The sequence below is a fragment of the Mirounga angustirostris genome, unplaced genomic scaffold (genome assembly GCF_029215605.1).
Source record: "Mirounga angustirostris isolate CCGP_5_RB_7025 unplaced genomic scaffold, mMirAng1.0.hap1 SCAF_6, whole genome shotgun sequence".
Classification (NCBI taxonomy): Eukaryota; Metazoa; Chordata; class Mammalia; order Carnivora; family Phocidae; genus Mirounga; species Mirounga angustirostris.
The window spans coordinates 68,477,034-68,613,965 of NW_026991714.1; the positions used below are offsets into that span (position 1 = coordinate 68,477,034).

General features: G+C 55.1%; 2 protein-coding genes across 2 annotated transcripts; one reads left to right on the forward strand and one right to left on the reverse strand.

Moving 5' to 3' along the window:
• Positions 1-20,302: 20,302 nt before the first annotated feature.
• On the reverse strand, positions 20,303-22,114 carry CCDC185 (coiled-coil domain containing 185). The gene has a single exon (XM_045879165.1). It carries the CDS (start codon positions 22,112-22,114, stop codon positions 20,303-20,305), a length of 1,812 nt encoding a protein of 603 aa, XP_045735121.1.
• A 14,362-nt stretch (positions 22,115-36,476) lies between these two features.
• Positions 36,477-119,317, forward strand: SUSD4 (sushi domain containing 4). Its single transcript, XM_064593531.1, has 7 exons — positions 36,477-36,660; positions 85,996-86,169; positions 89,018-89,206; positions 113,622-113,813; positions 114,918-115,062; positions 117,361-117,737; positions 118,479-119,317. The coding sequence occupies exons 1-7, from the start codon at positions 36,510-36,512 to the stop codon at positions 118,505-118,507; spliced, it is 1,257 nt and encodes a 418-aa protein (XP_064449601.1). The 5' UTR covers positions 36,477-36,509; the 3' UTR covers positions 118,508-119,317.
• The last annotated feature ends 17,615 nt before the right edge of the window (positions 119,318-136,932 follow it).

A 136,932-nucleotide genomic window follows, 5' to 3' on the forward strand; every position in this document is an offset into this window, starting at 1 on the left:
GTGCCCCAGGGTCTCCATGGGGGAGCTTCTGCATAGCTGGAATTATTTTTAATTCCGTGAGACACCAGCTCCTGGCCTGAGTCACTGAGCAGGATCCCACGGGCACACGGGACCGCGTTCTCGTGGACCTGCGCCACTCCAGTCCTCCCCGCCCACCATGTTTCCTAAGCTATTTCCACAAAAAAAGCCATGGAAAGGTTTGGAACTGGTTGCAGTGAAGAGTCTTTGCTCACAGAGGTCTCACCTCCCCCAGGAGAGGACGGGACTGAGCCACCACTGTCCCCACGAACATGTCTTCACACACCTCAGAGGACGGCTCAGGGTTTTTTCAAATTTAATTTTGACATTGTTTCCCACTTACAGGGAAGTTATAAGATCAGGAATTCCACTCAAATTCAAGTAAACGAGGGCATCTGGGTGGCTCGGTGGGTTGAGCGTCCGACTCTCGGTTTCGGCTCAGGTCATGATCTCTGGGTCGTGGGATTGAGCCCTGCATTGGGCTCCATGCTCAGCGGGGCGTCTGCTGGAGATCCTCTCTCTCCCTCTGCCCCAACCCCCTAAAATAAATAAATAGATCTTTAAAAATTTTTCAAATAAATGTTGGCCTTTTGCCATGTTTGCCCTCCTCTGTCTGCTCAGGCGCCCAGAACGGTAGGACTGACGCAGTGTTCCTGCTCATCCACACACCGTCTCCTGAGAACATACTCTGCAGCAGAGGAAACCCGACTCTGGACCCCGTTGTCTCTTTCGCCTCCTGTCATGTCAGGTACTGAGCGTCTCTCTGTGCTCACAGTCTGGACGTCTCTGACTCTGGGGCGCGCCCCTGACGCAGGTCCTGCGCTTCCCTGGCTTCCCCATGTGTAGCGGGGCCAGGCTCTCTGTCCGCGCACCTGTCGGGAGACCCGCTGTCTCTGGGCTAGAGGGGCAGCTTTGGTCGTTTGGTTTAGGTGGTGTGGCCCGGACGTCTCCTTTTCCCCCTTCTGTAAAGTTACTTTGTAATTAGTAAGTATCTTGTGCAGCGATGCTCTGAGATTATCAGTAAATCCCAAACTTCAGGACGGCTGCCGAGTGCTGGCGCTCTCAATCTGTTGTTCCCTTTACATTTATGTATTGGCTTTCTCCCGAGAGGAAGAACTTTCTAGCCTGTCTGTGTTCGTGTATATTCTCTGAACTGTCAGCATCAAGTTAGTCCTGCTAACTGCAAACCCCGAGGGGCTCCTGTGGGCGGGCGTCCGTCCTCGGGCCTGGCTGACAGCAAGCCTGTCCGTCTGCAGGAGCTGAACTGCACGAGGACTGTGAGTGCTGGGGTTTGTGCTGCTCCTGGGCAGGTCAGGGCAGCAGACAAGGCTGAAGGGACGGTCTCCTACGAAAGCTACGGGTCTGAGAAGACCAGCAGCCGGCGTGTGTCCCGTGATGAGGCAGGACTCACCCTCCACACGCACCCCGAGCCATGGCGCCGCAGGGCCCATGATGGTGCAGGGAGGCCGGGACGCTGGGGTCCCCCTCCCTCAGGCAGTGCCAGCCGTGCCTGTGCAGCCTTCGGGAGGACGGGAGCAGGACGGAGGTAGAGTGTGGCCACAGGCGCTGGGGGCGGGGGTTCCCGTACGTCTGGGGGCCACCGTGCAGGCATCTAAGATCTTACGTGAGGAGGTGTAGACGAAAGCCATTGAAGCGGAGGGCACCTCGTGCTAGAGCTAGGGGCGCTGCAGGACAGGCGTTCCAGTCCACACGGTGGCCCCTGGAAGATCCCGCTAGCCGGGGCCTGCTTGGGCAGCGACAGGTGCCCCGCGGGGAGCTGTCTGTCCGCTCCCCCCCACCCCGCGCTGTCAGCCCCAGCTGGGGGCCTCCTCGTGCCGATCAGCAGAGTGACCCAGGAAGGAAGACCAGGACGCCGTCATCTCAGGAAAGCTGGGGATGGTATCAATTTATCACTGACTCAAAGACAATGCGAGCTCCCAAAATGGCACTCAGTGTGTTTGGGCTGTCCCATCACATGGAAGCCTACACGTTCATCCGTGGAAGGACGCAGCAGTCAGGAGGCCTTGCTCTGAAACCCTGGGGGCAATTCCCACAGTGTGTGCTTCAGTTTTCATGGTACAGTGTTTTCTCCAAGACAGGGCACGTCAGGCTTCCGAAAACATGCCGAGACTTATAAGCAGGGCGGCCACACTCTCTCAAACATTACTTCTCAAGTGATTTTCTGGAAGCTATGAGACAAGCCAAACCACACTCCCGCTGGATGATGCCCCCAGGGCCTCAGACAGCTGTCAGGCCACCTGGAGGGAGCCTGACCTGAGCCCCTCTCCACAGTCGGACAGACGCAGTGGGCTGGTGTGCCATCCCAGGAGCCTGTGTGCACGACGGCCCCGAGCCCCCCTGCACCCCGGCCCCCCACCGTGCAGAGGTCGCCCGCCTGGGTCAGGGCCTCACGTGCTGCTCACCCAACAGCTGTCGGAGCCTTGACCTGGCCAGCAGGGTCTTCCCGCAGAGCTGTTACAATTCAATTTCAGTAAATATTTATTGGCAGTCAACACTAGAGCAGATGCTCTGGGAGGAGAGCTCAGGAAATGCAGGCAGTCCTGCCTTCAAAACACAGATGACTTAGTTGGAATCCAATCAGTGTCGACCAGTGTCGACTGAGGAGAAAGGAGAGTGTGAACAGAGCCTGGGGCTGCAATCACCAGGATTGCCTTTGGCCCCCAATCCTGTTGCCTGTGGATTCCGGGGCCAGGGGCATGCTGCTTGATGGCTCAGAGCCTTCCAGCAGCTTCCGTGTCTTCATTGCAAATGGAGAGTAGCAGCCCCCTGTGTGGATTTCCTGTGACGATGAGTGGGGGACCGGACACGGAGCACCCAGCATGCCTCTGCCCCTAACCAGCACCTCACGAACAGCGGCTATGTCTGGGGCTGCGGACACACTGGGCGCTCTCACCAGCCCAGTCCGCTCATGCTGCAAGCCACGAACCAGGGGAGTGGGTCCTGCTTTCATCACTCCTTTAAAAGCCCCAGACCCATCTTGGGGTGCAGCAGAAGGCCCACAGGTAGGATGCTTGGGCCGGCCGCTGGTTCTCGTGTCCTCACATCCTCCTGCTGGGTCCCCAGGTGCCCCGTCTAGTGCAGGAGCCTCGGGGATACTCATCGGGAAAGCTTGTGGAGGTCTACCAGCTCTGCTCATGGCTCCCTCCCGGAGCCCTGGGTCGGCCATCCACATGGCCCTGTCCATCTCCTTCAGTGTGGCTTGGGGGCTCCCACTAATATAGCTTCTATTAAACAGACACATTATATTCCTTCTCTTTGACCAAGGTTATTTTTCAAATGCTAAGCGCAAATAACTATCCAAGAAACACTTTGCAGAAACGGCATTGTTTGAAGACTGTACGAACCAAATCTATTAGAGAAGCTTCTACAAAGAGCAGGAAATGCGGGGATGGGGGAAGCGGGGGCTGTGTTCTCTCCTACAGCAAGGCCCGTGCACCGTGGGGTGGGTGCGGGTGGCTGCTGCTGGGCCCACCCTGCCAGAGCGCTGGGACAGGCTTTCCAGACACGGTCCTTCGGCTCCAAACCGTCACGCCCTTGGATGGAGGGGCTCTGACCCCAGAGGTAAGAAGGAGGAAGTGTTTTCCTGGTTCTGAGACCCAGCTGGAGTCAGGGGTGGACTCTGGCTCAGGGCCTCCCCTCAGGGAACCTGGCGTCTGACCTAGCGTCTGACGATGGTGCCCGCACAGGCCATTCAATGTCTCGAAACCTACAGCCTCTGCTGAGCGAAAGCTCTGTTTCTGGAGTTTTGCCCCAGGACTCATGAGGCTCCTGGCAGCACAGGCCACGAAGCCCTATGACCACCAAGCCACCTCTCGCAGGACCTTCTGAGCCACAGGCTTTGCACCCCTTGTCCCGTTCGCCTCACAGCCACCTGGCGAGGCGAGCACCCTCACGATGCCCATTTTCCAGGGGAGAAAACTGAGCTCACAGCTGCCACTCCCGGACCGTCAGTGAGCAGGGTATGTGTGTGTGTGTGTGCGCGCACGCAAAGCCTGAGCTTACACCCAGCATGGGAGACTCTGCCCCCGCGCTTCACCCCGTGGCTGCACCCTGCACCCCAGCCCCCACCCAGGGAGGGAGTCAGGGTCTTGTGTATGTATGCGTCCTTGACATAAACGGGATGATGCTGCGTGTGCGCTTTGGCATCTGGCTTCTTCCACCCACCGTTAAGTTTGAGAGATTCACTGCGATGCTGAGGACGGTTGTGACCGTTTGCCCATCGTGTGATTGTGCTGCTGATAGACGCTCAATTGTTTCCAGTTCTTGGCTATTACCAACAGCGTTAGTAGGAGTACTTAAACTTTGGGGCGCCTGGGTGGCTCAGTCCTTAAGCGTCTGCCTTCGGCTCAGGTCATGATCTCAGGGTCCTGGGATCGAGCCCTGCATTGGGCTCCCTGCTTGGTGGGAAGCCTGCTTCTCCCTCTCCCACTCCCTCTGCTTGTTTTCCTGCTCTCACTGTGTCTCTCTCTGTCAAATAAATAAATAAATCTTTAAAAAAAAAAAGAATACTTAAACTTTCAAGGCTGTAGATAAAATGGTCGATGTGCACAATCACATCCTCTGTGAAAAACCCTTTCCAAACCTTCTACTTTTTATTTCTTCTCTTTCCCCCCCTAATTTTAAAAGCCTTCAGCATTAAAAATAATGTTTTCTGTAGGTTTTTGGTACACACTCCCCTTATCAGATTAAGGAAATCCCTTTCTATTCTGACCTAGTTAAATTTTTTACAAAATCATAAATAGGTATTTTGAATTTCATCAAATGTGTTTTCTCTGTCTATTGAAATAACCATATTGTTCTGTTCTTTAATATGCTAATGTAGTGAATGATAATTACAGATTTTCTGAAGTTAAGCCTTATATTCCTGGAATAAACCCAGATTAGTCATGGTGTGCTATCTTTTTTCACAAAGCACAGAATTCATTTTGCTATTTATGAAGGATTATTGCCTTTATGTTCATGAATGAGGCTATGATTGTTCTTCACTGTATTCTTCGAATTTTAGTATTAAAGGCATAGTGGACTCAGAATAAATTGGTAGAGTGTTATTTTTCTTTTTTTCCCAAAAGATTTCATAAGATTAGACCGACATGTTCCATGAACGTTTGGTAGAACTTACCTAAAATCGTCTGTGCCTGGTGATTCTTTGTAGGCAAATCAAGCAATTGATTCACACATTTTAAGGATTTTGAGCTATTTGGACTTTCTATTTCTTCTCCAGTTGGTTATTTTATGTTTTATTTTTATTTTTTAAAAAGATTTTATTTATTTGTTAGAGAAAGAGAAAGCACAAGCAGGGGGAGCAGCAGAGGCAGAGGGAGAAGCAGATTCCCCACTGAGCAGGGAGCCTTACTGGGGACTCCATCCCAGGACCCCGGGATCATGACCTGAGCCAAAGGCAGACGCCTAACCGACTGAGCCACCCAGGCGTCCCTCAAGTTGGTGATTTTAAAAGAATGTGTTCATTTCTTCTAAGTTCGTGCATCTTTCTGTGTTCTTGGGCATACAGTTTCTCCACAGTACACTTTTGTCTTTTTCATCTCTGCTAGAGCCTCATTATACCCTCCTTTTTATTTTTAGCATTATTTGTGCATCTCTTTCTTTCTTGGACAATTTTGCTAGGAGCTTGCGTAGTTTCACGTTTTCCAAGACCTCATTTAGAACTGTTTGGGGAGGCAGCAGGCACTCCCTGTGAATCGCAGACCCAACCCTAGGAGACCCACCTCACAGGTGATCTGGGTTTACTACCCAACCGCAGGAAGGAAGGTTTCCTCCTGCCCCAGCGACAGCCCAGCCAATGAGAGACAGTCACATCCCAGCCAATGAGAAGCCACTACACTTCCAGCTCCCAGTTTCCTCCAGTGGACTTTCAGTTTACAACAGCCCCTTCTTTCCTCTATGCAAGAGCCTCTTCTGATTTGTTCTGCTGTCTTGCCTATGGTTTTGCATTGCTTGATTGTTGGGGTTTGCAATTCTCTGCTATTTCTGAATAAATCCATTTTTTTTGCTGGTAAAATAACTGGCAGTTTTTATTTTTAAAGTTAATGATGCCATAAGCCTTGGAATATGGTATTTTCATGATTGTCTAGTTCTAACATTTAAAAATTTCTGAGGGTGGGGGCTGCTGGGTGGCTCAGCCGGTTAAGCGTCTGGCTCTTGGTTTTGGATCAGGTCATGAGCTGCTGGTTGTGAGATCGAGTCCCCTTGTCCTCCCTGCCCCCCTTGTTGGGCTTGGTGCTCAACAGGGAGTCTGCTTCTCCTCTCCCTCTGCTCCTCCCCTTGCTTGAGCACTCTCTTAAGTAAATACATCTTAAAAATGTGTTTTTCTCTTTTTTTATCTACAAAGTTTTTAAAAGTGGGTTTAAAAATTCTAAGAATATAGTTTTGAGTTCTAATTTAATTGCACTGTCGTTAGAGAGCTTAGTCTGTATGATGATGGACTCTTTATTTGGTATTCCATGGTCGACTTTTGTAAATATCCTTTTGTTATATCGAATCTACATATTTCCAATAAACCGAACTTGCTGATCCTATTTTTAAAACTCTACTAGTTTTTTGTCCCATCGAATGAAAGAGGTACCTTGAACATCTTCTGCTCTGATGAGTTTAATTTCCCTATGTGTTCTATCAGTTTTGCTTTACAGACATATGTAAGTTCTTATATTTGTTCTATCTTCCAGATGAACTGAACACTTTGTTATATAGAGACTCTCTCTGTCTATATGATGCTTTTGTCTGCTAAGATCTCCTTTTCCAACAGCAGAAAGCTTTCTTCTGGTCAATATTTTCTTCACATATCTTTTGCTTCCAACATTTCCTGTCCTTATGTTTGAACGTGTCTCTTGTGAGTAGCGCACAGCTGAACTTTTAAAACATCTACTGTGACAATGTTGGTCAGTATGTGGTAGTTTAGTCCTTTTTCACGCATCATGATGACTGATGTGTCCTCCTACTGTCTTCCTACTGTGTTGTAGCTTTTTGCTTTCTACTTATACCATTTTTCCTCTGCTTCTGGACTACTAAAACTTCACATTTTTATTTGTGTTCTTATTCCATTTTTTCCCTCCTAATTGCTTAACAATTATGCTGTATTCTATTTCTATTCTTTCTTGGGGAAGCTTGAAATTTTGTCCTGCAAACTGCTGAACTCTATCATTAGTGCCTCAACCTTCCCACAAACCACACAACCACTTATTCCCTCAGCCTTTGAACAGTTGGCCGGCAGTATTTTAATTCTTTCCTTTTAAGCATTTTTATTTCCATAAGTTAGTCATGGGAATTAGATGTTAGTATTATTTGTCACACACAATGTTAATGTTTGCCCACTTTTACTTTTTTGCATCTCAGACCTTTCTTCCAGGATCATTTTTCTTCTTCCTGGAGTGCATCTTTTAAAAGCTCTGTTGGCTTAGGTCTGTCGGTAGTAAACTCTGTTTCTGTTTCTCTGAAAATATCTTATCTCATTTTTGCTGGGTGAACAATTCTAGGGTGACTGTGATTTTTCTCTTGGCATTCAGGAGATATTATTCCACTGTCTCAACTTGCTGTTGAGAAAATTGCATAAGTCTGTTATTCCTTTGAAGGTGATGTATTATTTTTTAACACTTTTAAAATCTATGGCTTGTCTTTGGTGTTTGGCATGTTATTTTCAATGTGTTGAGGTTTGGATTTACTTTTTCTTCATCTTTTTGGTAACTGTCGTCCTTCCTATGTCCTTGCACTCATGTCCTTCATGAGTTCTAGAAAAGTACCTTTAAATCTGGCCACTCCCCCATTGTCTCTCTCCTCTTTGGACTGTGATTTGATATTGGAACTTCTCACTCTATCCTCCTTGTCTTTTAACCTCTCTTTTGCACTTTACATCTTTTTCTTGGTGCTGCTTTCTGGGAAATTGCTACAGATCTATCTTCAATTTCACTGATCCTCTTTTCATTTGTGTCTAATATGCTACTTATCTCACCCTCCGAGTTATTTTTTTAATAGCAAAAACTATATTTTTCATTTCTAAAACTTCTATGTCTTTTTCAAATCTTCCTAGTCATATTTGCTCTTCCTTTCTGCTTGCTTATTTCAGGATTCCATTGCTTTCTTTTAAAAATTTCGTATGTGGCTATTCTCTATTCTGGCTTTGAGAATTCCAGTATTTCACATCTGTACGGGGACTAATCTGTCTTACTCCTGCTGATTATCACTCACTAGGATTTGTATCCATGAGTGATGGTCTTTGTGAGCTCGTGCTGGGCTGGTCTTGATCTGTGGAAACCTCGGGAGTTTGAAGTGAGCACACTCCAGCGTGGGTTGCGTTTGCTTCTGCCAGGAGCTGCGCACACTGCTGAGATGGACCAAGGTCGTTGCCTTCCAGTTCCTGGTCTAAACTGGGAATCTCAGAGTTGGCTTCTCTTTTTGACATGCTGTTATTTGGAATGTTTTCAGAGCCACTCTGCTCAGGTCTCTGTGTATGTGCGTTTGAGTGTGTCTGGGTCTCCGTGAGGGTTTCCCTTACTTCTGTAACCCCAGCAATGCAAAGACATTGTCTTTTATGAAGCATATAGCTGTTCTGAAGCTGTGGGAAGTAGAAGTGGGAGCCTGCTTTTGCATTAATAGAGGGGGAGGGGGCACGGGAATTCAGGGAAAGGTGGGAATATTTCATTGCCATTAAAGTGAGCCTAACTCTGGGCACCTGGGTGGCTCAGTTGGTTAAGCAACTGCCCTCAGCTCAGGTCATGATCCTGGAGTCCTGGGATCAAGTCCCGCATTGGGCTCCCTGCTCAGCAGGGAGTCTGCTTCTCCCTCTGACCCTCCCCCCTCTCATGCTCTCTCTATCTCATTCTCTCTCTCAAATAAATAAATAAAATCTTTATATATAAATAAATAAATAAAATCTTTATATATAAATAAATAAATAGATAAATAAATAAATAATAAATAAAATAAAGTGAGCCTAACTAAATGCTGGTTATTGCACACAGCGTGTACTTTCCCAAATCTCATCTTGTCGTTGTTCTCTAGCTACCTCATGTGTTGAAGCTTATTTCCTGAGTGCCAAGAGCTCAGCATCCTTTCTTCTATTGAGCAGCTCAAGAACAGGCTTGCCCTCTCCGGTAACCCCCATCCCATAACCGCCCCGAGAGGCCCAATGCGCAGGCTGGACCAAGTATGATGCTTCGTGCTACAGTGCTGGCGTGGACACAGAGATGGGTCCATGGGGAGGACTTAGGACCTACCTGATCCAGTCCAAGTCTTCCCTGGCGCTTCCCATATTGGAGGCAGAGAGGTCTCTCCTCTTGGATTGCAGATAGGAAACACATAAGCCTGAGGCTGTAGATGGCCATCTCCCATGGCATGTGGAGAGAGCGATCGGTAGTCTTGGCCAACATATGGTTCTTAGCTGAGCCTAAGGAAGATATTTACAAAGATTATAAAGCAGTGGGTAGCTCCTGCCAGTGCAGATTCAGCCCGCTGCAGGACTCCCCGGCTGTGCCATGACTGCGACCTTGACCTTCTGTCCCTTGTCATCTTGAAGGCCGTGAAAGGGTCATGGCTTGGAGCCATCACCATGGTCCACCAGCACAAGTGATAACTAGGCTAATGGAGAAAGTAAGATTCAGGACCTTCTGGAGGAGTCCCTCCTCCCTTTTCAAGAATTAGCTCACCTCTGCTTAACCTCAAAAATGTAGGCTTGCCAGTAAATCTGACCACCTAGTTCCTTTGAGTTAAAATATCTGCAACATCAAAGTGAAACAATGGCCCCCTTTGAAGCACAGAAAACTCGACTGGAAATAGAACTATTCTGGTTTCAAGTGCTGTGAGAAAGGGAACTGGGTCTCCCTGTAACTAGACATGGAACTGGAAAACACCCAGAGCTTTCTGGGTTTTAAAGAAGGCAAAATCAACTGGCAAATGTTTGGTGTCTCAAAAAATAATTTTTACAAAGCCCATCATTGACTCTTGAGTATCCGGGACATACAGAAAGGAGAAGAATACAGTTCCAGATCATCTCGGTGACCTTCTGAGCACAGGAGGGGTTAATGCTGGGAACACTCACCTGAGTCAGCATTTCCCGCCCCTCCCCCCATGCACAATCGCTATAGGATCAGGATGGAGGGAGAGCATTAATGAAAGCTGGTCCAGTGTGGTATTAATTCAATTACACAGCCAGTGGAGAAACACTTAGATCCCCTAGAGCCAAAGGAAATTTCTTCAAAACGCCTGATGTTTTTCAGTTCAAATGCGACTAATATCATTGTCAGTCTTTAAATTCTGCAGTAAAAGACACAGGTGTGCTATGATTTGACAGGAGTTAGATTACTTTGCCATTCATTCCTCCAAAATTCTGAGCATACTTGCAAATCAGATTTTTTATTTTATTTTATTATGTTATGTTAGTCACCATACCGTACATCATTAGTTTTTGATGTGGTGTTCCATGATTCATTGCTTGCATGTAACACCCAGTGCTCCATGCAGTACGTGCCCTCCTTAATACCCATCACTGGGCTAACCAATCACCCCTCCCCCTCCCCTCTAGAACCCTCAGTTTGTTTCTCGGAGTCCATAGTCTCTCATGGTTTGTCTCCCCCTCTGATTTCCCCCCCTTCATTTTTCCCTTCCTTCTCCTAATGTCCTCCATGCTATTCCTTATGTTCCACAAATAAGTGAAACCATATGCAAGTCAGATTTTTTTAAATGAAAATTTGGGTCCAGCATGAGACTCAAGAAAATATTACATAATAAAGGTGAACACGGCATTCATATTGTATGTTAGCCACTCTTTTGCATTCCTTACACGTGTTAAACCGTTTAATTGTCACACCCTATGGATTATATACTCTACTTCCTTTATACAGATAAAGACACTGATGCATGGATGGGTGATGACCTTGTCCAAGGTCACACATCAGTGAAGTGACGCAGCGTGGGTTTGCACATGGGCAGTCTGGTTTCAGAGCCTGTGTCCTCCCCCCTATCACTGAGAGGCCATGTGATGCTTGCAAACAGCAGGTGAGCCACAAAGAACTGGGTGCAGATTCAGCACTGCCACCCACAGCAGGAGCCACTCAGAGATCCTGCTCATCCTCACTACGCCTCAGGTCCTCATCTGTGAAATACTGTAGGACTTATGCCACAGAGGTTATAAAATTAAAGAAGATAATTGAATTTAAAAGTCTAATGTGCATCTGGTGCCTGGCTCAAAGTAAGCATTCGATAAGATTTGGCTACTAGAGGGGCGCCTGGGTGGCTCAGTCGTTAAGCGTCTGCCTTCGGCTCAGGTCATGATTCCAGGTCCTGGGATCGAGCCCCGTGTCGGGCTCCCTGCTCCGCGGGAAGCCTGCTTCTCCCTCTCCACTCCCCCTGCTTGTGTTTCCTCTCTCGCTGTGTCTCTACCTCTCTCTGTCAAATAAATAAATAAAATCTTTAAAAAAAAAAGATTTGGCTACTAGAAGATAGGATGTTTTGATCCCACAGTTTTGATCAGATAGGCACAGATCTTCCTTGACTTACAATAAGATTACGTCCCGACAAACCATCACCAGCTGAAAATACTGTAAGTCGAAGATGCGTGTAACACGCCTAACCTACCGAACGTCCTAGGTTCGCCTCACCTACCTTAAACGTGCTCGGAACACTTAGGTTGGCCTACCGTTGGGCAAAATCATCTAATACAAAGCCTATTGGATAATAAATGTTGAATTTAATGTTCAAATATGTTGTGGAATTCATTGAATATAGCGTACTGGGGTGAAGACAGAATGGTCATCGGTGAATCGGTTGCTGAGCCTCGTGATCGTGTGATTCATGTTTGCTGTGCAGCATCTTGGGGGGATCGTACTGCCCACCGCTAACCCAGGCAAAGATCAAAATTCAAGATTCGAAGTATGGTTTCTACTGAATGCGTTTCGCTTTCTCACCATCGTAGATCGGAAAACTCCTTTCGAACCATAGTAAGCCGAGAGCCACCGTTCGTAGACACCGTGGAAGTCAGAATACCAGCTAGTACACTTTCACTGAGAGAACTTTCCAACCCAAACTCCTTTAAGCCAATTCAATTCTGTGGCCAGTTTTCTAAATGGTACAGTCATTACTTCCACATTTTTGTATTTTGTTTTCAGTTTTAAGACATTCTTTGCATTGAGATTAATTGCATTTATTTTTCGGTGTGTTTTTGATGATACCAAGTGTGACCAATGAGAGCCTCTGCTATGTGAGCTTTCTCTTGTGGGAATTATTTCTGCCAGGTTCCATCTCTGCAAATTCTACAGATCTAAGCATCCTAAAGAAAATCTGGTTCTATGATTTAATTTTAGTCGATAACAACTGTTTCTATTTGCAGTGTGAGCCACTGTTGAGTTTACCTTGTGTTAAAATTTTCTACCAAATCTTGTTATCTTGGGGTCAATTTTTGAAGTTCTCATTGTCACCAACGAAAATGCTATTTTTTCCAGCAATAAACAATGTGAGTTTTATTTTTGCTTTGAAGAACCTTTTGAGATCATTGTAGTTTCATGTTCAGTTTTAAGAATGCATACAGAGAGATCCTGGGTCCCTTTACCCAGGGTTTCCTGATGATGACGTCTTGTAAACTATGGTATAATGTTCCCTCTCACCCCCGCCCCCCAAGTCACTGACACCGAGCAGGTGCAGATGCAGCACATTTTCATCACAGAAGAGCCCCTCCGGCTGCCTTCGGGGACGCACGCACTGTGCTCCGTCTGGACCCTGACAGCTCTATTCTGCCCTCCCCGTCTGCAGTCCTGTCCTTTCCATCACGTTCTAGAAGGGCAGTCACACACTTCCTATGTAACCTTCCCTCAGCGCAATTCTCTGGAGATTCATCCGAGTTGTTGTGTGTGTCCATAGTCAGTTCCTTTCCACTGCTGAGTGGTGTCTGTGGTGGGTAAGTTTGTTTACACTCTGAGACATCAAAGGACATCTGGGTTAACCCAGTTTGGAGCCAGTGTGAACAAAGCTGTGAGGAACATCCAAGAATAGGTCCCCGTATGAACGTAAGTCTTCATTTCTTCAGGATAGATGCCAGGAGCGCCATCACCGAGTCATGTAGTAGTTACATCTCTAGTGTTGAAGAAACTGCCAAACTGGTTTCCAGAGAGGACGGTCCACTGCAATCCCGCACAGCCTCTGAGGATCTGGTTTCTCTGCATTTCGTGGGGTCCCTGTCTCTTACATTAAACCCCTCTGATAGGTGAACAGTGATATCCCGTTGTGGTTTCAGTTTGCATTTTTTCATTCTGTAACTCGTCATTTCATTCTTAACAGACCCTTTCTCACGACAAAGTTTTCAATTTTGATGAGGCCCAAGTTATGTTTTTCTTTTATGGATGGTGTTTTTGGTGTCAAGGCTAGTAACTCTGCTTAACCTTAGATCCTGGAGATTTTCTCCTATGTTTCTCCCTAAAACATTTTACAGTATTACAATTTACATTTAAGTCTATGATCCATTCTGAGGTAATTTTTTTTTAAAGATTTTATTTATTTATTTGAGAGAGAGACAATGAGAGACAGAGAGCGTGAGAGGGAAGAGGGTCAGAGGGAGAAGCAGACTCCCTGCCGAGCAGGGAGCCTGATGCGGGACTCGATCCTGGGACTCCAGGATTACGACCTGAGCCGAAGGCAGTCGCTTAACCAACTGAGCCACCCAGGCGCCCCTGAGGTAATTTTTGTATAAGATGTGACCCTTGGGCTGCAGGTCTTCTCTGTCCTCTCTGTCTCTGTCTCTGTCTGTCTCTCCCTCTCTGTCTCTCTGACTGTGGATACCCACTTGTTCCAGAAACGTTATGTTGAATTGGCTGTCTTCCTCCACTGAATCACTTTTGCACCTGTGTCAAAAATCATAATTAGATGTATTTGTGTGGAGCTGTTTCTGGTGTCCCTACTCTGTTCTACCGCGGTATGCATCTATCCCTTCATCTGTATCACGCGGTCCTGATCTGGCAGCTACGTCCCAAGCCCTGAAGTTGGGTAGACCGATTCCTCTCACGGCATTTCCCTGTTTTGAAATTGTTTTAGCTCTTATGTGCACATTTGAGACTAGCCTTGTCCATATCTACAAACAAGCCTACCTGGATTTTGGAGGGAACAGCAATACAACTGTCCGTGAGCTTGGGGAGAATTGACATCTTTATTCCGCTGAGTCTTCTGGTCCATGGACAGTATGGCCCCCTGTTTATGGCCGTCTTCTTTGATGTCTTTCATCCACATTTTGTGGTTTTCAGCAGACAAGTCTTACACATGTCTTGTTAGATTTACATCTAAGTACTTTTTTAGGCAACTGTGAATGGTATCGTTTTTTTTTTTTTATTTCAGTGACCATGTGTTCACTGATAGTATATAGAAAGACATTGATTTTTCTATGTTGATCTTCTATTCTGTGACCTTGTTGAACCCAATTATGAGAAGATTTGTGCCCATTCCTCAGGGTTTTCACACAGATCCCATGTCATCTGCAGACAGGGGTAGCGTTATCTCTTCTGTTCTAATCTTACCTCTGATTTCCTCCCCCCACCCCCAGCCGAAGGTCAAGAGCCGTGAGAATAGACATCCTTCCTTACTCCTGATCCTGGGACACAGCATTCTTCTCTCACTATTGGGTGTAACGCTTGCTGTATATTTTTTGTAGATGCTCTTTACTGAGTGGAGGAGGTTTCTTTTATTTTTCTGAAAGAATTACTCGTGAATGGGTGTTGAATTTTGTCAAGTGCTTTTTCCGTATCTGTTGATATGTTCTTGTGATTTCCTTCTTCAGCCTGTTAATATGTGAGTTATTGGTATGGTGACTGATTTTTAAAGAATGAATCAGCCTTGAATTCTTGGAATAAATCCCATGTTGTTGTGGTGTATGATTCTTTTTATATATTGTCGAATGTGATTTGCTAATGTTTTGTTAGGGACTTTTATGTCTACATTCATAAGGGACATCAGTGTGTGGTCTTTGGTTTGCTTCGTTCTGTTCTTGTCTGGTTGGGTATCATGGTACCACTAGCTTCTGGACACAAACTGGGAAGGGGTCCTTCCTCTTTTATTGTCTGGATGAGGCTGTACAGAATTGGTGTCAGTTCTCTAAGTATTTGTGAAATTCTTTTGTTTTTTTTTAAAGATTTTATTTAATTAATTAATTTCAGAAAGACAGAGAGTGGGGTGGGGATAGGGCATAAGGAGAGGGGCAAGCAGACTCTGCGCTGAGCACAGAGCTTGTCCGGGCTCGACCCCACGACCCCGAGACCATGACCTAAGCCAAAACCAAGAGTCAGATGCTCACCTCACTGAGCCACTTGGGGGTCCCAAGTATTGGTGAAATTCTTGAGTGAAATCATCTGGGCCTGGAAATTTGGGGGGAGGGTTTTTAAATTATGAATTTAATTTCATTTGCAGTATGGACTGTTTAAGTGATCTATTTTGTATTGGGTGAGTTGTGGTAGTTTGTGTTTGTGGAGGACTTGGTCCATTTGTCTAAGTTCTCAAATTTACGTGTGTGCAGTTGTCCCCTGTTATTACCGTTCCAACGTATTTAGGGTCCATAGAGATATTGAGGTTTCATTTATGATGTTGGAGTCTGTGTCTTCTCGCTTTTCTTTTTTGTTTGTCCATTTCATCCAACTTTTCAAAGAACTCAGTCTTTGTTTTTGTTTTTAGTTTAATTGATTTCTGCTCTTTTGTTATTTTATTCTTGCTTTGGGTGTACTTTGCTTTTTTCTAAGTTCTTGAGGTGGGAGCTTAGATGACTAATTTGAGATTTTCTCTTATATTAAAATATAGCCACTATTTTGGAAATACTTTCTTCTAGTCTGGGGCTTGTTTTCTCATTCTTTTGATCAATATTTTTTTCTTTTTGGGGCACCTGGGTGGCTCAGTGGGTTAAGCGTCTGCCTTCGCCTCAGGTCATGATCCCAGGGTCCTGGGATAGAGCCTTGAATGAGGTTCCCTGCTCAGTGGGGAGTCTTCTTCTCCCTCTGCCTCTGCCCCTCCCCCTGCTCTTGCTCTCTCTCTCTCAAATAAATAAATTAAATCTTTAAAAAAAAGAATTTTTTTCTTTTCTTCAGTTTTACAAATTTGACTATGATGTGTCTTTATGCATTTCTAGGGGTTTGCCCTTTTCTTGGGGTTCATGCAATGTCTGGAATATGTAAGGTTAGTTCGTTTACCAAGTTTGTCAATTTTTCTGCCGTTATTTCCTCAAGTACCTCTTCAGCCCTGCCGGCTTTCTCCTCCCTTCCCACTCTGAACGCTAGATCTTTTGTTATAGGCCCACAGGTCCACAAGGCTTTTTTTTTTTCCCCTTCAGCAAATTTTCTGTTTCTCAGATTGGGTGATTTTTGTTGTTCCTTTCTGCTGTGGAGCCCATCCACTGGGCTTTTTATTTTTGTTATTGTGTTTTCCAGTTGTAAACTTCCCATTTGGTGATTTTACTTTTTATTTCTTTGCTGAGACTTTCTATTTGCCAAGACTTAGGTGTTGTTTTTTGTTTGTTTGTTTCATTTGTTTCAAGTGTGTTCATAATTGCTTATGGAAGCATTTTTATTGTGTCTGCTGTAGAATCTTTAGTATTTCTCCCACTTGTCATCCTCATATTGTCTTTTTCATTCAATTTGAGATATTCTTGGTTCTTGGTATGACGAGTGATTTTCAACTGAAACCTGGTCATTTTGAGTTTCCTAAGACTAGACCTTATTTAAACCTTCTGTTTTATCTGGTTTCCTCTCTCACTGTTCCAGAAGGAGTGAGGTTGAGGCCTCGTTACTGCCTGGTGGAGGGAGAAGTCCAGTTTCCCACCCAGGCTTCATTGTCACCTGCAGTGTATGTGGGGTTCCTCATCACTGCTGAGTGGAGGTGGGAGTACTCACTCCCCTTGGGCCTCATGGATACTCCCTGGCTGCTGGATGGTGATGAAACTTCTCACTGTCCACTAGCCTTTTTTGACACCACCTGGCAGGAAGAGGGGCACCCTGTTACTGCATGGTGGTGGTGATGGTTGTGGTCGTGGGTGTTCATGGTGATTGGGGGTGGGGGTGGTAGTGGGTGGAGTTGGTGATGGGTAGGGGTGGTGACTGCGGTGTTAGGGGAGTGGGATGTTATGGTGGTAGGTGGTCATGGTGGTGGTAGTGGTGGTCGTGGTGGTGGGTGGTCATGGTGATCGTCAGCATGGTGATGGGTGGGGGTGGTGATTGTGGTGGTGGGGGAGTCGGGGGTGGTCATGGTGGGGGTGGATGGTGATGATTGTGGTGGGTGGTCATGGTGGTAGTGGGTGGAGTTGGTGGTGGTTGTGATGGGTGGTGGTGGTTCTTGGTGGTGGGTGGTCATGGTGGTGGGGGGCATGGGGATGGGTGGTGGTAGTGGGTGGAGTTGGTGGTGGGTGTTCATGGTGGTGGTGGGCATGGGGGTGGGTGGCGATGGTTGTGCAGGGTGGTGGTTGTGGTGGTGGGTGGTCATGATGGTGGTGGGCATGGGGATGGGTAGTGGTAGTGGATGGAGTTGGTGGTGGGTGGTCATGGTGGTGGTGGGCATGGGGTTGGGTGGTGGTGGTGGGTGGTCATGGTAGTGGTGGGCATGGTGGTGAGTGGTCATAGAGGTCATGGGCATGGGGGTGGGTGGTCGTGGTGATTGTGGTGGAGGTGGTGGTGAGTGGGGTGGGGGTTGGAAGTCTCAGCTCCCTATTTGGTCTCCACTGACACTGGGGAGCTCCGTATTTCAACCTGATGATGGCAGAGGTCTTTGTTGGCATGGGTAGGGTGGGGGTCATGGGGTTTCTGTGGTGTTTAGCTGGAGTGGAGTTACTGTCTGAAAGTTTTCTGTCTTGTTAGGCTGCCCTTTTCCTTATTTGGCTAGAGACAGCAGACTTGTTGATGTTTCTGGGTCACCTGCTTCTTCTGCTTCAGGTCTGGGATGCGTGTGGTAGAAGGGAAACCCAGAGCATTTGCTCTATATGGTTCCTCAGGTCCTGAGTCTGTGGTCCATTGGCCTTCTCTCCATGTTCAGAGTCTTCTCGTGTTTGTTTCACAGATGATTTTCAAGGTATATGTGTATCTGGGAAAATACATTTATTTATTCTGAGGTAGAAATAGGGGAAAGTATATTCCATCCAAAGTTTTATTTTCTATTGATTATTGCTTCCAGTCACATTCGCAGACAACTGGATAAAAGAATGACAGTATGCATTTCTTTCTTGGAGGAGAGAGCAAAGAATATTAGTGGGGGTAAAGTCATAGGATATGGATGTGGGGTCAAAACATCCTGCTTGACGACTGTTTTCCTGACTGTATATTGACCAGCATGGGTATGAAATCTTGAACAGTGACTCCGGATCACAAAATGGATGTGCCCCACCAGCACAACGGTTGAGTGCCCCATGCAGGCAGTCTGTCCAGGAAGGGTGACATCAGGGTGGGCAGCCAGGGTGCCCCACATTTCACAGAGGAAGCAGAATGGGAACAAGGCTTAAGGACACTAATCGGGGTCTGACGAAAGGGGGTCGAGACAGGGGGAAAGGAACTCACAAATATCATCGAGAATAAAACGCAACATTTAAGGACAGGGTCTGCATAGGCTCTGGGCACTGCGCCGAGCGGCTTATGCTGATTATTTACTCACATCCCTCCCAAGTACAAATTTTAAGTCTGCTTTACAGATGAGCAAGCTGAGGCTCAGGAAGGTAACTTCCCCATAGATCAGCTGCATCAAGAGGAGGAGTTAGATTCTTGGGAGGTCTGAAACATCACGCACTCTCCCACAAGGCCAGGAATGCACCTGGCATGTGGCCAAAACAGCGGATTAACTCAGGGGAACAGGAGAGAGTAGATTGGAAATTGAGGCAAGATGTAGGAGCATTTTTTGAGCAAAGGAGTGAGGGCCCGAGGAGGCCTCGTTGGGGGCTCCCAGATCAGGGGAGGGACACGAAAGAGGGAGGAAGTTCTGGTCCCCACTACATGAGAATATGGGCGCCTGGGGGGCTCAGTCCGTTGAGGGACTGACTCTTGATTTTGGCTCAGGTCATGATCTCGAGGCTGTGGGTCTGAACCCCGCCTTGTGCTCCGTGCTCAGCGAGGGTCTGCTTGTCCCTCCCCCACTCCCACGCTCTCTCTCTCAAATAAATAAATAATAAAATAAAAAGAAAAGGTGAGACTAGGACTCACTCTCATGCTGACCTCTGAACAAAATCCCTGGCCAGGTTGCTTTTCATGTCATTTCAAAAAATCCTAGTAAGACAATCGGGCTCATTCTTTCCCTCTTTTCTAAAGACAAATGTAACATTAGCGGCTTTGAAGAAAACCTGTATGATTTTTTGATAGAAGCTTTGAGATGTGATGGGTTAAATCCTACTCAGCTTGTAGCTCCTTAATGTGAAAATGTCATGTTCCTGAGTCATGCTGAGTCATTCATTCAGGGCTGGTGAGGTCAATTAGACACCATGTGGGTAGACAGATGACATCCCCCACCTCCTTCAGGAGGGACAGAGGAGAAATAGATTCCAATTGAATTTTGTTCCAAAAGACTGGACAGGACTGGCCAAAGAGGGGGAGTGTGCGAAGAATCAAAGCAGAAGATTCCAGTGAGCTCTTGGATAGCGGGGCTGTGGCCAAGCAATGAAGCACCAAAAACACCTTCCAGAACACCGATTCCATGGAGTGATCTGAGGAAAGAGGGGTGCCACAGTTTGTGAGAAACTCTAGGTTGAACAGTTGAATTTCTTTACTGCAGGCCTTTTCAGAGCCTTTAAAACTTTCAGGTGCATTATGAACATCCAAGAGGGGATGTAGTATGCAGGGTTCCCAAATCCACTTGTTTACAGAAATCCCCCCCACTCACCCAGTCACACAATCTCTTTTCTTTCTTGGAGATTCCTTATGACCAGTACTTCACACCTCACCTTACATTGATTATTTTATTTATCATCCCTCAAAACATCCCTTTGAAGTACCAGTTATAATTTGTAGGTTCTGGGACAGGAAAAAAACTGAATCCCGTCCTGCAGATTTTTCTCTAGTTCCTACACAATGGGCCTGATGTGTGCTTCCAAGATTACTGAAGAGCTCATCTTTTCTATTTAAATGGAAACTACAGATTACCATTTTCTTAAACGCTCCCACTCTCTCAGCTCCCCGCATGAATCAATCAATGAACCAGTTCATGAGAGGAAAGTGCAGCTATTTTATATACTTTTTCAAACCAGTGCTCAGTTATAATCAGATTAGAGAGTGCATCGGTCGCCCGCCTCTCCTCGCCCCTGCGCAGGCCCTGGGCATCTGCCCGGCTCTCAGCAGCCCTGCGGCCCCGGCCCGCCCGGAGCCTCGCGCACCCTCCAGTCCAGGAAGCTGTCGGCCAGCGCGCGGGCGTGCTCTTTCCTGGACGCCCTGGAGATCTTCTGGAACTCCTCGAATGTGGCGTCTTTCTCCCGGGAGATCTGCTCCATCCTCTGCTCCTTCTTCCTGATTGCCTCCTTGATGCCCTCGATGTGGCACTTCTCCTCCTTCTCGGCTTTCAGCTTCAGGATGTGATGGTTTTGCTCCCGCAGGACGCTGAGCTCGTGGATGTGCGGCACCTTGTCCCTGACGTTCCTCTGGACGCTGCTCCGGGCCTGCTGCCCCCTCGGCTCCGCCAGCTGGGCCAGCAGCCGCCTGTGCGCGCGTGCCTGCTCCTCGGCGGCCTCCGCGCGCCGCCGCACGTGCGGCCCCTGCTCCCCCTGCTTCTGCGCCCTGTCCCTCAGCTCTCGCGGGCGCTCCTTCATCAGGCCCCGCGCGGCCTCGTGGGGCCGCTGGGAGCTCTGCTCCAGGGACAGCTTCCTCAGGAGCTCCTCAGCCTTGGCCTGGCAGTCCAGCAGGACCTTCCGGGCCTGGTAGTTGACGAGGGAGCTGAGGTTGGCCTCCTGGGCCTTTTCCTGGGGCTCCATGGCGTTTAGGCTCTTCCGCTGAGAGGCCTCCGGCAGCTGCAGGCCGTCCTGCCCCCGCAGGCCCTGCACCATCCTCTCGGGCTCCTGCAGGAGCAGCTCGCGGCTCTGCCTCCGGGGCGCGGGCGCCGGCTCCGCCACGGCCCGTGCTCCCTCCGAGTTCTCCAGCAGCGCCCTGCGCGCGCGCTCCGACCGGGGAGCGCTCCTGGCTAGGCCGTCCCGCCGCCGCACGCGCTGTTCCTTCTGCCGCCACTGTTCCTGGCTCTCCTGCAGAAGCAGCTTGCGCTCCCTCTCCAGGGTCATCTGCACCTTCTGGTCCGAGCGCTTCAGCTCCTCCCAGGCCACGGCCGCCTGCTGCTGGAGCTCCCGCATCCTCTGGGCCTTCTTGAGCCGGGTCAGCACTAGGGCCACGATCTTCTGGTCCCTGGAGGACATGACCGCCTCCTCCAGCTTGCATTTGAGGATCTGGGTGTGCGGGCTCTGAATCTCTCTGCTGGAGACTGAGGGCTGGGAGAGCGGGCTGGCTAACGACTCCAGCAGATCACTGCCGTCCCTCTTGTGGGCGCACACGCACGCTGACTGCGCCCTGAACTCTTGAGACCGCACGGAAGACTTCTCCGAGACAGCGGAGGACTGGGACCAGTGACCTGGACCCCTGCACAGCGGCACCGCCCACTGGTCTCCGCTCTGCGCCCTCTCCACCCCGAAGGTCCCGCTCAGGGGGGTGTACGCTCCCTCGGGGTAAAGCGGGGGCGTGTCTCCCTGGGCCGGAGGGCAGGGCTGAGGCTCTTGGGGGTGTAGGTGGGGCTGCCGCCGCCAGGCGGGGCTGTGCGCGCCGCTTCCGGGCTGAGGCTTGCGCCCGGGCTCGCCCCAGGCGTCCTCCAGGTGCCGGCCGTGGGGCCGCGGCCTCCTGGCGTCGTCGGCGGGCCTCGCGGCCAAGTCGGTCAGGCTTCGGCTTTCCCTTGGCGAGTCGGAACACCTGCGCCGGCCAGGCCGCACGGTGGGCGCGCGGCGCGGGTAGGGCCAGGGCGCCACGGTCTCGTTCCCCTCGCCTGGGGTCGCGGCCCCCGAGCCCAGGCACGGCTCCGTCCTGGCCCCGGGACCACGCAGCCGCGCCGCCGACGCACGCTTCCCGCCCGGGTCCAGCACCGAGCGCGGGGAGAAGCGGCCCAAGCCCTCCATGCTCGCTCCTGGCGTGTGAGCGAGGGTCCCGGCTCCGCGATGCTGCGGCCCTCCGACCCCCGACCCCCAACCCCAGGGTCCGTGCCTGTGACGTTCTGGCCACGTCACAATGCGCCTTGGCCACTGGCCTTCGGGCAGCTGCGCGGCCAGGGGGAGGGGACTGCAGGAATCAGGGGGCCCCAAAGCCGAGGGTGCATTAGGAGCCCCCAGTATTTCAGGCAGGGACTGAACTCGCATTTGTACACCTTCAAGTAGCAGGATTTTTAAAAGAACTCGCGTGAAGGCGTCACTCCAGAATCGAACGCGGGGGATGGTCGAGGTGCCCCCAGGGAGGAAGGTGATGCCTGCGTGCGCCTCCACAGTGTAAGCAAAGTGAGCGGCTGCGGAAGCACATTCGTGGGCTTCCCCACCCTTCTGCGGGTTAAGTTAGCAAACCCGATAATGTTTTGTTTACTTTTTTTTTTTTTAAACTTTAGAACAGGAAAAAGACTGGTCTATTTTTTCTCTAGTGTAGCAATTACTGCTTTTGTCAAAATATGAATGTTGTGTGCACACTTCTGAAATAGCATCAGCGAATTACCGCGCTGAACCCAGATCCATTGCTTTTAGTCCTTTTTCTTCAGTTTTGGGAGATTATATTTCCTTGTTGAGGCTCCTGGAAAGGTGAGTCTGAGTGTCCTCCGCCACTCTCCACCTGTGTGGTCTAGGACGTTCTGGAAAAGGGGAATGGAGGAGGGGAGCTGTCCTGAGGGTCAGATAAAGTTAGCCCCAAGGGTTTAGCACTTCAGTGCATTAGTAAATGTTACACGTTGATGTCCTGCTAGGCCTCAGTTAAGAATTTTAAGATTTAAATGAATATATGGGTTTACAGAAGTTTCTGCAGATTTCCCAGCTTAAGAAAAGAAAGGAATTAGGGTAATTCTGAAGCAGGCTCTGTCTTGTTCATCCTGTGCTGTGCGTCTTGGCTATGTCCCTTTGTCTGGGGTACGACGATGGGGAAGCAGTTCTGGGCAATATTCTCCAAATATGGTCACTCCTGAAAGGGGAAGACGGAGCAGGACCCACCCTGTGAGACACCGGCATCTCGTCCGAGCTTCGCACCAATGCGGCCAGGCAGGCCGGGTAGGAACGGATAACATGTCCTTTTTTTTTTAAGATTTTATTTATTTATTTATTTTGAGAGAGAGCATGAGAGGGAGGAGGGTCAGAGGGAGAAGCAGACTCCCTGCCGAGCAGGGAGCCCGATGCGGGACTTGATCCCGGGACTCCAGGAGCATGACCTGAGCCGAAGGCACTCGCCTAACCAACTGAGCCACCCAGGCGCCCATGATAACATGTCCTTAAGAAAAATCTCAGACCTAGCCGGGTTCATGGAGGTCCCCAAACTTCACTTGGTCCCTGGGAGAGGTTTTCCACGATGCCATGCTGCCTCTCAGGGCACGAGCTTGAGGTTGGGGCATGTGATGTGCCCACCCCCCACCCACCCTCATAGATGGAGGCCCTAACACCCCGTGTGTTGGTACTTGGGGGTGAGCCTTTGTGAGGTAATGGGTCAGAGGTGGAGGGTGGGGCCCCACGATGGCATCGGTGTCCGCACAGGAAGAGGAGTATGTGGGGCCATGGCGGCCGGGAGGCAGGTGTCTCAGGCCCTCCCGGGAACGGGATGGACTGGCACTTTGATGTTGGCCTTCCAGGCCTCCAGAACTGGGACAAGCAATGGCTGTTTAAGCCCCAGCCTGTGGTGTTTCGGTGTAGGAACCCGGTATCGCAGCATGAGCTGCGTGAGATGGAGTGCTTTTAGGGACGTGATGACTGAGTGCCTGAGGGCTATGGTAGCTGTGCCCTTGTGTCCACGTGGCCGAGCCCTGTCCGGGAGCCCGTCCTGCCTGGGTGGGGCCGTCAGCACATCCCAAGTGGAGAAGCAGCTGCTCTACCCGAGATTTCTATTGGTGCTACTCACATCATCGTCAGAAAAATGATTTTGTGATGGCAATTTTTACCAAGAGGTGACTTTAAAGAAAAATCAAATTCAATTTGAAACGGAATAATTTAAGTGAGGATCTATTTGGGCATGAACTGAGTCATGCTGATACCCGAGTGTCCTATCTCTCTGTTAAAGCTTTGGAAAGCACCTTGGAAATTTCCCTGCCTGGAAATCTGGCTGTGGCCAGTACCAGCCGCTTCCTGTCACCGCAAAGCAGTGTTGTGGGGGGGCACAACACAGGTATCCAAGAGCCAGGAGCCCTGCCCTAGCCTGCGCTGCGACCCACAGAGTCCCCCCGACTGAACGCTTCACCCCTGACTTCTGGCTGCTTCATGCCTGCAGGAGATCATCCGTGGGTTTCTTTCAGCTCCAAATGTCACTGGAAAACGGGAGTTCCATCCGGTAAACACTATGCTTCTTTCTGTAAAGCAAAAATGTGTTAATCCATTAGAAATGCTTACCGCAGTGCCTGGAGTGTGCTTGCTGCCTTATAAATATTAGCCACTCACTAGAATTATCGTTATCATCATGCCAAGAGCAGTAAGACTGTAGCAGCGTAGGGCTGAATGGGGAGACCCAAGTTTGGAGCAAAGCCAGGCCAAGAACCAAGGACTCAAATTCCCAGCTGAGGGCTGTTGGCCTCTTGCTTCCCCTTGGGTGTTCTCAGACTTCCTGGTGGAGCCGAGGATGACTCGCTCACCTGTTGCTGGTTGAATAAAGGGCACAGTCTTAACTTCATCGTGGCACAGGGTTAGAAGATCATCTGGGGCCCTTGCGCACCATGTTGCCTGAAGAAACACATCCAGGGCACAGATGTGACAAGTGGTTAAGTAGTGATCTTAACGGGATCCCTAAAGGAGGGAGGCCCAGTTCAGAAGGCGAGTTCATCTGGGTTGTTGGTCGGGAGGCACGAAAGCTGGGGGCAGCTGGGATCCCACCGGACGGGGACGGACAGGAGTTCCCAGCAGGCCGAAGCCGCAGGAACACCCGGCTCATCGGGGTCATGTGTGTTCTGTTCCGGGGGGAGAGGGGGCCACGTGCAGGCGATGACACCAGGAGTGTGGCTGTACCCGGCTTCCAAGGGGACCTTCCATGCTTCCCACCCCGCTCTAGGATCGTGGCAGCGGCCGTGGGCCCCAGGCCCGGTGGGCGGCTTTGGCAGCCCGGAGGCGTCTGTCCCTGCCCTTCTGCCCCCAGAGCAGCTCATGCGTTACCTGTTTTATATCCTGGGGCTCTCAGTAACACCTCATTGAGGAGAATTGGGGTTCTGCTTATAGAAAGGGCTGGAAATCCACTGTGTAGACAACAGGGAGGCGTCCATAAGCGTCTTGAACCCGAAAGAAGTGATCTGAGTGGGCCTATATTTTACAACTCACCCTGGCAGCAGTGCGGAAGGCAAACTGGGGAGAAGGGGGGGATTGGAGAGGGGCCAGCGAGGAGGTTGGTTCAGTAATCCAGGTGAGCAAGGAGGAAGGTGAACCTGGCCCCGGGCCAGGGGCCGGGAGGGGCCGGGTCAGAGGTCGAGAGACCAGGACGGAGGGTGGATTCCTCCCAGAGAAGCCTGGGCAGGGGTGAGTGGCAGTGGCCAGCTCCGTGGAGGTGACCTTGGGAGCAGCAGTCTTGGGGATGAGGTGCAGGTGAGCCCCCAACATGAGCTTGGAGCACAGCATGGGGTGGGGGCAGGCATCGGATGAAGCCCTGGGGAGACGATGGGCTCCTCCCCAGGCTGATGAAAGAGATGTTTTGCGAATGCTAAGCTGCCAAGCATTCCCTTGATACTGCAAACAGTCAACCTTGTCTTTATTTGGCAGAAAAATCCTCAAAGCGTTTCACTGGCGGCCCCAGAATTTGGGCCTCCTACCAAATAAAGATCTGGGCCTCTTTTTTTCATTTGTCGGAGTTTTGGAAAATATGGCAAACGTGCTCAGATGGCACGATTCAGATTAATCTCTGAAATGGGAGTGTGCTCTCCGCTCTTCCTGGGAAGCTGGCTCTGGCCCCTTCAAGTTCCGTCTCAGCAAAGCTCCTGGTTCTCAGAGCTAGTTTGTGGGTGGTTCCAACTGTCAAGTGTTCTAGAACGCACACTGCAGCCCGAAAACCAACCATGAAAGAGTATGTGTAATATCTCAACACTTTTTTATACTGGTTACTTGCGATGCTATTTTGAACACAAAATGGACTAAAGAAAATATATTATCAAAGTTAATTTCACACATTGCTTGTTTTAATGTGTCTATTAGTAAATTTAAAACTGCCCCTCTATGCAATATATATTGTGGTGTATTTCTATTGGATTGCTTTGAGATCATCTTTTCTAAGAAGATGATATTTAGGTCAAAGGTGTTTTTCTCAATGTCTGGAGGGTCAGGTAAATTATGAATTTTCCAAATGCAGCTTTGGAGTAGTTTCACAGAAATTCAGTCTTTCCTCGCATCACCCAGGAAAACAGATGCCCCAAAGTAACAGTGTCTGCAAACCCCGCACAGAGGCGCTCTCTGTCCAATGCGAGATGTGGACACACTAAGAATGCCAGACCCACAAAACAGTAAAGAAAGAAATCTCATGTGAACACCCAGAGCAGTACACGGACACCTTAGGCTCATGCCGTACGGAGAATGAAAATTGTAGCCTGTAAACTTGTTTCTTTAAAAAAAGAAAATCGTGGGATAGGAGCCTGGCACTATGAAAGTCAGGTTTCCATGGAGACCAGCATTTACCCACGATGCAAACATTCCACGTGTGAGCTTCCATGCATAAGGAGGACGGTGCAGGCAGAGTGCATGCGGGAGCATCCCTGTGAGCGCAGGCCATGTGGACCCAGAGCAGGAGCTGCAGCTGAGGCTGGCCTCCCCGGGCACAGACCAGGTGCAGACGGGGCGCAGACAGGCACAGACAGGGCACAGATGGGGCGCAGACCGGGCGCAGACGGGCCGCAGACCGGGCACCCTGAGCCGGCAGAGGGAGGACCCCAGCGGCACCGCAGAATCGAGTGTGGAGAAGGGGTCAGGAGAGGATTTTAGACATTCGCAGTTGAGGGGCATCTTAGGATTTTTTTTTTTTTTAAGGTTTTATTTGTCAGAGAGAGAGAGAACGAGCAGGGGGAGTGGGAGAGGGAGAAGAGACCCCCCCCCTCTAAGCAGGGAGCCCGATGTGGGGCTCGATCCCAGGACCTGAGCTGAAGGCGGATGCTTAACAACTGAGCCACCCCGGCGTCCCGGCATCTTAGGATTTTGATGTTTTTCACATTTGTCATCTTCATGCAATTAAAAGCGCCAATTCTTATAAAGAAAGGAAGGAGTCAAAATAGTACTTTCAGAGCTGACGGTGACCCAGACACAGAAAATAGCACAGTCATTTATTTTTGAAATCTTATTACAGTTTGTAATGCTAAACGTGGGAGAGAGATTTTTCCAGTAGAAACTTGGGGGGAGAGTTACATGTCATAACATACCCGATTTGGGGTCACTTCTTCGTCCTCAGCGTAACAGACATTTTGTTGATTTTCAGGAAAGAACGTGGTTTGTTAAAACTTAAAAAAAAAGCGTGGAGTTTTTAAAGTCTGCCTTTCCCCTCTGGTTGGTTAAAGTTGAGCCTGGGGTTTTTAACTTCAAAGGAAATGTGTTTTTCAGAAAGCTCTGAGTGAGGGAGGCTCGCTCTGCCATGGGGGTCTGGCCCGGGTGGTCTGCCGAGTCTGCGGGTAGCGTAGCGTGTTGAGGATGCGAGCCCTCTGCTAGGTTATCAGCTGGGTGGGCGTCCTCAGCCCCCGCAGTTCATGCCTGCATATCCACAGGTGGAGCTGTGGCAGGGTCTCAGCCACGCTGCTTCCTGCAGGAAGTGGACAGAGGCAGCTTGGTCTACCTGCCGGGGTCTCTGCACGGCCACCGTCAGTCCTCCTTACCACATGGACCGGGGCTCCTTCTTCAAGTCTTGGTCCCAGGGAAGCTGTCCCTGACCTCCCCGACCAGATAGACACCCCCACTGAGGACCCTCGCAGCCCTGTGGCTGTACCAGCCCCTGTCCTCAGTGATCTGGGTCCACTGCAGGGCTTCACGTGGGGACTCCCTCTGCCGGGAAGTTCCCGGACAGAAGTATGTCCAGGGCCTGCTTTGGCCATACCAGCGGTGTTTCTGTGAAAAGACACGCTCCTTCGTTCGTTCAGCCGACGATCATTTCTTAGCCCTGCCCTTGGCACAGTGATGCGTGTGGACATTAAGACCTAGTCCCTGCTCCCTGTCAACCTAGAGATCCCCAGCGGACGGTAGCAACTGCCAGGAGAAAGGTCCTGAAACATTGGCGACGTCCCAGTTAAAGGACGTCCCTTCTGTGTTGGAAGCATGGGGAACGGGGTTGAGTACCTGCCAGTCTCCCTGCATGGGATGTGAGCTCCGGGAGGACCAGCATCATTGGTTTGCTCCGTCCTGGACCTCCAGTGCCTGGAGCAGTATCCTCCCGCACTAGAACGGGACACGTACTTGCTGAGTGAATGGCTGCCCGAATAAATGGACTGCACGTGTAAGCACTGTAGGGTTGGGTTCACAACTGAGCTGAATGAATGCCAGGTGAATGTTAAGTAAGTGATCCCACAGAGCAGGAAGCATGCGCCTTCCTGAAGGCCCGTTTGTGCTGGGCTGACAGTGGCTTTAAAGGGAAGAGTCTTCAAGAAACCAGAAGAGGCGAGGTGATAGAGGAGATGAAATTAAAAAGGAAAATAGCATTGTTAATGTAATTAACCACTGAAAGTCTCTCTGAAATCATGGCTTACCTTACCTGCTAGTGCCGAGAAGGGAAGATTCGACTGTAGGGCGGGCCGTGGTGAGGCCACCTCGTTAGCCACACCCATTTGAGGTAATCCAAGAACCCGACAAGTCAGAGCTTAACCTTACTGAAGATGTATCCAACTCAGAATCAAAGAGAAAGGCTCAATGCCCAGAGGCCATTTCTGCTGCTCTTCCCCACCCCCAACCGCACCTCTGTGATCTAAAGTGACACTGATGTGTTCTGAGTATCAGGTATTTATGCCAGGCTCCCAAGGGGCGGCTGTCTCTGCTCGGTGAAACGCCTCGGGGCTTCTCTGGGTGAGAAGCCCACGGGCCACAGGACTCATTGCTGGGGAAAGAAGCAACTCAAGAGAGCATGATGGGCCTCGCCCTGAAGGAGCCTGACTCCCGAGCTTTCCTTCTCTTCCAGAAACTTATCCCTGGGACTGCCTCTCCCAGGTCCCTCTGCATCTGTGTGGGACCCTGTGACTCGTTGGCCGGTGGAATGTGAGCATAGATGGGGGCCACTTGTAGGCACGGCCCACGCACACCTCATCCTCCTTCCTAGGGGCTGATGTAAAAAATGTTTTGATCGTGCTCTCTTGACCCAGATTTGGGACCCTGGCTTGAGGCAGGCCAGTTGCCCTTCTTGAGCAGTGGATTTGGTCCACACCCCCCGCCACTTCCCTCGCTGGGCACCCACACTCTGGGGCACTATGCATTGGCTCTCGTTGGCTCAGGGGTAACCCCTAGGTCCCAGAGCCTCCAAAATTATTCAGATTAGCTGATCCACGGGAGCCCACCAGACCTAGCTAAGTGCGTCCCACCTGCCGTACATGAGCCGTGCCCTGGAGCTCCCGTGAGCTGTGACTCTGCCCCTGGGGACAGCCTCCCGTGTGGCCCTGCCTGACAACCTTCTCTTGTTTGGAGCTGGAAGCAGCAGGGAATTCGGCCCTTCGTCCACCTGAGTGTTGCTTGTGTTGGGTCCTGGCACCGCTGAGTCTTACAAAGCAGCTGAAGACCAGAGGCTCCCGAAAGCCACGAGTTACAGACAGCAAAGTGGCTTCGTGCCCGTGTCCCTGAGTGACCGCCGTGGAGCAGCCCGACTTCAACCCGGCGGTCCCTGTGCTGTGCCGGGGGGAGCGAGTCACTCTGCGGCACTGGACCTGTCGTGTCTTAGCTTGTCCATTAGGGAGACATGCTTAGATGGAGACCTAACTCCCTCCTCAGGGCTCAGGGCTCCCCGGAGTGCCTTCCCTGAGCCAGGCTGTTCCTGATTTCCCACCATCACAGAAAATCTGCGGTGACTGTGAACACTTCGCAGGTAGGGGACACTTTGCAGCTGTGATCCTCTTCATTTAGCTCCCATGGCTCCTTCCAGGAGGGACAGTGAGCATGCAGCTGAGACTTGGCCTAGCCCCCTCCAAGGTGCACGCACGCTTTAAGGGCGCCCTGGGTTTGCTGTCATCCGGTGTGGTCAGACTCGCAGATGAGGAAATGACTGTCAGGAAGGAAGATGATTGTCACACTCGTGGTTCCCTAGAAACAGGAAACACGGAAGTCTGGAGGGACACACCGGGAAGCCCAGGAGGTTGGGAGGCAGGGGAAGCCGGGGTGGCCCAGAGTGTGGGAGCCCGTAGAGGGGGTGGTGGGGTGTGTGGGCTCTGGTTTGCTTCCTCCAGGACTTGGCGGGCCCTGGGAGGGGCCGTCTCTCCACGGTCAGCAAGGCCCCCGTGTCAACGCCTCAGAACATGGAAAACAAACCCATGGTTAATACACAGCAACTTACCCTCCTACCATGGAATATGGGGTTTCTCTTTTCCCTGTATTTTCATGGAACTCCCGGTATCATCACACTTACACTTGCAGTCCGCGTGACGGGGTAAACTGTCTGTTGTCGTTGGCGTGTTCTGATGGATTACTGCATCTGTGTGGGACCCTGTGACTCGTTGGCCGGTGGAATGTGAGCATAGATGGGGGCCACTTGTAGGCACGGCCCACGCACACCTCACCCTCCTTCCTAGGGGCTGATGTAAAAAATGTTTTGATCGTGCTCTCTTGACCCAGATTTGGGACCCTGGCTTGAGGCAGGCCAGTTGCCCTTCTTGAGCAGTGGATTTGGTCCACACCCCCCGCCACTTCCCTCACTGGGCACCCACACTCTGGGGCACTATGCATTGGCTCTCATTGGCTCAGGGGTAACCCCTAGGTCCCAGAGCCTCCAAAATTATTCAGATTAGCTGATTACCCCTGAGCCACTAGCTCACAGAAAAGCTGGGTGCTTTTCACGGATCTGCGGGCCAGGGGGAAACACCCCCTTCCCAGCTCCCCCTCCGAGTTATTCACACTTCTGCACAGACCCCGGTCACAAGCCGCACTCCCCCACATGCCTCGCTAAACCTTCTTGCTACGGCTCGGGTGCTTCGCCAAGTTTTCGGGGTGCTTCCCAACCTGCTGTCTCAATTCTGCCCTTGGTCTCTGGCCCCACCCTCCCTCCTGGTCTCTGCAGAGCTGTTCCCTGTGCCTGGGACACTCCCTGCACCGTCTCTGCCCTTCCTCCACACACACACACGTACACACAAGTGCACACACACATGCACGCATGCACACACTCATATGACATACTGGGTCAGGTTGTCTCCAGTGTCCTTGTGTCTTCCAGTCTTATATCTGCCCCATGACACTACCTGCAGATTTATTCTCAGCTCTCCCCACGGACTGCAGACTCTTTGAAGACAAAGACTGTCTTCTCCCCTCCTGTAGCCTCCGTTCCTAGCACGGTGACTGGAACGTGTGAGTACCCAATAGGACACTTCACATGGCACAGAGTGAGCGGGAGGTGACTAGGCTCACTCATCCTGTTCCCCACCCCAGGCCGTAGCTGCTCTTCTCTCGGAGGGCGCATCAGATGCTTTGAGAATTCTAGATCAGCGTTCAAGCGTGGCATCCCTGCAAAGCTAGGCTAATGTTCTAGCATGCTCTGAGCTCTTAAATGGGTTGTGCTTGGTTAGTTGGTTAGTTGTTTCCCTGGAGGGGCAGGATTCAGGAAACCCAGAGAGAAGCAGATCCATTGGCTCCAGGCTCTGGTTTTCAATGTCAGGGAGAGCTTGGTGGGGATGGTCCTCTTTCCTTCTCATAGTAATTAAGTAATTCAGAAAGACAAGTCCTGATTGCTCTACTATGTTCCCAGCCATGTGCTCAGCCACAGATGAACCAAACAGGTGAGCAGTGTTCTTGCCCTGAAAACTTGGGATCTAATCAGAGACGAGGGCGGGCAAGCCCACGTCACAGTCTGCGCCCCGTGTAGCCATGGGGGATGGATGGAAGATGGGTGTTGGGAAAGCGTTGACCATCTGGTGTTCTGTTTGGGAGGTGCTTGGTGGAGGTGAGAGCCCCAGGGCTCTAAGAGGACGCAGGAGGGAGGCAGAAGGGACCACAGGGCGCAGAGTGGTGGGTAGGTGGGTTGGCCCAGTGCTGGACAGCAGCTCTTGCACCCTTTCCTGTTGAAGACCCCCGCTCACAGACCTCCTGTGGCTTCTGTTCCCACTCTAAGTAAAAGCTGGATCACAGTCAAGGCCTCGGAGGCCGCCTCAGCCAGGAGACTTCTCCGACCTCAGTCCCCTGGTCTCCCCATCACCCAACCCCTCTAGCACCCCTGATGTCCCTCCTGTTTCCTGCATGTGTCTCTTCTGCCTGGACATGCTTTCCCCTCAGAAAACTGTATGGCTCTCTCCTTTACCTCCTCTAGATCTTTCCTAGAGGAAAGTACCCCCTCCCCCCCATGAGGGATCCCCTGTTCACTTTATCTAAAAAAATCCCACTTCTTTCCTCACACAGACCATGGGTGGGACTGGAAGCTCCCCCTGACCACACCAGGCCCCGCTCCTCTTTTTTCTGGTCACCTGGTCACCCAGTAAAGACAACATTCCCAGCTTCCCTTGCAACCAGGTAGCATTCCTGCAAGTGATTTCTGTAACTTCTCCTCACTTGCCTGAAGGGAAATGCTTGCCTTAGGTTTCTCTTCTTGACCACCTTCCCTCAGGCTGGACCCTGGACATGCCAGTGACCCGGCTTCAGCTATATACACAAAGACGTTATCTTAGGGGAGGGTAGAGCAATGATGCAGAAGGCATCCAGGTGCCTGAGTGACTCTGGAGCAGAGATGCTGAGAGAGAGGAGTAACCTCCTAAGTTACTGTGGACGGGATCTCTCTGTTATGATGAATCAGCCTGTACTTGACCTCCACCTCTCCTCCACCGATTTCCTGATTCATTATTTATATTTATTATATATCTATTGTATTATATATTTCTCATTCTACCCAGCACCTAACAGACCCAGTGCTTTCCTTCATTGGCTTAGCGTGTCTTCTTTCACTGGAATGTAAGTTCTCAAAGGGCGGAGATGTTCTGTGTCTGTGTTCACTCTCACATCCCCAGCGCCTAGTACAGTGTCCCATTCACAGCTGGTGCTCAAGTAATACATCCTGAGTGAAATACTGTTGGCCACTGAAAGAGAAATCCTAGTTCCCCCCCGCCCCAAAAGAGATTCAGTACGTTTTGAAAAATACTCGTAGGTGGGCAGGGAGAGGCTGGGGGATGGAAGGGAAAAGTGAGGGAAAACAGCAAGGAATTTCGTGGGTGGAGGGGTGGAGGGTGGAGGGTAGGGCTGGAGCCCGAGGGGGGCCTTTGATCTCCTGGTTTCGGAGGAGACTCTGAGGCTTTGTGGCATTGGTTTTGGAGAAGACGTCTGTATGAGAGAAGAAGGGAGACTAAAGAAGTTGTTTTCCCACTTAGCAGCGAGTCAGTGATGCTCTTGCCTGCACCCTATTCACTTCCTCTTCCTGAGAAGAGTACATATTATAATATATTCAGGACAATTTGTTTGGTAGAACCCTTGACGTGGAAGATAGGAGCATGGTGTTTGTCAGAGGCCTTCCCTGGCTCCGTGCTCTTGAATCAATGGATCATCCTCCTTCTCCTTCATCATCCTCATTTGTAGGACTTCTCATCTTTGTCGTGAGACGTTATGGGCTGAATTGTGTCCCCTCAAAATCGATATGTTGAAGCCCTAGCCCTTAGTACCTCAGAATGTGGTTACATTTGGAGAGAGGACCTTTAAAGAGACAATCACCTTCAAATGGGGTCGTCAGGGTGGTGTCCCTATAAGAAGATGTGGAGGGGGACACCCAGGGTGCACACACAGAGGGACCACTGGAGGACACAGGGAGAAGGTGGCCATCCTCATGCTGGGGAGAGAGGACTCAGAAGAAACCAAACCTGCCAACACCTTGATCTTGAGCGTCTAGCCTCCAAAACTGAGAAAATAGACTCATCTTGTGCATGCCCCTGCACGTGGTATGTGGTTAGGGCTGCCTTAGCCAACTAACACGATGTACGGTAGAAAACTCACAAATTGGTGTGTTGTGGTGGCCACCCTAATGTTTGTCTTCTTAAGTTGCATGAATAGAAGCAAATTATTCAGAATAACTTGTCAGTCCCATCATGTGCTGGTCAGAAACAAGCTTTGCTGGGGAGGCTTTTCTAAGAGCATTGCTGGCAAATATAACGGGTTTCTGCAAGAAGTATTCCATGAGGCTGAATGACAGCTTATTAGAAATGTCAGGGGACTCCAGCATAGACCCTGTGTTTGGACCAAAAAAACATGCGTGTTCCTTTGAATCCTGATAGTCTCCGTACAAATGGATTGCATTCTGGTTGGAGAACAGAGTTCAGTAGTACATAGATCTCCTAAAACATGTGCACGGTCAAATATTTTTCAGCTTTGTTGATTTGATGGCTAATGGAAAAGCTTTAGAAAATTTACTGAGAAAAAAATGAAATAAGTATTCAAAAGGCAGAGGTCGGTTATAGGACCTCGGAAATGTGGAAGGGTGCCCAACTCAGATTCCGCACCCCCCACCCCCAGTACGAGGTTAGCAAGAATGAACTTGTGCCAGTCAAACCTACTCTGTGCAAAGCTGCCATCTCAATTTGAGACATCATAAACAAATACAAACACCGAGCTTGACTTATCTACTAAAAGTTAACCTTTTCTGAAAGAATTTGTTAAAATTACTCCCAGTAAAAAGACGGCACAGTAAACTATAATTTCCCAACGACCATCAGTACTTAAGATTTTGAGAAAGCCGACAGAAGCGAGGGATGATTTGGTGGCGGTATCAGAAACACGGTTTGCCCCGGAATAATGGGGTGCCACTGGTTGTGAAGTGCCGATGCCCGCACCACTTCCTTAGTCCACCCCTCAACTAGAAGGCGGCCAGCCTCTGGCGGGGCAGCGGGGGCGGCGGGTGTCAGAGAACTGCATCGGGGGAAGTGGGCCACACCGCTGCGGGTGCCGGGCTGCGCTCTGGGACGCGCGCGCGGAGGCGCACCCTCCTCCCTGAGGACTGGGAGCAAACACCCTGACCCCCTTGGGTTGCGACCTCTCCAGAGGCCTCCCTTCTCCGGGTACCCAGCCTTCTGCAGCTGCACGGGCCGCGCCCCCCCCCCCCCCCCCAGTTTCCCCGCGGGACAGCGACCCCGGGCGCAGACAGCGCAGACGCCCGGAGGGGCCGGGGCGCCTCCAAGGCGAGGGCCTCGGCTCGGCGCCCCCGCGGATCCCGAAGGGCAAATGCTGGGGTGCGCGGGGAGGGGGAGAGTCTCAGCCGCCTCGGTCGCCACGCGGGCCCTAAGGGGACACGCGGAGCCATAGCGGGGACCGAGGGCGGACGTGTAGCTGTCCCTCCGCGGGGGTGGGAGACGCCCGGCCGCGCACGCTGGCCCGGAGCCCTAGGCCGGACTCGGTCCCGCGCCGCGCGTCGGGGGCGGCACAGGCCGCGGGGTTGGCAGGTGCAGGCGCGCGGGTTTCCCATTGGTCACGGCGCCGCGGCGGCCCCGCCCCCTCGCGCGCCGGCCCGGGCAACAGGACGCGTACCCGTGCGCGCCCCTGCGCTCCGCGCGCCCCCGCCCGCGCCGCCGGGCTCGCGAGCTCAGGTGGCGGGCGCGCGGCCGGGCCGGCGTCCCCACCCCCCACGCCCGAGCGCCCCGGGAGCCGGAGGGGGGGCGCGGGCGGGGGGCGGGCGCCGCCGAGGCTTCCGTCTGGCTCGCGCGGCGGCGGCGGCGGCGGCAGAGGTCGCGCACAGATGCGGGGCGGAGCGGCGCGGGGAGGCGGCGGAGGCGGGAAGGCGGCTGCCCGAGGAGCCCCGCAGGTAAGCGCGGGAGCTCGCGGGCCAGGGAGGGGCCGCGGCGCCGGGACCCCCGCGACCCCGGGGCAGGACCCGGGGCGAGGAGGGTCGCGCGGGGACCCGCTGCCGCGCCGCGAGGTGCCCGAGAGTCACACGCATAGGCGGGGGGAAAAGTGCTGGTCCTGCAGGAGACGCGGGGAGGCTGAGGACTTGGCGGCCGCGGTCCCCGCGCGACCCCGGCCCGGCCGTCCCTCCCCCGCCGTCCGCCCGCGCGGCGCCCCGCGGCGCTGCCTCCCGCTGCGCGCGCCGGGGTGGGGGGTGCGGGGTGATGCTGGAGGGGGGTTGGGGGGGTTTCCCGCAGGGAGGGGGGCGGAGGAGGGGTGGCCCCGCGGCCCCGCGGCCCGGGCACCGCCGCGTCCGCTCCCGGTTGCAGGCGCCCGCGAGCCGGATGCGGTGCGTGGACGAAAGATGCATCATGGAATGAATCCGAGCCCGGGGGACGGATTTCTGCAGCAGCAGCAACCCCCGCCGCCGCAGCCGCCGCCCCCCCGCAGGCTGCTGGCCGCCGTCCTGGGGATCCAGCTGGCGCTGTGCTTCGGCCCCGCACAGCTCACAGGCGGTGAGTGACCGCAGGGCCCGCGCCGCGGGGGAGGGCGCGGGTCTGAGCCCACCCTCCGCCGGGACCCCCGGAAGTCCCCCGATGCCTGCGTGCGGCGCGCCGGGGGAGCACACACCGCCGCATAGTGCCTGGAGCTGCCCAGCGGCCGCGCAACCTGGCTCCTCCGAAGGGGGCACAGTGAGCCGGCCCATTCGTCTCACTTGGGCCACCGGGGAGCCAGAGACGGAGAGAGGGCGTTTCTGTGCTGAGCGCGCGTTTGGGGGCCTTGCGCCGCGTAGGTGCTCTCAGCGGAGAGAGGCCAGGTGTCAGATGTCAGACAGAGGCCGGGGCAAGTTGCCAGGAACACCCCCCCCCCTCCCTTGTGAGTGTGAAAGGTCTGAGGACCCGGCCAGGCTGGCGGAGGGACTGTCTGTCGGGAAGTTAACTTTCTCGTTTCTTGGAAGGTGGTGAGTTCCCGCACCCCTAGGTGTGTGTGGGGGGAGCGCAGAGGGGTCCCAGCAGGGGGGCGGGGGCGCGGAGGGGTTCCCGCGGGGGGGGGGCGGGGGCGCGGAGGGGTCCCGTCAGGGGCGCTTCTGGAGGATGGCTTCGCTTCTCCGTGTCTGATTTACAGGAGAATACAGTCAAGGGCGTGTGTGAGGGGGAAGCTGGCTGAAATAAAATTGATAGCCTTGGTCCCCACCAGGGGCTGAGCCTCCCTGTGTTGGCTTCTGGGGGAGGGGGCTCTGTGGCCCGTGGGCCGCGGTGGAGGAGGACGGATGGAGTCCCCGGGAGCATTGGGGAGCGCACTGGTGTCCGTTCCCGATTTCTGGGAGAGCTTGCTCAGGTGGACCTGGGAAAGGGCAGACTCACGTTTCCAAGCTGAACTACTTACTGTTCATATATAAGTAAATGATAATTGATGGAAAAGCAGATATCGATTGCTATCAATAAACTATTTCTTGTTTAAAATATTGCTGTTTCAGAGAGTGAAGGTGAACAAGGAGAGACATGAGTGGCAAACTAGTAAACGTGGGGGAGGAAAAGCAGAGCAATCCAGAACTCCGGCGTTGTGCGGAGAGATCTGGATGTCCGGAGCATGAGGGAGCTTTCTGGGTGTGCATGTTTCAAAATTAATGAGAGGACACTTGCTTCGCTTTAGGGACCTGGTTTTGGCTTTATTTGGTTTTCTAACAAGGAGTGACTTTTTGGGCGTTCATAGTTCTAGAGAAACGTCTCTGAGGTGGGTGTCCTCTTCCCAGAGGTCGAGGTCAAGTGGGAGGCGAGGCCAGCCGCTGTGCCGCTTGCGGAACTCTGGTTGGAGCCTCTGTGCTGCTCTGAATTAGCTCTGCTTCTCTGGTGTGTGGGCACAGGTGGGCAGGAAAGCACGAGTGGCGGTGGGCCTCTCCCTTCCTTCTTCACTTCCCTCGGTTCTAGCTTCGATCCCTCCAATGCGGTCCATGCCACCCTTCCATCCCCTCGGTCCATTTCTCCCATGTAGATGACGGATTGTCAGGGTTCATCTGCGTGGCTCTTGACCAGTTACTGGACGTGTGAGCTTCTCAAACTGGGCTGTGTTCCTGGGTCTGCTGTTCATGTTCACAGAGATTCTCCTGAAAGATCTCAGAGCTCGGTGCACCGCCTGGCCCCCTCGGGCTCACGTTAGTCCTTTACCCCCCTCTTCGAAGGAAGAAGACGTCAGGCACCAGCATCCAGGACGGAGGAGAAGCAGGGAGGAAGGGGTTGCCTGTCAGCCCTCAGTTCAGAGCTGTTCCTTCTCAGGCACTCACACGCCACAGAAAGGCTAGGACCACCTCTGTTTCACATTGAACTCCTTCAGGCTGCGAGGGTGACTCCTGGGAGAGTATTTATCATTTCACGATTCCTCTGTGGATAAACAGCGTGGGTGGAGAGGGTGGTGGGGGTGTTCTGTGGAGTACACTATACAGAGACTTCTTTCTCAGGGCAGAAACTCACGTGGAGGCCCCTGGATGGTAATAAAAGCAAATCCCTTAATTCTAGACCTGTGCTTCTAAGACTTTGACGTGCATTCTGTCACCTGGTATCTTACTGAAAGGCAGGTTCTGGTTCAGTTGGTTTGGGGTTGGGGGGGGCAGAAGATTCCACATTTCCGACAAGCTCCCAGGTGATGTGTGGCTAATGGTTCAAGACTACTCTGATGAGCGGTGCTTTAGACTGAGGCATCCTTAAACATGTTGTTTCTGACCCTAGAATCACTCCCGGTTACCAAATGCAAGGGCCTGGGCGGGGGTGGGGGGAAGCAGAGGCCTCCTAATCTTCCCCTGAGGCACAGAGCTGAAAACCAGCCCTCCCAGAGTGCTTTCTTTTTTTTTTTTTTTGTTCACAAAAAAGATGCATGTTTAATAGATACTGTTTTAAATTGTGGATTTTCATTTTTGATTGCTTTCACTGGAAAAAGAAACAGCAGAATAGTAAGATATTATAGTCTGAGCTAGGAGGAAAAAACAGGTGTCCAATGCACGTATTACAGAAAAACCCGAAGCTAGAAAGGGAGAAATTAAGAAGACGATCAGACGAAGAGGGTAAAGAACTCTATCAAAAAGGAGATGCTTTGTCCTCAAAAGGCAGACTCACTTCAATTCTGCAAGTCCTAGGAGAGAATCTGTTTGCTTGAGGTGACTTTTGGGTGGCTCTTTCCAGGTTGTCTTTTGTAGGTTAGGGAAGAGGGCCCTCATCTGGGGCCACTAAGACCAGATACCCTTAGAGGACTAACAGCAGGCTTACAGGGGGACACAGGACCCGCCGTCCCCAGGGACTGCATGGAGGGTGGTTTCAGCTGCTTCTCTCCCTCCAGAGACCTACAGGGTGTTTACCTGCAGGGATGAGGGCTCAGAGTTTGCTCTGTAAGTCCGTCCCTGAAGGCAGATTCATTAGCACATCCCTGTGTTGTGAGGAATGTAGGCCAGGCTCTGTGACTCCATAGCTTTGGGGCCTTGGACTTCGGAAGTCTAGTGTCCTCATCTGTAAACCGGGGATGGTGCTGCCTTACTTCAGGGGTTGGTGTGTGGACGGAAACCGTGTAGGTACGCAGTAAGTGCAGGGGATGGCGCCGGAATCTTCTAGGCCTTCGCTTTATTCATTCAGGAAATACTGAGTGCCCGACCATACCCTTTGCCAAGCACTGTTGTGTACAATGTTCTTTTACCTAGAACAACCCTCTCTTACTCCCTATTTTTTTGCCCAATGAACAAGTTTCACTTCAAAACAACTTCAAGTGCCATAATCTCTTTCATATTTCCCTGGTCACTGGGCTGTCCCTTCACCTGGGCTCTCATTGCACTAAGTATAACCCTCCCTTATGGGTCAGTCTCACCCGCTGGACGGTAAGCCCACTGAAGGCAAGAAGCCGGGCTTTATTCACCTCTGTGTTTCAGGCGCTCAGCACAGCATGTGACACACAGGAGATGCTCGGCTGATGTTGATTGACAGCGGGAAGGAGTCCCAAATTACTGTCACACTGTTTAGAAAATAATGACCATGGGTGGTCACAAATGTGCCAGTTTCATGGCTACTGAGGCCACGTCCATTTGGAGGTGGTCTAGGAGATTGGGAGAAATCAGGAAAGGTGCTAGAGCAGAGATGACCCTTAGGCTGAGGTCTGAGGGAGGGATGGTTGGAGTCCTGCAAAGGGAGAGACACCTTGTGCAAAAGTGTGGAGGCGGTCATGTGCTTGCATGTTCAGGGAGAGTCAGGCTGATCTAGAACAGCACACCTGCGGGGAGCCAGGAGAGCGGGGAGGATCTAGAACAGCAGACCCGCGGGGGGCCAGGAGAGCAGGGCTGATCTAGAACAGCAGACTCGAGGGGAGCCAGGAGGGTCAGGCTGATCTAGAACAGCACACCATTGGGGAGCCAGGCGAGCAGGGCTGATCCAGAACAGCACACCCATGGGGAGCCAGGAGGGTCAGGCTGATCCAGAACAGCACACCCACGGGGAGCCAGGAAAGCAGGGCTGATCTAGAACAGCAGACCCGTGAGGAGGCAGGACAGTAAGGAGGACAAATAGGTTGCAACCCTATTGTAAAGAACCTTGGAAGCCGGTGAAGATTCTGAACATCGCACTGCAGGCCGTGAGCACTTGCCGAGGGGTTTAGGGCAGGTGCGTGATACCGTCTGAGCTCTGCTTGGTTTCCGTTTTCTGCTTGCAAATCTCCGACCTGGGCCCTCCACTCAGCTGCCCTCTCTGTGGGTCAGAGTTAGGGCACCCGTGCTGGGGAATGAGGCTGCTTGAGGTCTTGCTGAGGCCGTGGCACTGGGCTGTGTGCCTGCAGTGGGTGACACGTGCTTTGCCTGGCTCACCGATTCCGTGATGCTGGCGTCTCGGTGGAGTCTCATCGAGAAGGTTTCTTACCTGGTAGAGTGGGAGCTTTCATCCAACTCGATGTCTAAAAGTCACGGTTTCAAAGTGAGCTTAATCTGCAAGCGAAAGTCCCAACTTCTCAAGCTACAAAGTATGTGTCTTCAGCAAAAGCCCACCTTAATACATGTGAGCAGCATGGAAACTCTTTCGATTTATCCACAAGGTGGAATCTGAGAGCTTTTGGAGACAAGAGAAGGGTTTCCTACAACAAGCAGCAAGTCTCTGCTCTCAGAGGCCTGAGGTGAGTCTGTTGGTCTCTAATTCCTGTGGGTAACAAAGAGTGTAGGTGAAGATCTCTCTCCAGTAAATATTGATTGGACACATGAAGAAAAGCACCCACAGTCTCTGCTCCTGGCGTTGGAGGCATATTTCAGAAGCTTCCAAAAGGCCAGGAGACTAGCCCTTAGCCGGGAAGCTCTGCTGCAGCACGAGGGGCTGCGTTCTTCAGAGTTGCCTGGTGAAGTTCAGTCTCTGCCGCTAAATAACTACGTGGCTTTGGGCAGGTGCACACCTTCTCCTAGGCTCAGTCCTTCCCACGTCGCTGACACTCTTTGATTCTGTGATTTCCGGAATGTGACGGGCTCCGACCTCTCCCTAAAGCCGATTCTCTGGCTCACATCTATGCCCTGGTCTTTGCGAGTGTCTGTTGTGTGCCCTGGGGATACAGAGCGAGGGGATGCCGTCCTGCTCCCAGGGAAACCGACAAGTAAGGGCTGGTTTCTTCTCAGAAGCTCAGATGCAAAATGCTTGCATAAAATTATTTTTTTCACACATATTTTTAATTCACTGTGAAACTTAGTATTATTTGTTGTTAGTGATGAGAAATGTGATTTTCCCAGGCTACTTTTCTCTATCCTTGTCTTATTTTGCAAGTCCATTTGGTGCTTGACAATCGGAATAACCACACATAGCAGTGATACATCTAAATAGACCATTGGGATCCTTGTCTCTGAATTCAGGGAAAGAAGAGGCAGAAAAATAGTTTTTCTAATTTGTTTCTAGTCACATTTCACCAAAACCAACCACAGCAGTTGGGACAGATACACCAGATACATAATCTCATATATCAGATGGGAGCATGTTATCAATTTACTATTCCATTCTCACAAGAATGAGCTGTTCACCTGTTGCCAAGCACGGACGTTTGGAAACAGATGGGGCAGAGTTTGGGGCCGGCCACCATCCGAGCGATGGGTAGGCCTGCGAATCATCAGTAACCGTGCTATCGGCTGGGAACCTGAAGAGTGTTTGCTCCGAGTCAGGGCTGTGCCCAGCGATTACACGTATTAGCTCACTGGGTCCCCATGGCCCCTGACTGAGGCTGGCAGCTACTGACCTTTGTTTTACAGACAAGGAAACTGAGGCACAGAAGATCCAGCAGCTCGCTCAGGGTTGCCCAGCTGGTTACTGAGGCACAGCGACCCAGATTATGTTTAGTACAAGCTTTTCCCGTGGGCGTGGAAATCCCTCTTGCTAGATGCTTTTTTTTTTTTTTTTTTTTGTATTTCAAGGTGAGCATCGCTTTTTAAGCCGGAGTTACCAAACATTTAGGGCCTTTGGCCCTCCCCACCCTGATATTAAGGGAATTCTTGTCTTGAAACCAAAAAGGGGAAAACATACAAGCAAATCAACCACACGGAACCCCACCACCCAAGACAAAGTGAAGGCTGGAGTACCCAAGCCTTGAGCTCTGAAGAGAGGAGGGGAAGCAGCTAGAAACTCGTGAAGCCCTGGGAGCGAGGAGGTGGGCTGAGGGGCCCGTGTTCTGTCTGGCTCAGCCTCGCTGAGGGGCACAGGGTGGGTACACGGAGTCCGGGATTCTGCAGGCGGCCGTCCCCCCGCCCCACCTTCTGCTTGTTGCCTCCAGCTTCTGGCCCTCCTCTGCGAGGCCCTGCTCCCTGTGATTTGGCGGAGCGCCAGTGATAGCTTCTGTTACTATGGGATTACTGTGTTGTTTGCAGGTGTTTTCACGTGAACCTTATCCCCGCCTTTGATTTTCCTGACAGCCTGGTAAGATGAGGAGATTTTTATTTTTTCTCTCCTCTTTCTTTTTTTTTTTAATTTGAAGAAACATCTTCAGCGAGGTGGGTCCCCTAAGGTGTCAGAAGAGTCAGACAAAGCGGGTTAGGGGCCAGGCGGGGGGGTCATGCTCTGTGTCCTGCGGGCCCGGCCGGGACACCTGTCTCCCCAGTTGTGTGATGCAGATGATACCGTGGTTAGTATATATCAAAGCAGAAAAGGACAGTTGTGCCCAAGGGTCCTACGTAGGAGTAGGCGCTCCCTCCAGAAGGCTAACTCTGAGGTAAGAATAGGGTTTGGTAGCTGATGAATCTGAGACTGCTGGTCGCTGTCCAGGAAGACATGTCTGATGGTCCGAGCTCAAGACACTAAGTTTTAGGGAAGGATTTGGTCCAACATTTCTTCTGCTTTGAGGAAAAGATTGCTATACTACCGGAAGCAGAAGGAATTACCACAAACAAACCAATAATTGAGTTGCTCACAAAGTGGAATTAAGAGTGTTTTAAAATGGCTTCTTAATTGAGAGTATTGTGGTTGCTTTATTAACCTTCAATGAGGTAAACTGGGAACATCAGAGAAATAAAACAAAATAATTCCTGATGTTATTTGGAAATGACAGCGCACTTGGGAGTACCCTTGCGGGTGAGCTTCCGTGACTGCACTCTGGAGGGAAGGCCCCAAGGGTCCCGGGAGGGGCTGTGGGTAGACCACACGTGCGCCTGCCACATGCAGGCCCAGGCTCTGGGAATGGATTTTCATTCTTAGAAGGGAGGGGGCTGCAGAGCCCGTAAACTTGATCAATGATCATTCATCATTATCCCAATAAATTGAGCTTTTCAAGAGGGAGGATGAGTAAGGTTTTTTTGGAAATGAAGGTTTGACCTTGTTATCTGATGTTTCTCTTTGAAATTGGTGACTTTTATGTCCTGGAATTACCAGTGTGGGAGTCGAGCTGAGCGGGGAGGGTCACTCAGGCACTATATTCCTTTTCCTCAGAGTAACAAAACACAGACAGATCTTATTTTCTTTGGTCTGACTGCATTTGTGAAAGATGTACATGACCGCATTGGTGAGCCAGGAACAGGAAAGTTCTCTGTGGAAAGAAAGAGAATCCATTCTTACAGTGGATCCTTTCACATCTGTACATGTGCATTGTTGGGATGGACCTGGCTGGTTTCCACATTCAGTTCCTCGTATGTGGAGGATCCCTCGGACTTCCCTAATCCCTCAAACTCAGAAGATGCTAATTCTGTCCTGGGGAGAAACAACCTTGTTTTGCAAGAATGTGATAGATTTCGGGGGTTAATCTCAGTCCTTTGATGAGCCCCCTGCTGTGACCTAATGCAGTTTCAGCTCAGACCCAAGGCCACGATGCATTTACCAGTTTCATTTGGGAGACGCGTGTGACAGCAGGTGCTCGATGGCTGCCTGGGGCCACCGCTGTGTTTAGGTCATGCTCGCCGTTCTTCTGTGGGACAACCCACTTCTGAATTGCTGTGTGGACTTCAAAGCCTTGCTGGCCTTTCCCCTTTGGATGGTGATGGGGGATTTGGTTTGTTCCTGTCGCTTTTGCATTTACACCACTGTTTTGTGGATGAGAGGTGCTCGCTTGCTTGTCGTGATGACTGGTGGGTATGTGTTGATGTCTTGAGGCCAAGAGTTGATGTACACAAGGCCGGTGTTCCTGCCACGCCCACCAGCTAGCTACGGGATGGCCCCCTGATCGCTGCCTCAGTTTCATTATTAGGACCTGTGAAATGGGAATAATGGCGCTTCTGCCTCCCACAGTGCTGTGAGGACCAAGAGCGTTAACAGAAGTGTAAGGGTTTGAGGGATCAAAACCATCGCCAACAGACCAGTAATGGAAGCTTGCTCTGTTCACTCTGCTGAGTTTACAGAGCCTCCTGTGGCCTGAGAAGGTGTAGCCTACCACATACAACACTCAGTGGCACTGGCCCGCGGCCCCGGCGTCCCACGGAAGCACTGTCGTGACATGGTGTGGCGTGTCCACGGTGAAGCTTTATTACAGAGACCCTGGGGGCGGGGGAGGAGCGGGGAAGGCTCCCACAGACAGGGACGGTCCAGCTAAGTCTCGAGCAGTAAGACCGTTTTCCAGGCAGGGAAGGTGTTCAGAAGCTGAGCCGCGGAACGAGGAGGGGCCTGTACTGAAGACAAGGAGTGGCTGGGGGCGCCTTCCCTGAGGGCAGGTAGATTGAGAAGAGATGGGGCGGGAAGGATGCTGGACAGGCAGGTGGGGCCTGCCCACTAACTGCACTGATTAGGAGCTTCACGTCCTCTAGTGGCACCGCGAGTCTACAGCACGGGTCCTCCGGCCGTGACTTGATTGGGTCTTTGCTTTAGAAGGGGATTATATAGCAAGGTGGGGGATGGAGGGGAGATGGAGAAATGTCCGCTCTTGTCTTTATTGTGTTCCTGCGGGTGACTCGGTGACCCGGGGGAGGACACAGCGGGAACAGAACAGAGACCTGCCCTCCAGGACGTACTCCAGTGTGGCCAGTCAGGAAGCTCTCCACCGGCCCAAGAACGACCCCGGGAGGGCTCGCCAGGTGCGCGCCAAAGACGGCTGGCCGCAGGTGGGGAGGGAAGGAGAGATGCCTGTGCGGTGACACAGGTGAGCTGCCATTGGCCAGGAGGCTGGCGCCGCCTGCAGGACATTCCTCTGGGCGCCGTCTGCCCACCAGGAGTGGGGGAGAGAGACCCGCGCCGGAGTGGCAGTGTCAGCCGCGTGGAGGGGGTGGAGGGTGGAGGCAGCCCCCACACTCCCGTGTCAGGAGGAGGAGGACTGTCTGTGTCGGCAGTCATAGTACGACCAGCACAGCGGGACTTGGCCGGCTGCTGGTGGCTCCTTCCGATTGGGGCAGATTTACGTCGTTACCTGAATGATGTTCAAGCACCTTGGAATCAGGATGTGTGTGCCACCGGGCCAGAAAGCAGGGCAGGGCGCGCAGGGAGGGCAGCCCACCTGTGCACAGGTGTGGGGTTCCACTGCAGCAGAGCCTGGGCCAAGAGGGCAGAGCTAGAGGTCGGCAGGCCCTTCCTCCCTCCCTTCTGGGGACATCATGCAGGGGTGGGTGCGTGCGTGTGAGCGTGGTGGGGGCGGGGACTCCTCCCGGCTCCCGGGTGCTGTGTGCTCGGTGCAGGGGTGCATGAGTGGGCGCGTGGTGATGGGGGCGGGGACGCTGTGTGCTCCGTGCAGGGGTGCGAGTGTGTGAGTGCCGTGGTGGGGTCGGGGACTCTGTGCGCTCGGTGCTGCGGGGGTGCATGTGCATGAACGTGGTGATGGGGGTGGGGACTCCTCCCGGCTCCCGGGTGCTGGGGTGCTGTGTGCTCCGTGCAGGGGTGCGTGTGTGTGAGCGCTGTGGTGGGGTCGGGGACTCTGTGTGCTCAGTGCTGCAGGGGTGTGTAAGCGTGGTGATGGGTGCTGGGGGGCTGTGTGCTACGTGCAAGGGTGCGTGTGTGTGAGCATGGTAGTGGGGGCGGGGACTCTGTGTGCTTGGTGCAGGGGTGCGTGTGCGTGAGCGTGGTGATGGGGGCGGGGACTCCTCATGGCTCCCAATGCTGGGGCACCATGTGCTCAGTGCTGCAGGGGTGTGTGAGCATGGTGATAGGTGCTGGGGGGCTGTGTGCTCCGTGCAGGGGTGCGTGTGAGTGAGCGCGGTGGTGGGGGCGAGGGCTCCTCCCAGCTCCCGGGTGCTGGGGCGCTGTGTGCTCGGTCCTTTGGCAGCCCTAGCCTTCAGTCCTTCAAAGAGTCTTCCTGGGCTGCCGATTAATCTTCAGAGGAGCTACACCTCTGTCACCCCCACCCCCAGTGACCAGCACTGTCACCTCTGAGGCAAGTCCCTTGACCTCGCCAGGCTTTGGTTTCTTCCTGAGTGATCAGGGCGGTGGGCTGTTCCTCTGCACTTCTCGGGGGCGGGTTGTGCTCATGGAGGAGGCGGGTCAGGGGACAGACGTTTTATAAACACAAGATAGCGGTGACGGTGATGATTGTTGTCCTGGAAGGAGACGTCTCTGCATGGCACCCAGGGTGCGTCAGGGCACGGCGTGGACGTGCCCTCCACGTGTGGGGCAGCGCCCTCCGCGAGCCCCTGTGAGAGCTCAGGCAGCAGCCGGGGTGCTGCTGCTCAGTCCCTGCGGTGGGTGGGCCGGGTGAGTAGGCCTGTCTGCAGATGGAGAAGGTCCTTGTGCGGGCGGGAGGGACACACCTGCAGCCGTGCCTGAGCCTGGGCCGTTTTCAGGCTTGCAGAAGCCTCGGGGAAGAGAATTTTCACACGTGGGGGGCAGTGATTCACCCTAGTGCTCAGGGTCTGCAGCCGGGGATGGGCTCCTCCACATGTCCCTTTCTGCCTCCCCCATCCTGTGCACCACCTCAGCTGCTGGAGGCGCTGGGCCAGTGGGACCCTGGGGGGCCGGGGGAGCTGTGTTTCAGTCCAGGAATCACCAAGTGCTTTGTCCACGTGGTCTCTTCCCTGAGAACTACTTTGTAGCTTTGCACACGGCTGCTGCCTTGGGGCGTCTCTGGGCTGGAGGTTCGGGGTTCCCTGCTCTTAGCAGGAACGCCTGGGGATCCTCTGTCTGCCTTCCAGCCTCCGGGCCCCTCAGGAAAGCAGCCACACGCGGGCTGGCCTGTCTTCAGGAATGTGCAAGGCCAGGGTCTGTCCTGGGGAAGGGCTCCCCAGATGCAGCCTGATCAGCGTGCTTTGCCTCGGGAAGTGGGTCCTGCGAGGAGGCTCTGGGGTCACGGGGCCTTTATGCTGTGGAGAGCAGCTTCATCTACATGGTAATGAGCGCACAGACCCTCCACCCTTTGGGGGCTCCCTGACACACAGTGTCTGAAAGTGGGGGCGACCCTGCCCTGCCTCTGCGGCCTGGGCGGAGAAGAGCAGCCGGGCTCCAGGGCAGGTCCCCGGACAGTTTGTCAGCGGAGGTGGGGAGAATTTCTCCTCCAGCCTTTCCCGCCTTCCCTCCGGGCAGGTGGTCACTGGAGCCCCTCCTCCCCTCCCCTCGGCTGCGTGTTCACCTCCTACATGCCTCAACCTTCTCTCTTACCTGCTGCGTCGATGTCTTTGCTGAACTGGGTTATGTTCTCGATGACGTTGCACATGCTAAGTTCTGCAGAAATGCACGAGATCCTGCCAGGCCTGTTTCTCCTCGGGCCTGCGACTTGCATTTACTCTGTGTTGTCAGTACTGTTCCTCGGTTGAGATCCACATGTCAAGAGCAAGGTGGCCACACGTTCATTCAGATTCATCTTTCCCGGAGAGAGATGATGCACTAGGCACGGCCCATTGATCGGGAAAACAAGGGTGGAGCAAAACCCAAATTAGGCCTGAATCCATTGTTCGCACCGTCCTAAGCTGCCGGCTCTTTCCTCGGGCTGGCCTGGACTGCCCTCCATCCCTTGTCCAGCTGCCCAGGCTCCCCGTCCCTTCAGAGACAGCTTCCACTCCTTCCGTGACATCTCGGATGGCCCCTGGCTTCCCCTCTGTCTTCAGCACTCTGGGAGCGCGGGACTGCTGGACTGAGCTGGGGGCTGTGGAGGCGTTCTGGTCCAGGGACCGAGCAAGCCACCCGGGCCCCGACATGCTCCGCTCACGTGCGCACCTGCTTTACAGTGTGCTTGCTCACCTCCCTCCCGCAGCCGGTGGCCTCCTTGCCCTGTAGAGGAGGAAGACGGAGCTCTGGGGTCCCGTGTGGCCCTGTACTATGGTCGCTGAGAGCATGGGGTCTGAAGGCAGATCCCTGGGACTGAGTCCCAGACCTGCTGCTCCCCTTGATCCATCTGCACCTCAGTTTCCTTGTCTGCATGACGGGGATGATAATGCCCACGTCATGGGGGTGCTGGGAGGATGGAATCGGTGTCCACGTGGAGAGCACAGAGGACAGCTTCTAGCATCATTGTCTTTGTGGTGGTTATGTGTCTTGTCTTAACGCCAGGATCTCATCTGACTCTCTGCCTGACCACACTCTGCGTGATCTAGATGCTCCATAACCCTATCTCCTGAGCAGTGTGTGCACCAGGACGGAGGGCAGCCCTGGCATCAGGCCTCTGCGGGGGACGGTCGCTTCCTCCTCCAGGGCGGGCTCCAGGCTTGCGCTCCTGATCTCTGGAAGCACAGATGGACGGAGCCCGGCCTGGCCCCGGACTGGGTCGGTGGGTCAGTAGGCCCTGCAGCCGGTTCGGCAGCCAAGACCTGCGACCGTGGGATTAAGAGATACTGTTGAATAGAGGATTTTGTTACTTCTGATTGCTCCTTCCCTTTGACTCTGGACGCCTGGGTCACTGGCAGGAAGGACACCGGCTTTGCTTTGAACCCTGTCCCACCCTCGGCGAACGAGCGCAGCCCCACAGGGCCCGAGTTTTTCCTCACGGTGGCCCAGTGGCTCGACGGGCTCAAGCAGGGCTTTGAGCTGCTATGGGTGAGAAAGTGAGGCGGTCTTGCCAGCCTCATCCCGCTCCCCTCGCACGGTTACTCTGTAGGAACTTATTAAGCACTTACTGTGTGCAAGCCCTGCTTTAGGAGCTCATACCAGAAATGGGAGCAAGGACCTGGTGTCACGTGTGGGCGCTGAGCAGTCTGCTCGGGCGGCCACGACAAGACACTGCAGACAGAAGTTCATGTTCTCGCAGTTCTGGAGGCTGGATGTTGGCGGTCAGGGGCCACTGAGGCCCGTTCCTCGTGAGGCCGTCATCCTGGCATGCGGATGGCCGCCTTCTTCCTTCTTGCTGGGGCCCCGTGAGGCCTTTCCTGCTGTGTGTGGTGCGTGGAGGGAGTGGGGGGGCGGGGGGGCTCCCGGAGTCTCGTCTCACGAGGACACCCGTCATAGTGGCTCAGGACTCCACCCTCATGACCTGCGTTAACCTCAGTCACCTCCTCCAGTCACTCGGGGGCTTCGGGCTTCGACATATGAATCTGGGGGGGACAGAAATCAGCCCTTAGCAGATACCCGAGGCCGACCAGTGTGAATTCTGATGAAAAGATACTGTGAGGACCCAGAGCTCTTATCCCAGCCAGGGGAGAGCAGGGAAGGCTTCCAGGAGGAGGTGATGCCAGAGCTGAGTTCTGAAGGAAGAGTGGTGTGTGTGTGCGTGCGCATGTGAGATGGGGGTGTTGACAACCTGCTGTTTCCCTATTCACATGTTTCTTAAGTCATTCACCAAACTCTTCCTGAGATTTGTTCTGCACAGACCACGCAGTCACTGATCTGGGGTCCAGGGATGATCTGGAAGCTCAAATGTGTAGCCTTTCCCAAATTACAGGCCATAATGTTTGCTCTAACCTAATCAGCCAACTGTAGACACTCCCGGTATTGGATTACAACTGCTGGCCCCTAAAAAATCAATTGCAAATGGGTCCCCAGGCCACCCAGTGGGCCACGTCTGGCTTAGGTCAGGTAAATATTGAATTACTACTTGAGCTGGCCTGCAGACAAGTGATGGGTTAATATCTACAGTAATAGGAGGTTAGCGCTGATTGCATTTTAAGTCGCTTCGAATTATCTTTTCTGGGGCAGTTTCTTCTCTCCCAGTCAAACATTTCCTTTGTTCGTCCTCCTTCTCATGTTCTGAGTTGAAACACGCAGAGCGTCTGACTGATCTACGTGTCCGGGTGTGCTTGTGGTGCCCGAGATCCTCGGGGGCCTTGTCCAGGCCGACGGGGCGGGCCGCGGCCGGGCCAGCTGAGGTCGGGCTCCCCGCGCCCACCCTGTCTGCTCACTGCCTCCTGGGAGCCCTCAGCCTCCGCCCGAGGCCCAGCTTCCAGAGGTGTGTGAACGCCTCACCCACCCCTGCGCATGCGCGCAGACTCACACATGTGTGCCACCCTGAGGAGGGTCTGTGGCTTTCTGCGGATCCTCAGATGCATTCGTTACCCGAAAAGGGTCAAAAAGAATCCCAGGCTCAGAGCAAACTGCTCAGATTGGGCGTGTGGCTGAGCAGAGGGGGACACGGTGTCCAGGGGGTTGGGAAATTATTTCTCCTACTTACGATTTCCTTGCTTTTGAAGTTTTGGACTTAAACCCTGGGCCGGGGCCAAGGTGTGCGGGGACAGCGGGTGGAGAGGCCGGCCCACCCGGACAGGTGCCGTCGGAGCTGCACGGGGTTTAAGCCCTTGCCCGCCCTGGCAGTTGCACACCCTGCAATTTAGAAAGACAGCTGTTGCGCGGTTTCACTATAAATATTAAAAAAATAAGCAGGCCTGGAAGAGGGGGTGATCATTTACTGAGCGTTTTCTGAGCCGTTGTGATGTGCGGGGTGCCAGGCCAGGCAGGGTGGGAGTCAGAGATGAACGACAGGCAGGACCCCAAGCCTGCACTGTTCTAGAAAATCACGTGGGAAATATTCATCTTTATTTTTGTCCCCCTGAAAATGTGGGCAGAATGAGAAATATTCCAATAAATGGGCAAAAGCGATGCTTCTTAGTTATCTCTGTAATTCAGCACGTCGTTATGACACATGGAAGCATTATGGGCTTTGTAAGTGTGATTATGTGCTACTCTCATAAACGGATGGCTTCGTTGCATAGGAGAAACCGTGTTTTTGTCTTTGTATTTTCCGCAATGAATATTAGAAACATAATAAACGTCCCTGTTGTTCGGATCCGTGGTCTACCCAGCGTGGGCCCTGGACCTTGGAGGGGGTGTTAGTTACTGGTGTGCAGGCGGCCCGGGGGTCAGGGCCCCCGATTTCCTCTCCCCGGGGCTCCCTGAGACGTCTCCTGCCCTCCTGCAGACAGCTGGGGGTCGTAATAGCGGTGCCCACCTCCCGGGGTTCTCTGGCTTAGATGAGATCGCACGTGGAAGAGCACTTACAGCAGCATCTGGGCCAGAATGCAAGCTCGCGGGTGCAAGCCCTATGTGCCTCCCGTGCATCTCGTTCTCCTAGAATCCTCTTCAGTGCGCCTCGAGCGGGCGCTTCCCCTCGCGTGGTAGATTTCATGCGCTCACGAGGTACTATGTACTTCTTGGATTGTCCTCGGACACATTCGTGGTTGCAGGGATGTTCAGATAAGCCGTGTCCGTTTCTGTGGACTTTACCATGCGACTGTTCTTCCCCCGTGGAGGATCCGTTGGCCCCATGTCCTCATCTGTCCCTGCGCCGGCCCCTCCCTGGGGCCTGGGGGTCCAGCCCCCGGAGGCCTGGCCGAGCGGCACGGCAGTCCGCTGCCCATGGCCGGCATGGCGGGTCCCTTTCCGCAGGTGTCGGGAACGTGGTTGGCGGCCCTACCGGTGTTTCCTGACACACGGGGTGACAGGTCCCCAGGCCTGTGTGAGGAAACACTGGCTGCCGGCGAACACCGTACCGTGTGCGCTGGTTCCCGAGCCAGACCTGCTCATGCCGAGGCTGGGGAGTAGTTGTCACAGGGAACCCCTCGTGCTGGGACCTCACGCTCACAAGCGCAAGCCATGGGGTTCACACCCGGCCCGCAGCCTCCCGGGTAGGGACACTCAACCCCGGAGCCTTAGATGGATTTGCCAGCCGCCTTGCCTTCTCTTTCCGTGCACCCTGAACCCCAGCCCGAGGATGGTTAAGCCCAAAACCCCAGAGGAAGTAAATGATGACAGGAAGCATAATTTCCTAATCTCTTAAACACTGTTTCCTTCCCAAGAACTCATCCGGAGGCCCACGGCAAGCCCCTGGGGGACCCGGAAAGGAGCAGTGTGTTTGAGCCACGCTTTAGGGCCCGTTCGCCCTTGGGTGTTGGGCGATGTCTGGGGACGCGGTGATTGTCGTGAGTGGGATTGGCATCCAGGGGGAGAGGCCGGGTGCTGCTGACACTGGGCTGTGCATAGGGTGGACCCATATGGAGGCGCGCAGCCCAGCTCAGGCCTGGGCCCGAGGCTGGGAAGTGCTGCTCTGGAGACCAGTCCAGCTGTGGCAGATGCCAGTGGCCGAGCAGGTGTTCGGGCAGGAGTGGAGGGGATGGAAAGCCGGGAAGACGCCGTGAAAGGAAGGTGAGGGAGGCACAGCAGTTGGGAGTTCTCGTGTGGGCGGTGGGGAGAAGTGTGGAGTCCGTACGTGGAATGGAGATGACAGGGAGAAGAGCCCGTTTTAGGAAGATGGTGAGTTTGGTCCTGAGACTTCTGGGTTCGGACAGGTGGAATTGCCCCACAGACCTAAGAGAATGAGGACGGAGGGGCTCGTCGGGGGTGTGAAGGTAGATTTAGAGTCTTCTTCTGGGAGGCAGTAATTGTGATCAGTGTTCGTGGTCCAGAGAGAAGACTGTAGGCTGGGGGTCCACCAGGGGCTCCCCGGGCAGAGGCCCAGACCTGCCTCCGAATCGCAGCTGCACAGCCCATGACCGTGGGCACGTCCTGGAGCCTCCATGTGCCTCAGTCTCCTCACAGTGCCCCGGGGGTGTCTGGAGAGGTGGGTGGGGCACCAGGGTGGTGCAGGGGGCTGGGGAGGGCTGGCCGGCTGTGTGGAACCCCGCAGGGGTGGAAGGAGGCGGACGAGGGGTGCACAGCATGTGTGTTAGCTCACTGGTGACCTCAGGGCCGGCGCTCGCACAGGTGGTTCGAGGGCCCCTCGCTGCAGTGGGCCTTGCAGGCATGACCTCAGAGAAGGTGAGTCCAGGAGGAGCGAACACACGAGGGGGGCCTCAGAGCACACGGCGTGGCACCCTCCGGCTTTGCTTCTGACCCCAGACGCCAGGCCTTGAGCACCGGGAATGGTGCCGAACGTTCTGAACCAGGAAGCCTTCTGCCGGCCTCCGAGCATGCACGCTGCTCCTCCTGGACCCCAGGAGCCCAGGCAGCTCAGGGGAGCGGCGTCCATCCGGGTCACACGCTGGCCAGCCGTCTGGAGAACGTGGTGTGGCCCTGAGTTTTCTGGCTACTTGGTGGAAATCTGAGGTTTTCTTCACGTGCCCTTACGTTTAGTTTCTTCTCTGCAGGTGGGTGATCTGGGGCTGGGCGGTGGCTGAGGGGAGCTCCGCACGGGGCCTGAGAGCTGGGCTGTGTTCTCGTTCTGTCTGTCGGGGGAATGAGGGTGGAGGAGCATCCACAGACTGCGTGGAGGGGCGCTGCTGTGGCTCCTGCAGGGATCACGGGGGACCCGTGGCTTTGAGACTTTAATCTTCTCCCACAATTAAAAAGGCTAGGATGGTGTGTATTCACTGTTGAAAATTTCCTTTTTCTTAGATTTTATTTGTTTATTTGCGAGAAAGCATGAGCAGGGGGAGGGGCAGAGGGAGAAGCCGGCTCCCCACCGAGCTGGGAGGACACGGGGCTCGACCCCAGGACCCTGAGATCATGTCCTGAGCCGAAGGCAGACGCCTTGTCGACTGAGCCACCCAGGCGCCCCACTGTTGAAATTGTAAAGAAAACTTAGACAAGCAAAATTAAGAAACTAAATGTCACGTGAATTCTCTTAAAAACGAGACGCATGTTTCTTTTCTACGTGTATGCGTTTTTTTTCCAAAAAAGGTATTATATACGTGATTTTGTAACTTGCTTTGTTTACTTACCAATATATCATAGTGTCTTTTGTGGTCTCTTAAAAGTTAATCTTCTATAACCTTATCTTGACTCACTTTGTAGCATGAGTGCTGTGCTTTAACCGACGTGCTGTGTATTCAGTGCTTGAGAAACGGGCAGTGTAACCAGCTGGCAAACCGTCTGATCCGTACGAATACAAACCACGATCACCGGCTGTAGACAGGGCCACGCGCAGAACTGGCTGGGGGCTCGCGAGGTCAGGAAGGGCGTTCCTGGGGAGGTTAGCGCTGAGCGGAGGGGAGTGTTCACCCCCGTGAAGGTGCCGGTGGGCTTCCAGGTGGAGGAGGAGCAGAGCTCCTGTGTGGTGAGGTGGCGCGGGATGATCGAGAACCGGGGAGAGCCCATCTTTATTGGCCGCTTGCATTAATGGTTCGAACTGTCAGTTCATGTTCTTCGTCAGTTTCTCTGTTGGTGCTTTGGTCTTTTTCTTATTTATAAAAACGCTTCAAGTATCCGCCTTTCCACCTATGTACGAGTACTGGTTTTGCAGCTTCTGTTTAATTGTTAATGAAGAAAAATCTGCATCTTTTCTCCACGTTCCCACCAGCTGGTGTCATGCTTAGAAAGTTCTCCACCAACCCAAAGTCACTTAAATATCCACCTATATTTTCCATATTCTATTTGTGATGTTTAAACTTTGGGGCAATCTGGAAGTTCGTGTCTGTGTGTTTGGAGAAGTGCGGACATCGTTTATTTTTGTCCAAATGGTTAGGCAGTTGTACGAACATGACTTACCGAGCGGCCCATCCTTTTCCCGCTGTGTCGGAATACGCCCCCTCGTGATAGACTAACGCCGTCTAGATAGTTGGGTCTGTTTCCGGGCCTTCGACTACATTGTATTGATGCCAATGCTGCTCCCACGCTATTTTACTGCTTCTCCCGTTTAAATCTGAGAGAGCAAATCCCCGGTCATTACTCTTGTTTTTCAAAATGGTCTCAGCCAGTCCCATGAAATTACTCTTCCACATACATTTTAGAGTCATTTTGTTAATTAGTAGATTAATTTGGGGACAAGTGACATCTATTCAATACTAGTATTGTCAGAAAAACAGCAAGCCTCTCCCTGTTACTTTAAATCTCCTTTTGGGTTCTTGGGGAGAGCATTTCTTTATTTCTTTCTATTTTAAATATTTTATTTATTTATTTGAGAGAGCGCAGGAACAGGGGGAGGGTCAGAGGGAGAAGCAGACTCCCTGTGGAGCAGGGAGCCCGATGCGGGACTCGATCCCAGGACCCTGGTTTCATGACCCGAGCCGAAGGCAGACGCTTACCTGGCTGAGCCCCCCAGGGCCCTTGGGGAGAGCATTTCTAAAGACAACATCAGCCCTGAAGGTCCTGCTTTCCTGTGGAAAATACCCCGGGCTGGAGAACATGCCTGAGCTGGAAACTGGACCAGGACACCAAGGGCCCGTGATGGTTTTCCCGACCTGTGTGCCCAGGCCCTGTGTGTGCTCCTGGCCGAGGCCCCACGGTGCCTGTGGTCCCCAGGCCAGACCCCAGCCCTGAGTGAGAAGCGGCCACAAAGGGCAAGAGGTGCTGCGTTTCCGCTCGCTCGCGTACGCCACACCCTTCTCAGTGCTTCTCGTGTCTTTCCTTGTTTACTCCTAACAGGACCAGCAAGTTAGTGATGGTGAGCGCTGTTTGACCCCGAGGGAGGAGTGACAGAATGTGGCCCAAATGGGCAGGGGTAGTGACCACTGGGCAGGAGGCAGGTGGTGTCTGTTGAAATGCGTTTATACCCAGGCCTCTCTGAACACAAAGCCCACCTCTTTCCACCAGACCACGGCCTCCTTCCTGCAGGAGCGGCCCCCTCCCTGCTCACTAGCTGGGGAGGGGAGCTGGGACCAGCCCTGCGGGTGTGGCTGCCCACGCAGTGGTTAGCAGGTGCGGACGTGGGGAAGCAGGCTGGTGTGTATTTGAAAGGAGACCCCCTGCACCCGTGCGCCTGGCGATCTGGGGAGGGGGCTTGATGGGAGCCCCTGCTCACTGCTCAGGGTGGCCTGGGCGGGGGCTCCACTGGCAGCAGCTGCCCTGCCCGTGGGCAGCCGAGCTGGCGGTTGCAGCCCCAGCTTTGCTATTTTTAAGCTGTCCGCTGTGCTCTGGTGGAGGCTGCCGGCGCCTGATGCTGAATCACTATCCAGCTTGCTAATTGCGGCAGTGCCCGTGGCCTGCCAAGTATCTGGCAGGCATCTGGCTCTGCGCTTCGGGTTCCGGAGGTGGCGGGGACGGGGAGGGTGACAGATGACCCCCGAGACGGGGCGCCAGGCAGGCCCGGTGCGGCATGGTTCCTGTAGGTACCTCTGGGTTTTATAGATTCACAACAACAACACCTCCCCAAGTCACCAGATGGTTGCTGGATGTGAAGATGAGGACTGTGCGTATCAAACACGCATATTTTAGCTGTCAAAGCTGCTTTCGTTCCTTGCCTCAGAGCAGACAGGGCCGACGCGCAAGCGATCAAAACGCCGCGTAGCGCATGGGAGTCAGATGCAGGAGGTCGTGCGCGTCCCTCCGTATTTCTGAGACTGGAGATTTAAGCAATGTTCCTGCGGGGGAGTCTCTCTCGCAGCAGGCCTGCCCACTCTGCCGGCTCGCGCTCTCCCTCCCCGAGCACCTGCAGGGCGCAGCAGGCCACGTTCCACCTCCTGTGGGGAGGTCTTCCTGCTGGAGCCCCTGGTGGGCGCAAGTCCTGGGGAAGCCCCTCAGAGGTCAAAGCAGGGCAGATGTTATGCCTTCGGGTGAGCAAGGGTTTGAAGGACTAGGCTTCCCAGCCCCTCGCTCACGTCTGGAAGGCCTTCTCTGCACCCGCGTGCGTTCCTGCCTCTTCCCCAACACAACGGTGATGTGGTTTTCAATCACGGAGCCGGCTGGCACCCCACCCGGCTCCACACCACGTGGACGGGGGCTTCCTCTCCCTTGTCTGCTGAGGTGGCCCCTCGGAGGGACCCAGAAGCTTCCAGAGCCTGAACTCCTATCCGTTGCAGAGGCAGGATGGAGTTCCTAGAGCCGGGCTGTCGTGGGAAGGGGAGCGATGGACAGTGTGCGGCTCCTGGGTCTCAGACAGCAGGTGTTGGCCTCTTGTTCCTTCTTCCTCGCGGGACGCATGATGCTCTGGTGCAGATGCCCACGTCACAGGCAGATGCTGTCCCAGGACTGTGCCGTGGAGTCATCCTCAGGGACCGTGATTCCTGCAGGAGGATTGCGGGCTGTTGCTGGCATTGGGGGGCAGGTGCGCCCCAGGTGAGGGCCGTGTCAGTGGGTCTCAGGGCCTGCGGGGTTTGGCCCACACTTTCCTTGGCCCGTGGACCTGCCGCTCACAGGCTCGAGAAGCTCCTGGCATCCCAGGACGGCGGCCGTCACGGGGTGGGAGCACATGTTCCTCCAGGGCACGGCGACAGGTGCCTCTCAGACACAGCCCCCGCTCACTGCTGGCCTGCCCTCCCGCTCCTCCTCTGCAGCTGGCCCTGGACAGAACCGAGTCTCTCTCCTCACTTCCAACTCCCTCTTCGACCCACTGCAGCGTGGTTCCAGCCCCCACGCCTCCAAAATCCTCCTGGGAGGTGTTGCCTCGAGAGAACACGTGAGCACCAACCCACGGACACCGTGGAGTCGTCTGTTCTCAATGCCCTTGAGCTCTTTGTGGCCCTTGACGGCTCCTTCTAGAGAGTCTCCTCCCATGGCTGCCGGGCATCACCCACCGGCTGTTCCTCCTCCTGGGCATCCGTCTGTCCGTCCATGCCAGCCAATGCAGCCTGGACTCGACTTCCACCCAGACCTGGGGTCCTCCTTCCACTCGGAGTTCTCCCTGCACCTGCTCAGGGTATGTGCCCCCCACCTCCCCAGTCTGCCTGAACTGAAGTATATTCTTCTCTCAAAGTGCTCCTCTCCCCAAGCTCCCCGTCCCCGTGAGTGGCATGGTCGTCTGCCCAGCTCTGCAGGTCTGGGGCCTGGGCTTCCTGCATCCAGCATGCCCTTCCCGCCCACCCTCCCCTCTGTGAATGGACTGGTCACTCCAAACATTCGCTGTTTCGGAGTCGTTTGCTGGCTCCCACGTTTTCTGAGGCATAAACCTTACCTATGGGTTTTTGGATGTTACTGTTGGCTTCTTAACATGGACGGCATGACTGTTCCCTTCCCTGGTTCCCATTCTTCCTGCCCTCAGGCAGCTGTCTCCACAGTTTTGTGAAACCATGGTCACTGTTTAGGCTTCAGGAACTTTGTAAGTGCCGTTCACTGCTGAGCCACATGTACGTGGGTAATATTTCCTTTTTTTTTTTTTTTTTTTTAACAGTTTGTGTTTCTCCAGGAGTTACCCATCATCTCGTTGGGTTTTGTTTAGTTTTCTCTTTGGCAGTATTTTCTGTGTTTCTATACTTAATTCTTCCCCCAGTCTCTAGAAGAACCCTCAGTCTCTCCTCTCGATGCTCTGCTCTGTGTGGTTGAATGCAGTAGGTTGGGTGAGCGATCACACCCACTTTCCCTAGGCACGTTCCTCCTGAGCCCACCGACCCCCGCCTGGGCCCGGAAGGCTGTTCTCCAGGTTTGCTGCCATCTCTCTGACCCCCTGTGTTGGGTTCCCCATTTTCTGAGTCTGTCTTCCCATTTCTTGGATGAGCCCTGAGTTTGGTGGGGCAGATGCTCTAGGAGCTCCCTGAATCAGGGGGTTTGAGAGGTAACTATTGTGGGATTGTTGAAATGTCTTCTCTCCTCGACTCACACGTGACCAGTAGGAATCACCCCAGAGGTTCCAGCTTCTGAACTCCTGCCAAGGAGTCTGGGGTCATTCTGGTTCTCGGTTTCAGTGTAACCTGCCCTCCTGCCACCAGAAACTTCGGGTCTTCCCTTTATGTCTGCTCCCTGAGATTTCCCAGTACCGTGCGTGGCCTGGGTGTCTGTTCGGTTGCCTGTCTCTTGTCTGGTGGGGGGCTTGTGCCCCTCGCTTTCTGCTCTTGTGGCTGTGACAACTCCACTCTTCATTCCCCTCTTCTTTCCGGATTTCATATCGGCAGGACGCTGGAACTCCCAGACTCACCCCGTATTGTTCTTTTCTCCTTGACTTCCCATCTTTTGGATTTTTTTTGTTCCCTTTTCTGAGAGATTTCCATAACTTTTTTCCATATTTTTTCTGTCGTTTTTTTTTTTTAAGCTACCATATTTTAATTACTAGGAACTCTTCCTTTTTATCTAATCATTTTTAGAATGGCATTCTGCTCTTGTTGCTTGGATATGTTCTCTTGTTGCGTGGATGCATTATTTCCTATCTATGGGGCTATGAACGGTTATGTTTTTCTTCTGGGGTGTGTCCTATTTCTTCATGTGCTGCTTCTCAGCTTGGAGACTGCCTGACCATCCGTGATCACCGCTGAGACCCACGGGGGCTGTGTGTGCACAGGTGCAGTGGTCTAGGCTGTGGCAGGACCCAGGGACCATCGTGCAAGTGCTAGGGACCACCAGCCCCTGATGTGCTTCCTTTTGCCTTTCGTGTGGACAAGAGTGTTTTCTCTATAAGGCTTCCTCCAGGAGTTCAATTTTGTCCTTTAAACCTGTAGGTGGAATTCCACAGGAGTCAAGTCCAACTCCTCTCCTCCCCCACCTCGTGGTGTCCTGTGACACAGAGGAGAGTGGTGCCTGCCGATCCTTCGTCAGGGGTGGGACAGGGTGTGACCTTCAGACATGGGTGCACCCTCACCCTGCCTCACCTCTCCAGACCCGAGTCAGCGGCTGCCCTCCCCCCTGAAGAGCAGGGGCCCTCCAGCGGCACACTGGCCACTGGTGCCCACCCAGGCCCCGGCCCAAGACTGCCCCTGCATCCTGGGGGCAAAGCACACATGGCTGAAAGAAGCCAGACACCAGAACGTACAACCTGCTTTCGACCCTGAAATCAGCCCATTGCTGGCTGAACAGGTTGGGGCCAGTCAGTGAGCCCCTCCGGGCTGCAGCTTCCTACTCTGTCAGAGGAACGATAAGGTGCTTACCTTCCAGGGCTGATGGGAGGGCTCAGAGATATTATACAGGAGGCGCTCAGAACCCTGCCTTGCACCCGCTAAGCCGCGCATGCTGACATCCTCCGCGCTGTCACTGAGCTCCCCTCAGCTCTTCTGGGAAGACCTCCGACTTCCCTGCGCAGGGCCGAGCCTCTCCCTCTGTGCCTCTGAACGCCGTGCGCACATCCGCAGCCTCACCTACCACAGCGCTATAATTATTAAACCGTGTGTCTGTCAATCCAACCACACCAGGCATTCTAAATCTTTTTGTGCTGTGGGTCCCTCCCTGTGGTGTTGTGTTGAAGGCAATGGATCCATGAATATAGCATTTTTATGCGTAACATAAGATGCAGAGGATTATAAAGGAGAGTGATCATATTGAGATACAGTTACCAAAATATTTTTAAAAACAGATCCATGATGTGGCGTGTGTGTGTCTTTATTAACACATCAAGTAATGAGATTTACCACTGGCTCTAATGATTGCCCTAATTTCAAAGGAACGATGAGCATAGATGATATTTTGAGATACTCACAACAAGTAGAATGAAAATACCCGTGATTTCTGCTGCTGACAAAGTCGCAGGGACTTCTAGCATCACTTGGGGCGATTCCCTGCCTTCCTGAGGAAAGGGAATGCTGCTCTTCACCGGGGAGACGAGCAGAAATAAAAGGTACTTCTTTCTAAGCTAAGACCTCTTGGATTCTTCAGAGAACATTATTTGGACTGGGAGCTTCTAAGAATTCACCATCTATTTATCTTTATAACCTCAGTCTCAGGTATAGAGCTTGGAACACAGGAAGGACTTAGCATGCTTCTTTTAAATTAATAAACTTAGGACATTTTGCCAAATAATTGATGCAAGATAGAAGCTGGGAGATGCTGTGCGGCAGGCAATTAGGTAGATAGATGGCTGGGGATGCGTGTGTGTGCACATGTGCATGTGTGTGTGTGTGTATATGTGTGGTCAGGAGTGCGGGGCTGGGCGTGTGCGTGTGTGTGCGTGTACATGAGCGGTCAGGAGTGCGGGCCTGGGCGTGTGCGTGTGTGTGTGTGCGCGCGTGTGTACATGTGTGGTCAGGAGTGTGGGGGCTGGGCATGTGCGTGTGCGTGTGTGTGCGTGTACATGAGCGGTCAGGAGTGCGGGCCTGGGCGTGTGCATGTGTGCATGTGCGTGCGCACGTGTGGGAGGCGTGCAGGGCTGCAGTGGAGGTGTGTGTCTCTCACACGATGTGAATCTCTGGTTGGGAGTCTGTCTCCTTGACTGGAGCAGGATTCCCATGGACACAGACTGTGTCTTATTTATGTTTGTGCAACAAAAATGATATTTGAAAATGTTAAGTGGACGTATTTTCGTTCTGTCCTTTTTCATTCATCCCTGTAGCCCGACCTGTCCCCAGGGGCGAGGAGCACAGCCCCAGGAAGGCCGAGAGAGGGAAGGGGGCCTCCAGACGAAGGTGCCACCTGCCAGCCAACAGCCAGGGGAGTGGACAGCCCTCCCCGCTGGGGAAGAGACGGGGCGCGGGGGCAGCACCAGGGCCCTGAGAAGACGCGGCTGAGGGCACTTACTCCCTGCATTCGTGCCTTGGCATCGCCAGGACACACCTGCCATGGGAAGGGAAACGCTGCAGCGGTGGGTAGCCGAGAACAGAGGGCCAGCGGTGCGCAGGGGGCGGCTGTGGAGAGGAGTCGGGCTGGGGCTGGGACTGAGCACAAGGCCGAGACTCAGGACAGACCAGTGGCAGGTGGCTCTGCCAGGGGACCTCACGCCCAAGCGTTCACCAGCGGCTGACTCGGGCCCTGGACGCCAGCAGGACGCCTGGTGGCTGTGGGGCAAGGACTCTGGGAAGAGCTCAAGGCCAGCGTAGCACGCCCGCCCCCACGGGGACAGCTGGGCTTTCCTCCCCCCCCAGACACCACGACAACACTTGGGACGTGGGGTCGGAGCGCAGCCTCCACAGGACGGAGCAAAGAAGCGGCAGTGGGCCCTCGGCAGGGCCACATGGCACAGCAGGACTGCATGTGCTGTTCTCATCAACCGCACCCGCCCCCCCCCTGGTCAGCACGGCGTCAGGCGTTGGTCCTCCCTCAGTGCGGTCGAGATGGGCCTGCGAGTCCTCTGCCCTCGTTCTGCCACGGGGGAAGGAGCCAAGGCGTTTGGAAATTTGGGTGCCTGCTTACTTCGGTCGTCCCCAGCCAGGATGGGGCTGAAAGTTCGTGTTATGTGGTGTGGAGCCACATCCCCTGTCTCCTGTCTTCCTCACCCTCCCACATGCCGAGAAAAAGAAAAAACAATAAGCAAATTCCAAAATAAGAGGATTCCCAAATAATACTGTCATTTGATTGAATGGAGCCGTAAAACAAAACTCAGGGAAGACATGACTCTAACAGAAGCGTATTGAAAGTTAACGGAGGTTCTACAGAATTTTAAGGAAAACAACTCAAAATGTATACAAAGCCTCGTCGACGGGTGCATTTTCCCATCAACTATACATTGAGCTCGTCCTCCGATGTCACCCAGAAGGGCAAGTGTCCTTCCTGGCTGCGCTCCCGCCACTCGGAGGGGCACGGGGGATCCAGGCCAGCGTCAGGACGCGAGGAGTGCACCTTCTTTCTCAGCAGCCGGGCAGACACCATCCGCTCTGCCACAGGGCTCTGGCGAGGATCCTGGGCCACGCCTGCCCCGGCCAGGAGTGCGTGTGCCCCCTCGTCCTCCCCTGGAGAGCACCCCCTGCACACACTGAAGGACACATGTCCACGCTGTGCTGAAGACAGCGGTAAAGTCACGAGGCAGCTGGAGAGCGCTTCCTGGCCCTGGAAGGACATTCTGCCGTCCGCCTCCCGGCCCCTCCAGCTGCCAGCCCGCCCGCATCCTGCTTCATGAAATCCCAGCCTGGTCGGGTCGCTGCAGAGGGCCGAGCCGCGGGGACGGAGGCACCTGTTCTCCAGCCTCTAAGTGCGGCTCCTCCTGGTCTGGCGCCAGTTACGAAGTGAAGCAGCCCTCAGGGGGGCATGTCGGGGACACTACATGCATCCATAAAATACGTAAGATGCAGCTCATGGCACACTGGGAGGGTGCTGTTAGGGACCACAGCTGGGCTGGGCTGGGTGGGGGGCGGAGGACACACTCACGGCCCTGCAGGAAATGTTACAGTATGTATATAATGGTATGTATATAATGATACATCTGTATCCAGACACACAGCTGAATTCCAACAAGCACCACCAGGACTAAATGACCTCGGCGAGCTCTTGCAAAAATTGGGTATTTCCTGCTGCTGGGAAATCTATAGATGCTGTTGGCATCTATAACAACCTCCAGGCGCCCACATTCTCGGCCCATTGAACACACAGTTTCCTAGCTTCTGTGTGTTTAACCAGAGGTCAGTAGTTGTTTTTAAGGCTGTAATTTGGATCTGAGACTTTAAAAACACACACCCTGGGCACTGACGTGAGTTATTCTGTGATCCTCGGTGACAGGAGGTGGCTGTGGGAGGACCCAGACCCACCTCGCGCCACCAACCCTGGTGGCTTGCATCTGCAGAGCCGTCCGCTGTGGTGTCAGCACCTCCTTCCAGGGCGAGTGTGAGGATTCAGCGAGATTGCACGTATAAACCACTGAGAACGCATCTCATACTACCAGCCACACACACAAAAATTATTCTGAAGTTGAAATTAGGGTTTTCTGCTAAACCCGTCAGATTTAACACGTGGATAATTTTTCTCCTTCCCAAACTCCACTAAAATGAGAATTAGGGAATAAGAAGAGGCATAAACCCCCAACAACACAGAAAACAGGAGAAGCAAAACAGGAGAAGCAACAATGCAAAAACAGCCTCTAATTTTTAAAAGCAGAGGGTGGACCCAGGAGTCGGCAGAGCCGTGTAGAGCAGCGCGAGGGTGCCCGTCCTGGGCTGCCGACTCCTGGGCCATGGAACCCCAGGAAGTCCTGCAGAAGCTGGGGCAGGTGGGGGCAGAAAAGCCTGCAGGAGCAGTCAGATCCAGGCGCTTCCCCAGCTGGGGCCTCGGGATGAGCCGTCCCCCTCAGCAGGTGCAGACCTTGGCTCTCCGGATGCCCCAGCCAGAGATTCAGGGGTACCGCCTGCAGCAGAGAGCAGGCCCAAAGCAGGGGCTTTGGGGAAAGTGTAAATCGAGAGACCAACACCCCTCCCCACGGCTCTCCCACCTCTGCAAGAATAGCAGCCTCCAGGACATGCCCCTCATCCCTGCGGAGGGGAGACATCAGAGGCCCTCCTCCTCCCAAGATGACCAGCCTCGGAGAAAAGAGGGAACCGCCTGCCCTGACAAAGTGGGTGAACTCCAGCCCATTTTCAGTGAGTCGCAGGAACCCTGCAGGATGGAGAGGGGCTCAGCCCCACCGGGAAGCGGCAGAGCTGGATTCGCAGCCGTGCCTGGAGCTCCTGTATCCACCCCACTGCCCGCCCCCAGCGCTCTAGGCGAGGTCACACCCTTTGTTACTTTGCTGGTCGGAGAGTCAGTGTGGAGCTCTTTATAGAACAACACGAAGAACCGTGGAGTACAATTCAGCCCTGGGAAGGACACCGATGCTGGGAGAAGCCCGCGTGCCCAGCGCCGTGACGCCGGACCGTCCAGGCTCCTGCTGCTGCATGCCCTGGCCGGTCGTGCATTTTCCGTGTGTGTGCTTGGGACTTGCCTGCGCGCCGGCATGGCAGGAAGAGGGTGTCCCGAGGGGAGGCTGTTGCCTCACCCTCTGAAGGAGGCAGAGCCCGCGGGCTTAGGAATCTTGTATTCAGAAGGCCGAGCGTCCAGGGGCTCCCGCGAAGTCAGGGCAACCCCAGGGTTCTGAAACTCAAGTTCAGGTTCTGAAACTCAAGAAGCAGAGCCTTGAGTTTCAGAACCTCAGTACGCAGCGTGCTTCTGGGGGTGAAGGAGGAAGGGGCTGTTGGCAGCTCTTGTGTTTTAGGGCTTCCTGAGGCCTTTCTGAAGGACCGAGTGGGATTTCAGAGCCGAATCTTTCCAGAACCAGGTTGAGAGCAGACACATCCCAACTCAGGCTTGGCTGGGAGGACTTCGTCCCTGGGGTTCGCGGGGACCCTGGAAACACTGTCTCTGAGGTGCCCCCTTGCCCTCTGGGCCCAGCCCCATGCCAGGGTTCAAGGCCCCGGTGGGGTAATGTGGGGAGGGGCCCGGGCTGCACCGCCCTGCATTCAGATCGGAACTGACTTCTGCAATAGCTTCTCCCTCCCCAGGCTCGGCCCCTTCGACCTCGTGGGTCCATAGGGGCTGAGGGGCAGCCACACCAGACAGATCTGTTTCCCAAGACACACCTAAAACCATAGTGGCAGAAACCTTTTTCAAATGAGTCTTACCTGTAACCCCAACATAGAAGACGAGACAAGTGGTGGCCCCAGAGCCCCCTGGCTGGGCCTCACCGTCCCGCCTGAGGGGGACCCTGATGCGGCCCACGCTGGGGGGGAGGACTTCCCAGAAGGTTCTGGAGCATTTCCCTACATGCAGATGTCTGCCCGCCCGTTTCTCCCCAGGTTGGAGCTGCTGTCTGCCCACTGAATACTCGCCCGGGTCCTGGGGGGCAGGGGACGCTTCGCTCAGTCCTTGTGGCTCCATGTGGCCCTCCGTGTGGAGACTGAGTTTTAGGCAAACGAAACGTTTAGTGACTTGCGTGAAGTCATAGAGCTGAGCAATGATAGAGCCTCAGCTCAGCCCCAGGTTTTGTGATCGAAAACCAGGTCCAGCTGGTCTGTCTGTCCTCCTGCCACTGTGGGGGCCGTCTGTCCGTCCTGCCGCCACCCTCCGGAGTGAGCAGGGACCCTGTGAGTGGCCCGCACCTGTGGGGGCCGGCAGCTCCCGCGCCCCGACGGGCTGGTTGTAGGTTTGGGAGTTCCCTCTGCCCGTCAGGTTTGGTAACTACGGCGCTCACGGAGCTCGGGGCAGCGCGGTACTTGGATTACAGTTGATCATAAATACAGGCCAGAGACTACATACGCAGGGCAACGGCGGGCAGGGTCCCGAACACCAAGTGCGTGTCCTCAGACCCGTCAGCCTCCCGGTGCGTCCACTTGCATCCCCAGCAGAGAAAGTGCACCCGAGTATGCGCGTCCGAGCATCTGCTGGGGCTTCAGCACCACGGGCACGGCTGACTGCATTGCGGGCCGCACGGGGTCGAACTGCGTCTTCAACACCCGCTCCTCCCCCGAGGGCAGGCTGACCTCCGTGGCTTACCCGACCCCCGATCACATGGCTGGTGTTTCTGACGTGGCCTGTCCCCATCCTGGGTCATCCTGTTCCTGTGTGCTGTCGGAGGACCGCCATGGGTAAGAGAGATGAGTCACCCGGGGGATCCCAAGGACCTGGGGGCTGCCTCCTGGGAGTGGGGTGGTGAGGGGGGCAGATTGCTGCTCGCCTGCCCCCCACCCGGCCCCGCTGCTGCCTCAGCTTGCCCCCCATCTCAGCTGGTCGCCCCCCTTCCCCGCCGGTTGGCTCTCTGCGGTCCTGGACCCCTGTCAGCCGGCTACCACCACCTGCCTCTGGGTAACACAGCATGTTTCTGAGTTGCAGTGACCCTGGAAACACTGTCATCCCATCTCTCTCTAGCCGCCTGGCTGGTGGGACAGGGGACACGGGGAGCAGACCCGGGAAGATGGAGGGGCCCGGGGTCCTAGCTGTACATCTGTGCTTCCAGTCAAATCCACTGCCCTTGGGCCTCTGTTTACCAATCAGGTCCTGCTCAAATTACATTTGAATAGCCTTTCAGAGTTTTCGGAGCAATTAGGGGTCCTTGCTTTCCCGGGCCCCCCGCAGGTCTGAGATGGACAAGGTAATTCCAGATCCCTCTTTTTTAGATAAGGTAACAAGGCTCTGGAAGCTTCTGTAAGTTACTCAGGTGTTAGAGCGGGCTAGCTGCCGCCGGGGACACCCGCCCCCAAGGCCAGGGAGTGATGCCCCACGGATCACCTTTCTTTCTGGTGAGGCCAGAGCTGCTTTCATGCCCAGCTTGTCCTATTTGCCAGCTAATGAGACAAATTGTAGGCTCCATAAAAAATTAAACAGGGGCTGCTTCGTTTTCTTCCTCTCCAACTTTGAAATTATGACGACCTTATTTGCATGGCAGCTCAGGGTATGGTTGTCGGAGCCTGTAGGATCCACGAGCCCTGAAATGTAAGCAGAGTCCTGTGGTGTTTTCGGGTTGGCTGGCATGAAATATTCTGAGCACCAGCATTCACGAACCGAACCATTAGCCGTGTAGATGAGGCACGGGATTCCTGCTCGGCCTGTTGGCTCTAATTAATAATGCCGTACAGGTGGGGTACCACCTGCAGCTTCTCTCTGGAATAATAGCAAGGAGATGGAATGAATGGGTGATGTGAGTCGGGGGAATATTAGCCAGCCGCTGAATCCCAGATCTCAAATGCCGCTCTTTTAGCAACGAGGACAGAAGGGCAGTGCAAGCCTCAGGCTCGCCCACGTCCTCAGCGCAGATCCCCCACTTTGTTCTGGGTTCTAGCCAGTGACGGACGATGGTACGGGCTGTGTCTTGGCACTAGAGAAGGAAAAACTAACTTGCTTCTGTGTTACAGAGGTTTGGGGGTCTTACAAAATTTTGCAGGAAAAATAATAACAAAAAAACCCTGAGCCTATTACTGAGTCAACAAATACCTGCTTGCGTTTTTTTTTTTTCCTTTGTGTTCATCTTAAATTAGTGTATTCCTACTCGGACTGCTCACAAAGCCCCCCTCCGTCCCTGCGGTAATACGTAAGGCAGCATTTCACACCGTGGGTGAGGGTGGAAATCTGTGATGAACGGGGTGTCTTTCGATGCCCTTTACTATGATTCTTTTGAAAGCAAAGCTGCTCATTAGCCGCCCCAGGCTGCGCAGAGAACACCCTACATCATGCGCAGCGTTTCCCTCCGTGCTCCATGCAGTGTTTAGCTAAGATCAGAGAGAAGGATGTTGTTTCGGGAATGGTGGTGTTTCGTCAGCCCGTTCCTGATCCATCTCCTTTCTTCCCCAACTAACCCCATTGACAGCATATTTATAATACAGTTTCAGAAATTTAGTAATTCCGGATAGGATGTAACGGTTCATTATCGATGCTGGGCAGATGGCGGTTTTATCCCCGGCATCCATCGGTTTTGCTCTCCCTGTCTCCCGGTGCCTGCCCCGCCTGCGCCCCATCGGTTTTCAACGTGCGGGCCCCCACCCCGGGAAGAAAGCTGCCTGCAGCACCCGGTGCAGGCAGCCGGGGACCCTCCCCGTAGACCCGCAGGGCCCGGGGTGCTCGGAGTCAGCACCGCTCCTCCAACAGGGAGATGACTTAGGGATACCACTAAAGGGATGTTGTGTGGTTGGCAGGCGCCTCGGTGGATTTAATACCCGCCAACACAGAGCCGGTCCTCAGTACGCTCTGCCCTGGGAGAGCCCGTTTCATTCTGTTCATCTCTGAGATGGCAAGTCCGCCGAGAGCCCTGCAGGCTGTCTCTCACCTGGCCAGTCTAACAGCCCCTTGCCATCAGGGTTCGTTAAAACAGTAATGTGGGCTTCTTGATTATAAATGTTCATCACAGAGAATTTGGAAAATGCAGAAATGCATAAAGAAGGCTATAAAAGTCATCCATCAATCCTGAATCCCAAATAACACAGGTCATATTTGGGCATCTCTTTCTCTTCTATGCATGTGTATGTTTTTTTATGTTGAAAACAAGGATCATGATGCATATGCTATTTTGTGTTTTGTTTTTTAAATTAACTATGTGGAGGATTGTCCCATAATCACCCACATTTAATGATTAGAGAATCTTCAGAGCCTTGTATGGTGTGAACGGATCATCAGTGATGACGGTGGTTCGGGCTCCTGAGGAAGTGCCGTGTGACCCACAGGCTGGTGAGTCAGGTGCTGTGCGGTCCCGTGCGAGGGTCCCCAGGAGGGGAGTGATGGGGAGTGCACAGGTTTGCCGCAGCCTGAGGCTAGAACACTGTGGCCAGCCATGCTGATGGAACAGTCCTGGCTCAGGGCCACAGGGGTCGGCTCGACAAGCCGCTCTCCCCGTTTGCAGAACGGCACCGTCCCGGGGTCTGCCCAGCTGTGGAGAGGGAGGGCCTTGTAGGACCCCAGGACTCCATGAAGTAGAACACAGCCTTTTCCTGCCTGCCCCTGAGAAGGTTCCTCTCCGCCTCTCCACCACTGGGCCCCCAGGGAGGCCCGCCCCTCCGTGCCAGGCACCCCTGGTGGAGCTCATGCGTGGACGGGGTTAGAACTCGGCAATCAGGCCCTGGTGGTGGTGATGTGCAAGGCCACATGGGGAAACCAGATTCCCTGTGTTTTGTGAGTGATAAAATGAGGTCAGGAGAGCCTGCTAGTCAAAGATCTGTCCGGCTCAGACAAAAGACCAGTCCTTGGACGGATACGTCTTGTGCTCGGGATGCCTTTCACGGGGGCATGGTGCGTCCTGGAGTAGCTGCTGTGGGGTCCCTTCTCCCTGCTCCCGCCTGACGTCTGCATGGGGGACGAGGCTCCGCGGGGAGTGGGGAAACTGGGACGCTCCTTCCCCTGCTCCTTCCACGCTCCTTGGGTCGGACCTGGGGCTCTCGTGGCGCCGGCAGGGAGAGTGCTGGGTCATCCGTCTGTGGCGGCTGCCGTGGCGCCCCCCAGGCTCCACGGCAAGTTCCCCAACCCATGTCTCGGGCCCAGTTCCTCTGGGGGGATCAGGCTGCATCCCCTAAGCTGAGCACGCCGGAGGCCCACGTCCCTGGCCCTTGCGTGCCCTGGTTCCCCTGCTGTCCTGGGGACAGAGGCAGCTGGTGCTGAGTGGGGAGATGGTGCAGGGCAAGGGAAGGAGGCAGTCCACATGTGGGGTGTTTGGGCATCTGTGAGGCGGTGAGGGTGCGTGTGGACCTCCTTATTTCCGTTTTACCTTGCAGCCCTGTTGACCTGTGGCAGGAAGGTGTTTAAGGCCTCACCCTCGGTGCTCGGAGGTGGCTGGAGGAGGGATAGAACATCAGAAAGGTGGTGTTCCCGCGTCCTATCATCAGAAAAGAACGACGCTCTGTGCAAGTCTGTTGGAACGAATTCGTGTCGTCGTCCTCCTATCTCAGACAAAATCCTTCCTATTTAACACCCTGACCCCTGTGTGTGCTGCTGGAGGTCGGTTTTGGTAGCGGTTGGAGGTATGGGCACGTCATCGGGTGCCCGTGGAGGGGGGGCGCCACGCTGTGGCCTCCCCGAGCAGGTGCAGACCAGGCCTGGGGCTGCGGGCCTCCCTCATTCAGAGCTGTGTGAGTCTGCACAGTCAGTTAAACTTTTTGGTCTCAAATTTCTCAGCTATAAAATGAAGGAAATGATTTTGGGAGACTTTTAAGATTCCTTCCAGTAAGAACATTCTGTAATTTCTGTGTGGCTGAAAAGTTTCAGCTGATACATATGTGCATATTATTTTGTAGTTTTCAAAACATTTTTTTCAAGATTTTATTTATTTGTCAGAGACAGAGCACAAGCAGGGGGAGTGGGAGAAGGAGAAGCAGGCTTCCCGCCGAGCAGGGAGCCCGATGCGGGGCTCGATCCCAGGACCCTGGGATCATGACCTGAGCTGAAGGCAGACGCTTGATGACTGAGCCACCCAGGCGCCCCTCAAGATATTTTTATAAAGATCGCATCTGACTTAGATAAGCTTGTAGAGGAGACGGGTGATACACATTGCGTATGGGGCACGTCACTGTCTAGATGGTCCCAACACGTTCAGATGAAGGATCTGCTGACACAAATCCCAACAGCTGGACAATCAGTGGTATTGTGGCTTTGACCTACAACTCCTGGGGGGACTGAGCGGACACATGGGCAGGTTTGTCGAGGCGGCTTTATAAAGGGGGTGGAAGCCAGATTTTCCTCCAGAGAACAAATGAAACTGGAACAGAGCCCTGATCTCTGTTACTCAACTGAGCACACAGTGAGGTTTAACTGTTAGCGGGGGACAGAGGGCGGTCCCCTCGAGCCCCGTGGCCCGACATCAGCCTGCGGTTGCCTCCCAGGGATCTGGACTCCCGTCTGTGGTGGAACCACCGGCGGGAAGTGGGGCGGACACACAGTATTTCTGGAAAGACTGTGTGAGGTTAGTGCTGTTGATCAGCGGCTGGATTTTCGTGAAGCGACCGTGAACACGAATGCTATCAGACGTTGTATTGACCCCACGGGGTTGTTACGTGGACAAAAGGAGATCAAATGTACACTTTGCAAACTGTAAAGTTCCATGCACAGGAAGAACAGTTTGAGCATCGCTCTACAGCGATTGCTCCCAGAAATGAAAGGACATTTCAAGTTTTAAAGACAACAAAGAGCCACGGGCACGTTCCGAATATATTCTAGACATTTTTTTCTTTTTTTACGCCACGAGTTGTCTCCCGGGCTGGGTCAGTCTGAGGGTGTGTGCTTTGGGGGGTCGTTACTGGTTTTCATCAGAAAGAGACTAGAAATCCTGGAGTTTAGGAGCAGGGGGGATCTGGGAGGTCTTCCAGTCGCCTCATCTAGTGAGAAGACTGAGCGACCTCTCAGGGCCATAGCTGACCAGCTGGCAGCCTCCTTATATTTGATAAGGACTTGCTTTAGAAAAGAGACCCATTTTTGACTTACTAATCAGCTTTGTAATTTATCCACGTTCGTCGGATGTCGTCAACTAATAATCCCAAGGTTTACGTCAACGATGAGATGTCCGTGCCCCATCTCCTATTGATAGAAGAGACCCTCGGACTGTTCTGACAGGTGGTTTTCTGTGCTGCTTTATTTCAGACACAGAAAGGCTTGTTCTGTTTCTCTGCGTTGTAATATCGCAGTCTGGAGTAACTCTGTCCTGTTGTTGGGCACGCGTTTATGGAGTGGTACTGAGACTGGAGTGGAAACCACATTATGAGTTAGCACCGTTACCAGTTTTATAGGAGCTGAAACTGAGTGAAAGGATTTCGGAATAATTGGGTAATCAAAGCGAATTAAATCAAGAGGGGGAAAATACCAGTTTTGGCGTCAAATGGGGAGCACGACGACTTCCACATCTGTGGTCTTTATGCATTTTAATCAAGTCTAAATTATGCTATTAAGATTTACTTTTGCTGCATTTACTTGCTCAGACACTGAGACACAGCCGACTTTGTATTCCTCTCTGGGTACTTCATGAAACATGGAAGCATTCTCATGGTTTCTGGGGGGAGAGTTCCCTCCCTGCTGGGCGCCGGGCGCGGGCTGTGTCCCCCAGGCCACGGTGGCTCTGGGAGAGCAGGTGTGCGAGGTGTGAGGCGGGTGTGAATCCTCTGCAATGAATGGTGCGGCATGCTGGGACGCAGAAGCAGCCCCGCAGCAACTCGCCTGGTCTTGCTTTCTGGCGTCTTGGCTGTGTTTCCCAGGGAATCCTGCTTTTTCGGTGAGAAGTCTGTTCAGCCTAATAAATAGTAACAGTGATCAGCATCTCTTTTTTCCAGATGTCCCTTTAAATACATAAAGGGATGCTGCGCAGAACTGTGGCATGAAGTATTCACAGACAAGATGAACTTAGTAGGCTTTGATTTCCTTTGTTGCATTTTTGATCTTGTATTGGAAAATTTGTCCTGAACCTGTTCTTTGGCTCGAGCGATTTCTGCATGTGTTCTGTTTGGTTTTGGTCTGACTCGCTGGTCCCTGGGAGTGTGCCCATCCTTGAACCCAGGTGGGGGAGCCTGACTGTTTGCTCCGTTGCAGAGCGCCCACCATCTTGCACTGCCCACCGCCCACCCCTCCAAGCCTGGCTCCCAATTCACAGAAGGCCGACTCTGGAGCTTTGTGTGACTCGACTGTTTGCCAAGGGCAGGATTCTAGAAGTATTTGTTATTGTTCTGACGTTCAACAGCCATTTGCAGGCTCTAGGGCAAGTTAGGAAAAGAGCCCAGATATTTTTGGAAATGAAGGTGGTTCTAGGAAATCAGGCGATTGCCTCTTTATGAAGCCATATGTTTTTGTTCTTGAGGGAACTGGTTGAATATTAATGACATAATGGCTTACCTACGTTTGTTGTGAACTTACCACATGCTGGCCATTGCGTTACTTACCTTTCTCAGTAGCCCTAGAAGCAGGTGCTTATTCTTACAGTACCCGTTTTATAGACGAAGAGAGCTGAGACACAGAGAGGTGAAATAATTTACCTAAGACCACACAGCTAGAAAAATGGCCAAGTCAGGATGCAAAGCGCACAGCCTCCCTCCACAACCTAGAGCATCCACATTATTTGAAGTAAATTTATGTTTTCAAATAGAATCACAGGGTAGAGTATATTTAAAGATGTGTCTTTCAAACCTTTTTACCTGTGAACCATGGAAGCAAATCTATTTTATTTTGCAGACTAACAAGCACTAAAACCACACGAAACAGTTCTCCCCTTACTGTGTGGGATGCACTCTGACTTTTCCTTTTTGTTTCCAAAACGTTGTGACCCTTAAAATTGATTCCGTGACTTGCTGTAAGGTCACAACTTGCAGATCACAAACTCCTCACGGTCCTAGATGTAAGCTCCCTTTTCGGGGGGTCTGGGCTCACGTGGTTTGTTGAGTGAATGCCCGTTGGCAGCTTTCCCCCAGTGCCCGACACTGTATGTTGACCCACTGAGTATATAAATAGATTATAATAATCCCCTCCTCTCCTCCTTCCCTTTTCCTTTTAAAAACGAATAGCTGAAATTTTGCCAAACATGGAGATTATTTAGGCTGGAACAGAGAAGGTCAGGAACCACTTAATAATGATCTTGTTACGGAAATATGGGTTATAAGTGAATTTTTATAAAGCAAATTCCATTTTCCCATTGCTTTTAATTGTAATTGTGACAGTGTTAAATTGTTAATTTGCTGTTTCTCCTGCATTCCGACTCTTGCGAGGGTCTTCTGTGGCCCGCCCTGGCTTTTCCTGGAAAGGTGTTGGGCCCGGAGTGGGCTCAGCTCCTCGGTCCACGGCAGCCCCGGGCCACCTTGCTCAGTCCTTCCAGCACTCTGGGGAAGACGTCTGTCACCGGGGAGGGGAGTCCTCCGAGTGTTCGAGCCTGACCTTGCCAGGATGGGCCTCCAGAATGTGTGGGTAATGTTCGGTTGGCTGTGAGGTGGCTGGAAACTTCCGGCAAGCTCATGGTTCTGTGTTCCCCGACCGCCATCAGTGTGGAGCATTGCGTTTGAGAATATTGGTGTTGAGGGTTGATTTATTTGCTGGATAGGTTTTGCCTGACATCATTTCCTCAGTGTTGTCTCTCTGGCTCTTTTCGTTGCTGATGCCTGGTTACAGACACGCCACCGGCTCACATGGTTTCTGGAGTAGGACGGGCTGTGGATGCACGCGTTCACTGGAATAATCGGCTAAGGCTGTTGGGAGAGCAGGGGATTTTTGTGGCAGTGGGGAAGGCCGAGGTGGCGTCCAGGGCAGTGCGAAGGGGGTCGGAGGGGCCCCTCACCAGCAGGCCCTTGGGGCCTGCCTGGCTGCCTTTTGTTGGTGCTTGTAACGCAACAAGCCAGGTGCCGAAGCTTTCAGGGTCTTCAAACATAGCAAAGGCGTTCTGAAGATCTTTCCCTGCCATGACAGAAGGAAGGGTTCCCTCCTGGTCGAGAGGCTTGCTGAGGCACAGCGACGTCTCGCGGGTTAGTGGTCTCAGAGACTTTGTCCGCCTCACTGGTGATGAGAAAAAACAGACTCTGTGCAGGGGAAGCTGGGTGTGTTCAGATCTGCTGGAGGAGAGCATCATGTTGCCAGGAGGGACTCCTTGGGGTCACGCGGGGTCACCGAGCCTCCCCACCTTCACTTGGAGCTGCCGAGGGTGCGAGTCCTGCACCGCACCCAGCTGCTTCCGTCTCAGGAGCCTCTCCCTGGGCCCAGGCTGCGGCCTCTCCCGAGGCTCTCACCACCCATGTTGTCCACACCATACTGTGGTCAGTGGGGGCCCCATGGCCGGCTGCCCCGAGTCGGCGTGTGTTGGGTGACACAGAAGGTTCCCCGGCCCCATCTCACCGAGACCGTGTGCCAGGAGGTGTCAGGGTGGAAGGACCACGAGGATTGTTTCCTGCGCAGTGATGAACCCTTCAGAACCCCCGCTGAGGGAAGGACGGTCCCCATGATGTGTGCACCCTCCAGGACTAGCTCAGGGATACCTCCCCAGGAGCCATCCCTTCCCCCACAGAGTCTGATCAGGAGCCTCTCTTCCCATCAAGGCACCTGTGCCCAGCACTCCTAGAGCACCCCTCACCCTGGCAGCGTTGTGCTCTGCCTCACAGCGTCTCCCACTGGGTTGTGAACTCTGGGGTGGGGGAACCATGTCTTATCCTTCACTTCCTAGCACCCAGCATGTTGTGCAGTGAGTGGGCATGCCACAGGTGCTGCTAATGAAGGGCAGAGGGAGAGAGATGGAGGGAGGGAGGAGGATGGAAGATGGAGGATGGATGGATGGAGGAGGGATAGTTGGGTAGATGGAGGATGGATGAATGGATGGATGGATGGATGGGTGGATGCATGGAGGATGGTTGGATGATGGATGGATGGAGGATGAAGGATAGTTGGGTAGATGGAGGATGGATGAATGGATGATGGATGGATGGGTGGATGGGGATGGATGGGTAGACAGATGGAAGGATGGGTGGATGGTAGATGTGTGGAAGGATGGTGGATGGGTGGATGGATGGATGGATGGGTTCCACAGATGAGGGAGGCACGAAGTACTCTCCCTGAGCACAGACAGGCTCTTTCCTACACCTTCTCACCCTCCTCCCTTCTCCCAACCTGAGTGGACTGAATTCCTTAATTTTTTACAACCTTCTTCCCATCCACACCTGCACACACCTCCTCCTCCCTCTGCAGTGTGGGGCCAGAGGTGGGTCTGGGTTAGGGACTCTTTGGGCAGTCACACCCACTATCAAATGAGCCACACTGACCACCAGTCATAGGCACAGACCCCTCAGCTTGTCACACCCCCTGCCCCAGGCAGAAAGCCATTCTCTCTCAGAGGACAGATAACCCAGGTGAGAGCTGAGCCTCCGTGAGATCCAGCCCTGGATCCATCAGAAGAATGACTCCTGCTCTCACAATAAATGGGAAAACTATGCTGTGAGGACAGAAAAATTTCCTCAGGGACCCAGCTCTGTGCTCTCCTTATGTATTCCTTCCCTGTCCACGTCCTCTGCCTCCGAGGGACCACGGCTAGGCTCTGCGTCTCTGCACCTGGACAGTCCGAGCATCAGGATGCTGCTGGCCAGGCCCAGCCACTGACGCAGGAGAGGGAATAAGCACGGGGTGAAGAGACAGAAATCAGAAGGTGGGACGGTATAAGAAGAGCATATTCTTCACTCTGGACACCTCATCCCATTGAGCAAGATAGTCATTTTCCACATCTTGCCAGAGCTCTAGATGCCACTTTTCAAAGTACCCTGGAGGGTCAGTCCCCAGCCCGGGCCATGTCTCTGCAGAGCCGTTCTCTTGGTGTTTTCTGTAATGTGGGGATCGGCCCACCAGACGCATGCCCATTTGGGGGTAGCTGGCCTGCTCGGAGGGTCTGGCCCTGGGAACCTGCCCTCCCAGGCTCCAAATTCTGCTGTACAACCCAGCAGCCACAGCTTAAGGAGGAGAACAGAGTTTACGGGATGATTTCCAGTATGTTTCTCTTGGGGGAAGTGGAAAGAAAAGGGAACATCCCATTTTAATAAGCCCTGGGAGGGGGTATCCCCTAACAGTTCTCCTAAATTCAATCCAGAACACAGCACATATACAAGAGACATTTCACATGTCAACACGACTGGGCCCTGGGCGCCCAGACATTTGGTCCCACAGTAGTCTCGGTGGGTCTGTGGGGTGCTTCCGGATGAGGTCACTGTTGCAGTCAGTAGACTGAGCAAAGCAGACTGCCCTCCCTGATGTGGGTGGGCCTCATCTAATCTGTTGATGGCCTGAATCAAACAAAAGGTTGAGTAAGAAAGACTTCTTTCTCTCTGTCTGCATCCTTGGGCTGGCACCTTCATCTCCTCCTGCCTTCAGACTTGGACTCAGGCTGGAGTGCACACTAGCAGCCCTCTGGGCCTCCAGCTTGCCAAGCGGATCTTGGACTTCCCAGCCTGCATGCCTGTGTCAGCCAGTTCCTTGGTGTGTATGTGTGTGTGTGAGACAGAGAGAGCAAGCTCTCCTCCTGGCCGAGTTCTCTGGAGAACCCAGATGCATGCAGTCTTCCTAAAGCTATTCAGGCACTTTAAAGATGTGAAGACATGAAAGCCAGCCATTCCCACACCCCAGGGGACACCATTTCTCTCTGGATCCGAGTCCAGGGAAGCAGCCTCCTGGGTGGGGGCAGCGCCTGGGGCCTGGGTTCTGCAAGCCCGGCCCAGAGTACCAGCCTGTGACGCCCTCCTAGGCCCCGGCATCTCTACCCTGGCGCTGAGTGTCTTTCCTGCGTCTGTGACCCCAGGAGAGATCAGGGGTAGGATTATAATTTGTACTTGGCTTCTGGGCGGAAGGTAACATGTCCTCTTTCCCCTTCCTTCCGAATGAAAGCAGGGGCAGTGACAGGAACGCAGGGTCTTCACCCCCAGAGAAAGGCATCATTATGAGGGCTTGACCCCTGTCTGGGGACTTCAGAGTCTGTTGAAACCCGTCAGACTGTTCTGTGAGCAACACAAGAAGTCTCTGCAAAGAATCATAAAAAGAAAGCAGTGTGAAAAGCAATCTTTTGGCTTATTATAACTGGAAAGTCATATTCGAGAAAGGAAGACTGTATCAAATGTAGCCAAATCAATTTAGAACTCGGGCTGGTTTCCATTTCTCTGTAAACTGCTGGGTGAGTCTTTGGAGAAAGAAACAGAATAGAGACACAAAAATTGATTTATGCATTAACTTAGAGAGAGGGTCCTGGGGCGGGTGAGGGGAGGGCATCCCTGCCAAGGTTGAAACACACACGGCTGCACATCTGAGCCAGAATCCAGAGCCCCCTGCCCCCCAGCACTCACTGTCCACCCCACTGTGGGCGTGGGAACACCGACAGGGCCAGTCCAAGCACTGGCCTGGGGCTCACGGCCAATCGCCCTGCTGCCCCTGCAGCCCTTTCATTGTCCGGGGGTGGGGGGCTCACATCTTCACGACTTTGCAAACCCTTTGAGGGAAAGGACATCTGTCAATGGTTTTGGGGTCTCTGTACCTGTTCACACAGGACTGAGCAAACCCACACACCTGCTTCCCCATCTGCTCCTCATCTTCAGGCTTTCTTTCTCCCTGCTTTGTGGACACAGGTTCAGATCTCTTTCATCCTCAAATTTTAATATGGTAACAGGAAAGTCTCTCCCTTGACCCTAATGCAGGGATGGCTTGTGCCCTGTGATCCTTTGTCCCCACGAAGCACCGTGCAGGGGAAGTGCACGCTTGCTGCGGCCTCCCCCTCACTTGTGGGTAGGCAGGCTCCCCCATAGGCCCGTCCAGCCCCGAAGCCGCCCCGGCCGCTCCCTCTCCAGCTAGCGGCCTGCCCCTGAGACGCCTTCCCTTGCTTCTGCGGCCTTGCTCAGGCCGTCCTGTGTTCTCACGCCCTTGGTGGCTGTGTCTGTCTGAGCCACATGTGGTCCTCTCCCCGTGTGTGCTCCCAGGAGGCCGCCCAGCTGTGCCTTTAGCTGCCGCCTGTGTGCAGACCTGTGGCTCAGGACAGCGCGGCCTCCGACTTAGCTCTCTGGCTGGTCATCCCTACCCGGCCTGGGTGTCCCAAGGAGTCAGATTCACCGCACCCGCCCGCTGCACCGGGACGGGTCCCCAGGCTGGTCTTCACCATGTCCCCTCCCTCTGCATGCAGGCCCAGCGCCCGACCCTGGCAGCCATCCTTGACGCCTCTCTTAACTCATTCCCCTCCCCCTGCCGCTGTCCCTGAATTCGAGCCTCTGTGTTCTTAGTATCACCTGCGGCCTCTCTGTTCCAGTCCTCTCCCCTCGTCTGGCCCATCATCTCCCTCCAGGACTGCGGCAGGAGCCTCAAGAATCCACAGACCTCAACTGCTGGCCCTCCCAGGAGCTGGACTGGCTGCTCAGAGCCATTTGGAGAGCTTTTCAGGAGGACAGCCCTTCCCCACCCACCAGAGAGCACCTGGGTCTGTGGGTCGGCCTTTCACAAACCGTCCTTCAGATCCTGGTGCAGCTGGTGCCCAGGAGGCATTTCTGGCAGTCTTCCCGCCACCGCTTTGCTGGATTGAGCTCCGCCGCGTCCCCCCTTTGCACCCCACCAGTCCCCTCAGGCCCATCCTCCCTCTGTCTGGCTGATGTCCACTCACCGGGGGCCTCAGCCGTCCCCTGCCACCTGCACGCAGCCCAGCCCTCTGGGGCCACTCGAGGCTGCCAGACACTGAGGGCCGGCATTGACCAGCCCCGTGGAGGGGCTTCCAGACGGCGGGCTCTGTGGGACTCCGTTCATTCCCTGCACGTGTGTGGGGGCGATGGAGGGTGACGAGGGATTCCGTGGGACTTCGTTCATTGCACGCACGTGTGTGGAGTGATCCAGGGCAATGGAAGGCAGGTTCCATGGGACTCCGTTCATTCCCCGCACGTGTGTGGGTGTGATGGAGGGTGATGAGGGATTCTGTGGGACACAGAGATGAACAGGCTATTTTTCCCTGGACGGCTCCCAACTGAGCACCGGTGGCGGCTGCGCTCTTGTTGGGCAGAGGGGGTGGCTGGTGGGTTTGGAAGGTGCCCAGAGCCTGGATGAGGCCTGGCAGGTGGGGCAGGGGTGAGGGGCAGGGAGGAGAAGGGTGTTCGCTGCTCAGGCCCGTCCTGTGGAACGCCAGCCCTGCATCACCTGCAGCCTCGGTTCTGTCCGTGGGATGTGGTCCGTCTGTCCTACGGGGCAGCTCAGAATTCGCCTCCTCCTCCCTGACCCTCCCGCCTCACCCCCTGCAGCATCTCACCCTGTTTGGTTCCCTGTGTGGCTTCCTTCCTCCCCTCCCTGTCCCAGAGCCTCCGTGAAGGGCTGACTTGGCCGTCAGACGGAGACGCTAATGGGTGCTTTTCCAAGCAAGAAGCCGGGTATGGTGCGCACCAGAATGCGTACGTTCTGGTCTGGCTGGAGTGGCTGGGTGCTCATGGTGTGTGACGGGGTCTGTCACGATGCAGGAAGGCCCCCGGCATCGGAAGGACCTATTCAGAGGCAGCTTCTCTTCTCTCTGTCAATGTAGGGTTGGATGACCTTCAGGTGTGCGCTGACCCAGGCGTCCCCAAGGACGGCTTCAGGACGCCTGGCGGAGGGGTTTTCCTTGAAAGTTCTGTCACCCAGTTTCACTGCCAAGACGGGTTCACGCTCAAGGGCCCTACAAAGAGACTGTGTGTGAGACATCTTAATGGAACCCTCGGCTGGATCCCCAGCGATAAGCCCTTCTGTGCACAAGAAGGTAAAGTGCCCGCCCCTGCCCGTGGCAGCCGCTCGCAGGGCGCAGGGACGAGCTGCAGGAGCCCAGGGCCAGGACACCAGCCGCGCCGTCTGGGGCGATGCGGCATGCTGGTGGGAGAGCACGGAGGCTGCGGCCGGGGGTGAAGGGGGCTTGGCATCACAGGTCACTGTGTCTCTCCTCTACCGTGATTACAACCCAGGTCGTCCCGTTTCTGTCAGGGCAGGAGAGCAGCTCAGGGCACATGCGGGTTGCTTGCTGCCGCGCCACCCACCAGCCACGTACTGGTGGCCTCGGCGCTCGAGAAAGCGCGGTAAAGGTCCAAACTGCGCGTGCTGATGCAGAGACGCATGGTGCTCAGAAGATCGGCTCAGTTACTGTCGCGTCTGTCTCGGGCGGGATCCGTTTAGGGAGACAGAGTGGGGCCGTGACAGGCCGGCAGGTGGACGTGTGTTTGCCGCGGTGACGCCATGGTTGCTCGTCGCAGTGAGGTTTCGCTTATGTCTGGCAAGCATAGCTGCATCTGCTCTTTGTGGTTACGCTGTGTGGGTGCGTCTGAGTTGAGAACAGTGCTCAGAGGTTCACTGGGCGGTGGCAGGGGGCCAACCGTCTCCGCAGCCATGGAGCTGATGCAGGCGAGGCTCGGCCTTCACAGCAACAGCTCAGTCTCTGCACACTGCCGCATCTGAGGGTGAGGACAGAGCTTCTAACCCTGACGGTGACTGTTCTCGGACTTCGCGTAGCTCGTCTCTATGGAAGTCCTCAAAGCACTGAATTCGGTAGTCCCTGAGCATGGACGGTCGCTGCCCTGGGCTGAGAGCATGCCCTGTCTCTGCTTTCATTTTCAAGGTGTTTTTTTAAAAAGTCAAAGTTAGTACAAAGAATTAAGGTGAAGTAAGACAGAGAAAGACGAATGTGCGTGACAGGCGGAATCTCAATGAGGAAAGAAATGAACAAAAGAGAAACAGACCCGTGAATGCGGAGATCGCCCCCGTGGGAGGGGCGGGTTGGGGCGCCCAGAGGGTTGCAGCTGTGAGGTGAGGCGCGGGAGGGAACGTGCCGGGGGTGGGTACCATCTGCGGTACTGTGACCACCGTGGGAGGGGACGGACGGGGACTCCCCAGTGGCCATGTCCAAAGGTTTGAAATACGGATCACCGTGGTTACACCCGACAGCAATAGGATGTGGTTTGTCAGTTATACCTCAGTTAACAACAGTCAGTGTCACGATTCACAAGAACGTGCGCTGTGGGATTCGCATAGACGTTGTGTGTTAGGGAAGAGTGTTTCTCCGTGTTTTAGTTAGGAGTCTGTGTTACATGGATACAGAACGCTTCTCTGTATTTACTGTGATAGATGTGTGGTTTTTCCTCTTTAACTTTGCAATCTGGCAGGTTACATTGAACAAGCTTTCCCTTGAAAATAAAAAAATTCTTAAAAAGGTTTTTGAAAGTCAGTGAACATTTTCTGCTCACATGCAGCCCATGCAAAAGCTGTTGTTCCCATCAGGTTTCAGTAATTAAAAGTTTATTTGGCTTCAGTGATCGACTCCCCTGATAAGACTTTTGGCCCAAGACACTCCGTGTTTAAAACCCAGACAAGCTCAGGAACATCTCAGGAAATAGAGAACAAGTAGGCTTCATGAATATTGCCCAGAGATGAAGGCCTTCTGTTGTTTTATCACCCCGGAAACCAGAAAGCTTCTCAAAAGCATGACCTCTTTCCAGCCCTGTCCATAACTACCTAATATGGTATGCCCCAGTCTACAAGGCCTTTGTCTGCCCTTGCTCACTGGATCTCAGACTCATGGGCCCATCTGCGTGTTTTTATGGACACTTGCGTTTTCCTGGCCTTTGCACCTGCTGTCCCTCTGCCCAAAGCCTCCTTCTCCCAGATCCGCACGATGAGGCCTCCTTGCTCTGCGGCTCTGCTTCTTCAGTGTCCTTTCCTCAGGGTGCCTGTCCTGTCCACCCGATCCCAGGGGCCCCTGGTCGGTCTCTGTGACCTTGGCACCTGTTTGTCAGAGCGGTGATCATGGCGTGTTAGTCTCTAGCTCACGTATCTGCTAACTTGTTCGCGGTCCTTCTCCACGCGGGTGCGGCAAGAGCACGATTCCTGACTATGCCCAGCACCTGGGACGCATTGCAGGTAGGCTGGGTGCTCAGCGATTCACCGATGGATGGGTGGATGGACGGACTGACGGATGGGTGGACGGATGGAGGCATGAATGAAACTGATGGATGAATGAATACCGAGCATTATAAATGCTGGTGTAACCAAAATCCAGCAGCAATCCAGCGCCTTTCCCACGTGGATATGAATGCTGCATGTCCAGTGTGTACTGTGTATGCACGTTCCTGGAAGCGCTTTTTAGGGAGAATGGGTGTCAGAAGTTGGCACTCGAAGGAATCAGATTCATGTTCACATATAACTGACATTTAAAAAGGACAGTAAATCACATGTGTGTTTGTATTCTTAAAACTTTGCCTTTTCTACTCCTTAGGATCCTGCTCTGTGCTAACTGATGTGATCAATTAATTTGTCCTTAGGTATAAATGTGTAATACTGCCTGAATATCCCCTCTTTCATTTATTTATATTAAATCCTCTGTTACACAAGCAGGAGTTGGACGCAGCGATGGGGTGGGCTGGGGAGAGAGGATTTCTAGAAGGGGAGGCTTTGCAATCCCTCAATTACATCCCCAAAGCCCATTTGCGCCCGCCTACATAGGGTTTGATCGCTGGCCCCACTCCCGGCACAGTCAGATACCAACAGACCTTTATTCATCGTCCTTGGTAATGGTGTTTTTGCAGCGGTTTTTAAACATTCTTTCTGCCAGTGGGATGCACTTGTGTTATAGAAAATTTGTGTTATTTCTGTTTGAAACTTCAGAACTGATGAAGATTATGTATTCATTTTCGGGCACTAAAGATCCTGGCTTCTCTGTCTGCATAGACATCCGGCTACGGACGGCTGGCTGGGCCGGGCTGTCTTCCGATCCGCCCTCCTTCGGTGGGGGGTCAGGCGCCAGACACCGTGGGTAGAATCTTAGCCCGGCTCCGGGGGGTGGCTCCCGCTCCCCGCTCGGCGTGTGTCCCTGTCCCGCAGGGGCCGGTCCCCGTGGTGACTCTGCCGTGAGCAGAGCTTGGGAGGCTGTAGTGCCCTGGGACCTTGCGCCACGTACCCTGCGGTGGCCCCCAGCTCCTGCCTGTGGAGACAGGCGTCTGGTCAGGAGTTCAGGGTGCTCCACGTGACCGACCACAACCCGCAGGCCCTGGCGTCACTCCTGTCCACTGACTTTACTCCCTGATGCTGGTTGCCTCCTGAGGACCTGGGTCAGTTCCTGGACAAGTCTGAAGTCAGTCAGGGAATGGTGGCGTAGTCTCCGCTGCGAATAATTCCTGCATAGCAATACTGAAAAAGGTAATTCATGTTTCCCATTCAGAAGGTAGCAATGCCGAGCAGAGTTGTCGCTCACCTCGTGACCCCGGTCAGGATCATTCTGGCATCGATTTTGGGGGAATTTGTCTATTCTGGTAGAAAAATTATGGGTTAAACATGAGTGGTTGGAAACCCCTTTCCACAGCCTGAAGCTCAAAAACGAGGGTCAAACCAGAACCAGAAGAGTTTTCCAACAAGGACGCTTCCTGCTGAAATCCACAGGCAGAGGAACGGACTGGGGGAGTCCCGGGGCTCGGGGGCCCCACTTCCTCAGCATTTCCTCTTTGCCAGCCATGTGCGGAGTCCGGGAGTGTGGAGGGCACGTGGGAGAACGCGGGTGGTGCTGTCCCTCTTGAGCTGACACGGAGACACAGGCAGACGCTGCACCCAAGCCTTGACTTTGAAAGACCCCGGGAGGCAGTAGATGGCTGCATCCCTGTGCTCTCCCTTTGGCACCGGGCTGCCCCATCGCTGACATTCTGTTTTCTAGAGTCTGTTGTCAAATTCCCCAACCCCATATCGAAGCCCCCGGCGTGCTTTTTAAAGCCACCTGTGTTCCCGGCCACGGGCTGGCCCTGTGTCTTCCCTCCGAGGCTTCAGGACTCCCAGGCTCAGGCTTCAGAGCCGACAGTTCAAGCTTAGGGGAACCCCAAGGTCAAGGCTCCAATTGAGACCATTTCAACCATATGGTGGATTCAGAAGGCTTTTGGGGTGGCTGAGAAACCCACAGTCTTTTAGAGCATTGAGAAATTTCTGGAGAAAGTTTCTGTGATTGTCAAAACGCTGTTCTTGGATCTTGCCTTATTTTTAAAAATTGAGAAGCTTGGAGCACAACCCATCTGTGAGGCAGGGCCCACCAGACTCCAGCAGTGGAAATACGTAGCTTCCGCTTCCACATAAAGTCAGAGACTTGGGACCGAGGTGTGCCGTGAGAGGTGGGAGGAGGGAGCAGGGCCCAGGCTGGTGGCACAGGGTGGGGGGATGCGCAGTAAACTGGGAGGAGACTGCGTTAGAGGAGGAGGACTATAACTTATCCACTTGGTTTTCTCTCTTAATCACCTGCTGTCTGGACTCCTTGTTCCTCTGCCCCCGACGCCGGGCCGGCCGCCTCCCCTCCCAAGTCTGCATCCTGCCCTGCTCGCTGGGGGCCTGTGTGGTGTTGGCGGCCGCACGTGCTGCTGTATTATTACCTATGCAGAGCGGATCAGGTCGGAGGGAAGTGCTAGCAGATGCAGCCCCCCGCTGTTCAGCAAGACCTTTCTATCTTATGCCCCAGGGCAGATGTGGTGGGCCAGGTGGGTGGGGACATCGTGAGCCCCCAACTCTTGTCCTTCTTCACTTATTTCCAAAATCGCCCGAGACTCAACAGCATGGTGTGAAGGGTCGCAGGCAGGAGGTAAAGTTCCTTTCGTGGCTGGATCCGGTACCTCCTCCTCTGTCCCCGTGAAGCGGGTTCTGCCGCTGGCCCTTGGGATCCGAGCCTAGCAGTGAGTGAGGACCGTTTACCACAGGGTAGCCTGAGGCCAGGTCTGAAAATAAGAGCTTTCTTGTCACGCTGTGAAGCACAACCAGCTTATATTAAAAAAATAATGTGTCCTTTTTACACAATTGCAGATTGCCGTATCCCTCAAATTGACGACGCTGAGATTCATAACAAGACGTACAGGCACGGAGACAAGCTGATCGTCACCTGTCACGAAGGATTCAAGATCCGCTACCCGGACCTGTACAACATGGTGTCGCTGTGTGGTGGTGACGGGACGTGGGACAACCTGCCTCTCTGTCAAGGTGGGGGCGCGGCCGTGAGCACGCGCGTGTCTGTCTAGCGGGACGTGGAGGGAAGCAGGGCCCATCGGCTCTGGTCTCAGAGTCCCCACACCCTCCCTGCCATCCCCGCCAGCCCCACATGCCCACTGTGAGAGCGTAGACTGGAATCCCTTATTCTTGAGCAATGCTGGATTCTCCTCCACGCTGAGAAACCAAAAGTCGTTTAAGAAACAGGCGTTTGTAAGAAGGGCTGTGAGCACGATGATGAACTGTTGTATATTTAATGGAAATAGCAGAGCATTTATGCTTATTTTAGTGGTAGTGAGGATATATTTAAGGCCAATCTTACAGATTGGGAGGACCGAGGGGCCCAGACCGGCCCCTCCCCCATTCACTTCTCTGCAGAAACCCCCGTGTTGTGTGGCCTGCCACACATGCCATTTCCAGGGACACATGTGATTCAGGGGCACTTCCAGGGGTGCTCTGCAGAGTCGGCACACAACCTGAGGTCGGGCTGAATGTTCAGTGAACCTTACGGACCACTGATTTGCTCCTGTCCTGGGGCCAAGGACGCTCCCCCCGACACCAGCCACCTCTGCCTCATGATTCCCGCTTACCCCCGCTCTCCCACCCTTTCTAGAGGTTTCTTCCTTGTAGGTCTCATAAATACGGTGCGCCTCTTTACGAGCTCTTTTGGTCCCAATTATTTCTTAAGAAATGTCTGATGGTGGTGTACCTCATCAGGGGCTCAGGTGAGGCCTTCTCCTTGCTCACCTGGCCCCTCGGACCTCCTTGGGACCCTCTGTCCCCTCATCAGGCCTCTCCACACAGAGGCAGGTGGAGGCCTGGCTGCCAAGCGGCCCGCCCGCCTGGCACAGCAGGGGCGTGAGGGATCTGGTGGCCTTAGACGCCAGACACCTTGGAGCCCCAGGGGGCACATAATTGGCCCTCAGACTGACATCTCGTCCTGTGGCTTTTATTCACACCTGCAGATGGAGGGGTGAGAGCCTGAGGAGCTGGCTCGCTGTTGCCTGGAAGTGCAAATAGAAATTGCATCAAACTATCGAGTCAAAGCCCGATTTCTGCTGCTGTGTTTAGGACGGCGGTCTCCAACCTAGGAGCGTGTCTTTCTTTCCCTGATGTACTACTGGAGTTATAACCCCATCTGACTCCTTTTGGGGCAGGCGAGCGGGCGGGGGGCTGTTCCTAGGCCACATTTTCCGTGGGAACTTTGTGTTTTGGAGAGCAGCGTCCGGATGCCTGTTGTTCACTGTGGGCCCGTTCGTTTTAATTTAGGGGACACCAGCTCGTCCGTGTGGGCGGCCGGGAGCGACACTCCTTCCTGGGAGGAGGCACGGACACCGTCCCTTGTGCCAACTCGTTTGAATGGCTCTGAGGGGCTTGATATGTTCACTTGTTCATGTTAATATGCTTATCTTGTTTTTCTCAGTCCTAGATTCTGTTTATTCCTGATTCCCAACCTCCCCTGCTCCCCAGCATTTCACTTTTGCTGCGAACACTGTCCGTGCTCAGCTCAGACATAAACTCCTTTCAGGCCGTGGAGAAAGGATGTGGCCACGTGTCTCGATGTGGTCTGGGTGGTGGTGGGTGGTGGGTCGAGGATCTCTGTGGCACCGGGACATGGTCAGCCCCAGAGGGAGCGTCTCCCTAAATTCTGCATGCCAGGGCCTCCCTGGCCTCACCCTGGTCTCGTCCCAAAACGCAGACTCTGTGTACCGTGTCGCTGACCAGAGCAGTCCACGGAGCACGAAGCCCTTCAATGCTTCTAACATTGAAGCGAGTCAGCTCGGGAGCAGAGCTCAGGCATCTGTTGCTGTGGGTGTCGTGTGATTTGTACTTGGCGACTGGAAGGGAAAGTTGGGATTTCCATTATACACTATTTACTTCACACACAATTAGTTCTCCCCGGGCAGAGCTCCAGCTCTGCAGGGTCATTATTCCATCCAGTGAGACCGCTGAAGCCAATAGGAAATCCCAGGATCGCCATGGGGTCCTCACAAAATGGGATTCTGCGCCACCAGGGATGTTCCACGGGCTGCATGGGCTTCGAGACAGAAAGACAGCTTCTTCCGTTTTGCAGAAGCAGGAGTGTGGGGACGCGGACGGCATGGAGAATTCTGGGTGTGCTGTAGGGGCTCTTGGCGCCTGGCCCCACACCTGCCGTGGGCGTCCTCGGGCTCCATGCAGATCTGTCCGGGGAGCCCCACGGGAGGGCCCAGTGGGGTGTGTTCTGAGACGCCCTTTCCCTGGGTCGTCCTCAAGGTTGAGAGCCACATAAACTGCACATAAAACACAAATCGATCTTGACGTTGAATTGTGTGGGGTCGGCAGGCACCTGCCCCACAGTCCACGCAGCGGAAGGGGGTTTCCGCCACCACCTTCTCGAGACCCCCCCAGGCTCCCCACCATCGAAACAGTTGGGGTATATGATTCCTGCACAGCAGCTCAGTGGTTCTCACCCCAACAGCATGTTAGGATCACCTGGGATCTTTAATAAAGACAGGGTGCCCAGCCTGTGCACAGACCCAGGGCTTGCAGGCGGGATGGCGTTTGTTCAAAGTTCCTTGGGTGATTGTGAGGTGCACTTGGGGCTCCCCGATTTCAGCCGTGCCCTCCATCACTTCCTCCCTGCTTCCGGGCCTCTGCGTGTGGTTTGTAAGCGTGACACCAAATGTCTGCGTCATGAATAGAACAGCAATGTGGGTACGGGCGTCTGGCCGAGGCACAAGCCTCAGAGGCCCTGTCACGTTTGCAGCGGGTGGACCCGCAGGGGGCCAGGGATTCGCAGGTCTCGTCAGTGCACAGTGGGGACCGAGTGTGACCGTCCCTCCTCTTTCCCCCGTCACAGGCTGCCTGAGACCTCTCACCTCTTCCAACGGCTATGCGAACATCTCCGAGTTGCAGACCTCCTTCCCCGTGGGGACGGTCATCTCCTACCACTGCTTCCCTGGATACAAGCTGGAGGGGGCCGAGCACCTCGAGTGCTTACACAGCCTCATCTGGTCGACCAGCCCACCCCGGTGCCTTGCTCTGGAAGGTAACGCGTTTGCTCTTTGGGAGGTTGAATCACTGTTACAGTGGATGTCTCAGTGGGAGGTGATGAGCTGAGAATTATGGTCAGCGTAGCTCTTATTCCCTGAGTGCACACGGCCCTGAACAGAGGTAGCAAGGCTGGTCATCCGCCGAGAGGCAGGACTTACAGCCAGTCGTAAAACGGGCTTCCCCTGCCCTATGCTTAAAGGGGATAAGAGAGAGGAGCTTCAAGCATTTGAGGTTAAACCGCAAAATATTGCCAGGTTAAGTGAAATGTCCTCAAAAATTAATTTTCTCTGCACGAAATGAAAACAGATTGTATCATGGCGTCATTCATCTCCCCCTTGCTTTATTGTTCTGTCTACACTTCTCCCTGTTCCATGCGTTTTATGGCTTAGCTGTAGCCATTTGGCTGCCGGCACACACTTGGAAGCCTGAAGCCGAGGGCTCCTTCCTCACCGTTCTCCTTGAATGTGTGTCATTGCCCTGAACAGCGCTCCCAGTAGTGAGGGGACAGGGCGTCTAGGGACAGGGGCAGGCCCAGGACTGGGGGGTCTCCCACTGCAAAGGTTGGCATGCTGGTCAGCCCTCGCTTTCATGCAGGTCTTGAAATTATGACAGAAGAACACACACCAATGTGTGTGTTGGCTTCTGAGCACGGTGGGCAGGAGGGGTCTGTGAGGGTGAAGAGGAAAATGAAAGCAGGCTCCAGGCAGGAGCCCCCGGAGCCTGTGAGCAGCCTTTCCCAGAAACAAGACACGATCGCATGGCGTTCTTTCAAGGGTTTGCGTGCAGCAGGGAAGATGCCAGACCACGGGGTGCATGGGGTGCTGACAGCCAGAGGGGGCCGGGGAGCCTCCTAGAGCAGCGCCAGTGGGAGAGTGGGCGAGGGGCCCTGGGCCAGGACAGGAGTGCCCTAGTGAGCCCAGCCCCCACCCATCCCAGGTCCCCGGGGCCGAGCCTCCAGTGCACGCGGCAGGTAAGACATGGGATGCCCCGTGAAAGCCGAATTTCAGGTAAACAACAAATAATTTCTTAATATGAATGTGCTCTAAATATTGCATGGCACTTAATTCATGGTAAATCTGCGATTCAAACGTAACTGAGCGTCCAGTACTTTCACCTGTTAAGTCTGGGGACCCTCACCCTCAGGGATGGGGTGTCCCCTGTGTCCAGACACGCAGGCAGGTGGAGGTGAGCCTGGGCCATGAGGAAAGGGGCTGTCTGCCTGCTCAGAAAGCCAGAGCTAGATTGGGTGGAAGGTGTCATGGTTACGATTCTGTTGGTCTGAAATGCCTGTTTTAAGAGCTTGTCAAGTTTGGTTTAAATGTTTTTCACGCGGTCACCCTCTGATAAGCTTCATTTTGAAACTTTGAGAGCTGTTTTTGTGGAGCCTGGAGAATACGATGTGAGCAAAATAAAACAGGTCCGAGCATCAGGAGCAGTGAGCTAAGGTTGGAATGGGGGAGCTGTGACATGGCCCCGTCCTCCACCAGCGAGGGCCGTGGCCGAGGGTGACTGCTGCCACGAAGGCCACGACGGCCTTTTCCCTCAGGTTTTGGTGTGCGTGTGTGCCTGTGTGTGCGTGTGAGCGTGTGTCTGTGTGTGTGTGAGCGTGTGCGCGTGCATGTGTGTGTGCACACGTGTGTTTGAATAATCTTCACATCTCCATTCTCCCTGTCAAGTATCTGATGGGATCACTCGTGGGACCTTGAACTGCTAACTGGCTAAAGACACCAAAGCCAGATTCTGACCCGAGAGGCACAGCGTGGACCGAGGGATTTTTTTCGTCTCAATACCTGATAGAAACTGGGCTAAGTTGAACGATGGGTCAGAGTAACAGGTGAGGGTTCGCAGAAGGCTATCCAGAGGTGCCGGGAGTTGGTGTTTCTTCAGCCTGACTTGAATCGTATACGGTCTTTGAAAAGCGGGGTCATATCTGTGAAACGCTGTCACGGGACGTCCATCGTTGGTGATCCGTCCCTGGGGACTCTGCCCCTTGCATCTGTCACCCATTTCCCCCCTCAGTTTCCCATCTTAGCACACAATCTGATTTTTCTCGATGTCCCAGTGAAAATCATTGCACGGTGCTGGAAAGCATGATGCTCTCAGGGGCTTTTAAATGTGGGGGTGATCTGACACCCGAGCACCCGGGTCTGGTCAGCTGTGCTGTGGAAGCACTTCATGCATTCCCTCCCGGGCTCACTGGGACCCACCAGTGCATCGGCTGTGGCCCCCCACCCCCAGCCTTCTCCACACCCACCAACAGCCAGGAGATGGGGTCACCAAGAGGCTCAGGAGGCAGTGTGCCACATTGAGCAAGAGTGTGGACTGATGCCAGACTGGCCGGGGTCACACTGTGGGTCCCCACATGACGGCTTTGCCGTGGGGTGTGTCACTTAGCTTCTGTCAGCCCTGTTCCCTCGCCTGTCAAATGGGGCAGATGGTCATGCGTGCCTCCTGACACCGTGAGGATCCAGCGTGACAACAAATGTAACACATTTAGTGAAGCACGTGGTACATGCTGGGTGGTCGGTCCATCAAGGGCCACCATTATTATTGCTCCCAGAATTCTGCAGAGTCACATTAAGTGAGAATCTGGGCGTGGCCGTGTGAACCCAGTATCCACACTTCTGTGCACACTCACGACTGTCCTGCATGTTCTAGTGTTCGTGTGGAAGATGAATCCCACATAACGGGAGGAAGCACTGAACAACACTAGTAACTGCCGTTAATTCTGAGCGCTTACCGTGTGTCCAAATGTTTGATGAGGTAAGTCACTGTGAGGCAGGTGCTGTTTTTGACCCACTTCACGGATGGGCAAACCGAGGCTTGTAAAGTTCCAGAAACTCAGCAATTCCCACAGCCAGAGAGTGGGCGCGCTGGGACTCAGACGCAGGTCTTTGTCACGTCAGAGCTTGTGTGCTTAATCATCAAGGTACATCACCTAACTACCTTGTTCTGATTGCTTTGCAGTCCAGCAGGGATGCAACGTGATGTTTTTATAGCCATTTCTTAGAGAGTCAAACAGTTTTGGAAGAATTAACCGTAGGAAGGGATTCTTCTTTCTAGACCGGTTGTTGTCGCTGTACAGCTCCCAGCTGCAGGGGACGTGCGGCAGACAGAGGCCGCTCACTGCTGCCCCCTGGCACCCCATCTCCCCATTACAGTGCAGAGCCTGGCTGGGGTTGTGTCTCCTCTCAGGCCAGGATGGACATCTCGAGGGTGACACGATGTGTCCAGACCCTCCGTCTCTGGGGCCGTGGTGCCTCCTGTCCTCAGTGGGCCGCGGGGTGTCTTCTGAGGTTAGGCCTCTCTGGCACCAGCGTCGGGTGGCGGCTGCCCCCCTCATGGGTCAGCAAGCCCAGAGTGGACGCCTCGCTTTGTGAAGGAGTTCATACTTTGGAAGAAAAAGCTCTGTCACCTTCCCCAGAGGTCCTGGTTGTGTGTTCCGACGTCTGTGCACTTCTAAGAGCAGAGGCTCCTGGAGCCTGTGTTCCCTGCAGCTGAGCTGGGGGAGGGGATAAAGCGCCAGAAATCACCAAGTCTTGCATCAGATTGTTGCTCCATCCTTTAAAAATAGATGTGTGTGTATAAATACACCTGGAAGGGGCTCCACAGGCCCCTGTGTGCCAGCCTGGCTCACCGTGGGCCTCTGATTTTCATCCCCGCGCATTGTCCATTCTCCCTTCATCCCGAGGCATTCATCCCTGTCTGCTACACACACACACACACACACACACACAGAATCCCAAGACATTTTTAGAAAAACCCCAGACCTTTAACAGTGAATGTGGGCATTTTCTTATTTACAAGTGCTAGGACTCAGTTGTCGGTGGTGTTTATTGAACACCTGCTACGCATACAGCAGCACCAGATTAGGCACTGGGGAACGACAAAGAAAGTACCAGAAGTAATTTGTTACTCCGAAGAGTTTATACTCTAATGGGAAGAACCAGACGACAAGTCCCGTTATCCAGAGTCCGGCATCATGACAGACAGCACCTGCATCGGCATGCAGCTACCTTTACCAAGGGGTACGTAAGTGTTTATGCATTTGGGAGGGCTGGAAGGACAGTTCCGTAGGTGATACCACAATTGTAAAATGAAAATTTCTACCCAGGGATTTGCAGGGTTTTTTTTCTTTCTCCCAGAGACCAAACAGAAACAAGTTTTCTGTCTCCACTTGAGCTTTGGGAGAAGAGGAGCCTGAGTATCTCACTCCCATGGAGGGCTGTGCATTTTGAAGCTCCGTAGGGCTCATCAGCCTAGGCGATGTGTCTCAGTGTGTGTGAGGGTGCCAGCGCAGTGGTTTGAAGGGTAGGAACGTGAAAGGGTGTCGAGGGGCATACAAATAAGTCAGTGAACCACCTGTGCAACATTACTTACAGGGGAGACTGCATGCACCCTGGGGCTGTCTAGGAGGAGGTGCTAACTGCCCAGAATCCCCTAGGTACCATGTTTTGGGGCTATAAGGGATGCTGCATATAGTGACTGCAGAAAAGGCTCTTTCTCTACATGGGGAAAAACCATCCAAAAGCCTTAAGTATCCAGAATATTCTTCTCACATTCAGGTTTTTGAATGGCCTGGAAGTAGCTCAGGGTGGTGGGGATCTGCTGACAGGCATTGCTGGGAGCAGGTTAACAGCAGAGGTCACATGACTACATCTTTCAGGCAGGTAGCTAGCACTGGGAAGACAGATGGTTGAAGCCCAAACTTGGAACTTGGAATCTTGATTGTGACCCCGCCCCCCCCCGCCACGTAAAGATTCTTTGGTTTGCCCACTGTTAAGTTAGAGGGCTAGATCCTTTAAGCAGAAGTCCTTCTTTCAGTAGATATCTATGGAAAAAGATGGAATCAAATCTGGAAAGGACCAAGTTTTGCTGTGTCATCCAGGGGACACCCCCACATCTCCTGGTCTACACACCAGCAAGGATTACGATTGTGGCCCCATAGGAATGTATATATTTGCAGACTTTAAAAGCTGCTGCCTGAGGGTCTGGCTTCCAGTCAGTGTAAAACAAGGTACTAAGTGAGATTTCTACTGACGGGTCTTGGCACACCTTCAACAGAGGGACGTATCAAGAATAGATCAGGTAGTTTAAACAATCACAGAGGTTCGAGAGACAGCCAAGAGCTAGGGCAGGATGAATGAGAAGTTTCATTACCTCCAAACATCACTCCTTCAAGAGTGAGAGAGGTAGCTGTTCAGCCTAACACATAGAAACAAATACAGAGAGTCAAGCAAAATGAGGACACAGAGAAATGTGTTTCAGATGAAAAAGCAAGACAAGACCTCAGAAAAAGACCTTAGTGATACAGGGATAAGTAATTTGTCTGACAAAGAATTCAAAGTAATGGTCAGAAGGATACTTACTGAACTCAGGAGAAGAGTGGATGAACACAGTGAGAACTTTAACAAAGACACAGAAAATAAGAAAGTACCAAACAGAAGTCACAGAGCTCAAGAATACAAGAACTGAACTGAGAAATACACTAGAGGGGCTCAACAACTGGATGCAACAGAACAGATCAGTGGGCTGGAAGCAATGAAACTCACCCAGACAGCGCAGCAGAAAGAAAAAAGAGGTTTTACAAATGAAGATAACATACGGGAACTCTGGGATATCAGGTGGAATAACGTTCACATTATAGGGGCCCCAGAAGGAGAAGGGGGGGCAGAAAAATTATTTGCAGAACTAAAGGCCAAAAATTTTCTTAATGTGGGAAGGAAACAGACATCCACAGTCCAGGAAACCCAGGGAGTGCCAAATTAGGTGAATCGAAAGAGATCCACACCAAGACACATTATAATTAAAATGTCAAAAGCTAGAGAATCTTAAAAGCAGCAAGAGAGAAACAGCTTATTACATGCAAGGTAAACCCATAAGGCTATCAGCAGATTTCTCAGCAGAAACTTTGCAAGGCAGAAGGGAGCAGCAGAACATATTCAAAGTGCTGAAGGGAGAAAACTTCTAACCAAGAAAACTCTACCTTGTAAGGTTATCATTCAGAATCAAAGGAGAGATAAACAGTTTTGTAGACAACCAAATGCTAAAGGAATTCATCATTACTAAATTGGCCTTTCAAGAAATGTAACAGGACACGGTTAAGCTGAAAAGAACTGGCACTAATTGGGTGCCTGGGTGGCTCAGTTGGTTAAGTGACTGCCTTCGGCTCAGGTCATGATCCTGGAGTCCCAGGATCGAGTCCCACATCGGGCTCCCTGCTCGGCAGGGAGTCTGCTTCTCCCTCTGGCCCTCCCCCCCTCATGCTCTCTCTCTCTCATTCTCTCTCTCTCTCAAATAAATAAATAAAATCTTAAAAAAAAAAAGAACTGGCACTAATTAATAAAAAAAATATGAAAGTCAAAATCTCACTCAAAAAGGGTAAATATAGAGTAAACGGGTAGTGGCTTAGTCTCTTGTAAAGCTACTTTGAAAGTTAAAAGACAAAAGTAGCAAAATTAACTAACTAAATTAATTAGTTAAGGAATACATAAAATAAAAAGATGTAAAAGGTGACAAAGAACATGAAAAGGTAGTGTTCTGGAATGTGTTCAAATTTAAGTTGCTATGAACTTAAAATAGACTGTTATAAATACAGGACGATGTATGTGAACCTCATGGTAACCACAAAGCAAAAACGTATAGTAAATACACAAAAGAAAATGAGAATGGGATCTAAACATAACACTAGAGAAAGTTCTCAAACCACAAGGGAAGAGAGAAAGAGAAGAAAGGAACAGAGAGAAACTACAACAACAGCCAGAAAACAACAAAATGGCAGTAAGTACACACCTATTGGTAATTACTTTAAATGTAAATGGACTAAATTCTCCAACCAAAAGCCATGGCGTGGCTGAATGGATTAAAGAAGGAGACTCGTGTCTATGCTGCCCACAGAAGACTCACTTCAGAAGTCAGGACACAGACTGAAAAGGAAGGGGCAGAAGACATTCTGTGCACATGGAGGTGAGCAAGAAAGCTTCTTGACGCTTCTGTCAGAGACTTTGAGACAAAGACTGTAACAAAGGACAGTGAAGGGTCCCTTATTCCTGTACTACACAGTGATAAAGGTGCCAGTCCAGCAAGAAGATATAACATTTGTAAGTATATTTGTACCTAACACAGGAGCACCTAAATATGTAAAGCAAATACTAACAGACCCAAGGGGAGAAGTTGACTCGATGGATACAATAATAACAGGGGACTCTACCTATATCAGTGGGTAAATAATAAGGAAAGGACAGAAAGTCAATAAGGAAACATTGGCCTCAAACAACCCATTATACCAGATGGACTTCACAGTTATGTACAATATTCCGTCCAAAAGTAGCAGGATACACATTCTTCTCAAGTACACATGGCGCACTGCCAGGGACAGATCACATGTTGGGCCACAGAGCCAGTCTCAGTGAACACAAGAAAACCGAAACCATATCAAGCATCTTTTCTGACCAGAATGGTAGGAGACTAGAAATCAATGACAAGAAGAAATCTGGAAAAAGTACAAATATGTGGAGTAAACAACATATTACTGAACAAACACTGGGCCACAGGAGAAATAAAAACATATGGAGAGACAAAAGAAAACAGAAATGAGCCACAGTGAAATCCACAGGATGGGGCAAGAGTGGTTCTAAGCGGGAAGTTCATGACAATAACAGGCCTACCTAAAGAAGCAAGGGGAGTCTCAAACAGTTTAGCCTAACAGCGTAAAGAACTAGAAAAAGAAGAATAAATGTCCAGTGTTAGTAGAAGGAAGGAAATGACAGAGATCAGAGAGGAAGGGGCGCCTGGGTGGCTCAGTCGTTAAGTGTCTACCTTCGGCTCAGGTCATGATCCCGGGGTCCTGGGATCCAGCCCCACATCGGGCTCCCTGCTCAGTGGGGAGTCTACTTCTCCCTCTGCCGCCCCCCCCCCCCCCGCTTGTGCTCTCTCGTGCACTCACTCTCTCTCTCAAATAAATAAATCTTAAAAAAAAATCAGGAAATAAATGATAGACTAAAAGGACAACAGAAAGATCAACGAAACCAGGAGGGGGTTCTGTGATAAAATAAACAAAACTGACAAACATTTAGCTTGACTCCCCAAGAGGAAAAAGAGAAAGGGCTCAAATAAATAAAATCAGATATGAAAGAAAAGTTATAACTGATACTACAGAAATACAAAGGATCATAAGAGACACTATGAACAATTAGACGTAAGCAAATTAGACAACCTAGGAGAAATGAATAAATTCCTGGAAACTTAGAATCTTCCCAGACTGAATCATGAAGAAATAGAATATCTGAATAGGCTGATGACTAGGAAGGAGACTGAGTCAGAAATCAAAAACCTCTCAGCAAACCAAAGTCCAGGACAGGACAGCTTCCCAGGGGAATTCTACCAAACATTCAATAAAACCTATTCTTCTCAGAGTCTTCCAAAAAGTTGATAGAGGAGGGAATGCTTCCAAACTCATTTTGTGAGGCCAGCATTACCCTGATCCCAAAACCGGACGAGGATGCCACAAGAAGAGAAAGTTACAGGCCAGTATCCCTGATGAACATAGATGTAGATATCCTCAACAGAATATCAGCAACAGATGGAGAACAGACACGTGAGAAGATGCTCAGCATCACTCACCATCAAGGAAATAAAACCAAAACCACAGTGAGATCCCACCTCACACCTGTCAGAATGGCTCAAATCAACAACACAAGAAAAACAGGTGTTGGCGAGGATGCAGAGAAAGGGGGACTGTTGGTGGGAATGCAAGCTTGTGCAGCCACTCTGGAAACTGTATGGAATCTCCTCAAGATGTTAAAAATAGAGCTTCCCTACAATCCAGCAATCGCACTGCTGGGTGTTTACCCAAAGCAAATGAAAACACTGATTTGAAGGGGAACATTCACCCCATGTTTGTAGCAGCCAAGATATGGAAGCAGCCCAGGTGTCCATCGAGTGATGAATGGATGAAGAAGATGGGTGTGTACGTATAGAGTGTTGTATTACTGAGCCATCAAATTAGCAGTGCGGTCTTGCCATCTGCAATGGCTTGGATGGACCAGAGGGTATGCTAAGTGAAATGTCAGCAAAGACAAATACCACATGATTTCACTTCAATGTGGAGTCTAAGAAAACAAACACAGCCCATACTCCTAGGTTCAGAGAGCATACTGGAGGTTGCAGGGCGTGGGATGGGGACCTGGGGAGGGCATGAAGACACAGACTCCCAGCTGGAAAACCGACGCAGCAGGAGCATTTAGCCAGTGGTCCTGCGTGAACTCTGGTGATAGACTCACTGTGGCGGCCGTTTGGTGGTGTGTATAGACGTCCAATCCCTACGTTGCACAACTGATGTAACCTTGTGTGTCAAATAGACTCCAGGGAAGGAAGAAGGAGGCGGAAACACAGGCGCCTGGGAAGGTGGGAGGCCTGGGGGCTGTTGTGCTTGCTTCTCCCAAATACGGACGAAATCACCCCATTTGCATGACTTGGGCAAGAGCTCCCCCACCTTTTCCACAGGCTTTCTCCCAGGAACCTGCCAGTTTCAGACCCCATTACAGGGAATTCGGCTTTCAATTTCCTGAGAACCTGCCAGTGCCCAGGGGTCTGCGCAGCTCCGCGGCCTTCTGCGAGAAAGCGAGAAAACAAGAAAGAACCTGAAAAACCCTGCTTGGTCAAATGTGAAATCCCTGGAAATGTTCCGATTTAGGATCAACACTGAAAGCCAGTGTGGACATGGAGGGGTTGTCTGCACCTGTTGGGTCCCAGAACACCCGGCGCCCTTTCCACGGCAGGAAGCACCTCGCAGTCACAGGGCGAACCCGTGAAGGAAGCAGGGGACCCGCAGCAGGAAGTTGGGGTCCTCATGTGTGACCTGCCCTGCTCAGGGCCGCCCAAGGGCCCCTCGTGGGTTTGGGATACACTCAGGCCGTTCCAGCCCCCCTGTGTCCACGTCATTCCCATCTTACGTGAGGAAAACTCAGAGCACGTGAAAGAGTAGTCTGGGATGCGGTCACATGTCGCCATGTCACCGCAAACCAGCCGGGAGCCTCTCCACATGGGGCTGGTGCCCCTCCTGCCACCCCCACCAGACCAGCGAGCCCGGGAGCGTCAGCTCTCTCCCGCCCTCCTGCCTGAGGCCCCCAGAAAGTGCAGAATCGTAACCCTTCTTAACTGGAAACTCTCCTGCATTGGGTTTTAAGTAGCTCAACAGAAATGATGGGACCGAGTCACCACGGGATTGACTGGTGCTGAGTCTGGACCATCAGTCATGGAATTCAGAGCTTGGGAGGCCTTAGACATCACCGGTGTGCCGTTCTTCCTGACCCCACATGCCCCGGTGCCGCCTCTGTGGAAATGAAGGCAGGGACAGAGCCGAGTGGCCGTGTCCCAGGCCTGGCCAGGGTGCGTGAGTCCCCGTGCCACCCACACCCTGGCTTGGGCGCCACCCCTCGTGTGGGGCCCCCGCAACTGTGTCCTGTCCTTCCTCCCCTGCACCAGAAGGACAGCCTCCAGAACTCAGCTTCCTGCGAGCAGCGTGGGGCCGGGGGCACCTGCGTTCCTCGCCCCGGAACCAGCAGGAGCTCATGCAGCCAAAGGTCCTTTGATGGGCTCCGCCGGCGGCCCAGGAGGCCTGCGCGGTGTCTTGCACCGCGGAGTGCCGTTAATACTCGATCACTCATCCTGAGGAGCCTTCTGAGAAGCGTGGAGCCGCTGACGGAGCGGAAACAGGCTCCGCTGGCGTCCGCCCTTTCCCAAGGTCGCCCGCTCACAGGTGGGCCTGCCTACGTACCCCCTGAGCCCTCGGCTCCTCCAGGCACTTCTAGGACCAGCGTACCTGCTGGAAGTCAGGCTCTGGGTTCTAATCCTTGCTCCGCGAGCCCCTTTCCTCAGATGCAAAGGGAAGGGGCTGGGGTGGTGGGTCCCCAGGCTCCTTCCTGGTGCCACATTGTGGGACTCTGCTCCTACCCAGAATGCACTGCTCCAGGGAGGCTGCAAAGGGACGGGGTGTGAGGAGCGTCCCCCCGGTGGCTGCTCCAGAGTTCCCCTGGGCCTGCCTCACCAGAAGGGAGCTGTGTCTGCCGCGGGCCATCTTGGCCCCAGGCACCTCACTCCGCGTCTTTATTCCGCCTCGCAACGGCTCCGGGGTTATTACTGGCTCTTGGCTGAGAGGAACAGGCCTGGGAGCCCACCGCAGGGGGCCCGGACTCACTCCCCAGCGGCTCTGTGTCAGCTTCCCTGTTCCGCTGCTCTTCCCTGCACCCTGGATCTCCATCACGAGGGTGTTTGGGATGAGGGATGGTACACACTGTGATTTGGCCCAGGCTGCTCGGCAGGTGATGGTGCTGGAGCGTTCTTCCTCCTTTCCTCCCTCCTTCCCGGGAGGGCTGTGGCGCCAGCCTGGACACACTGAAGCTCCCCTCAGCTGGGGTACCAGCAGTGAGCTGCCCGGGCCTCCCACCGCTCAGAACACACCAGCTGGCTAGCCGCTGCCCTGTGAGCCTCCCCTGGGCTCTCCAGCTCCCTGCAGACTCACCCCTGATCCTGCCACCCCTGCATTCGGTGTGAAATGAAAAAGATGAAGAAAAGAGCGATGAGTCCCTTTCCTCCTCTCTTCTCTCCCCAGCGTAGCAATGGGGCTTCTGCTCAAGGGAACATGGAGGGAGGGTGTCTGCTGGCCCCGCCCCTTCTCTCGGCTTCCCTCCTGCGTGTAAAAGGTTTCTGCGGGGCCAGGTAACGCGGGCTCAGGCTGCGACCTCCCTCCCCGAGGCCCGGGAGCTCCTCAGGAAGCAGCGGCCGGAGCGGGCTGTGTTCCACGCCCCCACCCCAATGCTTTGTGCTCCTCGTCCGCACACTGCATTTCCACTTGAGATGTATTTGAAGGAAGAGCTTGCGGCCGTAAAGCGTGCACGTCGTTCCTCTCATTCTGCCTCCTGAGGACCTTGAGACCAGAGTGAAATCACCCGCCATCACGGTCCCCGTCTCCTCAGCCGCCAGCCTGCCAGAGTGGGAGCAGATGGGTAATTTAGAGCCCCAGGAGGAGCCCACCCCAGATCAAAGTCTTATAGCACTGTTAGGTCTCAAACACGAGAGACTCGTCGGCGCTCTGTGAAGACCTGCGTGCGCCCTGGCCTGGGAAGAGGCAGCTGACGTTGGCTCGCGGAGCCGGTCGGAAGCGGCGTGGGGACTGAGGATGTGCGCTGCCCCGTGGCGCTTGCCTCAGCGCCTCGCTCTGTCCTCCGTCTGCTGGCATCGGAAACTCCGGTGCCGGGTGTGGTGCGAGCCCGGCACCGCCTTTTTATCAGGAGGAAATGCAGAACTCAAGCCGTCTTGCTCACTCCCTGTTCGCAAGCAGCGGTCGGCCACCGTCATCTGTGTCCACGTTCAACTCCTGCATCACCGCCGAGCGACTGCAGGAGCCTAGCGGCTCGCGTGGGGCACCCGTTCCCCGGGGTCAGCGTGCTTCCGGTCCCCTTCTTCTTCCAGGAAGTGCTCTGACTGCCACAGCCCCTTCTCTTCCCGGCTGCGCGTGCCTCGCGGCTCAAGAGCCGACTGTGCTGTGGCATCAAGACAGCTCATCCTCGGTTTCCCCTTCGACCTCGAATCCAGAAACACCGATGCTTCTGTGCTCAGGAACCAGACGGCCCCGTCCCGATTCCTCCAGGACGACCGGGTCCCTGGGCTGCCTGCGGCTCCTTCACAGGCTCCTTTCCCCGGAGCCGCGTGGTCCCTGGCCTGGCCACCGCAAGCTCCCGCACACCTCACAGTCTGAGCAGCTAGTGGCCCCCTCGCGGCACCTTGCCTGCCTTCCGGCCTCGGTGGAAACACGGCCATCGGCCCCGCAGCCTTCCTGGACTCAGAACCGGTTTCCTGCCTCGTTCGAGGGAAGAGATTTACATGAAGTCAGAGGCACCAGCAAAGGCCAGCAAAGCCGGCCGAATCCTGGAGTGGCGTCTCCCACCTGGTCGTGGAGTGAGGGGACACCAAGGAGGACTCGAACAACCCCAAGATGGGGTCCCACCCGGCCGCAGCTCTCCCTCCCTCGGCTCCCACCCGCAGGCAGCCCAGCCCGGGGGGTCTGAAGTCAGGCCCCTCATTCATGTCTTCATGGGGAAGGTCTTGGATGCAGGGCTCGGGGCTGAGGGTGAATCCCTGGTCAGTGAGTAAATCAGACTTTGGAAATCCTCCTTGCTGGCACTGTGGGTCTGATGAGGCCCCGTGCCCGGTGGGTCCGACGAGGCCCTGTGCCCAGTGGGTCTCACGAGGCCCCGTGCCTGGTGGGTCTCATGAGGCCCCATGCCGGTGGTGCCAGGAGGGACCAGCTGCCAGCCTTCTGCAGTGAGGCCCCGAGTCCACAGCAGGAGTCCTACACGCAGGCGTCTCCTGGGGCTCACGCTTCTGAACGGGTCTGGATCCCACACCTTCCAGGGGACTTGGGCCAGGGTGGGCTCATGGCTGTCACCAAGACAATTCTTGCTCTGTCTCGCAGCTGCCTCTTATTTTGGAAAAGCTCCCAGACGTGGGAGCCAAGGTTTTCCTGGTGTGTTCTTGGGATGTCCGGTCACAGAAAGGAGTGTGGGGCTCACGACTGCAAAGCTGCGCCCAGGGTTTGAGCCACCATCAGCTCGTACTGGGGGAGCGACCGCGTCGTGCTCGGAAATTAGGTCCTGGGACAAATGGGAAAACCTCGCTGTTTGTCCCTAAACTCCAGAATACCCACCCCCCACCCCGTTCCCTGCTCCAGGCAGAATTTCTTTCTTTCCTGTCTGCAAAGGTTGGTGACTTTACTTCATGGTAGTAAAACTTCTTGTCGTCGGGTGCAGCACAGAAGGCGACAAATCCCTCCAAGCAGGCGGCAGTGGCACTGGGAGCATCTGGGTATGGGGGGGGGGTTGGGGGCCGCTCCCCACCCCCCGCTCTTCTTCACAGATGGTTGCCAGAAGGCCTTGTCTGTCTCCATTTGGGGGACAGGCCATCAACCCGTCCCACCGTTCCGCATGTATCTCGGGGTCTCGAATCATTCATCATTTCTGTAGAGCCTGTCACCGTAAAGCCTGTGTTCATAGTCATTTCCTCTTTGTGTACAGGAAGAGGAATTTTTCTTGCTGCTGGTTTTGTTCTTGCAAAAAGATGGTGCCTGACTCTAAATTGCACCTGGACTTCTGTGGAAGTGACAGCTCATTCTTCTCCCGGGGGCCTGGCCAGTGCGTCCTGATGGATGAGATCCTAATGCGGTTTCTGGCGCTTGGCTTCCTCACACGGGAAGAGGTGTGGAGAAGGGGGCAGAGCTGGACTTTGAACAAAGGCAGTTATATTGGAATCAGGGTTTTAAACCAGTCCCCAGCGCAGGCGATCTCAAGTGAACACCCATCTGTGTTTTCACACCACAAATACCTTATCCCGAAGGAAACTGTTTTGACTCGGGAAGAAAAGTAAATTTCTGGGAAGCACGATGGCCCCGAATTCTGTAGCCCGCCATGGCTGAGGAGTGCGAGGAGACCTCACTCCACTCTGCCTGACATTTTCAGGACACAGGCCCTTGGCGTTGACTCTGGGTGACTCTGTCCTGTCCCCAGAGCGCGGTGCTCCCCAGCCTGGTTTCTGCAGGCGCGGCCCAGGGAGGGCTGGAGGCCTGGGACTTGGTCTCCCTGGTCGCCCTGCTCCCACCCACTGCGGCCTGTCTCAGTGGCCGCTGCAGGGCACACAGCTGGTTTACCTCCCTTTGAGGAAATCTCGGTGTCCCGCTGTTTTGGAAAGACCTGATGTGAGCCAGGAAACCCTCCTGGTCCGGCGAGCTGCTTCCCCAGGGCCCCAGGGGCTCGGCCTCGGCTGCACGGCTTGTGTTCCTCACGGGGGGCTCACACAGCGGATCGTATGTCCTCGTCCTTCTGGGGACTGGAAATCTGAGAAGAGTCCACAGGGCTGTGTTCCCTCGGAGACCCGGGGTGGGACTCCTCCTGCCTCGTCTGGCTCCCAGCATGGCCTTCCAGGCCTGCAGTCCCTGCCTTGGTGGCTGGGTGGCCGCCTCCTCTCCGTGCATCTTCCCCGCGGCAGGGACGCTGGTCACGCTGGAATGAAAGCTGCCCCTCCTGCAGGAGGACCTCCCCGTAACCCGATTTCATCCAAGGCATACCCAGTTTCCAAATGAGGTCACACTCACAGGTGCCTGGACTTAGGACTTCAGCGTGTCTTTTTTAGGGACACAATTCAACCTGCAGCTCATGCTTCCCTTTGGCTTAGGGGGAAACAGACACCCTCTGCCTCCCCTCTACCTGCTTCCAGTTTGGAAAGATTCTCTTCAAGGCAGCCCCAGCCCATTGGCCAGCCTCCTCTGGACCTTGTCCACAGCCCTGTCCCAGGCTAGCGTCCCCTCGGGCCCAGCGCATGGCCCCTAGAGCCAAGGGGGCTCCCCCACCTCCTCTCCCTCTTTTTGACCTCTGACCAGCCCGCACACAGCCCACAGCCCAACACATGAAGAAATCGCTGCTGGGACATCTGCCCTTGGGTGGCCTGCATGCCCTTCCCTAGGGCACATGGCGAGACCCCATGCGAGACTCGGCAGAGAGCGAGGCTCCAGAGTAACCGCACTTACAGTCAGATCCCAGCTCAGCTGTTTATTCGCTGAGTGACCTTGGGCAAGTGACCTCACCCTGCTGAGTCTCGATTCCCTTATCTGTGCAAGTGAGGCCATGAGGAACCCGCCCTGCACAGTGGTTGGACGGTGTGCATGCAGCCCTCAGGGTCCGTGAGGTCGGCGTACCCCAGGGGGGTGTCTGCGGAGTTGTGGTTGTAAATCCTGCTTGCATTTCATCTCGCTGCCCATCACATGGCCGTCCAAGGCCCAGGGGTCCTTCCTCATCTGACTGGGCTGCCGGCCGCTCTCTCTTGGCCGCTCGCTGATGGCTAGCCCCCATCTCCTCTCACGCCCACAGCGTCTCAGCCAGCGCTTCCCAGATCGATTCTGATGTCAGGAGCGCTCAGTACTTTTCACAGAACGGCACAGTTTGTTTTCGGAACACTGGGACATACTGTGGAAACCTTAGAAGCGTCTTTGCTGGCGGACGACGTGGCTGTTTATTTTCCACGTGTAACGTGGAGCCATGCCCAGGGTGCGTGAGCACACAGCTTGGCGCAAAGCGTGCCTGTCGCTTCCCACGCTCGCGAACTCACCGTCCAAGCACCTATTTCTCGTCTGCGAGGATTTCCGAGGAGCAGGAATGAGAAGTTTCAAGTTCAGAAAATTCAGTACGTTAATTTGGTGGTGGAAGAGCTTGAACAGGGCCACAACACCCTGGCCCACTGACCCGGGCGGGGTCGACGGTGGGAGGGTTTGCCGGCCGGCTCTGCATGCTCTGCGCCTGTGGGACACGCTCCTTTTCATCCTGCTCTTCTGCTTGCTTCCCCTTTCAGAAAAGTAAGATGCCCCAATTCCAGCAGGAACCCTTTTGGAAAAGGTTCGCAGGCGCGAGGAGGCTGACACACGGTGGCTCGTGCTTTGCTTACCCTGCAGTGGCTGAGGCTGTGCCCACTTGGCCGTCAGCGCTCAGTCGCTGCCAAGAGAGAAGAGCAGCCTCATCAGAACCCAAAGCTGCCGCCAGCGTTCCCCGCAGACAAGGCCGAGCAGCCGCATGCACCTGGTGTCCTTACCTCTCCCAGGTGCTGTGTTGTTCGGGGACCCCGACGTGGCGGCTCCACAGTGCGGAACAGATGGGAGCCCCCCTCAGGGCTGCTGTGCGGTATTGATCTTAGCCGATCCGTCAGCATGGCTCTGAGCAGGCAAACGCCAGGCTCCCTGCAGCCCAGGGAAAAGCAGAACCCCAGCCTCATCGCCATTTCCTTCCTTGGGTGGATACGTGTACTGGCCCTCCGTGTTGTTACAGCAGAACCAGAGTGGAGACAATAATGTGCTGCGTGATGTTTACTGACTTTCCCTGAGCGAAAAGCAAAGTTCCAGGGGTCACCCTGGAAACACCTGGGACTTGGGCCTGGAGGGGCTCGGTCTGGCTTCCTGGCATCATTACCCAAACGCAGAGTGGTGGGGGTAGCCGGTGCCATGGCAGTTTTCATTACTGGAAATCCGCCGGCCCATTGACCGCAGGGGTGTGGTGATGCTGTGTGTGTCGCGAGCAGGGCTGCGCCCCCGGCTCGTGGGGACTGCTCAGACAATATGCTCAGTGCCTTGGGATGATTGGCACTGGCCCCTCAGAGCTGCCGGCTTCCTGCCGCGTCCCCACGCTCCCCAGCCTGGCGCAGAGAGAGCGAGCTCGCCGCAGAGCTTTCCCCCAGGAAAAGACTGTCCGACTCGCCTGGGACTCCTGCCGGATGGCGCTGAGCTGCGGCGTTTCTCCAGGCTCCCGGCTGAGCCACAAGCTGCCGGTCAGGTCCGTGGACTGCAGTCGGAAAGCATGGGTCTGGGGGAAGCTGCACACCCACCGTGGACACCACGGCCACCTCGTTCTCACACTGCCGTGAGCCAGCTGTGGGGTGGGGGGGTGTCTTAGTGTCTGATGCAGCCGCGGAGCCTGTGCCCTCAAATCGGGCCACCTGTTAGACCCACCTGGGGCCCTGAGGACCTGGCCGAGCCCAGGACCCGGCCCAGACCCGCCAGACCGCACTCCCCAGTGACACCACGTGCAACCAGGTTGAGGACCCGCTGACGTGTGTCACTGAGACACGGTTCAGATGCAGCGTGGATGGATGGGGGGCGGCAGGAGCAGCTGGGCGGGCGCACGGCACTGTTCTGCCCCGGGGAGAACGTGGTAGGCCACGGATGTGAGCGCGTCCCCAGAGACGTTCCGTGGCTCCACCGGAATAGAAGTGGATCTTCACGCGCTGGTGTTTGTGCACGTGGGCCGGCCAGTCACTGGGGCTCAGCTGTCTTCAGGGTGTGGCTCCCGGGATCCCCAGGGTCGTCTCTGCTGTGGTCAGCCTGAGGCTCAGCGTGTTTCGTGGCTCAGCCTGGATGTAGCATTTGTCATGTCAGCTGGCACGACCGTGGGGTGGTGAGCAGCCCCCCAGCACCAGCACCACAGACAGGCGGTCTGGGCGCACAGACTGAGGGATGGCCCTTCCCTCCCACAGGACGAGCCCTGAAGCACTGGTCAGCACACCTGGGCTCGCGGCTCAGGGGGTTCCCGAAACAGCGGCTACCGAGGGTGGTGCCCCATGTGCTTCTGCCCCCATGGTACGTTCTGTTTTCACGAGGCACAGACTCTACGAACTTGTTCTCCTGTCGGCTGGAGAGAGGTCAGCGGCTGAGGCCTGAGGCGAGTGACCAGATGGTCAGGCCAGGTCTCCCCCGCAGGTGGCCTCCCTCAGTCCTCCGTAGGGACTTGCCTGTGGCCACCAGCCTACCCACAGCTCTGTTGCATCCCCACCCCGTGTCCCCCCGTGAGAGCCAGTCTGCCCCCTCGGGGGCTTCCTTCCACCTGCCCTGCCCCCGTCTAGTCCTTGTGCTCAGAGCCCTGGTGTCAGGGGCGTCTCTGTGGGCTCTGCAGACCTCTGACCACCGTCCGCACCCACCCGTCTCCTCCTCAGCTCATTCCTAAATGGCATCCCTCTGCTGAGGTCCCGGGGACTCCGTGTGGCCAAGTCAGGTGTTACTCTTCTCCCAGCTTTCTCACTTGCTAGGAGCCACCCTGCTCCCCAGACGCTCTCCACCCTTGGCCCCGGTGACAGGGCCCTCGGCCACTCTTGTGCCCCCGGCCGATTTTCCAGCATTTTGACTGGGACCCCCCCACCAGGGGAGTTCGCCCACCCTGGGGTTTGATCTCTGTGCTCCTGAGCCCTGAGTTCCAGGCGAGCTGCAGACGCTCTCTATGGCTGCCCCATCCCGGGTGGAGAGCTCCCTTAGCTCAGCCGGGCCCATGCAAAGCCAGACCTTGGTGCCATACTTCCTACCGATGAGCAAACCCAGCAGGACAACCCGTCCTGGCGAGGAGCTCCACCATCTGTCAGGCGCCAATGTCAGAAATCTGGGAGACACCCTCGACCCCAGACTCCAACCCTCACCAGTCCTGTTTTGGGAACAGACTGAAGTCTGTCCCATCCTGTGCTCCTCACGGTCACTGCCTCTGTCCTGGGCCAGGCCACCTCCTTCCTCTCCTGGCTGTGGCCTGAGCCACATGACGGCTTCACCGTTGCTGTCCCTGCTCCCGGCAGACTGTCTCATGTTAGCACTGGCCGTCCCTGAGCAGTGTCTGTCCCTGCTCCCCTAGCATCTAGCACACACAGGCTAGACCCTGGGCTTCCTCCCCGGCAGCCCCTCCACCCCCTCTCTGGACCTGGGGCCCGTCCCTGCCACTCTCCCTGCCTCCCACTGGCCCTCCTGTGTGCCTGGCCCTGTGCACAGCCCGTGACCAGCTCCTTGCTGCTCCATGGGCATCATGTGTTCCTTGTGCCCAAGCCTCTCATCTGCCAGCACCGAGAGAACCAGCGGTTTGGTTTCTGTTTTCTAAAGTGTTATAGACCAATAACTGTAAAACATTGGATAAAAGTGGATTATAGAAAAAATAAAGTCAAAGACCTAATATGAATCCCACTTTAGACGATTACATACAACAGTATTAAGATTGTATTTCTTTCTCTTTTTTTTAAAGATTTTTTTTTTTTTTAATTTATTTGACAGAGAGAGACACAGCGAGAGAGGGAACACAAGCAGGGGGAGTGGGAGAGGGAGAAGCAGGCTCCCTGCAGAGCAGGGAGCCCGATGCGGGACTCGATCCCAGGACCCCGGGATCATGACCTGAGCCGAAGGCAGTCGCTTAACCGACTGAGCCACCCAGGCGCCCTTAAGATTGTATTTCAATAGGTAGAAATGGAAAACAGTCTTGGATGTTGCACCAAGGTCACCTTGGAAGTCAGATTGCTACATCTGGTCCCTCATGTTGTGGACTAGAAGCACACGGTCGGAGTGCCGGCGTTGGCCTTTGGGCCTGCAGACGAACCGTCCCTGAACTGCTCTCGCCCAGGCACCCTGCGCCGTCCGCGCCTCCCCCCTGCACTCTGCCATGGTGCCGTGAAGCCATCTAGGGCCTTGCTGATGGGCGGGCGGTGTCTCTGGCTCTCCGACCGCCCTGGGGCAGGGGCTTCGGGGCCTGGGGCTCTGGGGGTAACGGGGAAGACTAGAGCTGAGTCTCCAGCGAGGCCCAGGCGGTTTCCGACCTCCGTTTGCAGGACTCTGACCTGTGGAGTCAGGGTGGGGTTGGAGCTCAGGTGGGGGAGCTGTGGCGTCGGTTCCAGAGAGAAGCAGAGGCAGCGGTGTGCGTGCATGCACTCCTGCGTGTGTACCTGTGATCGTGTTCACCATGTGATATGTGGGTTCACGGTGTATGTGCATACTGTACGTACACAGCACTCGCACATATGCACGGTGTATACGGATACCATCGGTGTGTATATGCCTCCCGTGTACGCATATTCGGTCCCAGCGTGTGTGTGTATCCTGTGTGTACATGACTCCAGTGTGTGTGTTCGTACCGTATATGTAACCACAGTACAGATGTATGTACTGTACACGCACATATGTGCACACGCACATACCGTGTATATGTCCGTGATCACAGTGCATATACACCTACTGCGTGCACGTGTGAGATCGAGGAGGCCGGGACTCCCCAGGACCCGCCGATGTGCTGTCTGCAAGCCACCAGTGTGATTCCGCCCGAGTCTGGAGGCCTGAGCACCTGCGGCACCAGCGTCCGAGGACGCAGTTGTGCAGAGCAAGTTCACCCCCTTTGCCCTTCTGCTCTGTCAGGTCCTCACACGATGATGATGCCCCCACACTGGGAAGGGCCATCTCCTCAGTCCGTGATTCAGATGTGAATCTCTCCCAGAGATGCCCTCAGACACAGCAGAAGTGATGCTTTACTTGCTGTCTGGGTGCCCTCAGCCCGAGCAGGGCGACCCGCAAATGTGAGCACTGCAGGGTTTTTGGGCCTGGGCCTGGGACCACGTGGACCTGCCCCCCTGGCGGCTCGGTCCACCCACAGCCTCTCCTTCCTGTTCCTCCTTCTCATCCCTGGCCCCGTTCACCCCCTGCCGTGTGTCCCTCGGGGCTGCCTCCTCATGGGGCCCGAGCACTGTGGATTCTCTGTTTCTCTGCGTGCATGGCCGCGGCTCCCTGGCCCACCCCTCAGGGAAGGAAGCTGGCCCGGGCTGCATGTTGGAGTCTTCCCACCCTGGTTACTGAACCCCCGCAGGTGAGTGTGAGGCTGGAATGTTTTGTTCAGTGGGTGGAGAGCCTTGCCCGGCCACAGAAATAGTCCCTTGGTTACTTACTCTGTCTTCGGTAAGCCCCAGGAGGGTAGGGACCAACGTAGGGTCTAGTTTCAGTGGTTATCCAAAAATGTTGTGTTAAACAAATGAATTAAGAACTGAGTGAGGGCGCCTGGGCGGCTCAGTTGGTTGGGTGACTGCCTTCTGCTCAGGTCATGATCCTGAAGTCCCGGGATCGAGTCCTGCATTGGGCTCCCTGCTCAGCGGAGAGTCTGCTTCTCCCTCTGACCCTCCCCCCTCTCATATGCTCTCTCTCTTTCTCTCATTCTCTCTCTCAAATAAAATCTTTAAAAAAAAATGAGTGAAAGACTACAGTCAAGACAAAAGTGTGAAAAGGCCCTTCGTTCAGAAGGTCTGGCGTGTGGGCTGTGTGGTGTGATCGGTCCCGTCTCTGGGCCGGAGCGGACACCACGTGCCGACAAAGCAAACCAGGACGAGAGGTGAGAAATCACGGTTTCCACCTAGAGATTCATCTGCATTTCGGGGGAGGACAGAGAGGAGGGGCCCGCAGTTCACTAGGTTATAATTAATGCTTCCGTCGTCCATCCTGGCTTCTGACAGGACACAGGGTGGGGGTTCCCTTGCCACAAAACTGATGGTCGTTCAGGCACGGTCATCAGACACTGCAAGGTGTGAAGGTAGGTGTTTCCTCTCGGCAGCACGTGCATCTGCACCAGGTGGCGGCTGCCAGCCTCGGGACTGAAGCCTCTGCAGGGAGGGGTGTTCATGTGGCCTCGGGGCAGACGTGGCTGTGACACGTATCAGACTGCATACGTGGGGTGGGGGGTCCTGGCTGCATCAGGGCCTGGAGGTGCCCAGCTGGGCTGCTCCCAATCCTTACAGGCACCCAAGGAGTTAGGAATCGTTCCCTCATTACACAGATGGCGAAGCTAAAACCCCAGGAACTCAAACGCGCCGCCCAGCACGCTAGAGCTCATCAGCTCAGAGCTGCGATTTGCACGTAAATCTGGGGACGTCTGCAGCCCGTGCCCCTTTGTGCCCCACTGCCTCGGTTTCCCTGCTGGATGGTTCATCAGTCCAGCCTCGTCGTTCTGTAGCACGTCGTGGGACCCTGAGCCTCGGAGTTAATGCAGTGACGCGGATGGTCCTTTGTCCTTGAGGCCAAGGCCGGGGAGTGCTGCCGAGACCATGGCTCTCTGGGCCTTGGAAACATTCTGGTAGTTTTGGACCCGAGTGGCTCCAGGACTTGCTCAGAGTGCCTGCTGGGAGAGAGTCCCACGGCCCCATGTGCCCTTGACCACAGAAAGGGCCTCCCCTGGGCGCAGCGTTGTGGGGGCTCTGGGCTGTGGAGGGGCTACCTGGGCAGAGGTCACGGCCAGGCTGGCCTCACCACAGATGTGGACGCTCCCCACCGGGCCTATCCCTCTGGGGCACAGGGGATCGTGCAGCCGGGAAGGCGCTTCCCAGAGCCCCACCAGCTCCTTACCTGCCACACTTCTGCCGGCATCCCCAGACTGGCTGGCGCCTCACCCTCTCCCTCCTCCTCACCGGCCACCTCGCTCACCCACCAGGGACGCTTCAGGGCATCCTGGAGGTGGTGTGTCTGACCAGAGCCCCAGTGTGTGGAACCGGCCGTGCACTGGGGATGGGACCCCTTGGGTGGCTCTGGGAAGGCGGTGACCACCCCTCAGCCTCGAAGTCGGGGCTCTGTTCCTGACCCTGCCTGCTTGCACCTGACGCCACATTCATGGGGCACACTGGGCCTGCGACCTCAGGCCCCAGCTGCGACCGACACTGCCCGGCAGGCCGCCTCTCCCAGGCCCCTGATCAGCTGGCTCCCCGCCTCCCCCAGTCTAGATGGAGCCTGCAGGCTGGGCAGGCAGGGAAGTCGGGCCCTGGGGCATCCCAGGTGGTATCGGAGTCTCCCCGGGCTCCGGCCCCTGCAGGACACACCGGCCCGGTCCCAGCTTAGCAGCAGGGCCGCTGCATGCTGCCGCCGCTTCTCCACCAGCACATAAGCAGTCCCTGTGCAGGCATCCCTCTGGCTCCTGGGGCCTGGCTGTCCCTGGCTGCCCACTTCCATGATGTCAGAACAGCCCCCAGACTCTCCTGTTTCATAGGCGAGGGCACTGAGGTTCACCGGTGAGAAGCAGCTTGTTGGGGGTCGCTCGGTTGGCCCGGCGTTGGGCCAGAGCTCAGACCGGGGACGTGAGCTTCTGCTTCCCCATCTCTGCAAAGAGCCCACAAGACCTCACTGCCTGTTCTCTGCGGGGTTGGAAGAGGGTCTGTAGGGGCCTCTCACCCCACACCTCCAGATGGCTCTGTGCGCGGGGGTCCAACTGCTAGTGGGCCCCAGGGCCTCCCTGCGCAAGCGGCCTGCATGTGGGGGCTCCCACTGGCCGGGCAGGGGGCTTCCGCAGGTGTGGATGTGAAGCAGGCCGTGGTAGTCTGTGCTTTGTCTCCTGGGGACGTTTAAGCAGATTGGCCGTTCTGAGTCCTGAGGGGAAACTGAAAACGTTTTCCTTCCCCTAAAATCGAAGACTAGAAGAGTCAGAAAAACCATAAATCGTGGAGGGTAGAATAGGCTTCCATTGTACGGGGAAGAACATCAAGGCCGGGAGAGGCTACGTGACCCACGGGAGGTCACACATGCGCAGGGGCCGAACTGAGCCCCGATCCAGGCTCCTCCTGTGCGATGCCTGCTCCCCCATCAGCAGCCTGCCCGGGGTCCACACGCAGCCGGCAGGATTGGGTCGAGCCCCCGCAGGGCACATGGGGATCGGGATGAGGACACCCAGGGTGCAGACAGCCCCAGATGGCTGCCATAGCGCACAAACAGGCGTGGGCCGGCAGGCCCCGTAGTAAGGGCTTCATCCACGAATAGCCTAACGGTACTGACCTGGTGGTCGGGCAGAGAACGGCGCGTGCCATTAACACGGTCGCTTAACACTCTTCGTGAAACGGGCACACTCCCTACCGCGTGAGACCAACCTCTGCTTTACCAGGCGGTTGACAGCGCTGGGCGGCGGCCGCGGGGGCTTGGCATGTTCAGTGGGCTCCCGGTGACCCCGCGGGGACAGGTCGCGGGTCTGGTGGTGCACATGCAGACGCCCCTTCCCGCCGGACCTGTGTCCTGATGGCCCGACGGCGGGCACGTGGTGCTGACGCAGCTCTCCCCACTGCCTCAGTGTGTCCGCTGCCTCCGACCGTGAGTCACGGTGACTTCGTGTGCCACCCGCGGCCTTGTGAGCGCTACAACCATGGGACCGTGGTGGAGTTTTACTGCGACCCCGGCTACAGCCTCACCAGTGATTACAAGTACATCACATGCCAGTACGGGGAGTGGTTTCCCTCCTACCAAGTCTACTGCATCCAGTCAGGTGAGCACGCACGGCCCGGGCCACGCCGCACACGGTGGCCGCCGGCCGTGTTCCCCCCCCCCCAACACACAAGGGTCAGGAACACGGCGCAGAGACTCATCTTTGTGAGTTCCCGTCCCTGGGGAAGGAGGGTCCACTCTGTCTGCCCCCAGCCCTGTCCCGCCCACAGACAGGGACCTCAGCCCACGCGTGTGGCCCAAACCCAGCCATTCTCTTGTGTGTGAGGACACATGTCAGAACCCAGAGGGTGTCCTCACACAGAACACCTGTTCTCATGTAGGAAGGCCCAGGCCACTTGCAAACGTCCGTGCCTCTCAGTTCATAACAAGTGACTAGCAGACCAGCCTTACTGCTGACCTAAGGAGCCCGGGTGGTGAGCACGGGGCGCGGACCAGGGCACCAGCACCCAGCCACCCTCTGTCTCCCGCATGCCCAGCCCTGCCCGCTCGCCCCGGCCTTTCCTGCCAGAGTACTGACAATCACTAAAGACGTAGTCCCCGGCCCCCGTATGCGGGGGCAGCACCTGGTGACCCGGGGCCCCTGGAGGCCGACGAACGGCAACGGGAGCCAGAACAGGATGCCTGTGGAGGTGGCAGCAGGAAGGGAGGACGGCGGGGGGCAGACGGCGGCCTGGGCCCCAGGGATGGGAACCGTTCTGGAAGGCTCACTGTCGGCTGCCCCTGCCGTAGGTGTGCTGACGGCTAGAGGCGGTGGGGAGGCTCGCCCCTCTACTCCTCTGTCCCTCTCTTCTACTCAGCCCACAAGCCCAGGACCCCCTCCCCCTGGCCTGCCGCCCCCCGGCCCAGGTGTGCTGCAAACACAGCTTCCCCGGGGAGACGGACCCCCATTCGGGCCCCCATTCCCCCTGCCAGAGAAGCAGGAGTGCTCCCGGCTGGGCACTGGGCTCTCAGCCCCGTGGGGAGCATGCTCCTGTGGGTGGCTTGCAGAGGCCATGCTGCGGGCAGAGTGCAGGGGGTGGGGTCCGGATGCGGGGAGCCCCCAGACGCACGCGATAAGCATGCTGTTTCCCAGATCACCCACAAATGGACACAGGGCCATCCCAGTCTGGAAGCCTCACGCGCCGCTCTGTTCTCTCCCTGGCAGAGCAAACGTGGCCCAGCAGCCACGAGACCCTCCTGACCACATGGAAGATCGTGGCGTTCACGGCGACCAGCGTGTTGCTGGTGCTGGTGCTCGTCATCCTGGCCAGGATGTTCCAGACCAAGTTCAAGGCCCACTTTCCCCCCAGGTGAGTGCTGGGGTTCAGCACCTCTGAAGGTGGGTGGTGAGAGCAGAGGGTCAAAGGTCAGGCTCCTGGGGTGAGGTGGGGCGTCTGGGGTCAGAGCGCGGGCTGGACGGGGCTCCCCACCCTCTCCCCCACCTCCACGTGAGCCCCAGGCGCCGTGGGGTGTGGAGAAGGGGCACGCAGAGTCGGGGTTGCTGCCAGGCAGGACCCCCAGGACCCCTTTCCCATCATGCGCACACGGCCCACGGCCCACAGGGAGGGTAAGAAATTCACGGAATTAGGAGATGCGGCGAAGGTGTGTGACACAACAGAGGTTCAAGAACGGTGTGCCTGTAAGTCTCTGGAAGAAGATGGGGTTCTGGAGGAGGCGTGGGGTAGGGGACAGGACCCACTCGCCCCCCCCTGCCTGTGCGCAGAGGCTCGGGCCGATGCTTCCATCCTCCCCTCGGTCATCACGGAAGAGGAGCTTGTCCGGAAGCAGGTAGGCCAGCTCCTTGGCGACAACAGCCATCACCGCAGCTGCTGGCGGCCACGTTCCCAGGAGGAGGTGTTGCTGGGAGAGCCGGGTGACGAGCATGCGGCCATCTGAGGCAGAGGGCAGGGCGCTGGCCGCCTTTAGCCACCTTGCTCCACGGAGTCCTGAGCGTCCTCGGGCCCCTGTGCTGGCCTCCCCTCGGGGACCTTACGCTTCCAGAAAAGACATTTGTCTGCCCACGGGGACAGCCCACCCCAGAGCTGTGTGTGCCCCCCTGCAAAGGGGGTGCTGCTGGTGGAGGAGGAGGCTCCTGGAAAATCCCGCGTCCCTCACAGTCCCGGCCGGGTGAGGAGGGAGGGACGGCACCTGCCCGCCTCCGCCCTGGACCTCACGCCCCGCTCTGGCCTTCTGCTGCTGAGCCGCTGAGCCATGCACCTGCCCGGCCACAGGGGTCCCGACCCCGCAGGTGCCCCCTCTCCCGGCCCAGCCTGTGAAGTGCCACAGCCAAGCCCCTGCAGAGATGCCGGGAGCTTCTGTCTTGCTGTCTCTGTCCTCAACAGCACAGCTTAGTAACCACAGCCTGTGTTCCATCATGAGCAATTACAGCGTCTAAAAAGGCCCAGGGGTCACAGAGGGGGGCTCACCCACACGTCGTGGTTTATGGCACATGGGGGTGCTTGGAAACGGCCAAAGCAGCCAAAAAGCCACTCAGCTGTCCAGATAGAAGACTGCGTTGTTTGGGGCAAGCCCAGGATGGACTCTTCCTCGGGCCGCACGCGTGTGGACCCTGGAGAACCACGCGATGAGCGCATATGGGGGCTGAGCACTGTGGGGGTGCCGTGGACAGGGCGAGGCCCGGGAGGAAGGGGGCTGGCTTGTCCAGGGCACCCGAACGAGAGCGAGCAGCCTCTTGAAGGTTCACGGCGAGCTCGCCCTTCATCCCTGCCCTGCCTCCCGGGGAGTGGGCCTTGCTCCTCGCTCTCTGGAATGCGCCCCAAACGTCCGCAGACTTGGGCCTGGCGCTGCCCTCCCCCAACGCTGCGTCCCGGCATGGCATTTCCTTGGGCTTTGGAGCCCTGCTGCCACCATGAGGGTCTGCCCGCCGGCCGGGCTGTCTTCTGTCCCGGACGGTTTACTTGGGGCTGCGTCACTCAGCCCCGGGGGCCCTCAGAGGAGCCAGTCCACTGGCCGCTCGCAGCCACTGGGGCCCCGAGGGGGTCAGGAGCAGAGAGGTGGTCAGACAGGGCCTGCAGGGTGATGGGGCGTGCAGGGGCGAGGCCAGCAGCCGGTGCCGCGTCGGGGACCCCCCACACGGACCACGGCCCCTTCCAGTGGCCCCACATGGCTCAGGTTCAGGTGGCTGCTGGGTTGGGGGTTGGAGCGGGGCCCATGTAACAGGTCAGGTGGTGAGACACGGCTTGGAACTTTCCTTTCTTCCCGTTTTCTACCTTGACTAAAACTCCGAGAACGAAGTGGCATAGGCAGCACAGGGTCCCCCTTGCCTGGTGGCACGTGGGGTCCTGGGTTCCTGTTGGTCTGAGGTGTCTTCCATTCCCAGCAGGCTCCGCAAGGGGCCCTGTGGGGGCCCAGTGGATGGAGGCCAGAGACGGGGAGAAGGAAGCCCGAGGGGGCCGCGGGGGCCCAAGACAGAGGAGGACGCTGCGGGCGGAGCGCAGTGCGGGCAGAGCGCCATGGGCCGCAGGGGGCCCGGGAAGGAGGCTGGTCCTCCCGCAGGCTCCTCAGCCGTCAGGGGCACAGGGTCACTGGTGGCCTCGGTCCGCAGGGACCTGCTGTCTGATCTGTGGGTGCTGCTTTCCTTCGCACAGGGGGCCTCCGCAGAGCTCCTGCAGTGACCCGGACTTCGTGGTGGTGGACGGCGTGCCTGTCATGCTTCCGTCCTACGACGAGGCTGTGAGCGGAGGCATGAGGGCGTCAGGCCCCGGGTACCTGGCCTCCGTGGGCCAGGGCTGCCGCTTGCCCGTGGATGACCAGAGCCCCCCAGCGTACCCCGGCTCAAGGGACACAGACACAGGCCCGGGGGGGTCAGAACCCTGTGATGGCGGCTCAGGCTCTTCCGAGCTGCTCCAGAGTCTGTATTCGCCTTCCGTGTGCCCGGGGGGCACGCGCCCCGACAGCACTGACATGGGGGCCCGCACGGCGGGAGAGGCGGCATCCACCAGCCCGGGCATCGACATCGCAGACGGTGAGTGTTTGCCCCACACCTGGCCTCTTCTGCGGCCTGAACCACCGCTTGTCGCTCTCCCTGAGTGTAAGGCCTCAAATGAGGCCGTCAGGTCCCCCTCGATGAGCCCGTAGCTGAGACTTCAGGAGGCACACGCCGGCTGTGGAGGCCCGCGTTTGGTTTTGTCGTGTCCATGGGAACCAGGATGCTTCCTTCCCCGTCCCTGCTTTAGACGGGGCCCTGGAAGCACTCAGAGACAGGGTCACCGTGCACATGATCAGGCGACGGGTGCACACGGTATAGGGTGGCCCTGGAGAAGCCGTGTGCACGCGGGCGCTCCCAGCAGGCGTGAAGTAACAGGCATGCGTGCCTGGCAATCGCAGCTCACGGTAGAGAGACCAGGGTGTCTCCCCAGGGAGGCTCACAGAGCCCCGTGCACATGGGAGCGCCAGTCCAGGCCGTGGCCATAGCTGCCCAGAGCCTGGCCTCCTTCCCGCACGCCCACTGCCGCCGTGTCCCTGAATCCTGCCCTTCTGGCTTGACCTCTAAGGGCACATGGTTAAAGTCTTAACGTTTTATTTTTCATGAGCTGGTGGAAGGTTTTTCAACAAAGAGACAGCATACAGAGGAGTAGTTTCCGTGATTATTAACGGATATGTGGAACTTAACAGTTTCTTCTGACACCAGGAATTACAGATGTTTTAATAAAGCTTTTAACCGCCGGTCCTTGCGGCAGACTAGTAACCGTCTCTCCTTTCACAGAGATCCCGCTAATGGAAGGAGATCCGTGACCAGCAAAGCCGCGAAAATTCTCCTGCCCCTGCGGGGACGGGAACCGTGCGCCTCAGAGGGAAGCCCCAGAGGGACCGGCCGTGGGGGCGTGGGGGGTTTCTAGCTTACCTACATGGGGACCCTGACTCGCATCATCCATCCCAGGTTCGACGCTGCGGCGGGCACTCGCGGGGAGCAGGGACGAGGGGGCCTGGGCCGTCCCGGTGAAGGGGTCTGGTGCGTCCCTGCTGCAGAGCGGGGCGGCTCCACACACGTCCCGCTGAGCCCCCCACCCCACAGCTTGTGCTGTGGGCACTGCCTGCCACCTCTGCAAGCATGTTCCCCACCGATTCACCCCGTGTCGGCTCCACGCGACACGGCCACCGTGTGGAAGGCTCCCGGGTGCGTGGGGGCCATCTCCTTGATCCGGACACAGTACTCGATTCGAGAGAGAAGAAAGGAAGGACACGGGCAGACTCTGCTTCCTGGAAGTTCGTCCACAAGTGCAGTTGATGAGCTCTGAGCCATCCTTTGGACAAACATGGTGGTTTTCTGTCTCATGGGCTGGTGCATGGATCGTGCTCCGGGTAAGTCTCGTGTCTCGTGAGTTTGCGGATGGCTGGATGTGCTCAGACGTGTCTCCTGGCGGACAGAGTTACAAGGTAACGTTCTGTTTGGAGTTTTAAGGTGTCCCTTGACCATGTGTCTCGAGAGTCGCGAGTCCCCTCCCATCACCCGTTACGATATTGCCCCTGCTCCCAGAATGCAGCCATACGTTTATTTTCCAAAACAGAAATTGTTTCTGTCAACGTGCTCTTCTACAAATAAACTATGAGGCTGGATTTTTTTTCTTTCTGTTTTGTCTGCCAAGTGCACGCCCAGACGGCTCTCTGGCTCTCCCCTCCAGCTGCTCCTGCCGCGAGGGCCTCCCCGGGCCCACTGGGTGCTGTTCCTAAGAAAATGAGTGACAGAAACGTTCCCCGAATCCTAAAACGTCTCTTTCAAATACATGCTGATCTGTGGATTTGATTTCTTTCCTCCTCTGGGCTTTAGGCAAATATAAACAAAACTCTGATCCATAAAATTGCTACATCCATGCAGCGCGGGAGCTGGGAGCTTGGTCAAATCCTGTTTTATCCTGGCACAGATTAAAAATTAAAAACAACACGGCAGTTTGAAGCATGGCTTTAATAGTGGAGTCGGGCGGGCAGAGGAGAGGTCGTGACCCCCGCGACTGGGGGCTGACGGCGGCGTCTGCGACATGCCCACCGAGCTGGCCCGGGCCCGAGAGCGGGGGGCGGTGAGGAGCAGCGTTTAGTCACGAGAACTTCGGCACAACTTTGCCTCACAAGCCGCACACAAGGAGCTAGTTTTCACGAGTGTTTGTGCTTAAATGCCACCCGGTCCACCAGGAGGCAGAGCGTTGGCAGGGGGATCCAGGGTCCACCATGGGCTGCCTCCTCTAGGCAGTGGCCCAGGACCAGGCCTGCGCAGGCCTCCCTCCGGGCCCCTGAGTGCACGGCAGGTCTTCCGGGGAAGTGGGCGTTCCTGGCCCACCTCCTTCCGGGAAGTGTTCTCCTCCCAAACTAGAGAGCGCCCCTCCCCCTGAGCCGAGCCCAGGGATGCCGCCCCAGCCGGGCACCCGGAGACGGAAGCGCAGGTGCCACACACATCCAGGTGTCTGCGGCAACAGTGTGGGAAACGTAGTGACCGGTTAGAAGATGCCTGCTCCTCGGCCTCAGAGTCTAACGCAATCACCTGGACCCCCTTTAGCTTCTGGCCCCAATCCCGCCCACAAGTGCTGCTTGCTGTGTCATTTCATCCTGGGGAGGTTGTGTGGCAGGAGAGAATGCTCGTGACCTCCCCAGCACGTCCTGGTCCTGGTCTTGGCTTCGTGTGAAAGTTCTGGAAGGCCCTCTGACTCGGATGCACGCTTGCGTCCCCCGGCGGGGGAGAGCGCCATCCTGGCTCTGTGCTTCTGCCCTGGGGGAGGGAGGCACCTGCAGCTGAGCCTGAGCACAGACCCCGGGCTGCCCCTGAGGAGTCCGGGAACTGGAGGGGAGTTCTCTGTTGCAAGCCCAGCAGACGTCACAGGACAAACTCACACCTCACTGCTGTGAGGCTTGTGTTAACTGCAGTTTGATTTGCTGGCGCGGGGTCTTCAGAGCCTTCCCCACCCCCCACCCCCCTGCACCCGTCCCAGCGGCTGCGCGAGACCCCCTCCTACTCCCTGGCTACACCGCGGTGCCCAGGACAGCAGGGAGTCAGGTGCAGAGGCTCGCGGGCCTCGGCCTGCCGGGTCCAGATGCCCCTTGCACTCCCGGGCCACTGCCCTCTGCATCCCGGTGTCCCCGCAGGGGCAACTGAGCATCACGCAGCCACCCCCCCCCCCGCCCCCCCCTGGCTTCCAGTCCTGTCTCTGCCACTAACGGGCCGTGTGTCTGGACGAGGGGTTGCCTCCTGGGGCTTCCGTCTCCTGATGAGGAAGTGAGAGATGGCTCCCCTCAGCCTTCATCACTGGCCTGTGGTGAGAAGGACAGCTAATGCCGGGCACGCACCCCGCGCCCAACAGGCGTTGACGGATGGTGGCCGTTCTCCCCTGGTTGCTGAGTGTGGATTAAGCTGTCACGCGGGTCATTTCCAGGCACTTTTCACCTACCTGGGTCGCTGCGGCCCCCAAGCATGCCTGCAGGCGCACCGTGCTGGGGGCGGCCCCCAGCAGATGGGCAGAAAGGTGGGACGCCCCTTCCCCTGGGCCCTCCCCCAGGAGCCCCTGCTTGGCTTCCGTATGCTGAGCTTTCCATGCAGGGGGAAGTGTCTGATCCTCTGAATGCTCTGGAAGCTTCTGCTCAGGGAAGGCAGCACAATCTCGGGAATGTCCCCAAGGACTCTGAAGAACCCAGATCACCTTCACAGGCAGCCCTGTAAATTAACACTAACCTGCTTCCCTAATTTTATAATCTGTCTTGGATTGAAGGCATAAAAGCTAACGCCCATGCATTTCCAAGGTGATGGCCAAACCCACAGTAAAGATGCCTGGTCTACTAGCAGGCAGAGCAGGGCCTGGGAGAGAGCCATCGCTTGTCAGGGAGGGCGGGTCCTGAGCACAATGGTCTTGAAATCATAAAGCTCGACGCAGAGTGTGTGCTGCCCACACGGCCATGGCAGGCAGCCTGCTGTCCCCACGCTGGGCTAGGACTCGGTTCCTGGGTACCTGGGATGCACATCTCTGAGTGGCCAGAGTTGTGGCCCTGCCACCTGCCCTGCTTAGAGGTGCATCAGTGCATCCAGAGCCCACGGGAATGCTGGTCCCTGGCTCTCTGAGGCCGCTGGACACAGAAACCCCAACACCGAGGGTACAGGATGGAGCCTGAGGAATGGCTGTGTGCCAGGCCCTGTCTCAGCTCTCTGGGCCGGTGGAGGTGGGCTGGTAAATGGGCAGGTGCAGACCGGGAGCTGGAATGCATGGGACACCCACCCAGGTGCTCAGGGAGGCTGCCAAGTGGGGGCCACCCCAGGGGGGTCCCCAGGGGTGGAGGAGCAGGTGTGTGGCAGAGGGGCAGGAGAGCTGAGCTGAGCTAGAGGCCCAGACGCTAGAAGGAGAAGAGCAGGTGAGGGGAGGGAGGACGGGCAGCAGAGATGGGACTGGAAGGAAAGCCGGGCTGGCTGGGAGACTGGGTGTCCCTGGAGAAGGACAGTGGTTCTCTAGGGATTCGAACCCACCAAAGGCTTGAAGCAGGGAAGCACGCCCGGGTCTGAGCCATCTGCGAGGCCCCTCAGCTTGTGGAACCAGGCCCAGGAGTCAGTTTCTGGCTGCCCCTGGGCCCCTGCCTCTGTCCCCACCAGCGCCTCCTCCCCGGGAAATGCGGGCTCAGTCAGGGGGGTGTCTACACCGAGAAACTCTGCAGCCACCTCCATCGGGGAGGGTGGGGATGAGCAGTCTGCAGGAGCAGACTCTGGGGAATGCCTTCCCCTCCACCAGCCCCCGAAATTTTTTAACTTCCGATCTTATGGTGATTTTGATCAACCACCACTTGGGTATCTGAGGGCTGGAAACCACCTGCTTAGTCATTGAGCCAAACGCCTGTGTGACCCAGCATGGAGTTCCCACGTCCACAGGCCACACGCTTGCCCTCTCCACGCTGGTCAAGCGCTCCCTCTCACGGTTCCTGGGGACCCCTGACGTGGGCGGAGCAATGTCGGCCTCGGGCTCCTAGGAGCCCAGCTCGGGGCCTGGCTGGTGCTGGGCTGGGCATGTCCCGGCTGGGCTCTCTGCCTGGTCCCTTACGGAAGCCACGCCAGGCAAGACTGCGGCGTTCAGCCTCACGTCCTTCACTAAGGTGAAGCTGTGAACAGCCCCGGCCTCTGTTTCTTGTCTGGCTTCAACACCATGACGACACGGGCCGTGGAGCAGTGCCTGGCGCTGAGTAAACACACACAGCTGCATCTGTCTCCTCTGTACTCCGAGGCAGCAGTGTCCCTGCCGCTCACTCTTCCCGCCTTTACTAGACACAGGAATCCTCTGCGGCTGGGTGAGGCCTTCCCTCAGCCCCTGCTCTGCTGGGGTGTCGAGTCCGGGCCTTGGCTGTTCCCCTGGGGCATCCGCGGCCCCTGCTCCTGCCCCACCTGGGAGCCTCTGTGGCAGTTACCACCATGAGAGCTGCCGGCACTCCAGATGAGGCTTCCTGGGGAAACTCGGGCCATGTGACCAGCCCCTCTCAACCCTGAACTTACTGAAATCTGGTGTCCTAACGAGAAAGGGATTTTGTAAAAGCCTCGTTGAGGGCTCGGCAGGGAGGCATTATTACAGTTGACCCTCGAATCAAGGGTGCCTCTAGCCCGGTGGCTTCCAGCCGGGGAGGTCTTGCACCCTCGGGGGATACTCGGCTGGTGACAGTGGGGGTGGGGCATTACCGGCATCCAGGGGTGGAGGTCGGGATGCTGCCAACACCCTGCATGCACAGGACAGCCCCCAACAAGGATTCACCCCAAATGCCAACAGTGCCAAGGTGAGAAACCGTGGTTTAGGAGACAGTCATGCCCTCAACTGACACAGGTGAGGTTTGACTCAGTCACTCTTGCTCTGAATCAGGGCCCTGGGCCCTCCCACCGTCTGCAGAGGCCTCTGGAGCCTCCCTCAGAATTACATCTCCAAATGCATAACACAAAAATCAGTGAATTACATGGAAACACAATTATCAAAGCATTTTTAAAACTAACATACAACACAATTATTTTTTTTTCCTTGATCAGCACACTAAAGAACAAAGTAGAACAGCAGGTCTGATCACGACAATAAATGCAATGCAGCTAGTGTGTGTGAACAGTACCTGCCCCCACCCCGGGGGAGCAGACCCACGAGGGCCGGAGCAGGTGGGCACGGGCATGTGCATGGATGTGGAGGATCTGAGGCGGCCGCTGGGAGATGCCCCTGGGAGCCGCGCAGCGCAAGGACACAGACGCAGCTCTGGGTAGGGGCTGCCAGGGACTGGCTCAGCCACGCAGCCTCTGCTCGGATGCCCCCCTCGGGTGCCACAGCTCAGATGCCCTCCCATGCCCCCCCTGCTCAGCAGCCCCCCACTCAGATGCCCCCCCTGGATGCCCGCGCTCTGCCGCCCCTGCTCGGATGACCCCCTCAGATGCCCCCGCTCGGCAGCCTCTGCTCAGATGCCCACCCCCCGGATGCCCGCGCTCTGCCACCCCTGCTCGGCAGCCTCCTGCTCGGATGACCCCCTCAGATGCCCCGTGCCCCCGGCAGCACCCCGCTCCTGCTCAGATGCCACGTCACCAGAACCAAGCAGAGAAGCCAAAAGAAACACGTTTTCAAACTATCGATGGTAAAACAAATTGAGATCAACGGTGCTTACAGAAAATACAGAATTATCTTCATATTCTTTCTACAGAAAATGATGAGAGAAAATCATTGTCCTAGAAGGAGAGAAAAGAACATAAGGCCACAGCATGTAGGGTAGGAGTATGATGGACGATTGGCAGCAGATAATCAATAATCATAATTTACAGACTATTTTGTTACTTCTTTCTCAAGTGTGTTATTTTTGTGATGTCCGTGTGGCCGGCTTATTGTAATCTATAACTTGTTGCGGTTTCTTATTCTAAGTAAGTACTCATTTTTGTACCCCAGGTTCAATTGTGCATCTTTCTCCTAACAAGGGCCCCACGACGGCGGGCCTGCCATCTCGCTGCGGTGTGCAGGTGGCCTGGATGACCCCCACATCCCTCCCAGCTCTGTGGTAGAATCAGCCTACCTAGCGCCCAAGGTAGAGACGCAGCTGCGGTAACGCGGGGACAGTCGGACGACAATGAGACCCTGGGTTCTCACCGCCCTGCGCATGGACCCCGGCAGTGCTCCCCACCACCCGGGGGCACGTAGGAACTATTCCATGCGTCTACATAATAAAGGCTAAAAAAAAAAAAAGAAAAGAAAAAGGGCTATTAAACCAAAATACCTTGAAACTAAGCATTTTTCCATAGCCTGAGCTGTCTCTCCAGCCTTTGCTGAGCTTGTCCCACCTCCCTCCAGCCTGGAGCCCTTCGGCCCGGTGATGTCACCGCGCGCAGTCAGGCGGAGCTCCTACCCGGTGACGTCACCCCGCGCTCAGGTGGAGCTCCCACCTGGTGACATCAGTGCACGCAGTCAGGCAGAGCTCCCACCCAGTGATATCAGCGTGCACAGTCAGGCCGAGCTCCTACCCTGTGACGTCACCCCGCGCTCAGGTGCAGTTCCTCGCCCTCGCTCAGTCACGTGTTGCTGCCATTCCCGTGGTTTTTCTATTTACTAGACAAACGTCATCATGCGGTGAAGCCAGGAGACCCAGTTTCTGGATCTCTGTCACTAAATGTAGGACTATGAGCCGATGTCCTTCCCTCTCTGCCTGCAGCTCCCAAACTGGCCAGGTGAGTGGTTGATAAGACTGGGTATCCCTGGCGGACGCAGCCCTGCTTTTAGAATTTCCAACTTCTGGGGGCTCCTGGGCGGTGTAGTGGTTAAGCCTTGGACTCTTTTTCTCTTTTTTAAAAGATTTTATTTATTTATTTGAGAGAGCGCACCAGCAGGAGGGGCAGAGGCAGAGGGAGAAGCAGGCTCCCTGCAGAGCAGGGAACCTGATGTGAGACTCGATCCCAGGACCCGAAGAGCAGACTCCTGATGACTGAGCCCCCCAGGTGTCCGTAAGCACTGGACTCTTGGTCTCAGCTCAGGTCATGATCTCGGGGTCGTGGGAGCCCTTTGGGAGGCAGCTGGAGCCTCATGCCCTGGAAGTCTCTGGGGGCCAGTCCCACCTGCTCCTGGGCTGACCGCTTCCTCTCGAGCCCCCCACGAGGACATGCATCTTTAGGTCAGCCTGCCACGCAAGGGGGATGCAGGGCCCATTCTGCCTGCAGTGGGTGCTCGTGCCCCAGGCTTAGCATGGTGCTGGTGCAGGGGCTCCTCCCAGGGCCACCCAGACCCCAGGCAGAGATGCAGGATGTGCTCTCTTCCAGAACGTTCTGCTGACACTGCCCCATTAGCGTCCTCCAGGTTCATCCACGTGGCAGAATTTCCTTCTTTTTCAAGCCAGATACTCTCCCCTTGCATGTTTGCACCAGAGAGCTCGAGACCCCGCATTCCGTTCTTCCGAGGGTATGCCAAGGTGGACAGCTGGATTGTATGATGACAGTGGGTTCCATCCTACAAGGAACCGTCTGTTTAATTCGGGGGCTGCAGCACCTTAGCACAGACCCGGAACCAGCCCTGTCCTGACGCTGAATACCCTCAAGCCTCGCAGGGTGCACTGGCCAGGTCCCCCGGGCCACACAGGCACCTGGACTCGCAACGGCCCAGCTGGAAGGCGCCGTCCGGCCCCGGCTCTCCATCTGCCTTCCCTGCTGGCCTGTGCACGACAGAAGCTTCCTCAGCCGGAAGCAAGGTCTTGTTTGCAGGTGGTGTGGGGACATGAAGCCAAGCAGCAGGAGTGGGGTCTTGGGAAGAACACAGCACAGGGGAGATGGAGCAGAGGGACGGTCTGTTCTTGAGATGTCCCCTGCTGGGAGCTCAGGCCCACCCTCTGCAACGCCAGGAGCACCTGCCCGGGAACCCCTAGCACCGGACAGACGAGCAACACGGCTCAGTGGTTCCTGCTGCCCCAGGTCCAGAGCGGCCCCAGGGCTACGGCCCCCGGCGTGAGTGCAGGCAGGTTCAGGGGGCGCCGGATGACACCGTGAGGCAGGATGCTGACAAGCACGCCTGTGTGAAGCTGATGGCCTCATGAAAGCCAGGTCCTTCCTCTCGCACAGGGATCTGGCCTCGGGACAGCGCTAACCCTGTGTCCGTCGAAGTCGCAGCACCAGCCCCCGCCGGCACTTACCGTAGGCCCAGCGCGGGGCTGTGCGGACATCAGCTCATTTAAATGACCTGCGAAGGCATCTGTGAGCACCCTGATTTACGGACGACGAAGCAGAGGCAGAGGCAGGATCAGGTGTGTGCCCAAGGTCACCTCGCTGCCCCACAGCCAAGCAGGGCTCAAGGCAGCTCCGAGGATGCCCCTCGCAGACACCTGCCCTGATGCACACGTGCGGCGAATGCTGAGCTGCCCCAGGCCGGCAGCAGCCAGAGACAGGGACGTGAAGGACTTCTGGTCTCTGGCGTCAGGCCGGCCGCTGGGTTCGGGTTGAGGCCCTGCCCCCACGGGCAGTGTGACCTTCAGCAGGTGTACCACTTTCACCTGTAAGATGCAGCTGTGAACCCACTGTCGTCCCCGGGAGCCAAGCCGGAAAGTGGCCTGGGCACCTGCCAAGAGGAGGGCGGGACCACGCACGGTGGGTGCTCCCCAGCAGCAGGCAGGCGGGAGCTACGGACGTGTGCAATGTCATTTATTCATCACGGATGAATCTTGAAGACGTGCTCAGGGGAAGGAGCCTGCAGCGTATGACTCCACTTAAACTGGCAGGTGGTGGAGAAGTTGGGACCCCGGCTGCCTCGGGCTGGGGGCTGGGGGCTGGGGTCCGCTGAGGACTGGCAAGAGGGAACGTTCCGGCAAGGCAGCAGTGCTAGTCTCTAGCCTCATGGGGTTCGGCTTGTGCAGCTTGTTCCCCTTTTTCAAAACTCATTAAATTTGACTTGAGCCTTTCCTTGGAAGTACTTTTTTTTTTTTTTTTTAAGATTTTATTTATTTTTCGACAGAGAGAGAAATAATGAGAGAGAGAGCACAAGCAGGGGGAGTGGGAGAGGGAGAAGCAGGCTTCCCACGGAGCAGGGAGCCCAATGTGGGGCTCGATTCCAGGACCCTGGGACCATGACCTGAACCAAAGGCAGACTCTTAACGATTGAGCCACCCAGGCGCCCCTCCTTGAAGTACGTTTACCCCAAAAGAAAAACCTGTAAAAAAAAAAAGTTGACCTCTAGTTAATGTTGCACGCTGAATTTAGGGGGAACCATACAGATGTGGTGTTCAAACCCCATGCTGACGAGGCCCCTGGGATGCAGCCTGTCCACCCTGCTCAGTGTGGGGCACCTTCGTCTCCCGTGTCCCAGTCTGTGCATCTGCCCTTGTGCCTGAGGCTCCCTCCTCCAGCCTAGAATAGCGCCCAGAGTTCAGCCACCACAGTGACAGGCCTCGAACAGCGCCAGGCCCACCTGGCCGGGGGGGAACTGCAGAGGGAGGAAACCGGCGGGACCTGAGCCCTGAGCCCCACTCAGTAAGGAGGATGTGGGGCTCCCCCCAACACACGGCGAGCTCCTTGCCGCCAGCCCCCCGGCCCAGTCTGCTGTTCAGCACCCCACCCCGTGTCGGGCACAGAGGCCTCTGTGAGGAGGCGTCTGGCCAGTTCTCCACGCGCGGGACCCATCCACTTACATGTGTGGTCATCAGGACGCTGAGCCCGTGGGGCACGCTCAGAGAGAGGTTTACCGCAAGGAGCTGGCTCACGCAGTCATGGGACCCGCAGAACCCCTGTCCCTGTTCAAGTCCAAAGGCTGGCAGCCACTGTGGGACCAGTGAAAGCTGCATCTCCGCACAAAGGCCATCAGGCAGGAGGCCTCCCTCGTTCAGGAGATGGTCAGCCTTGTGTGCTACTCGGGCCTCAACAGATTTGACAAGGCCATCCTCTGGGGAGTACAGCCTACGGATTCCTGTGTTAATCCCACCCAGGAATGCCAGGAACAACGTGGGCCCCCGTGGCCCAGTCACACTGATACATAAGACTCCCCATCACACATGCCCAGAGCCGGTCACTGACGGCCCCTCCCTTCTAACGGGGTGTCTGGCAAGTCTGGCATTGCCCCTAGCCCAGCCGGGGCGGACACACAGATGTCTGTTCCCGAGGACGGCAGACACCGCCGTTCACAGACTTTCTCACCTCGGCCGCACCCCCCTGCCACCCGGGGCTGAGCCAGGAAGGCCAGTCTGGAGGGACTGGCTGCGGCCCCTGGCCGGGACACGTCCCTTTCTCCCACCAGCAGGTGCCCAGCACGAGGCGGCAGAGCTTTGATGAGAGGCAGCCTCTCCGGTCTCACTGACGGCACGGGCAAGGCCTGCCATCAGGGTCTGACTCACTCAAGAACAGGATGGAGAAGGCTGAGCTCCTTGGCAGCCTATTGGGGGCCACACAACTCCTCCGCTCAGGGCTGGGGTGGGGGGAAGGGGCTCCATCCCCACTGCTGCCCCGCTGGCCTGGGCAGGGAAGCCGGGAAGGCGGCAGCAGCTGGTGAATTTCCCCCACCCCGCGTGAGTGGAAGCCCTCTGGCCAACCTCTCTCTGCCCCACGCCCTGCAGCCCCCCAGCATGGGTCCTGGCCAGGGCCCAGCAGCCCGACAGCGCGTCTCCAGAGACGCGGGACTTCTGAGGCAGAGTCTAAACGAGTGGCTTTCCACCAGAGCAGGCGCGACAATCAGCGGTTGGCTGCTCGGACTGCCGGGCTCCATTCCCTGCGGTTCTGGTTGTGAAAGTCTGGCCAAGGCCCGAGAACCTGCCTTCCTAATGAGGGGGTCTAACCGGTCAGCGCTTCCCTGGACTTGGAGGGGAGTCCCCTGTTGGGTGGCAATTAACAAATGCGCCAGCCGTGGGGGTGCTTGAAGAAGACCATTGTTTCTGGCAGTTCCGGAGGCCGGGAGTCTGAGGTCAGGGTGTCCACATGGCCAGGTTCTGGGGAGAGCCTTCCCTCTGTGGCACACAGCCACTTTCTTGCTGCTCTGTCATGTGGCAGAGAGAGCTGTTGTCTGTTCATATGAGGTCACCATAAAGGTCCCATCATGGAGGGCCTCGTCCGCGAGACCTCTTCCAACCTGATTAGACCACCAGCCAAATACCATCGCCCTGGGAGTTAGGGATTCGCCACGTGGATTTTAGGGGCACACATTCAGTCCATAACACCCGCCCCCCAATCTTGCCTCTCTTCCTCCCCAGCACCCACAGCACAGACTGCATTCCTGTCTGCCAGGGGACCGGACATGCAGGTGAGCACTGGGGGGACCTGGGGGGCCCTGATGGAGTCCAGAAACACGACTTGTGCGGACATGATCTCGCCAAGTAAACGTTCGGTCCAATCGAGCTTTGGACGCTCCAGGCTCTTCTTCCTTCTCTCAGGACCCAGGGGTTTCCAATCCTGGACGTTCCAGGCCAATGGGGACAAGCGGGTCACCCGAAAACCTCCTTCTTTAACCTGTACTTCGCGACAATGAGTGAGATTGGGCTCTTTTCGTGTGTTTACTGGACCCTTGGGTCGCCTCTGCCACGGCTTTCTTACTATTATTTATCTTTGAAAAATACAGTTAATTCACGGACACTCTCTATTCCTCTCTATCCACCTAATGGAAATACACGGCCTAATCAACTGTTCGCTCTTTGACTTTGCTTATGGATTTTTCGTGTCATACAGAATGTCTAATTTTTATAAGTCAACATATTTTTACCCTTTCTTTGATGGCTTACGAGGTTCCTTCCTCAGCTAGGACAAGTTCCCTCACCCAAGCTTTTACAAATATGCCCCCAAATCCTATCCTCAGACCTTCATGTTTTATTTTTATGCCAACACTCAACTCACATAGAATTTGTTTTTATATATGCTTGGGGCATATATCTGTTTCTCTTGAAGTTGGAAAAACAGTTGTGTGGGTACGATTTCAGTAAACCACCTCTCCCTCTGGCTGGAGGTGCCACCATCACGGTCTAGCTCCCTCTGTCCATCTGCATCTCTTTCTGGACTCCCTCGTCCATGTCCCACCCACCACTCTGGTGCTGACCCCAGGCCGTCCAGGCACTGAGAACACGAGTCTGCGTCATATCGTTTACTGAAGCTGGTCCTCTCTCATTCCCACTTTTCTTCACGAATATTCTCTGAACTTTTGAACCCTGAAATTATTTTATCCATATTAAATTTAAAATTACTTTATCTAGTTCTTGAAAGTAGGATTTTTAGGGGCACCTTGGTGGCTCAGTCGGTGAGCGTCTAACTCTTGACTTCAGCTCAGGTGGTGATCTCCGGGTCCTGGAATCAAGTGCTGCGTCTGGCTCTGCGCTCAGTTCATAGTCTGCTTGAAGATTCTCTCTCCCTCTCTCTCTCTCAAATAAATAATCTTTTTTAAAAAGTAGCATTTTAATTATAATTGCCCTAAATTTATATATTAGTTTAAGGGCTGGCATGTGTCTGATACTCTTTCCGCACAGAAACCCGTCTTGTACATCTCCAGCTGTGGAGGTTCGGTTTTATGTCCTTTGCTTCAATTCTATCATTTGAAGCAATAGCATACCTTTCTTAGCCTTAGAAAGTGTATAGTTTTGTTGCTCTTATGAATGGGATCAAAACTCTGTATTGCTCTACCTTTCTAAATTCTACTAGTTGTAATAAAACCTAATAGATTGTCTAGGTATGCCTCCAGTCGTCTGCAAATGAAGATATCTTCTGTCCTTTTCCTATATTTATTGCTCTGGGTTCAGTCTCCCATCCCACAGAATCAGTTAGAACCTCCAGCACCGTGTTGAGCCCTTGTGGCAAGAGCACCCGGATTGTGTTCTTGAATTAACAGAACGACTCCCGCATTTTTCCATTTAGTAAAATGTTTGATCTGGGGTTTCAGTAAAGAGTTTTTATTACATTTAAGTAGTTTCTCTCCATACTCAACAGCTTCTTAGTGGAAAAAAAGAATATGTACCTGTCAGATTCATGATAGAAGTACCAAATATCTATGAAATTGGGTCCATAATTTGGGCATAAATCATATTTCCATTTTCCCTGCAACAGTATGAAACTCCTAATGTTTTCGTGGTTAGAAAATTTAAAACAGCAGAAAACCATGCTTTGGAAACCCCACTCCCGCCATCTGCCAACAGGGTGTTCCCCTTGCCCCCGGGTCTGCAGCCCGGGGACCGTCCACACGCTGCACTTCGTCCAGGGAGCAGCGGCTGGAGGTGAAGGGGCGTGGAGGGGAGCGAGAGGACAAGCGTGGGAGAGGCCGGCGTCCAGGCGGGCTGGTGGGTTCGAGGCAGCGGCCGTGGCCAGGCACATGGCAGACATGGGACAAAGCTGGTGTCTCTGCCACACCTGCCACCCACAACCGTTGTGTCCGTAAATGAGTTACTCCAAGGAGGACTGTGGAAGCAGGTCCAAATCTCGCCTTCAGCAACGGTCCGCTGCCAGGAGGCCTGACCTTGAGTTCCCAGAGCGAGGAGACCTATGTCCCCTCCTCCTGAGGCCCCAGTGCCGGGCCTTCGTGTCCACAGCCAGACCTGCCACGTGGGGGAGGAGGAGCTCGGCCCGGTCTGCAGGGACACACGGCCAGCACTCGGGGACAGCTCAGGGATGCACAGCAAACATTCAGCCTGGGGGCTTCTGACTCTACGGCAGGTCGGGGGCTCCTGCCCAACCCCCCCCCCCCAGCTCCTTGCTTGGCTGCTGCCGATCCTTGGTCCCCTGCTGGCGGGGCCGCCTGAGTCTTAACTGTCCCACTGGTTACCCACTCCCCCAGGGAAGGAGGTGACAGGGGCGTGCGCAGCGCATATCCACCCCATGCAGACTCTGAGGAGGGGCCCCTCCACCCCCTGCCCCTCCTCGGCAAGCTCTCCCTGGTCTGAGGTAGCAGGACGACTCCTCCAACGGTCCTCAGGGTCAGGGCACGCAGTTGTGCCACGGCCGCGGGGGGACAATGGTGGGGGCAGTGAGCCCGGACAGCGCCCATGTGAGGGGCCATGGGGGCCCGGGAGGTGCTGTCCCGCCCAGCAAGGCAGGGTTTCTGCAAGCCAGCGCCCCCCCGCCGTGGAGGGCTCTCGGTACACAGGCCACCCAGGAAGATTGTCTACGTGGCTTCCTCTTCAGACCCAGCAGGCGGGACAGGGTCAGGTATATATACACAATACGCTAATTTATGTTTCTCCACACATAGATGTAGATCTGCGTCTCACAGACTTAAATATTCTCCAAGAACATCTTCAAAGCCTGCATGTGCCCCAGGATGTCAACGCGCCCGAATTTCCTTAGCCAGTGTCACTCAGCTCCTCCCATTCTCTGAGAATTACAAACGCTGGGCAGTGGACCCATCCACACATCAATATTATTACAAAGAAATGTTTAAGCACGAACAAAAAATTCTAAGCACTAAAACTAGTGTCAGAAAAGACTAAGAATTTAGTTCCCTGGAGGGTCTGGGGGAGGGGCTCTTGGGCCGTGTCTGGGCTCAGTAAGGACGAAACGCCCCATGCTCTCACGCAGGCCCAGGCCCAGGAGAGGAGCAACGGGGCAGCGTTCCCATACCCTGTCCCAGCCCAGGTTGGTGTTCTGCACCCCCAGCTGCACAGCAGCTCACCACTGGCTTCCCAGGCCCGTCGGCCAACACGGGGGGCCCGCTACACTGGAATTGTTAGTTTTTCGGGTTTTGTTTTTTCATTTTTGCCAGGTGATGGGCAGGCTTTGGGGGAGCTCGGCTGGTAGGACTACCAGCACCATCGTCCTCGTGCTGAGCCACTCAAGGAAGAGGGCAGAGCACTGGGCAGGTGGACAGCCAGCAACACCATCAGCAGCGGTAAAGTCGGGTGTGAGTGGGAGCCTCGGAACAGCGTGCGCTTGGGCGTAACCACGCCTGCCCAGGCTGGGGGGAAGAGAGGCCAAACTCCCTGCACTCTGGGTCCTGGTGATGTGAGCCTCACCCAGGAGAAAAACAGGAGCCGAATGCGCCGACCAGGTAAGTCAGTCCATCTCCATGGGGAGGAGACCGGGTAGCATGAGAGGCTGTGGATACAAGGGGTCTCCTCCTTGAAGCAAACGTCAGGATGGGGAAGAGACACCTGCCTCCCAGCAGGATGCCGTGGCATCACACTGGTTTGGGTGGGAGATCCCTGATCGCTGGTGAAGCTGGTACAGTTTCATGAGTTCATTGCCTGCTGACGCTTTTTCTCCCTGGAACAGAACATCTTTGCCCATCTTTCGGTGGTGTTTCTGTCTCTAGCTTAGGGGTCTGTGGGCATGACTGACATCCTGAATACCAAGCTTTTGTCAGCAGTGCACACTACCAACGCATTATTACCACCTTCGAGTGCTGTTTTCACTTATTTATGATGAAGTAGAAGCATATGAAAACTAAAGGGTTTTTTTGGTCTTAAATGTAGTCAAATCCTGGGGTACTGGGTGGCTCAGTCATTAAGCGTCTGCCTTCGGCTCAGGTCATGATCCCAGGGTCCTGGGATCGAGCCCCGCATCAGGCTCCCTGCTCCGCGGCAAACCTGCTTCTCCCTCTCCCACTCCCCCTTCTTGTGTTCCCTCTCTTGCTGTGTCTCTGTCAAATAAATAAAATCTTAAAAAAAAATGTAGTCAAATACTTCATCAGTTCTTCTCTTTAAGGTGCATGGTTTTCATACCTCATTTAAGAAACCCTTTGCTTCCTTTTATGGGCCAGGAATAGCAAGAGTTTGGGGATGTGCATGAGCTAAGCTGCTTTGACCACATCCTGAGGGTGGAAGCGAAGGTCTGCATGGCCAGCCTGGTGGAGAGTGGTGTGGATGGGAGGCAGAGGGGCTGGCCTTCCCCCGCTGAGCTAGTCCTGAGCAGCACAGAGATCCCCAGGGCAGCGGGGCCCCTCCGGCCACAGCAACCAACAGGCCGGGACAGCCCCCTACCCTTGGGCAGCCAGGGGCCTCCCAAGACAGAAAGCCTAAGGGTCACAAGGTGCACGGGGAGGACCACCCATGGTGGGTCTGGACATGCGGGAGGCAGCTCTTTGTTCAGGATGGCCCCTCTCCTCTGAGGACTCGGTTTATCCCCCCGACGCTGAGCATTGTCCTTCCCCTGAGAGGTCTGGGGAGGGGAGAGGCTGAGACGTGACAGGCCGTGTGTCCCTCCGGGCAAGCAGGGGCCCGAGGGGTGTGGGGAGGGCTTGTGAGTCCACAGCCATGAGCTGAGGTGGCTGCAAGGATGGGGAGCAACAGGGAAGATGGTGCTGGACTGACGTCTGGAGGGTTGTTTCCTCCAAATCTGCTCCCACATCCCCAGAGGCACCTCTGTCAAAACCACTGGCGGCATCTTGTCCTGAAGGTCCCTGGTGGCAGGGCCTCCTAGGCTGTGTCTGCACCTCCCCGTGTCCACGCCGGGGGCGCCCCCTCAGCAGCCCCACTGACCCACAATGCAGGTAATGGTTGTCCTGCCCAGTGGGGACCGGCCACCCTCCGGGACAGGCCTGCAGCCTGCTATAGTCCCTCCCGGCAGCCCTCCTCCCCAGCCACCCTTCCGCGGTGACGTCCATTCTGCGTGGGCTTGGCTGCAGTTAGCAGATGGTTGGCGCCGTCATGTCCCCGGGTGCCCGATGGCGGCGGGTGGCTTCCCCAGAGCCCTGTGCCCTCCTGGGGAAGCCATTCTAGCTAATACACATTGGGGGACGCGACCACCCTGGGAATTACCGCGAGTTTCCCGAAGGCTAAGTGAATGGGAATTCCCCTAGAATAACGTGTGGGAATCAGGAACCCAGTTAAGGTGGTAAAGGCACATCGCTGTCACCTGCTACTTGCCCATCAGAGCCCCTCCCTTGCTCAGCCCTTGCCCCCCCCCCCCCTGCGTTTCTCTTGGTAGCTGGTAGGTGGCTGCAGTTATGCACACGTGCACACGCGTGCACACGCGTGCACACTCGCATGCACACACACACTCCCAGCCATTCGCGGTCGTTTACAAAGCGTTTGCATGGATGGGCGGGTGAGTGCGCGAGCAAGGACAGAGCGGAGGACCGCCGCAGGAAGACCCTCCATACATGAGTACAGACTGGGAATTTTATGCCCCAACTACTCAGAAGGTCAAGGAACAGGCCTTTCGAGCCAGAAAAATCTGCCACCCCATCGGCGGTTACCGTAAAGTAACCAACACAGAGGAAGAAAGTGAGAGCGGGGCACGGAGACACAGGGAATAAGATACAGAAAGAAGGTGGCTAGCTCCCACACATATAGGGGCGCCCGGAATCCACGGTCGCAGGCGCCCAGGCGTTCCCGGCACGGAGCAAACCCACTTCCGCCTGCGCACACATCAGTCCTGGGAGGAAGGCGGTATTCTTTGTGCTTTCCAGGACATCAATTCCACGCTGTGAGAACTGAGACATGCCCGGGAAGGGTGTGCGGGGCAGATGCGCGGGCGTGTGGGGACAGGACGTGGTGGGGCTGCAGGGCACGGCCTGTGGGTCACGGGAAGAGCATCATTCACGGTGGGAACCCCAGCCAGTCTGAGCTGGTGCGGCATCGGCTGCTTCCCGATGCGCACTGTGCCCTCCGTGTGCCCCGGAGTCAAGAACGTCCACCTTGGGGGCTCCAGGCTGGCCTGCAGGCCAAGCCAACAGTGGAAGCGGAAGACATGGGCATGGAACAGCATGAGGGCTCAGACACCATGTGCTACCAGGACTCAGAGGAACAGGGACTGCGGGGGCTGCAGCCTCCATTCACAGGGAGCTAAGGACAGTATAAGGGTGAGGCTGACGGGGAGAGGGGTTCCGGAGCCAGATGCTATCCCGACTGCCACGGGAGGGGCCTCGACTCCAAAGGGCCTTCGCAGCCAGACACACGCGCGGGGTAGCCTGCATGTCAGTCACCAACATAACTTTCCCCTCTTCCCAGTAAAACACTGGTGGAGATGGAGACTTAGAAGAAACCTAAAATTTAGGTCTAACAGTCAATCCATTGCCATTCCGAACCACAAAGTTTGTAAGCCTGGATGGAGGAGCCCAGAGGCAGATATGAGACCCCATTGCTCCCCGCCACTGCCCGGCCTGGATTCTGAAATACAAAATCCACAGCAACCCAGAAAAATGGCAGCTCCACTGAGCAGGAAGGAACCATGCTTCTTCTAGCCTGTCTTCTCTCCGCACACACCTGCTCACAGACTCCACGCCCAAAGCCAATGGGGCAGGCCGCAAGAGGCGGCGGGAGGAGGGACACAGGTTGGGGAGCCCCGGGAGCCGTGGCGCTGAGCACAGGACTTAGATACACTGGAG

What these genes read in the sequence shown, in the direction of transcription:
- CCDC185 (XM_045879165.1), bottom strand. Translation starts at nt 22,114, where the DNA reads ATGGAGGGCTTGGGCCGCTTCTCCCCGCGCTCGGTGCTGGACCCGGGC.
- SUSD4 (XM_064593531.1), top strand. Translation starts at nt 36,510, where the DNA reads ATGCATCATGGAATGAATCCGAGCCCGGGGGACGGATTTCTGCAGCAG. An exon ending in AGTCTACTGCATCCAGTCAG is followed by an intron (nt 113,814 to 114,917) that starts GTGAGCACGCAC and finishes TCTCCCTGGCAG; the next exon opens with AGCAAACGTGGCCCAGCAGC. An exon ending in AAGGCCCACTTTCCCCCCAG is followed by an intron (nt 115,063 to 117,360) that starts GTGAGTGCTGGG and finishes TCCTTCGCACAG; the next exon opens with GGGGCCTCCGCAGAGCTCCT.